Below are 144,179 nucleotides of genomic sequence, written 5' to 3' on the forward strand. Positions count from 1 at the left end.
CCCCAATTCAACAATTGCCTGATTCCTTTCTTTCAATTGACCACCTGATTCCGCTCCTCATCAGTCCGCGGCCATGATTGATAGCATGGCCTTTCACCAATCGAAAACAGTTGCTACCCCTTTATAACTAAAGCACTCAAATGTCTTCGTTAAGGACATTAAACAGCCATTAAGACAGGAAAAGAACATTTCAACAGTTAATTCTGCACAACCGTCCATCTTTGATTGGCATATTCCACTCACATGGGAGGTAAGATTTCCATTAGTTCTGGGACATGATGCATGTTCATTCCGCCCGGTCAGAGCTGAATTATTACTGGAAAGTCTTGTTGAGAGACAAAGAAGGAAGAACCAAAGCAATACAGGCCGAACGTGTTGACCTCTGTAGCACTTTATCATCAGTCCTAACCTCTAAATACATTGAAGGTTAAAATAATCCAATGGCTCCAGGTGTAAATTGAAATCTAACCCAGATGTTCTTTTCACATCGCTATGATCAAACACGGAAGCAGTTGCCAATAAAAGCTGCAAGGCATAGGCACAATTGTTTTTGTTATATTGCTGAATAAACTTTAATGAATAGAGAAAACCCACATCAGGAGGAGGGGAAGGAATAGTGTCCAACAATACTTGTTTATCCATCTAATTGTGGCAAGGTTCGGTGATGTCCCAGGTGTGTAGGCAAAATTTTGATGGATTGCCAAATCTGTCCACCCAACACCCTCAGTCATTAAGCTCCTCTGACTCATTTCTCTCCTGCTGATTTGCTCAGGTACAATTTTATGAGCACTGCCCACTCACCATTATAGAGCCCAGGTGGCCATTCTTCACATTTGAATTTGAAGAGTGTGACAAGCTAACTGGGTCGTCACAGCAAATCCCAAACCAGTCCTTATCGAACACCCACACCTGCGTATATCCAAATAGCCAATGCAAGCAGAACCTTTGGGTAGAATTCTCCCATCTGGGACTAAGTCCCATGGTGAGGACTGGACGTGTTTCCCGCTTTGGAGGCCGGCGGGAACCACAACAAATCCTCCGACCCTGAGCTCATTAGTTATGCATCCAAGAGTTTAGTGTTGTATTTGGTGGCAGCGTGAGCTTGATTGCACGTGTCCTACTGACATCTCTGTGGTGATATGCATCCCTGTAGACACACAAGGGGTTAATGTAAGTACATGTAGACTAGCTAGACACTAGAGGGAGCACCAGAGACATGACACACAGACACTCAACCAATAGGTCAGTAGGATAGCACATGACCAATGGGCATTCACGGTACACACAGAGGTGACACTACCACAGGGGGGCCATAACACCAACCCATATATAAAGGACACGCACACATGATCTTCCTCTTTCCAGTGGAGACACTCAGTGAGTACAGACACAGGGTTGATTCAATATCACACCCACCACATGGATTGTAGCAGACTGGTTTGTCAGTCTGAGTAGCTATAGAAGGATTAACAGTAGTGGCGAACCCGAGTATGATAATTGTAAATAGTTCAATGAACGTGTTGAAGTTATCTCCACATCTGAACCTTCCTTTGTCCGAGTGCACATCAAGGAAGCCACTTACGCTACGTCAAGAGCATAACAAGACAATCTCTAGGTACCATTTTACAGGATCGCCGAACTATAACGGCACAGAAAAAGGATATTTGGTCCATCGTGTCTGCACCGACTCTCCAAATGAGCATCGTGACTTAGTGCCATTCCCCGTCTTTTCCCCCACCCCTGAACATTGTTTCAGTTCAATTAATCATCTAATGCCCTCTTGAATGCTTTGATTGAACCTGCCTCCACAACACATCCAGGCAATGCACGCCATACCCAAACCACTTGTATGGAACAGTTTTTTCTCACATGACATTTATTTCTTTTGAAAATCACTTTAAATCTGTGCCCTCTCATTCTTGATCCTTTTCTGAGCGGGAATAATTTCTCCCTATCTCCTCTGTCCAGCCCCCTCGTGATTTTGAACATCTCCTCTTAGCCTTTTCTCTCCAAAGAAAACAGTTACAATTTCACCAATCTATCCTCATAACCAAAGTTTCTCATCCCCGGAACCATTTTCATAAACCTTTTCTGCACTCTCTCAAATGCATTCAAAATCCTTCCTATAGTCTGGTACCCAAAACTGTACACAGTATTCCAAATGAGTTCTGACTAGTATCCTTTATAAATTCAGCATAATCTCCTTGTTCTTGGACTCTATTACTGAAGCCCAGGACACTATAAGCTTTATTAACTGCTCTCTCAACCTGTCCTGCCACCTTCAATGACATATGCACATGTACACCCAAATCACTCTGATCCTGCACCTCTGTAAGAATTTGACCCCTTATTTTATATTGTCTCTCCAGGTTCTTCCTCGCAAAATTCGTCACCTCACACTTCTCTGCATTGAACTTAATCTGCCACCTATCAGCCCACTCCACCAACTTGTCTACGTCTTTTTGAAGTTCTACGCTGTCCTCACGGTTTTCAATACTTCTGTGTTGTGACATCCACAAACTTTGAAATTACCCCCTGCACACAAGATCGAGATTATTAATACACATTAGGAAAAGCATGGGTCTCAATACTGACCCCTGGGGAGCACCACTACAAACCTTCCTCCAGTCTGTAAAATATTAATTGTCCATTACTCACTGCTTTTATTTAACCAATTTTGTATCTATGTTGTTGTTGCCCCTTTTATTGCATGAGCTATAACTTCTCTCACACGTCTGTCTACATCCTTCTCATTAGTTGGCAGTCCATAGACCACACAATGTAATTGCACCCTTTTTGTTCCAACGTCGGTGACCCTCCAGTGAAGAAAGACAATAGATCTTTTGAAGAAGGAAGATGGATCTCCAGGAACACTCTGAGGCTGGAAGATGGACCTCCTTGATGACGCTGATCTGAAAGATCCACTTGATAAATGCTCCCCTCACCCGTTGCTGTAGTGTTCCAGGCTCCAGGATCACTGCCAGTTTCCATCCCAAACTCCAGATGTAATCTCAGGCATGCTTCTGGTAAGTCCTGACTTCTGCATGCCACATTGTTCCAGGTGTGTTCTGGACCGGCGTGTTTTCCTGCTGCCATTGGGGAGAACCGGGCATGGGGGCAAGATTATGGTTAACCTTCATCTGCATCCCACTATTATGGGCAGCACGGTAGCACAGTGATTCGCACTGTTGCTTCACAGCGCCAGAGTCCCAGGTTCGATTCCCAGATTGGGCCACTGTCTGTACAGAGTCTGCACGTTCTCCCTGTGTTTGCGTGGGTTTCTTCCGGGTGCTCCGGTTTCCTCCCACAAATCCAGAAAGATGTGGGGGGCGATTCTCCGATATTGAGGCCAAGTGTTCATGACGTTGTGAACACCGTCGCGTTTCACGACGGTGCGAACAGGGCCCGGGCACGACCTATACTGGCCCCCACAGGGGACCAGCAGGGCGCTGGAGCGGTTCATGCCGCTCCAGCCTCCTTACGTGGCGCCAAATGAATTGCGTGCGGGGATCGGGGCGGCGTGGCGTGATTCGCACGGCGCCCCGGCGATTCTCCCACCCGACATTTTGGGGGGGGGGGGGGATACCGCCCATGCTGTTAGGTGATTTGGACATTCTGAATTCTCCATCAGTGTACCCGAACAGGCGCCGGAATGTGGTGACTATGGGCTTTTCACAATAACTTCATTGCAGTGTTAATGTAAGCCTACTTGTGACAATAAAGACTATTATTATTATTATTATCACACCAGTCACCAGTGGGTTTCCTGATCCTATATGGTGGGCACCAGCAGATCACGTGGGAAATTCACACTGGCATAAAACCACATTCTGGGCCTCAGCTGTAATGAACCCACCCACTATTGAACGCACCGGCAGGCGCATGGAAGGACCCTGACCTACATCTCATTGCCTCAGGACTACATATAAGCATGCACCAGATAACAATTTGTATTTAATTAATATTTGTAAGCCAAGCTTCTTCACACAGAGAAATATATGTTGTTAAGCAGCAGTTGCAATGATCAATTGTTCAATTGTTTGGTTTGTGCTTATGTGTATTGGTTGACTCTTTGTTGTTTCTGTGTACTGTGCATCAAGCCTGGGTGCGGCTACAGAGAAATAGGGCTAAATTTCCAATCCCTTCTGCCACAGGAATTGTCGTAAATAGGGCGATCAATTTGATGGACCATTGAAAGGTTAACCTCATGCAGGAATTTCTGACCCCAGGGCAGGCAGATCTGGAAAACCCCGCCCATAGTAACTAAAGGGAAAGTAAAAAGACATTTTAGAAATCACTTGTAAATAAAGCCCCTGCTCAGACACAGAGAATGGTGTCATTTCTGCATAACTCCATGGAATAATTCGGAGCGGTGACCAAAGGCACCATTGTAAAAGATAGGTTTTGAAGCGGATTATAAAGGCTGGAAGAGAGAGTAAAAGAAAAAAAAAATGCAAAGAAAGACTTGAATTAATATAACATTATTCACTGCTTCAAACTAATGAAGCACTTTTGAAGTATAGTCCTTGGTGCACTGTAGGAGACATGTCAACAGATTTATACAGACCACGCTCCCACAATGATTATGTGCTAATGATCAGATGATCTGGTTTTAGTGGTATTGATTGAGGAATAAATATTGGACAGTAGCTAAGTCTGTTTGCAGAGGGAGTTCAGGAAGTGGGATCAAGGTAGTAGAAGGCTCTGCCATCAATCAGACGAGAGGTCAGATGCACAGGAGATCAGAGTCAGGGAGGACTGACATAAGGCTGGAGGAGGTTAGAAGGGGATTTGTAAGTGAGGGTGATGTTTGTGACTTGAATGTGATGAGGAACAGGGGAATGAGAGAAGATTGTTAAGGATGACAGGACGTGTGTAGGTTAGAGCTCAGAAAAATCTGGACTGTTTTAGCCAACAGAATACGACACAGCATTAAAATCAGCTGAGACTCCCGTTTTCTCTCCTACACCCCCCCCCCCCCCCCCCCCCCATCCTGCATCTACCCTCCCCATCCTCCCAACCATTTCAATCTCATTGCAAACACCTTTCTTTCTTCATTTATCACCTCTGATCCTGACCTGGTATTTAACTGTTTTTCTGTTAAAGCTATTTACAATCCAGTACTGGCTATTAGTGTAAATTCAAGATGTACCTGAGAATTTGCTTCTCATATTTGATGTGTTAGGCAGGCTGGGTCGACGTGGACTGCACTTGATGCAGTGTAGCGAGAGACAGACCTCTAACACTAGATAAGATGCAACACGGTTTTATTTAACGTCTTAACTAATATACATGTTCAACTGTGGGTTGACACTATACTGACTTGACTGGAGACCTAGTACTAGCCTGACCAGACTTGCATGGTGTTTGCACTGCTAGCTCACGAACTCTGACTGTCTCAGTGACTGGGTCCAGAGAGAGCGGGAAACCTAGTGCCCTCTGGCTTTATAGCGGTAGTGTCCTGTCTGGTGATTGGCTGCTCTGTTCTGTGTGCTTACTGGTTATCCTCTGTGTCAATCACTGCCTGTCTACACTCCATTATATACATAGATGTATATTATGGCAATATTAAAACATTGAACTTGGGTATTCAGCCTGTCAATGACCTTTGTTGGGAAATAATCAGGGTGATTTCTTCTTGTATAATTAAAATGTTATTGTACTTCCTTTTTAAAAGGTTCGCAATCCTGTTACCCGTAGCACGGAGGTAAAGTTTCTGTCTGGCTTTTTGTTATTTAGAAACCATTATGGATTGATAGCAACGCTGCTGCTTAATGAAGCCAGTACAGACAAAGAGGCTGGGACCTTTATTTCTGCTGCAGTTCTTCACCTGTCTTGACGTGTTATTGTCCAGTAGGCAGTGCTGTGAGGAAATTGCAGTGTCTGCAGTCAGGATATTTACATGACGTGGAGGCAGTTTACATAGGGTTACTGACGAATAGCCAATTTTCTAACATTGGATTTATTTGTTCCGCCCGGTGCTCAAAGAAGCCAGCAAAAATATGGCAGAACAAAGCAGCTGTTCAGCACTCTCCTGTTGCCGCAAAAATGTAGTGACAGGGACCCTTTAACTGGATTATGTAATTGAACAATCTCCATAAAATGGAAGGAGGAATCGGTCTCACATTTTAATTGCCCATTGACATTTCTGTATTTGGCCTGTTACCAAAACGTTGAAGTAATTATGCACTGGAAATTGATTTAAGTTTTTTCTTTACAAGGATTTAAACTACTTGATAAAATGCTTGACAATTTTTCTGCGGCCCTTGATTTTCTAGGTGGAGAAGGCAGCAAGTTTTGCAAGTGAGTTGTTGCAGTGCATCTTATACATTGGTGCACACTGCTACTACAGTGCATTGGTGGCAGAGGGAGTGAATATTTCAGATGGTGGATGGGATGCCAATCAAACTGGTTTACAGAAAAATTCAGCACAGAAAAGGCCCTTCGGCCCATCGAGTCTGCACCGCCATATGAAAGGCAACTGATCTGCCAATCCTAATCCCATTTGCCAGCACTTGGCCCGTAGCCTCGAATGTTAACTCGTCCAGTCCTCTGACACCTCACCCGTGGCCAGAGAGGAATTAAAAATCTGGATCAAGGCCCCTGCAACCGCCTCCCTGGCTTTCCACAGCAACCTGGGACACAATTCGTCTGTACCTGCAGATTTCTCCACTTTTAAGCCTGCCAACACTTCCAGTACCCTGTTCTTCCCTATGACAATTTGCTCAATAACCTCACAGTCTCTCTGTAAAGACAGATGTTAAATATTCATTGAACACCCCACTAATGTCCTTTGCTTCCACCCATAGATTCCCCCCTCGGTCCCTAATGGACCCTACTTTTTCCCTAGTTATTCTTTTCCCATTGATATTCCAAGATGGCGCCGGAGCGAGGCGACTCTCTGCGAGCTCTCCCCAACAGATCCACTTTTTACTTATACTCGTTCTAATCTTTTCCCTATTATGTATTTTCTTTTATTCCCTTTTTTTGCCATGTACTTAATGATCTGTTGAGCTGCTTGCAGAAAAATACTTTTCACTATACCTCGGTACACGTGACAATAAACAAATCCAATCCAATATATTTACAGAATATCTTTGGGATTTTTCCTACTTTTACCAGCTATGGACTTCTCATATCCCGTCTTTGAGAACAGCACGGTAGCATTGTAGCGCCAGGGTTCCAGGTTTGATTTCCTGCTTGGATCACTGTTTCTGCAAAGTCTACATGTTCTCCCTGTGTCTGCGTGGGTTTCCTCCAGGTGCTCCGACGTTTCCTCCCACAAGTCTCGAAAGATGTAGGGCGGGGTTCTCTGAAAATGAGGCTATGTCTCCACGCCGGCAGGAAAACCGGCGCCAACGACTCCAGCGTCAACTGCTCCCTAAGGTGAGGAAGGGCTAGGTTGCGCAGGAGTCATCCCTGCTGCTCCAGCCGGCGCCAAAGGGCCGGCGTGATCTCGCACATGTGTGGAACAACCACCGTAATTCCGCGCATGTGCAGACCGGCCGGTGTATTTCCGGGCATGCGAGGAGGTTCTTTTCTCCATGCTGGCGCCCAGTCAATATGGCGGAGCCCAACAAGGGCCCAGCGCGGAGGAAAGAAGGCCGCCACGGAAACAGCCTGCCCTCAGGATCTGTCGGCCCTGATCGCGGGCCAGGTCACTGTGGGGTCAGAGAATTGGATTGGATTGAATTGGATTTGGATTTGTTTATTGTCACATGTACCAAGGTACAGTGAAAAGTACTTTTCTGCAAGCAGCTCAACAATCATTAAGTACATGGAAAGAAAAGGAAATAAAAGAAAAGACATAATAGGGCAACACAAGGTATACAATGTAACTAGATAACACCGGCATCGGGTAAAGCATACAGGGGTGTAGTGTTAATGAGGTCAGTCCATAAGAGGGTGATTTAGGAGTCTGGTAACAGCGGGGAAGAAGCTGATTTTGAATCTGTTTGTGCGTGTTCTCAGACTTTTGTATCTCCTGCCTGATGGAAGAAGTTGGAAGAGTGAATAAGCCAGGTGGGAGTGGTCTTTGATTATGCTGCCCACTTTCCCCAGGCAGCGGGAGGTGTAGATGGAGTCAATGGATGGGAGGCGGGTTCGGGTGATGGATTGGGCTGTGTTCACAACTCTCTGAAGTTTCTTGCGGTCTTGGGCCGAGCAGTTGCCATACCAGGCTGTGATGGAGCCAGATAGGATGCTTTCTGTGGTGAATCTGTAAAAGTTGGTAAGAGTCAGTGTGGACATGCCGAATTTCCTTAGTTTCCTGAGGAAGAATAGGCACTGTTGTGGTTTCTTGGTGGTAGCGTCGACGTGGGTGACCAAGACAGATTTTTGGAAAGATATTAATGTCGGAAATGATGAACAGTCAGCAACAACCAGGGACAGCAAGTGCAAATGGTCGAACCACAGAATTGCTATGGCGCAGAAGGAAATAATTTGGTCCATAGTGTCTGCACCAGCTCTTCAAACAAGCATCATGACTTAATGTCATTACCCTGCCTTTTCCCGTAACCCTGCACATTGTTTCTATTCAAATAATCATCAAATGCCCACTCGGAAGCCTCGATTGAAATCTAAGAGTAATCAGCAGATAATGATAGACGTTGCAAATATAATAAAAGGCTTGTATCTAAATGCATGTAGCATTTGAAACAAAACAGATGAACAGATCGTGCTAATAGAAATGAATAAGTAAGATCTGATAGGCATTACAGAGACATGACTGCAGGATGACAGAGATTGGGACCTGAATATTGACGGGTACATAACATTTAGGAAAGACGGGAAGCTAAGAAAAGGTGGAAGGATGGCTCACTTAATTAAAGATGGTATTAGCACAATAAACTAATTTGGCAGGTGGATGGCAAACAGTGTGGAGGTACAATAAGGGGTCGTGGACAGCTAAATATAGAATAAAAATCAAGTTAGTCTGGAAGGCAAAGCAAAGGTAGACATGTTGAGGCACAAGAGAATATGGCAAGTCTGATGGCATTTATTTTAACGTAGGGCGGTTCAGTAACACAGTGGTTAGCACTGTTGCTTCACAGGCCCAGGGTCCCAGGTTCAATTCCCGCTTGGGTCACTGTCTGTGCAGAGTCTGCACATTCTCCTCGTGTCTGCGTGGTTTTCCTCCGAGTGCTCCGGTTTCCTCCCACAGTCCAAAGAATTGCAGGTTAGGTGGACTGGGCATGCTAAATTGCCCTTAGTGTCCAAAAAGGTTAGGTGAGGTTACTGGGTTACGGGGTTGGGGTGGAGGTGTGGGCTTAAGTAGGGTGCTCTTTCCAAGGGCCGGTGCAGACTTGATGGGCCAAATGGTCTTCTTCTGCACTGTAAATTCTATGATTCCATGAGTTGTACAGGCAAGGCACCTGAACTGAGGGCAGTGATTAACACATGGGAGTATGACATTAATGAAATCACAGAGACTTGGTTGAGGGAGGGGCAGGACCGGCAGCTCAATATTCCCGGGTATAAAATCTTCAGACGAGCTGGCAAGGTGGAGGGTGGCGGGGGGCGGTGTAAAAGAGGAGGTGGGGGTGTCGCAATATTGATCAAGGAGTCAATTACTGCAGTGAGTAGGGATGATATGTTAGCACGCTACTCAATGGAGGCCATATGGGTGGAAGGAAGTGATTGCTGGAGGTTGTGCAGAGGAGATTCACCAGGATGTTGCCTGAGCGTTTCAGCTAAGAAGAGAGGCTTGTTAGAGTTGTTGTCCTTAAAGTAGAGAAGGCTGCAGGGGAGCTGATAAAGGTGCACAAAATTGTGAGGGATATAGATAGAGTAGAAGAAAGAAAACTCCCCTTAGGTGAGTGGTCAATAACCAGGTGTTTGAATTTAAGGTAAGGGACAGGAGATTTTGTGGGGATTTGAGGAAAAAGGTTTTCACCCAGAGGGTGTTTGCAATCCGGAATTCACTGCCTGAAAGGTTGTAGAAATGGGAACGCACATGACATTTAAGAAGCATTTAGGTGAGCATTTGAAACACCATAGTATAAAAGGCTATGGACCAAGTGATGGAAAATGGGATTAGAATAGACATGTGCGTGAGGGCCAGCACAGACACGGTGGACCGGTGGTCCTCTTTCTGTGATCTATAACTCTATGACTTTATGAAAAATGAAAAAATGAAATGAAAATCGCTTATTGTCACAAGTAGGTTTCAAATGAAGTTACTGTGAAAAGCCCCTAGTCGCCACATTCCGGCGCCTGTTCGGGAAGGCTGGTACGGGAATTGAACCGTGCTACTGGCCTGCCTTGGACTGCTTTAAAAGCCAGCGATTTAGCCCTGTGTGAGAGAGGGATGACCTAAGTTCAGAAATCAGGAACGGTGGCACAGTGGTTAGCATTGCTGCCTCACGGCACTGAGTTCCCAGGTTCGATCCCGGCTCTAGGTCACTGTCCGTGTGGAGTTCGCACATTCTCCCTGTGTTTGCGTGGGTTTCGCCCCCACAACCCAAAGATGTGCGGGTAGGTGGATTGAACACACTAAATTGCCCCTTAATTGGAAAAAATGAATTGGGTACTCTAAATTTATATAAAAAAAGAAATCAGGAAATAGAAGCGGTTTGGTCAGAGGTGAAAAATGATAAAAGCAAGAAGTCGCTTGTGAGACTGATGTACAAGTCCTGTAACAGTAACCGTATGGTAGAACAGGACAGGACAAAGGAAGAAATAAAATGAGGTTTTACAGTGATACTCACGGGCATTTTAATCTACATATAGACTAAAATCAGCAGATGGGCAAAGGTAGCCTGGATGATAAATTAATAGCATGTTTTTGGGATACTTTCTTAGAGCAACACATTCAGGCACCACCCAGAGAGCAATTTCATTTTTCATTGCAGCTATACTAGACTTGGTATTGTGGAACAATACAGGTTTAATAAATGACCTTATAGTGACGGTGCCCTTGGGTAGCAGCGATCATAACATGATTGAATTTGAATTGGATTGGATTGGATTTGTTTATTGTCACGTGTACCGAGGTATATTGAAAAGTATTGTTCTGCGAACAATCCAGCCAGATCATTCCATACATGAAAAAAATATAGGGAATACATGAATACACAATGCAAATACATAGACACAGGCATCGGATGAAGCATACAGGAATGTAATACTACTCAGTCGAGAAGATGTGTGAAGAGATCAGATCAATTTGTAAGAGGGTCATTCAGGAGTCTTGTAACAGCGGAGACAAGCTGTTTTTCAATCTGTTAGTGCATGTTCTCAGACTTTTGTATCTCCTGCCCGATGGAAGAAGTTGGAAGAGTGAGTAAGCTGGGTGGGAGGGGTCTTTGATTATGCTGCCTGTTTTCCCCAGGCAGTGGGAGGGGTAGACAGAGTCAATGGATGGGAGGCAGGTTTGTGTGATGGACTGGGCTGTGTTCACGACTCTCTGAAGTTTCTTGCAGTCTTGGGCCAAGCAGTTGCCATACCAGGCTGTGATGCAGCCAGATTGATTGCTTTCTATGGTGCATCTGTAAACGTTGGTAAGAATCAATGTGGACATGCCAAATTTCATTAGTTTTCTGAGAAACTATAGACATTGTTGTGGTTTATTGGTTGTAGCGTTGAAATGAGTGGACCAGGACAGATTATTGGTGATGTGCACACTGGAATTTGAAGTTGTCAACCACCTCCACCTCAGCACCATTGATGCAGACAGGGGTGTGTACAGTATTTTGCTTTCTGAAGTCAATGACCAGCTCTTTAGTTTTGCTAACATTGAGGAAGAAATTGTTGTCATTACACCACGCCATTAGGAGATATTTTTTTCTTTCAGAGTGTTGTGGGTCTTTGGCACACTCTTCCTCAAAAGATGGTGGAGGCAAACGTTTGTCCTGGAAATTCCTGCCTGAGAGTCAATAGACATTTGGCTGGTCCATCAAGCAATTCCCATGGGTGGAACCAGAAAATCACAGGGCAAGATTTTTCCACCCCATCACGCCAGTGCCGATCCGGGCGTGTTGGGGGCATTGCGGGAAAGGCCCATGTCGGGCTGCGCGCCGGGCACAAAACCACGCACGCGTCACCCGACACGCAGTGCCCACCGCAATCTGGATCACACCCTCGCTGCGTGTGATCCAGATAATGAGCCATTAGGCTGATTTAAATATGCACGGCCTAGTTGAGGGCACAGTCTCTCGGCTCTGGGGAGTCGCTGGCTGCATCCGCAAGGCTGATTGGGCCACAAGCGGGGATCAGACATGATGGTCATTCCAGGGGTCTTGGAGACCATTAAAGGCCCTTGGTGGTCAGAGACAGGGAAGGGCAGTACCCTGACACACACTCTGGCATCCGGGCACCCTGGCAGTGCCAACTTGGCCCTTCCAGGCTGCCAGGCTGGAGGTACCAGGGTGACAAACTGCCAGGTTGGAACTGCCATGGGTCAGGGCATGAAATGTGGCTGAAGAGGAGGTATGTTTGGGGGGGGGGGGGGGGGGGGGGGGGGGGGGGGGTTAAGGTGGTATGAAGGGTTTTTTAAAGGTTGGGAGAGTGTTCCTTAAAGTGGGGGAGTTCTGTGAAGGGGAATTGGGGGGCCATGAGCAACCCCTTAGTGGGGTGTGCTCACTTGGGGCCGGGGAGGGAGTAACGTCCATGTCTGTGGGGAGTGGCACTGTCCATAGCCCGAGGGGCCAAGTGACCTCCTCCTACTCCTAATTTATTATCTGCATGTTCTCGCACATTATTGAAGCTGCACTCTTTCAGGCAAGTTGAGAGCACTCCATCACACTCCTGATTGTGCCTTGTAGATAATGGACATGGTTTCGGACATCAGGAGACTAGTTACTCACCTTAAAGTTACCAGACTCTGATCTGCTCTTGTAGCCACAGTATTTATATTGTTATGATCTCAGCTGATGTCACTACTTGGATAAGTTAGATCCTAGAGCAGAAACAGACTTAATAGGTCATTACTTTTATTTTTTGTTTAGATATGTGGAAGCAGTCTATTGAACAGAGCCAGCTAATAAACTGCTAACAAAAAACTAGAACATTTATTAAACAATAACAAATTACTCCAACTATATTTCACTCTAACTATATTTTACAAATATATACGGGTTTGTAAGGATAACACAAGTAACAAAATCTACTTACTACTCTAACGTTCTCAATAAATACAGTCCATGTAAACCAATAGTTGAACTGTGGTTAGACACACCATTGTCAAATGAAACCTGCTTCACAGGCCCATAGCAAGGAATCGCCAACCGTTAGTTGTCACCTTGGATATCTGTCATTTTATAAGCCCACATTATTCCAGGTCTGCTCTTTGCAGCCCTGTCTTTTAACATGAAGCCTCTGCTCCTCACTCTTTGCTTAACAGGACCCTTTCCAGATTGCCATTCCTTCACTTTGACTAGAAGGTCTTCTTGGAACTTCCCACTATCCTTCTCCCTGGTTTTGGGGCCTTTCTGTTCTTTAGTTTGTGACCTGCTCTCTGCAATCTCCCTTCTCCCTGGGGCTGGTTTAGCTCACTCGGCTAAATCGCTGGCTTTGAAAGCAGACCAAGCAGGCCAGCAGCACGGTTCGATTCCCGTACCAGCCTCCCCGGACAGGAGCCGGAATGTGGCGACTAGGGGCTTTTCACAGTAACTTCATTGAAGCCTACTCGTGACAATAAGCGATTTTCATTTCATTTTTCATTCATACCTATTCCAGCAGATTCTGTGAAAAGTTGGTTACATCTGAGTTACATTAATACTAAAACTGCTTTCTGTTCCCTTGTGGCCTCTCTGTTACTAGACAATAGCCCAATTTTTTAATACCCTATGTTTGCTTTAGAGTCATAAAACCACGTTCAGATCCAGACATCCTTTAAAGTGAAGCTAAAACTCAAGTTAGAACATAGAACAGTACAGCACAGAACAGGCCCTTCGGCCCTCGATGTTGTGCCGAGCAATGATCACCCTACTTAAACCCACATAACCCGTATACCCGTAACCCAACAATCCCCCCATTAACCTTACACTACGGGCAATTTAGCATGGCCAATCCACCTAACCCGCACATCTTTGGACTGTGGGAGGAAACCGGAGCACCCGGAGGAAACCCACGCACACACGGGGAGGACGTGCAGACTCCACACAGACAGTGACCCAGCCAGGAATCGAACCTGGGACCCTGGAGCTGTGAAGCATTGATGCTAACCACCATGCTACCGTGAGGAGTTCTTCTCCTTTTTTAATATTCAAGTACAGAAAAACAAATTAAACTTAAATTTAAAGCTAACCAAATTCCTAAAACCCAAAAGTACAAATATAACTCAGTTAAATCTATTTCTATTTCCTAACAATATCATTGCTCCAGTTTTGATTTTGGTCCATGGCTTGACCTGGAAGTTGATCATGGGTATTCAGTGATCACAATGCTGTTAAATATCAAAGGGAGATGGTTAGATTCTTTCTTATTGAGGAAGGCCATTGCCTGGAATTTGCATTGTGAAAATGTTATTTTCCACTGATCAGTCCAAATCAGAAAGTTATCCGGGTCTTGCTGCAAATGGACATGGACTGCTTCAATATCTGAGGCCCCTCATAGGATACTGAACATTGTGCAATCTTCAAACTTCCCCACTTCTAACCTTAAGAAGGAGGGAAGGTCACCGGGGCAGCACGGTAGCACACATGGCTAGCACTATGGTTTCACAGCGCCAGGATCCCAGGTTCGATTCCCTGCTGGGTCACTGTGTGCGGAGTCTGCACATTCTCCCCGTGTGTGCGTGGGTTTCCTCCGGTGCTCCGGTTTCCTCCCACAGTCCAAAGATGTGCAGGTTAGGTGGACTGGCCATGCTAAATTGCCCTTAGAGTCCAAAAAGGTTAGGAGGGGTTATTGGGTTATGGGGATAGGGTTGAAGTAAGGGCTTAAGTGGGTCAGTGCAGACTTGATGGGCTGAATGGCCTCCTTCTGCACTGTATGTTCTATGATAGAGCAGCTGAAGATGGTTGGGCCGAGGTCACTCCCCCAAGGAACACCTGCAGTAATGTTGTGGAACCATTTTCTAAAATAACGGTAGGTAAAAATAATAAAACCAATGCATATTAATGCCTATTTTAAAATAGTTATTTAATTTGAATTTTAATTAATGGCATGAGGGAAGGGGCACACAAAATTAACACAATTCCAGTGAGACGTGTGATATGCAGAACTATCGTCTGCTCATGATAGTGAAACTGGGGAAATCTCCAAGAGAAAGTAATTAATGCTAAGTTGATTAGTTCCTTTAATAATAGAGCTGTAAGAACATCATCTTAAAGACTATAAGAATAAAGATAGTTGTAGGTGACTAGTGGTTCCTGTGCTGCTGGATTCATGGATGAGTCATTTGTGCAATCCAATCTGACAAAGCAGAATAGTGTGGGTGTGAGGGATAAATTCATGTCTGGGGGTTTCTTTCCAAGTTTGCAGATGATAGCAAGGCAAAAGGCACAACAAGTTGTGTGGATGGAAGGATAAAGTTACAAAGGAGCCTGGACAAAATAAGCGAGTGGGCAAAGCATTCACAGATTGAATTCAATGTGGGGATATGTGAGGTCATCCACTTTGGAAAGACGAATCAGAATTTTTTAATGGTCAGAAACAAGGCACTGTGGGAAGTTGGGTTTCAAAAAGTGGATAAGTGGTTCTTCACTTATGTAGAGCCTTGGTCAGACTGATCTGAAACACTGCATTCAGCTTCAACCACCAAACTTGAGAAAAGATATGTTGACCTGAAAAGAGCCTGGATACACCGGAATGATACACTTAGGTAAAGTGTTAAATTGCGAGAGCAGGTTGCATAAACAAGTCTCCCATAAAACAATGAAGCAGAAGTAGACCATCTGGCCCATCGAGAGCTCTGCCATTCAATGAGATCCTGACTAATCTGATGTGATAATCCTCAACTCCATTTTCCCTCTTTATCCCCATAACCTTTGATTCCCTTATTTATTAAAAATCTGTCATCTCAGACTTGAACATACTTAATGACCCAACCTCTACAGCCCTCTGCGGTGAAGAATTGCACAGATTCACCAACGTCTGAGAGAAGAAATTCCTCCTCATCTCTGTCTTAAATGGGTGACCCCTTACACAGAGATGATGCCCACTGGTCCTACACTTTTCCATAAGGGGAAACAGTATCTTCACATCTACTCTGTCAAGCCCCTGAGAATCCTAAATGTCTCAATAAGGTTGCTTCTTTTAAACTCCAATGAACGCAGGTCCAATCCATTCAGCCTCTCCTCATAAGAAAATCCCTCTATACCCAGGATCAACCTCCTGAACCTTCTCTGAACTGCCTCCAATGCCAGTAGTTATTCCCTTAGATAAAGGGACCAAAACTGTCTACAGTATTCGAGGAGCTGTCTAAAAAGTGCCTTGAATAATTTTAGCAAAGCCTCCCTACTTTTATGCCCCATTCACTTTGAAATAAAGTTCACCACTCCATTAATCTTCCCTGTTACCTGCTGAACATGCATGCTAGCTTTTTGTGATCTTGGCACGAGGATACCCAATTCCCTGTGCTGCAACGTTCTGCAGTTATTCTCCATTTAAATCATATTCAGCTCCTTTATTCTTTTTACCAAAAGTGCATAACTTAACATTTACAGTATATTCCATCTGCCAAGTTTTTGCCCATTCACTTAATATGTCTGTATTCCTCTGTAGATACTATGTCATCCTAACCACTTGCCTTCCCACCTAGTTTTGTGTTATCTGCAAACATGGCAATAGTCCAAGTCATTAATATATATATTGTCAATAACTGTGGCTGCAGCACTGATCCATGTGGCATTCCACTAGTTACAGTCTGCCATCCTGAAAATGCCCTTTTATGCCAATCTCTGTTTTCTATTAGTTAATCAGTCCTCTACCATGCAAATAAACTATCCCCAACACCATGGGCTCTTATGTTATTAAGTAGCCTTTTGTGTGGTACTTTTCGAATGCTTTTTGGAAATACAAATATATTACATCTACAGCTTCCCCTTTATCTATCCTGCTTGTTACCACCTCAAAGAATTCTAATAAATTTGTCAGGCGTATTTCCCCTCCATGAGGCATGCTGATTCTGCTTGATTACATTATGCAATTCTGAATGCTCTGCTATTACATCCTTTATAATTGATTCTAATATTTTCCTAATGACAGATGTTAACCTAAAGTTACCTGTTTTGTCTCCCTCCCTTCCTGAATAAGGGTGTTACGTTGACAGTTTACCAATCCTCTGGGAAATTTCCAGAATATTTTTGGAAGATTACTGCCAGTGCATCCATTATCTCTGCAGCTACTTCCTTTAATACTTTAGGAATGCACCCATCAGGTCCAGGAGATTGCAAACCTTCAGCCCTTTTAGTTTCCCGAGTACTCTTTCTCTAGTGATAGTTATTTATTTCCCCTACCCCTTGCTGCCCAGCCCCGCAACCCCTTGATTTTTTTAGTATTTTCTGAATGCTATGAATGTCTTCTACTATGAAGTATTTATTTAACTCTTCTGCCATTTCCTTGTTCATAAGTTCATACGATGTAGGAGTGAATTAGGCCATTTGGCCCACCGGGTCTGCTCTGCCATTCTATCAAGACTGATATGTTCCTCATCACCAAGAGCTGGATTGCAAAATCAGCCAGAGCATCTCCTCCCTAGAACACATGACCTAGGAGCGCGAGTAGGCAAATTAGCCTTCCGAGCCTAACACCCTCAATGTGATCATGGCTGATTCCATCCTGGCCTCAACTCCTACGGCCTGCCAGTTCTCCATAACCCTTCAACCCATTACCAATTAAAAATCCGTCTAACTCCTCCTTAAATTTACTCACTGTTCCAGCATCCACCGCACTCTGGGGTAGCGAATTCCACAGATTCACAACACTTTTGGAAAAGTAGTTTTTCCTCATATCTGTTTTAAACCTGCTGCCTCTTATTCTAAGATTATGACCTCTCGGTTTAGAATGCCCCACAAGAGAAAGCATTAGCTCCATGTCTGCTTTATCCATACCTGAGGAAGGAGCAGTGCTCCAAAAGCTAGTGTTTGAAACAAACATGTTGGACCATACCTTTTAGCATCTTGTATACCTTAATTAGATCTCCCTAATTCTTCTAAACTCTAGAGAGTATAGGCCTAAACTGTTCAATCACTCTTCATACGACAAACCCCTCATCTCTGGAATCAATCTAGTGAACCTCCCTCTGAACTGCCTCCAATCCCACTACATCTTTCCTCAAATAAGGGGACCAAAACTGTGCACAATACTCCAGGTGCGGCCTTATCAATGTCTTGTATAGTTGCAACAACATTTTCTTACCTTTATACTCAATTCCTTTTGCTATAAATGCCAACATTCCATTTGCTTTCCTTATTACCTGCTGCACTCTTACCTCCTTCTTTAAATTGGGTTTTCTAGTTTTCCCTACAACTGAACCCACCCTCTGTCCCATTTAGTTTAAAGCTCCATCTACAGTCCTAGTTATACGACTCTGGGCCCATTGTTCCCCATCATTATTTCCCAGTCTGATTCTCTAAGGGGTCTATGTTCATTTTGGCCTCTCTATTCCTTTTTATATATCCCCCACTTTTATATTACTTGCTAGTTTACCTCACAATTTTACCCTCAAATTTTATCTTCTCCATCTTTGTAAACTTTTTGTCATCTTTTGTTGAATTTAAAACTTTTCCAATCTTCTGACTTATCACTAATCATTGTCATGTTTTCTGCCACTTTTCCAATCTTCTGACTTATCACTAATCATTGCCATATTATATGTTTTTTCTTTCAGTTTAATACTATCCATTACTTCCTTGGTTAACCATGTTTTTTTTTTATTTGTTCATGCGATGTAGGTGTCCCTGGCTGGGTCAGCATTTATTGCCCCCCCCCCCCCAATTGCTTTGAATTGAGTAGCTGGTTAGGCCATTTCAGAGGGCATTTCAGAGTCAAACACATTGCTGTGGATCTGGAGCCAAATGCCGGCTACAGCAGATAAGAATGTCAGATTTCCTTCCTTGAAGGACATGAATACATCAGAGGGGCTTTTACAATGGTTTCATGGTCATCATTAGACTTTTAATGGCAGATTTTTATAGAGTTTAAATTTCAACACTGCTGTGGTGGGATTCAAACCCGGGTCACCAGCACATTACCCTGGGTCTCTAGATGACCAGACCAGAACCACAATGCTATTACCTCCCCATGGTTCATTTATCCCTTACTAGAGTCTTCTTTTCTAATTCGGTTTCCATTCTCATGTTAAGTCGGTGGGGGAAGGGAAGGATTTATTGATTCAAGGTTCGAAAATTATTAAGTGGCTTTGATATGATGCACACAGAGATGCAATTCATCTGCTGGGGAAGTCCAGAATAAGGAGGCATTATCATGAAACTAGGGCAATCAGGTGTGAAATCCAGGGCGGGATTCTGCGGGCCTCCAGCCATACATTTCTCAGCAGTGTGCCATTCGGTGCCAGAGGGATTCTCTTCTCCCGCCGCTTGCCAATGGGATTTCCCGTTTAAACCACCCCATGGGAAACCCATGGGCGGGGGGTGTGCTGTCGGTAGGAAAAGAGAATTCAAATGGCTGGAGAATTCCAGTTCAGGGCATACCTTTTTCATTTGGAGGGTAGTAAATATGCGGAACACTCTCCAAAAGACTATGGATGCTGAGGGAATTGAAATTTGCAAGACCGAATTTTAGAATTTTGCCAGTTAAGGATGTCAAGGGATATTAAACGAAGGTGGGTAAACGGAGTTGAGATACAGAAGAGCCGTGATGGTGGAATGGGTTTCAGGGGTCCCTATACACACCATTCAAAAGTCAAGGAGAAAGATATTAGAATTCATTGCCTTTGAAAGTAACTATTGTTGGACCTTCCTTGAGTTTGAACAGATTGCATTATTTTTATTTTAAGAGTAAATTTTACATGATTGACAGAAAGTATGAATTTTGCCAAGTGCTTTTGCTCATTCCATTTGCTTTATGTTCTCACTACTGAACTAGACCTAAACAAGAGCGTCATCTGCACAACGTGGGGTTTCATAAAGCCATTCTTTTTATCTTTCTCCCTTAATAAATACAATCTAATAACAAATTATCGAGAAACAATAATAGAAGACGCTTGCTTCGTGGGATATACTTTTATTCCTTTCAATTTGTGACCAGGAGTAGCAAACTAGGTGGTATATTATTGGTTAGTGGGTGGCAATTAATCAGACACTAAGCTGAGCATCTGTTGCTTCAAAATATCCAATGCTAGCAGAAGGCGGATGAGTCAGAGTGGAATTTGAGGCCGTTTAGTGCAACAGTCACAGTTTGCTAAATCTGAAATCACCAGGGAGGTATAGGATCCCTCAGGGGAGAGGTGACATGATTCTGCAATGTGTTGACATTTCAAAGCACTGTGCTACAGCCTGGTTCAATGATTGCAAAATGCAGCAAGTTCTCAGTCTAGGGGCAGCACGGTGGCACAGTGGTTAGCATTGCTGCCTACGGCGCTGAGGACCTGGGTTCGAATCCCGGCCCTGGGTCATTGTCCGTGTGGAGTTTTCACATTCTCCCCGTGTCTGCGTGGGTTTCACCCCCACAACCCAAAGATGGGCAGGATAGGTAGATTGGCAACTCTAAATTGCCCCTTAAATGGAAAAAATAATTGGGTACTCTAAATTTTAAAAAAATAAGTTCTCAGTCTACATTAACATGCCGCAAGGAAGTGCTAAGCCAAAGCCAGGCACTTCTCCGTGGTGATCGGGAAAAACCTGGAGGGATAGTCATCCCTGGGATTGTCTAAAATGGCGTTGGCACAGGTCAGGAGGGGGTCTCAAACTTGGTTAACTTTCTTCGGCGAGAATCATGAGGTAGTGAAAGTGCAGGAGCTACAAAGAGAGTAATATTTTTTTTAAATTGTTCTTGGATACTCTGTTGGCCAACATAAAGGCATCTAAAATCTGTACCTGCATCTTGGTGGCCTGGTTCTCAAATCCCAGACTACTCAGTCTTATATATGTTTATATTTATTATTCACGGGCTTGTGGGGCTGAATGGCCTCCTTTTGCACTGTAAATTCTATTATTCTATGATTGTGAGGTTTTGACAATTTGCAACTTCAAAAAGGACCGTTTTTCAGTGTTGCTGCCTCTTTGGTGAATATATCCTCTCGTAGGGCTGCAGTAGGGGCTGGAATTGGTGAAATCAGAGGTAAAAAGCAATGTGAAACCAGGAAAATAGTCCAACAGACCAGAAAGCAGGCCCCAAGGCTCTTTAGTTCAGCACTGGAGGCCTTGCTGCAGAGGATGATTGGAAGAGCAGGTCACAAGTTGGAAATATTTCAGCAAGAAACTCATCTCTTGACTCCGTAAAGCCTGATCACCACCTACAAGGTAAAAGTTAGGAGTGTGGTGGAATACTGTCCATTTACCTGGATGAGTACGACTTCAATGACACTCAAGAAAATCAATACCATTAAGGACAAAGCAGCCCACTTGATCAAGACCCCATCCACCACCTTAAATGTTCATTCCCCCCACCACACACACAGTGGCAGCAGTGCATACTGTATAAAAGATACACTCTTCAACAGCACCTTCCAAAACGAAGAATTCGAGAAGAAAAAGACCAGCAGACCCATGAGGGCACAAACAATTGTGATTCCCCAAGTCACACACTACCCTGATCTGGAACTAGGGGTGGAATTCAATGAGCCACCACCCACCTGGTCGGTGGGATACGCTTCAGGACTGGGCAGGAAGGTGATAATTGGAGATTCTGACTCCTTGCTACAATTAAGGTGAGCACAATAAGAAGTCTTACAACACCAGGTTAAAGTCCAACAGGTTTGATTCAAACACGAGTTTTCGGAGCACTGCTCTTTCCTCAGGTGCGCTCCGAAAGCTCGTGTTTAAATCAAACCTGTTGGACTTTAACCTGGTGTTGTAAGACTTCTTATTGTGCTCACCCCAGTCCAACGCCGGCATCTCCACATCACAGTTAAGGTGAGGGAAGATGGTGGGATCTCAACCCTGAATATTTCTGTCTGGGGGCAAATTGAGGCTCTTAAGTGGCAACTTAATGGCTTCATCCCACCATCATTGATATTTATTTATCCAGTGGCAGGTGGGGCCACGCCACCCAGATCTACCACCACAAAACCTTGACAGGTAGTCCTGAGGCATGGTGGGGGATGGGGGTCCTTCTTGAGGTCTCAACACAAGCACCCACTATCAGGAGTTGAGGGATCTGGAGTAAGAACCCCGTCTGCCCTTCAAATCAACACTCCTAGTCGGATGCCTAACCCAACCAATCTGCCCCCCTTATCTTACTGATCCTCTGCCAAGGACACAGCAGTATAAACAGTGACAAACGATGGTGCTGCAGGTACCGGAGCTGTCAGCCTCTGATTGGCCGCTGGCTGAGGGAAGCCTAATGCAAGGATTTCTGTGGGGAAATTTCCCTCAAAATAACCAGGGAGCCCAAAGGAGAAAAGGTGAATTCCCAATTGGGACTAATCCCATTGGACCTCCAGATTTCCAGCTGGTGCACAGGAACCTCACCGCAACCATGAAATTCTGCCCAATATCGCCATAACTTCATTGGTGCTCAGGCGAAATCCTGGAACCCCCATCCTAACAGCACCATGGATAGACCTACAACATTTTGTTTGCAGTAGTTCATTAAGGTGTCTCACCAGCCGCTTTTCAAGGGCAATTATGGATGGGTAATAAATGCTGGCTTTGCCAGCCATTCTCACATCCCATGTGTGAATAAAAAAAGGTGCCCTGGAGAAGGGAAGTCCACTTCCCTCAAGAAGCCTGGGGGCCACTGGAGGGATACTAAGAAAGCAGGAGGAGCAGGTAACTGTCATGGTTAATGTAACAGTCTAGCGGCGAGGATCTTGATGCGGCGCCACAAGATGTTTGATGGCCTTGTGTGAGTGGTCAAGGTCACTGAATGTTTCTTCAAATGCTATACTATCAGGGGCTGGTTTAGCTCACTGGGCTAAATCGCTGGCTTTTAAAGCAGGCCAGCAGCACGGTTCGATTCCCGTACCAGCCTCCCCGGACAGGTGCCGGAATGTGGCGACTAGGGGCTTTTCACAGTAACTTCATTGAAGCCTACTCGTGACAGACAATAAGCGATTTTCATTTCATTTCATTTCATCATCATACACTGCTCAATGCACCATAACCACAATCACAATTCAAACCTTCATATTCAAAACCTCATATTACCCCCACACATTTAGCACAGTGCAAGCCTACATTTACATCGTATAGTGTGCGCACACTGCCAGCTATTCAGCTGTGGAAGGCACTTCGTACAAACATATTGTACAATACTTAGTGACAGTTTCCTCTTTCCACCAGACAAACATGCCTCTATAAATGGCTGGAGGCAGGCTGGAAATCATTGAAGAAACTGCCCGTGGCCATCAATGGGGCCGACACCGCAGATTATATTTGAATGTCTGTGCAAATTCACCCTCATCCTGCAATCTATTACAATTTATGATGCTGGAACAATGTGTCCCTGCTTTCCTCACCTTGTGCTTATATGCTTTCAAATATGAAAGAACTGTCACCTGTCCAGTCAGTAGTTTAGGAGGCAAAAGCCCTGGAGGACAAGTAGATTCAAGAAGAAGGAGAAACCTCTGCACCCCACTTTGCACTCACAATCACCAGCTCAGATACTTGCACTGCATGTACCTTGGACCGTAGCAGAATGACAGGAGGAAAGGAAAAGGAGGTGAGTAGGTCTGTTAATTAAGACGAGATCAGTACAATAGTGAGAAATTTTCTTGGTTTAGTAGGACAATGTATATATGTGAAGAAATAATGGGAGCTTGCAAGAAAGGTACTGGAATAATCAAGGGTGATTTTAATCACCACATATATTGTGCAAATCAAATTGGCAAAAGTAGACTAGAGGGTGTGATCAAAGAATGTATTCAGGAAAGTTTCTTCCAGCAATATGTTTTGGAATCTACAAGGAACCAGGTTATTTTGGACCTTGTAATGTCTAGTGGGACAGGTTTAATTTACAACTCATAATAAAGTATCATGCAGGCAAGAGTTACCAAAACAGGAGGATTTTTGCATTCAGTTTGAGATTGAGAAATATGGGTCCTAAACTAGTGTATAAGACTTAAATAAAGGCAATTACAAGATATTTCATAATTCTGAACAAAGGTAAATTTGATTGAGGAAGGAAGAGGGTGGAAACTAAAACAATTAATACAACTAGAGAAAATGGGAATTCTTAAGGGACTGAACGCTGAGAAGTGCTTTGGACCTGATAACCTGCATCCGATGTCTTAAAGGAAGTGGTTGCAGGGATAATAGATGCATTTTTTGCATTCTTCCCAAGTTCCCTAAATTCTGCATTTGACAATGGATTGGAAAAACACAAATTTCAAGAAAGGAAAGAGATAGGCAGCACGGTAGCACAGTGATTAGCACTGTGGCTTCACAGCACCAGGGTCCCAGGTTTGATTCCCGGCTTGGGCCCCTGTCTGCGCGGAGTCTGCACGTTCTCCTCATGTCTGCATGGGTTTTCTCTGGGTATTCCGGTTTCCTCCCATTAGACCCAAAAAATGTGCTGTTAGGTAATTTGGAAATTCTGAATTCTCCCTCTGTGCTCCCGGACAGGCGCTGGAATGTGGCGACGAGGGGCTTTTCACAGTACTTCATTGCAATGTAAGCCTACTTGTGACAATAAAAAATATTATTATTTTAGATAGCAAGCAGGAATATATCGCCCAGTTAGTTTCACATCTATCATTGGGAAACTGCTGGAATCCATTATTAAGGAGATAGTAGCAGGATATTTTTTCTTCTTCTTCTTCAGCTCTCTGCCTGAAGGCAGTTCCGATCCATATGGTCACAAACTCCACCACGGATAGGACAAGGAAGCATGTCCCAAATATATCCCATCTGGAACAATGTTTGAACCTTGTGCTATTGGCACCAATCTGACTCATATCTGAGCCAACTAAGCCAACCAACCTTCCAAAGAGCCCAAGCTGCTGTGGCAACATGTACTTCTACATGCATGTTGTAGTCTGGGAGCTATGAATGGCTCCAATTTACTTTCCACCATACAGCTGACCAGGAATCTCTGCTGCTCTTACTGCCTCCCATTGATAAATATTGGAAGGATTTGCAGGTTGATACCAACAGTTGAGCCACACTATGAACCCACCTTCCTTAGTCTTCAAATCCTGCAAGCCTTTTTGAAAATCATAATAATAACATAATTGCTTATTGTCACAAGTAGGCTTCAATTAAGTTACTGTGAAAAGCCCCTCGTCGCCCCATTCCGGCGCCTGCTCGGGAAGGCTGGTGCAGGAATAGACCCTGCGCTGCTGGCATTGTTCTGCATTACATGCCAGCTGTTTTGCCCACTGTGCTAAACCAGCCCCTTATGTAAATTCACTCAAGCAGAATCAACATGGTTTTGCGAAAGGAAAATCATGTTTTATTAGAGTTATTTGCAACAAACAGGGTGGATAGGAATTTCCAAAAGGCATTTGAAAGAATTTTAAAATTAATTTATGGGATGTGGACATCGGTGGCTGAGTCAGCGTTTATTGCCCATCCCCGAGGGCATTTTAAAGTTACATGTAGGCCAGACCAGGCAAGGATGACAGATTTCCTTCCCGAAAGGGAATGTGTGAACTAGATGGATATTACGAGTTGATAATGGTTTCATGGTCAGCATTAGACTTTTCATTCCAGATTTTATTGAATTCAAATTTCACCATCCACCACAGTGGGATTTGAAGCCAGGTCCCCGGAGCAACACCCTGGGTTTTTGGATTATTCGTCCAGCTAATATACCACAATGCCACTGCCTCCCCTGTAAAAGGTTAACACACAAGCTAGGAGCTCATGGTGTTGGGGATGATTTATTAGCGTAGATAGAGGTTTGGCTAACTATCAGGAAACAGCGAATTGGGATTAATGTGTCATTTTCAGGTTGGTAAACTGTAACAAGCGGAATGTCACAGGGATGAGTGATGGGGTCTCAACTATTTACAATCTATATCAATGACTTGGATGAAGAGATTGACCGTACTATATTCAAATTTATTGATGATGCAAAAATAGATGGGAAAGCAAATTGTGAGGACAAAGGGTCTGCAAAGGAATATAGAAAGGTTAAATGACTGGGACAAAAGTTGGCAGATAGATCACAGTGTGTGAAAATGTGATATTGTGTATTTTGATGAAAGAAATCGAAAAGCAGGAAGTGGGTAGTGGGAGAGGGGTCGGTCTGGGAGCGGATGGAGGCAGCATCCTGCAAAGGTACGAGTTTGGAGGCTTTACTGACGGCGCCCCTGCCGTTCTCGCTGGCTCGGTACTCCCAGACTACAACATGCATGTGGTGGTGGCAGCCCTGAGGGTGTGGGGGCAATGGGTGCGGTACGTTTCAGCGCCACCGTTTCAGCGCCAGGACTTTTCAGCGCCAGAAAAAAAAAATTCTCCAATGTTGTCATATAGTTATGACAGAATTTTTTTTGGCACTAAGCAATTTACAAATCTGTAAGTTCATAAAATGAAATAAAACTCAAGTGTTAACAAAATGTTTTTATTGTAAAAGATCCACTTATAAAGATCCAAAAACAGTACATTAAAACAATTTACAAATCTGTAAGTTCATAAAATCAATCATTAAAAAGAAAGTTCATTGGACATTCATTGGATATTCATTGGAAAAAACGCATTTAGTTTGTTAAATTGTGCCCTATTGAACGAAGGTAGTCAATTTCATTCCTGCTGCCATATTCGGGAACAATTTTCAATATCCTCTCATCAGCTTTTCTATATTTAAGTAATTTTAATTGAGGTTCACTGCCAGCTAAAAGTTTCTCGAACTTCAGTTCGTCTCTTCCCTTTTGAACATGCTTAAGGACATCAATGAACTTCCAGATAGTTGGGTGTGACATTAACAGTTCACTTTTCAATCTCCCGTTGGCCGCCTCAGCATAGTTATTTGTTCTGTCATCCCCATCTAATGTTCTTTGATACATATTCCACATCTCGGTAGGAAATAAAGGACTTCATCTGCCTGCTCCTCGGCGATTTGGACGGCCGATATAATTGTCTTCGAAATAGTTTAAAACCGGAATTAACTCCTCCGGTAAATTACCTGCTAAAGAATCCACGTGACTGTCAAGGTCGTCAACTGGCACAAAACATAGGGCAGTTATCATTTTCGAATGTAATGCAAAATCGGGATTGCTCTTATATAAACGCATGAGACCAAAACCACTTATCTGCCTAAGTATATTTTGAGACAGATGAAAAAGGCAGCCTCTTACTTCTATATTGGGGAAGGAGTCTTTCATGGCGGTAAAAGCAGCGCGTTCAAAATCACAATTGATAATGGCAGGTCCTGCGTTTGTAATCATCTCTTTTACCGTCGCAAACAACATCATATAGGTCGCATACTGTTTGTTTTGTAAAAGCGCGTACAATACAGGGTGAACTCCGTTATTTTTCCTAACCATGATGATATAAACTTGATAAAATAGGTATGGTGCTACCGCAAATGTTCCGTCAGCATACCAAGTCGTGGAAGTTGCCATGTGTTCTAACCAACTCTCTCTCCCAAATATAATAATCCGTTCATTGTTCGTACCACTATCCTTTAAACAGAAATTTTCCTCGGTTTCTGGGGTGGGTTCATACATGTATTCATGAGGTAACTGAAGCTCTTGAATCGATCTTGGATTATCGGGGACCTGATCAACTTCGTCTCGTTTTCTACGAATAATTTTTCACATTGCCTGCCTGTTTGGTAACTGTGCCATACCTGGCGCGGACATTTTTTCAATGCACTTGTTGATAATCGTACTTGGAGGCTCACAAGTCTTTTCAGCCCGGTCTCTCGCATCAGTTATGACCTTTTCCACTTCGATAGCAACTACAGATGGGGGATGAGTATGTTCGTTGATCTTTTCGACCACCTCTCTTTCTAACGTGTGAATGCGGGCCTTGCACCTACCATCCTCATGGCATCGCCAAAACTTAACTTGCTTTTGTTTCTTGCCTTCTTTGTCGAAACGATATACAAAACCTTCATGACAGAACTTCTCTCTGCCTCGCTTGCTTTTCACTGATTCAGCCATGGGTTTAAAGATATGGAACTTACCAAATTTACCAAAAGAAATTTACCAAATAACTAAGTAAGTATAAAAACTTGTTAACAAAACTCTAACATTATCTAAACAGTAATCATAATAAAACTCCAACAAAATCTAAAGACAGTTAGAACGATGAAATGACCAAATAACTAAGTGTAAAAGCTGGTATACCTGTGTCATACCTGTGACCATACTCAAGAATGATTTCTGAATGAATGCGTGCTGAAACGTCCTGGCGCTGAAATATTTGGCGCTGAAATATTTGGCGCTGAAACGTCCTGGCGCTGAACTGTCCCATTCCCGGGGCAATGGAGGCATATGAGACTGGAGGGGGCGTCAGTGTGGTCACCGATCTGTGACAATCACCAATTTGTCCCGGGGGTGCTGGATGGGGGCTTTAAGATATGGCAGCGGGCAGGGATTGAGAGGTTTGGGGATCTATTCATCCAACAGGGCTTCCCGACCTTGGAGACATTAGAGGAGGTGTTTGATTTGCCGGGTGGGAATGGGTTTCGGTATCTTCAAGTGCGGGATTTTGTACGGAGACAGGTCCCAAGCTTTCATCGCCAAGCTCTGAGGGGACTACAGGATAAAGTGCTGTCAAAAACAGGGGTTGGAGGTGGGAAGGTTTCGGACATATACAGGGAATTGTTAGAGTGGGAAGGGGCCCCTAGCAGAGAGGTGAAGAGGAAGTGGGAAGAGGAGTTGGGAGGGGAGCTGGAAACTGAACTGTGGGAAAAAGTCTTGAAAAGGGTAAATGCATCCTTGTCCAGTGCTAGACTCAGCTTGATTCAGTTCAAGGTAGTCCACGCGGCCCGCATGACGGTAGCTCGAATGAGTAGGTTCTTCGAGGAGGTGGGGGACAGATGTGGGCAGTATGGGGGTAGCCCGGCCAACCATGTTCATATGTTTTGGGCATGTCCGAAACTGAGGGAATTCTGGCAGGGATTTGCGGATGTTATGTCGGACGTCCTGGAAGGTAGGGTGACTCCGAGTCCAGAATTAGCAATATTTGGGGTGTCGGTGGCATTTTGTGCGTCGACCCGCGTGGTTGTTTGAGAAATGTCAATATGTTAAATTGTGAAAATTACAAATGCTTCAATAAAATATTTTTTTTTTAATTAGAAAAACAAAATATTATTTCAGCGGATAGGGATTGCAGAATGTTGCAGTACAGAGGGATCTGGGTATCCTTGTACTTGAATCACAGAAAGCCAGTATGAAGGTACAACAAGTAATTACGAAGGTGAACAGAATGTTGGCCTTCGTTGTAAGAGGAATGGAACAGAGCAGAGAAGTCTTGTTTCAACTGTACAGTTTATAGAATCCTACAGTGCAAAAGTGCAGACCTAGGTTCAACCCAACCCTATCCTGGTAACCCTACCTAATCTGCACGCCTTTGGACACTAAGAGGATGTTCAGCATGGTCAATCCATGTAACCTGCGCATCTTTGGCGACTAGGGGCTTTTCACAGTAACTTCATTGCAGTGTTAATGTAAGGCTACTTGTGACAATAAAAAGATTATTTATTTATTTGTCTTTGGACTGTGGGAGGAAATCGGTGGAGCTGGAAGAAACCCAAGCAGACACAGGGAGAACATGCAAACCCCACACAGTCACACAATGTCGGAACTGAATCCAGATCCTTGGCGTTGTGAGGGAACAATGCTAACCACTGTACCACGTGCCACCCTAACCACTGTGCCACAGAACATTGTACAATTCCACGCACAGTTTTGGTGACCTTACGTAAGGAGGGATATATTTGCAATGGAGGCAGTTTAGAGAAGGTACATTTAGCTGATGCCTCTGATGACGTTATTGTCTTATGAGTGGCTGGTTCAGCACAGGGCTAAATCACTGGCTTTGAAAGCAGACCAAGGCAGGCCAGCAGCACGGTTCAATTCCCGTACCAGGTGCCGGAATGTGGCGACTAGGGGCTTTTCACAGTAACTTCTTTTGAAGCCTACTTGTGACAATAAGCGATTTTCATTTCATTTCATTTTTTCATGAGGAAAGGTTGAGCCAATTGGGCCTATTCGCATTAGAGTTAGAAGAATGAGGGGCAGGATTCTGTGATCCTGAAGCTAAGAGTTGGTGTTTCTCGACAGCGTCAACATGGCCTCAGGATCAGCAATTCTGGCTCTGACAGGGGGCCAGCACGGCACTGGAGCAGTTCATGCCGCTCCAGCTGCTGATCCCGGCATGAACTGGATGCCGCGGGGTCCGCGCATGCGCAGTGGCACCAGCGCCAACATGCACATGGGCAGTGGCACCGGCACCAATGCGCGCATGTGCAATGGATTCCTTCAACGCGCCGGCCCCGACGCAACATGGCGCAGGACTACAGGGGCCGGCACGGAAGAAAGGAGGCTGCGAGCCAGAGAGGCCGGCCCGCCGATCGGTGAGCCCCGATCACGGGCCAGGCCACATCGGAGCCCCCCCCCGGGTTCCCCCCCCCCCCCTCCCACAGGCCACTCCCCGACCCTTCCATGCCGAGTTCCCGCTGGCTGAGTGCAGCTGTAGATGGTGCCAGTGGGACTCGTCATTTTTACGATGGCCGCTCGGCCCATCCCAGACCGAGCATCGGCGGGCCAGTCGGGTAGAGCAGCCCCCAACCGGTGCCGCACCAACCACGCCGGCGCCAATGGCGCCAATTCTCCGCTCTGCGGAGAATCGCATGCCGCCATCAGGGCGTAGTGGCACGATTCGCATCTGTCGCGGGGATTCTCCGGCTCGGCCCCGGACTGAGAGAATCGTGCCCAAAATCTCATCTTATTGAAACATATACGTTTCTAAGGGGGGTTGACAGGATAGATGCTAAAGGGTGCTTGCCGTTCTGGAGGAATCTAGAATTGGGGAAGCAGTTGAAAAATAAGGGATTTCCTATTGAAGATGCAGATGACGATGAATTTCTTCTCTCAGAGGGTTGGTCGTCCTTTGACAGAGAGCAGCGGAGGTTGAGTCCCTGAATATATTCAAGGGTGAACTAGACAGCTGTTTTATCTACAAGGGAGTGAAGGGGTATGGGCATCAGACAAGAAAGTGGAGTTAAGGACACAGGTTAGTTCAAACATCATCTTACTGAATGGTGGTGCAGGCTCAATGGGCTGAAATGCATACTTCTACTTCTATTTCTTTTGAACTTCTGATCTAAAGCACAAGAAACTGCACATACCTCTAGCCATTTAAAATTGGTAAATGGAGATTTGTCTTTAACCATACCCATTGCATCCAACACCCCGGGCGCGATTCTCCGATGCTGCGCGGCATCGGGAAGGCCGTCGTGAACTCGGCTGAGTTTTACGACGGCGCGAAAGGGCCCCGTTCCCGATCGATTCTGGGCCCGGAAATGGGCTAGGAGCGGGGCTGCGGGAAACACGTGGGGAATGACGACTAAAGCCTGCGACGCCCGAATGACGCCCGATTGACGTCGCTTTGCATCGCAAAAGTGCGCGAGCGACGACAACAAGTGAGGGGGTGAAAATGACGGAGCCACGGAGGGCCGCCCCGAGGTTCTGTGAGACTGACCTCGAGACCCTCCTCAATGAGGTGGAGCAATGGAGGGGCATCATCTGCCCTAGAAGAGGGCATCGCCACCCTGCCAGCGTTGTGCGACAGGCCTGGTGTGAGGTGGGCACGGCAGTGAGTGCTGTGGGGCAGACCCCTCGGTCTGGGAAGCAGTGCCGGAAGAAGCTCCACGACCTCACCAGGGCTGCCTGGGTAAGTGCCAAGAGGGTGCCCCTGGGTCACAGAAATCCCCCCCTCCATGTCCCTCATCACCCACCTCCCCCGGGCACGAGGGTGAGGGGGAGGGGGGTGCGAGAGTGAGTGGAGTGTGGTTAACAAAGTTGTCACAGACCCACATGAGCACTGCGACCCCCTGGAGAGATGCCATGGTGTAGCTGCAAATTTCCCCCCAATCTGTGCCAATATTTGAATGCCCTGATGTTCCCTGCTGAATTGTGATGATCTATCTATGCCCCCCCACAACAGGACAAGACTGCTCACAACAACCGGGAGCGGAACAGGACTGGAGGGGGTTCACCCATTCTGCACCCCCTGACAGTCTTTGAACAGAGGGCACTGGACGTTGCTGGGGGATCTGGCACCCGGGAGGTCACGCAATGCGAGGTTGGAGGTGCAGAACCAAGTGAGACAACCCTGCATGACAACCCCCACCTCCCCCCCAGCCCATCCTCGGTCCCCTCACACTCTACCCACTGGACCCCCCATCCTCTGTCCCCTCACACTCTACCCACTGGACCCCCCATCCTCTGTCCCCTCACACTCTACCCACTGGACCCCCCATCCACTGTCCCCTCACACTCTACCCACTGGACCATCCTACGCCCGGCCGAGTGTATCTAACTAACCCCGTATTATTCTGTTCCCTAGGGCGTGGTGACGAACGTCCAGGGCCGTCTGCTGCCACACACAGGTGTACATCTGCCATGACCACCGCACCCAGGCCGCATGCCAGAGGGTGGCAGGAGGTCAGCCAGGAGTGCCATCCTCCCAACCCGGGACCGTCGAGCAGGACGCACACAGGACGGCAACACAGTCAACAGACTCACCTGAGGAAAAACCAGACATGGGCCGTGTGCAGCCTGCGCTCGGATATGACTGGGACGAGGACACTCCTGAATTTCTGATGGACGAGGATCTAGAGCTTGCGGCACTGCTGTCTCCCACACCATCCACCATCCCAGAGACACTCACCTCGGTTGGGCAATTAAGTGATGAGGCTCCTGGGTCACGGTCTGGTGTACAGCTGAGCCGGTACAGCAGGTGGAGGTCGGAGCAGCCGAGGGGCTGGATGGTCAGAGGGCAGCCCAGGCCCAGCATTCAGCTGGCTCCCAGACGTTTCCCGGGTTCCTGGATTTACTCGACCCATGTGGACAGCCGATGCATTTTGAAACCCAGGGACACAATGACGGGGTGAGGGCCGTCTTCCAGCAGCTGCAGACGCAGTTAGAGGAGTCCAACCGCGTCCAGGAGCAGGGAGTGGTGCCGCTCATGGCAGCCACCCAGGCCGACACCGCACGGGTGGCGACCGCGGTCGAGGCAATGGGTGAAACGGTTTCGGCCATGGGTCAGGTTCTGCAAGGCGTTGGGCTTAATGTGCACATGTCATCCTCGGTCCTGGACAGGGTTGCCCTCTCACAGGCAGCAATGCGCCAGAGCCAACATGACATCGCCGCCGCGCTCCGGGCCCTGGCCGAGTCTCAGCAGGTCATGGCCCAGTCCCAGAACGCCATGGCACAGTCCCAGCAGTCAGTTGCGGAGAGCATCGACCGCCTGGTGCACGTGCTGGATGGCGTCGCACACTCACAGGTTGAGGTCGCACAGTCCCTGGCGGGAATGTCTCACTCCCTGGACTCCGTCTCAGCAAACCTTTGGATCCTGGTCGATACCGTTGCAGGCCTCCAGGACTGGCAGCACCAGGTGTCGGTGGGGCGACAGGGCACCTCCCCGCTCACACCTCCGTCCCACAGTGAGGCCCGGGGGCCACCGGGCTCCCCGAGGGAGGAGGAGGTTCTGGGGCCCGTCCCATTAACTCCATCACGGGATGTCCCTGAACGCTCGGCCTCCCCCCATCCCATCCCTGGTGCATCGGGTGGGCAGAGGGCAGAGCAGGGTGGCACCACGTCATCCGAAACGCCCGTGGAGCAGCCTGGCCCGTCAAGGCCGGGTCGCCCTAGGAAACAAGTGCCGACAGGGAGACATGTCGCGGGGCGTGATTCTCAGCAGTCCGCCTCCACTCCTGCTGTACCATCTGGGGATTCACTTAGACGTAGCGGTAGGGTCCGTAAGGCAATGAAGAGTGACACATAGTAAGTTGGCACGGGTGAAGGGCACAGTTTAGTTGTAGGGGCTAGGGCATCTGTACATAATATTCACCATTAAACTAACTGTTGCACCTAACTTGTAAGACTGTGTGATTTTTCCGTTGCCACGGGCATCGTGAAGGGACCGAGTGTCGCTGGGGTTGACGAGCGGTGAAACTTTGGTGCCGGGTGTGCAGTACTTTCCCCCCCACCCCCTCCCACAGCTACCCCACGCGGGCACGTGATGGAGTGTCCGTGACGAACTCAGTGACCACCGTGATGGATGGTTCAGCTATTGCCATGAGTCAGACTTTGTCTAATGATTCTGAGCTCACAGCTCATCGCAGAGCGGGCTGTCATCATTCAACATGGCACTGATCACACCCGCTGACACAGCCATCAATGTCATGCCATACCGTTGTGCCGCAGTGGTAAGGGTGATCTCAAAGTGGAGCAGTGTACGCAGAGGGGGTGCGGGAGGGGGGGGGGGGGGGGGGGTGCTGGGGGGGCTGGTGGTGGCAGTTGTGTGCTGACCGTCTGCACGACTGGCGATGCAGGTGGTAGTGGTAGTGTTCAGCGGTGCCGTCGCACGCGGTGCGTGAATCTTGCTGCCACCAAGGCGTCGCGTGCCCGCTGTCCTCGCCGGTGCCGTCATGCAGCCTCCTGGACATTACCAGCACCCGGGTTGTGTCTGCATGCTGCGCCCGACACACCACCCTCCTCCTCCTCCTCCTCCTCCTCCTCCTCCGTGTTGGCACCACAGCCAGTGGCTTCTGCCTCCGACTCCTCCACCAGGGCATCTCCCCTCTGCATCGCGATGTTGTGCAGCGCACAGCAGACCATGACAATGTGAGCGACCCTGTCGGCCTGGTACTGCAGGGACCCTCCGGAGCGGTCCAGGCACCTGAATCGCATTTTCAGCAGACCAAAGCAGCGCTCCACCACACCCCTGGTTGCTGCATGGGCCTCATTGCATCGGGTCTCCGTGTTGATCTGAGGCCTCCATATGGGCGTCATCAGCCAAGACCTCAGTTGATAACCCCTGTCGCCCAGCAACCAGCCCCTCAGCCAGGGGGGCTGTCCCTCAAACATAGCAGGGATGAATGACAAGAATGACAAGCAGGCAAGAATGTACGCATCATGCACACTTCCAGGGAACCTTGCGCACACGTGCATGATCTTCATGTGGGGGTCGCATACCACCTGGATGTTCATAGAGTATGTCCCCCTCCTGTTTGTGAACACTTCCCTGTTGCCTGCAGGCGGGCGCATGGGGACGTGAACACAATCAATGAGCCCCTGGACCATCGGTATCCCGGCCACGTTGGCAAATCCACGGGCTCGTGCTTCTTTATTTGCTCGGTCCTTGGGAAAGGTGATGTAGCGGTCGGCGATGGCAAACAGGGCGTCGGTCACATCCCGGACGCACCTGTGCACCGATGACTGTGAGATCCCGGATACGTCCCCTCTCAGAGACTGGAAGGAGCCGGTCGCATAAAGGTTAAGAGCGACCGTCACCTTGACGGCAACCGGTATCGCGTGTCCTCCTCCCGTTCCACGTGGGGTGAGGTGCAGATATGTGTGACCGTCTCGCTGCTGAACCGGAGACTCCTCCTGCAGGTGATGTCCGGCAGTGTCTCGAAAGAGATCCGGGCACGGTACACCCTAGGCCTCGATCGTCGCCTCTGGCGCCCTGGCTCCACCATCAATGTCTCCTCCTCCTCCTCCTCCTCCTCCCCCCCATGCTGCTCGACGACGGGCCACTCCGCGGCCATTCCCTCTGCTGCTGCAGCTGCCCCTGCATCCACTGTGGGATGTGGCTGTGGACGCTGCTGGATTTCCAACTGCAGTGCTGCGGCCCCAACCACTGCGCTGAACATCGCCGTTCGGTTAGAATACATTGAGCTAACCTACAGAAGGGTGGTGGGGAGCAGAGAAATGACATGTTAGACCGAGGTTATTCGACACCTCGGCAGCCGCCTGCCACGGGATACCTGTGTGTCCCGGTGGCCTGGTCGCGCTGCTGACACGTGGCCAGCCTAACCCCTGGTCACTTTCTGCATCCAACGGGCAATTAACTACGTCCTCCTCACCGGTGCGTCAGTGGCCTGTGGCCATCAGCCACAGGGCAACCAGCGGCAGTGTCCTCGCCACCGTCCTGCCATGGCAGGGCGGCTGACATGTTGCGTCCGGGGGTGGACGACCCACTCACTCCCTCCCCCCCCACTTCTCCCTCTCCCCCCCCACTTCTCCCTCTCCCCCCCCCACTTCTCCCTCTCCCCCTCCCACTTCTCCCTCCCTCTCCCCCTCTCTCCCCCCACTTCTCCCTCTCCCCCCCCCACTTCTCCCTCTCCCCCCCCCACTTCTCCCTCTCCCCCTCCCACTTCTCCCTCCCCCCCTCCCACTTCTCCCTCCCACTTCGCCCTCTCCCCCTCCCACTTCTCCCTCTCCCCCTCCCACTTCTCCCTCCCACTTCGCCCTCTCCCCCTCCCACTTCTCCCTCCCCCCCCACTTCTCCCTCTCCCCCTCCCACTTCTCTCCCTCTCCCCCTCCCACTTCTCCCTCTCCCCCTCCCACTTCTCCCTCCCCCCCACTTCTCCCTCCCCCCACTTCTCCCTCTCCCCCTCCCACTTCTCCCTCCCCCCACTTCTCCCTCTCCCCCTCCCACTTCTCCCTCTCCCCTCCCACTTCTCCCTCTCCCCCTCCCACTTCTCCCTCTCCCCCTCCCACTTCTCCCTCCCCCCCACTTCTCCCTCTCCCCCTCCCACTTCTCCCTCTCCCCTCCCACTTCTCCCTCTCCCCCTCCCACTTCTCCCTCTCCCCCTCCCACTTCTCCCTCTCCCCCTCCCACTTCTCCCTCTCCCCCTCCCACTTCCTCCCTCCCCCCCTCCCACTTCTCCCTCTCCCCCCTCCACTTTCTCCCTCCCCCCCCACTTCTCCCTCTCCCCCTCCCACTTCTCCCTTCCTCTCCCCCTCTCTCCCCCCACTTCTCCCTCTCTCTTCCCCCCCCCACTCTCCCTCTCCCTCTCCCCCCCACTTCTCCCTCTCCCCCCCACTTCTCCCTCTCTCCCCCCCACTTCTCCCTCTCTCCCCCCACTTCTCCCTCTCTCCCCCCACTTCTCCCTCTCTCCCCCCACTTTTCCCTCTCTCCCCCCCCCACTTTTCCCTCTCTCCCCCCCCCACTTTTCCCTCTCTCCCCCCCCACTTCTCCCTCTCCCCCTCCCACTTCTCCCTTCCTCTCCCCCCTCTCTCCCCCCACTTCTCCCTCTCCCCCCCACTTCTCCCTCTCTCTTCCCCCCCCACTTCTCCCTCTCCCCCCCACTTCTCCCTCTCTCCCCCAACTTCTCCCTCTCTCCCCCAACTTCTCCCTCTCTCCCCCAACTTCTCCCTCTCCTATTCAGCTATGGAAAGGAAAATTAATATGGAATTAATGAACAGATTTACCTCTGGAATTATGACAACTCCTTGGAACATAGGAACAAAAGCCATTCAGCCCCTCGAGCCTGCTCCAGATTCAATGAGTTCATGACTGATCTAACTCAGCAAACCTTTGTGATGGAGGGGCAGAGGGAGGGGGAGAGTGACAGACCATTTGAGGAGCTATTCCGCCAATCTCAAACTCTGGATTTCTTTTGTTTAACCTTTCTAACTCCCTTATTCCCCTTTAAAATCTTCCTTAAAACTCATGTCATTGACTAAGGTATTGGTCACGCTGTGCAATTTGTCCCTTGGCACTACATCTATTTGGTTCACATCTATGTGAAGGGCCATGGGATGTTTTTCTTCACTGAGTTGCTGTCATGGGTTAGTCATTCACATCCAACCCATAATAGCAAGCAAATACTTTCACCCAATTAGTCTGAATTTGAACCGAATATGTAAAATAGTTTTAAGTACCATGAGGAAAAGAGTCTTACAGACAATAAAATTATTTAGCAGAGAAAATGCAAAATGTCTTTGGCAAGCTATGTTTAATAGAACAGAACAGTTGAAACCAAAGTATTTGACTGATATTGGTTTATTAAACATCTCTTTCCTGAGTGTGCATAAAGGGCTCTAATTGAATGTCCATCAAGCATTTAATTAATGTGCAGCCTCTTAGCATATCCGAGCCCAAATCTGAAATGATTTGAGAAAAACACGAACAATGCCTTTATATTATCAATCTATTTCAGGCTTTAAAAGGTCAATTTGTGTTTATTACCATTTCTAAATTGCTAGGAAAAATGTCCTCCATATGCTAATGCTCATAATAGGCTGGCTTCTCTGATTCTGCGGCTAAGTGCCAACGCTGGTGTGGGAACTGTGGCATTTTACAACACCAAAATGGGTGCTGAACCCTCATTGATTCCAGGACCGATGAGGGGCTAGCAGCGGCACCGGGTAAAACTCGCAACTCTCACGCCAAAAACGGACAGATAATGCCGGTCCGTGGCCGCGCATGTGCACGGCGACAACCTGCAGCGGTCGCGCCATACAACATGGTGGCAGCCGTGCGGGGGACCCGTCCTGCCAAATACTGCCCCACAGGACAACCCCTGGCCAGCCCCTGGCCACCCCTCACCAGTACCCCAAGCCGTTATGGAAGCCCCCCCAGCCAGCAGCCCGATTCCCAGCCGACTGTGGCGGCGCTGGACACACCACACCGGGTTCCTGACCATTCAGACCACACGTCAACCGCGTGGCCGGGAACTCGGCCTTTTGGGGGCGGGCCCTCAGGTGACGCGTCAACGCCGTTCCAATGGCATGCGGCGCGCAAAGCCATTTCGGAGGGGGCGGAGTCTAGAAAACCGGCGTCAATCTGGTGCCGCTCCCGATTTGGCCGTCGGAAGGGATTCTCCACCCGATCGCCGATTACAATATCTGCGTCGAGCAATGGAGAATCCTGCCCAATGTCTCTTTATCCCATTGTTTTTTCCTCAGCAGGTTCTCCATCTTCCTTTCCTCCCTTGAATATTCGACTTGCTTAATGGCGTTTCATTCTCCATGTCATTCTCCACGCCTTGATAGATCCTGCCAGAGAGGGAGAGAACTAACATTGTTAAATAACAATAAGTAATAGTAATTTGGTCAACTGTCACATCCGTAACCAAGAGTGTTGATAAAGTCAGTTGTAGAACCTCTCTTGCCAGCCGAGATCAGCTAACTTATAACAGACTGGGAAATGGGCTAAGCTCTGACCAGAACCATCACTCAGTGTACCTTTACTGAAACAAAGCATTCTCTCACCAAGATTAGTGACTCTTATCCTTCTTTTTGTGTCTCGTGTGTCTGTGAAAATGACTAATTCAGCCTTGCTGAGCGGCGTAAAATATAAATTTAGTGATTTTTATGTAATGCCAAATTGTAGCAGCAGTGGTATCATTACTCATTTCAGATTTGTTGTCAGTAATCAGCAGAAAAAATTTGATGCCTTGTATTTTGCAACAGAAGTAACAGTAAGATTAACAGCACTCACTGTTCAAGGTGAAAATTGGACAGCACATTTGCATCTAAATTTGAAATCAGGAGGTTGATGTCCAATTTGCCCCGCCCTCCACAATTGCACGGCACCAGTTTAGAGTCCTGACTCAACTAACTTCCCCTGCTCATTTTCCTGACTCCCCCCATTTCCAACCCGTCTCCACAGGGGCTGGTAAATCCAGTCCCTTATGACTGTAGGTTGCCACACAAAATCCCCAAAATCTCTATGGCCAGCAGTAAGTGTCATGAACAGCAAGCAACGTGGGCCATTAAAAATAAATGGTTGCAGTGTTGCTAACAATCAGGTGCATTTAAATAGAAATCTAAAAAAGAGTTTGTAATTAATTCTTGATCACACTAAACCATTCAGAAGTCCCAAACTGTTGTTGTCACTATTTCTGAACATTTTATTCATAATAAAATGTCTGTTTCCCATAAAGACTACATAGGATTACGTGGGATAGACTGCAAAAAAATGAGCCAATTGGTCCAACTAGTCACTGTTTCTTTCCCACCAATCCTCCTCCCATCTTTTCTCACCTAAATTTACCATTGTAACCCTCTATTCACTTCTCCCTCACAAGCTTCACTAACTTCCCCTTAAATGCATCTCTACTATTTGCTTCAACCATACCCTGTTGGCAGCGAGTTCCTCATTCTCACCACCTTTTGGGCAAAGAAGCTTCTTTTGAATTCCCTATTAGATTTCTTGGTGACTACCTTATCGGGATGGACTCTAGCTATGCTTTTCTCTGCAAGAGGAAACATTCTCTTTTTGTCCCCCCTCTGTCGAAACCTTTCATAATTTTAAAGTCCTACATTAGCCGGGTCACCCGAGCCTTCTTTTTTCAAGGGACCCAGCCTGTCACCCTTTCACTTAATTTCCGGTATCATAGAATCATATAATTTACAGTGCAGAAGGAAGCCATTCGGCCCATCGAGTCAGCACCAGCCCTTGGAAAGAGCACCCTACTTAAGCCCACACCCCCATCCTATCCCCGTAACCCCACCTAACCTTTTGGACATGAAGGGGCAATTTATCATGACCAATCCACCTAACCCGCACATCTTTGGACTGTGGGAGAAAACCGGAGCACCCGGAAGAAACCCATGCAGGTCCGGGGAGAAAGTGCAAACTCCACACAGAAAGTCACCCGGGACCCTGAAGCTGTGAGGCAGCAGTGCTAACCACTGTGCCACCGTGCTGCCCCATCTTTATAAAACTCCTCTGCACCCTCTCCAGTGCCCCCACATCTTTGTAATAATATACCGACCAGAGCTACACACATGACTCAAGGTATAGTCTAACCACGGTTTGATACTTTTCAAATCTTTGCAGTTGTTTCATATTTCATAGGGAATACTGGAAGGCAGGGCATATGTTACTAATTCAAATGGTACTTCATCAAATATGAGAGTAAACATTGTGTACTTTTACAACATCATCCAAATTTAATCACTGATTCACAGCTTGAAACACACGACAGTGAGGAATGCAAATTACATTTACACATTGTAAAATATAAAAGTGACTCGGTCTTCACAACATCTACCATTGACCGTGGAATGCATTCCATGCGGAAATATTCCAGGCGTCATGCTTTTATCTTTAATTAACGCACTTAAATTTGTTCTGAGCATTATGAGTAGGCAGTTCTTCATGGCTCAGTGAATAGATTTGCTGCTCAGTAGAAAACTAAAGCAGCCACACTGGAAAAATCTCAACTTTGATTCCCGGGCTGTGTGCAATTGATGGTGAAGGTAGTGGCCCAAAGTCCTCCAAATAGGATACAGTTAATCCTCTGAGAATTGGGGAGCAAAGACTGTAGATTGGAGGATGACTTTTGAGAAAAATAATTTTGGCATGTAGAGGACTTTTCCACAAAGATTTAGGGAAGAAAGGGGTAGTGTCACAGAAGCCACGTAATACATAGCCCGGGAAGACTAAGGGCATGAGAATCTCAATAATCTGTTGCCGAACCCGTGCAGAGCCAACACACTGATCCTTCCATAAGGTAATATTTGGAATGAATGACGGGTTAGTGTCACAAATTGGAAACTGCATACAGTGCATTGAACCTTGTAGACATGGCCTGTGATTTTCCCTTTTTTGGGATTGGTGGATACCGGAATAATGTCATATTTGTCTTCAGTAATGTAGCAGGTGACCAGCAGAGGATGGCAAGAAATGTTAGGAACATAGGAAATAAGAGCAGGAGTAGGCCATTCAGCCCATTGAGCCTGTTCCGCCATTCAAACAAATCATGGCTGATCAATGGCCTCCACGCCATTTTTCTTCACTATCCCCATATCCCCCGATGTCATTAATATTCAGATGCTATCGATTTTTGTCTCGAACATGCTCAGTGATTGAGCTTCCACAGCCCTCTGCATAAAGTTCAAAGATTCACTATCTTCTGAGTGAAGAAATTCCTCCTCATCTCTGTAAAATTCTGTGATTTTGTTCCCGGAGGTAAGGAAAATGGGTAAGACTTGGTAGAATGCTCTTTCAGAGAACCAGTACAGACTCGACGGGCTGAATGACCTCCTTCTGCACTGTAAAAATGATATGATTCTGCAATCTCAGCCTTAAATGGCCTGACCCTTATTCTGAGACTGTGCTTGCTAGTTCCAGACTCACCACAGAAAAGTGTTGTGCCGACCATTTATCCTAATCTAAGATCAACCTAACCTACACCCCAACCAGGGTAAACATCTTTTCCACATCTACCCTGTCACGCCTGGAAAAGTTTTGTAACTTTCGATGAGATCACTTCTCATCCTTCAAAACGCTAAAGAACACAGGCAGAGTTTCCTCAATCTCTCCCCATAAGACAGTCCTGTCTTCCCAGGGATTATTTTGATAAACCTCTGCTTCATTCCCTCTATGGTAGGTACATCTTTCCTCAGAGAAGGAGACCAAAACTGGACACAATACTCCAGGTGCGATCTCACCAAGGATGTATACAAATGTGAGGTTATCCATTTTGGTAGGAATAACAGCAAACGGGATTATTATTTAAACGATAAAATATTAAAGCATGCCGCTGTTCAGAGAGACTTGGGTGTGCTAGTGCATGAGTCACAGAAGGTTGGTTTACAAGTGCAACAGGTGATTAAGAAGGCAAATGGAATTTTGTCCTTCATTACTAGAGGGATGGAGTTTAAGACTAGGGAGGTTATGTTGCAATTGTATAGGGTGTTAGTGCGGCCACACCTGGAGTATTGTGTTCAGTTTTGGTCTCCTTACTTGAGAAAGGACGTACTGGCGCTGGAGGGTGTGCAGAGGAGATTCACTAGGTTAATCCCAGAGCTGAAGGGGTTGGATTATGAGGAGAGGTTGAGTAGACTGGGACTGTACTCGTTGGAATTTAGAAGGATGAGGGGGGATCTTATAGAAACATTTAAAATTATGAAGGGAATAGATAGGATAGATGCGGGCAGGTTGTTTCCACTGGCGGGTGACAGCAGAACTAGGGGGCATAGCCTCAAAATAAGGGGAAGTAGATTTAGAACTGAGTTTAGGAGGAACTTCTTCACCCAAAGGGTTGTGAATCTATGGAATTCCTTGCCCAGTGAAGCAGTTGAGGCTCCTTCATTACATGTTTTTAAGGTAAAGATAGATAGTTTTTTGAAGAATAAAGGGATTAAGGGTTATGGTGTTCGGGCCGGAAAGTGGAGCTGAGTCCACAAAAGATCAGCCATGATCTAATTGAATGGCGGAGCAGGCTCGAGGAGCCAGATGACCTACTCCTGCTCCTAGTTCTTATGTTCTTATGTTTATGTTCTTAATTGCAAAAAGACATCTTTACTCCTGTACTAAATCCCCTTGAGGTAAAGGCCAACATACCATTTCACTTCCTAATTTCTTGCTGAACTTGCAAGCTTGGTTTTAGCACTTCATGAACAACGCCATCCAGATCGCTTTGGACATCAACACTTCCAAACCTCTCACCATTTAAGAAATACTCTGCTTTGCTGTTTTTTTCGACCAAAGTGGATAACTTAACATTTATTCATGTTATATTCCATCCACCATGATTTTGTACATTCACATTGTCTCTCTAAAACCACTTGAAGCCTCCTTGCATCCCCATAACTCACATTCCCACCTAGGTTTGTTTCATCAGCAAATATAGAAATATTAAATTTAGTCCTCACACCCAAACCATTTATATAGATTGTGAACAGCTGTGAACCAAGTACTGATCCTTGCAGCACCCCACTCATTACACCTTTTATAAAACTATATTGATTCTTCCCTATCATATTATTGTTTTCCGCAGCACGGTGGCACAAGTGGTTAGCACAGTTGCCTCACGGCGCCGAGGTCCCAGGTTTGATCCCGGCTCTGGGTCACTGTCCGTGTGGAGTTTGCACATTCTCCCTGTGTTTGCGTGGGTTTCGCCCCCACAACCCAAAGATGTGCAGGGTAGGTGGATTGGCCATGCTAAATTGCCCCTTAATTGGAAAAAATGTATTGGATACACTAAGTTAAAAAAAATGATTGTTTTCCAAGTGACCAATTCTCACATACTTTATCATCTGCAGTTCTCTGTTTTCTCTCTCTTGCCCTTTTCAAATGGTTGCATTTGCTACTTTCTGTCTGCCAATGCATCCATTATACCTGCAGCCACCTCTTTCAATACACTGGGATGTAGCTCACATGGTCAGGAGGGATTTATTCACCTTCAAGCTGATATTCTTTTGAGTATTACCTCTTGATTAATACAAATTTCTTTCAGTTCCTCATTTTCACAATTTCCTTAGTTTCCTAGCATTTCTGGGATATTTTCTGTTTCTGCCGCCCAAAGACAGACACAAAGTAATTCTTTAGTTTCCCCAGCATTTCTCTATTGTCTGTTATAAATTTTCCTGTCTCTGCCTGGAATGGACCCATATTTGTCCTTGATAATCTTTTCCTTTTGATATACCTAAAGTTTGTCTTGATGTTACTCGCTGGCCTGCATTCATTTTCTTTTTTTCCCTTACTTTATCAATTTCTTGGTCATCCTTTGTTGGATTTTAAATCATTCCCAAACCTCAGACTTACCACTATTTACTAGCAACCTTATATGCCACGTCCTTTGATCTAATGCAATCTTGAACTTATTTTGTTAGCTACTGTTGATTTATCTTTAAAGTTGTGTCTTAGGGATTATATATTTGTTGCAGATCATGTAATATTTATTTAAATACCTGTACTGCCTGTTCACCTTCAAAACCTTCATCCACCATCACCCGCATTCTCCTCATATCTTCATAATTTCCTTTGTTCAGATTTAGGGCCCTAGTTTTGGAATGAACTATATCACATTTAAACTTAATGTAAACTATACCATATAATGGTCACTATTTCCTCATATCTCGTGGTAACTCAAGAACATAGCAATAAAGTGTAGAGCAAGGCAGTTTTGCCATGGATATTTGTCAGATGTAATTTGCCCTTAAGAAATGAGCTGCCTGTGAAGCCATCTGGATCTAGTTCCTTGTGCTTATTTTTTGTTATTATGTTAATGGCATCAGTGTCCATTTTCATTTCCCATTGGCATTTTCATCTTATAGTTCTATGGTTTTGTCATCCTGGTCATCAGGTTTCTTGCATATATCAGGAGACACTAGGTCACAGGTTACATCAATTGAAGGATTTCCAGGCTGCCTGGATTTTCTGAGGCCTTGAGGTGTCTGTGTCTCAGGTTTACTTTGGTTGTACAAGGTTCAGCCCCTCTTTGATTATTTGAAGGGCTGGACCTCATCTTTTGGTTCACTTCAGCCCTATGCTCATCTTTGGCTTCCTGGTGTAGAGATAGGTGGGTAGATTGAAAAACCTCCTCTTTAGCCTGGTCCTGAGGCTGGCCAGGATGGCCATAAACAGATCCAAGCAGCGAGCAGTTGAGGTTAATTTTTCAGAATCTTTATTGTCGCAGGTAAGCTACATTAACACTGCAATGACGAAAAGTTACGGCGAAAAGTCCCTGGTCGCCACATTCCGGCGGCTGTTCAGGTACACAGAGGGAGAATTCAGAATGTCCAATTCGCCTAACAGCACGTCTTTCGGAACTTATGTGAGGAATCTGGAGCATCCGGAGGAAACCCACACAGACACGGGTAAAATGTGCAGACTCCGCACAGACAGCGACCCAAGCCGGGAATCAAACCTTGGACCCCTAGCGCTATTAAGCAGCAGTACTAACCACTGTGCTACCGTACTGTCCGGTAGATCCCATTACATCCAACAGCCTTCTATGGTTGCATCCATGCTTGGGTGTCTTGAGAGAGGGAGCCTGTGGTGTCCACCAGTGCGCTTAAGACCTTCCACAAACAGTGGGCGCCACAGGCTGGAGTGCATCATTTGCCCAGAAATTTTATTCTCATGCAATTTTGATAAGCTTCCATTAAAGCCTTTTTCTGAACAATATCCCTCTTTACTTAATTGGTTGACTATTGCTTTCAAAAAAGTAGAAAGGGACACTTATTGACACGAGTGTTGAGTTGTAGAGTTACAAGTTGTACATTTGAATGTCTCACTATGTGAATAGCTCTAAAAATGAGTAAAGATTAACTTCTAGCCTCTTTCTTCACTGGCTGGCTGTCAGATGTATCCATCCTTCGAATAATGGTAGCACGGATATTAGCCAAATATGAAGACATTGTGAGAGCTCTCAGAGAAGCAAATATTGCGCTACTCTATCATATTGCCATGCCTGGACTGAGATCAAAGCGTCCATTTCAGATCATCTATAGTGCAGCATTGTGCTCAGGGAACCCAACATCAAAGAGAAGATTTGGCGTTGGGCCAATGAGAAGCAGACCTGCGACTGGTGGGGCGTGGAATAAGGTCCAAATATATCAGGGCATCGGAGCCGATTTGGCAAAGCGTCAGGCAGGGTTGAACAAGGCCAAGGCGGTGCTGTACCGGCGGCAGATCAGGTTTGGGTGCTCTACCTGGCGAAATTATGGGTGACGTTTGGAGGCTGGGATTATTATTTTGAGATCTCAGAAACAGATGAAAACTTCATTAAGGAGCATAAACTGGGGGAGAACTGAGTGGACAATGCTTCGGAACCGGGGTGTTGGCACTTCGTAATGGTTGGGAATACGTTCAAAGTGGAGGAAGGAATTGGGGATTTTTGTCCCCTCCAATTTGGAGGGGTCCTTTTTTGGGTTTGCTGTTTACTGTTGGGATTGTAGGGGGTGGTAGAGGTGAAAAGCGTATGTGGACTGTTTGTGTTTAGCATTTGTTTGTTTGCTTTTGGGGCAGCGGCCTGGGATTCAGGAGAAGACTGTGTTTGAGTGAGGGAGGGGGCAGAGTATGCGGGGGTAGTTATCTCGGACTATGCACCCCACTGACTGGAGATTCAGTTTAGATCGGGACCTGGGGGAGAGAAGCGGGGACATTGGGCGGTTTCTGGATGAGCTGGAATGTCCCCAGGTGGAGGAAGCAAAGAGGCAGGCACTGGAGGAGCCCCTGGATCTGAGGGAGGTGCTGGATAGTATCAGGGGTATAAAGTCGGGGAGGGCCCCAGGGCCAGATGGGTACCCAGCGGAATGTTATAAGGAATTTGAGACGGACTTGGCACCACATCTGTTGGGGGCGTTTAATAAAGCACTGGAGAAGGGGGAGCTGCCGGAGACGATAACGCAGGCAGTAATCACGCTAGATACAGCGACCGCACGTACCAATCTCTCATGAGGGATTGGATAAACAGGTTGCAGGTTGATTTATTGAGACAAGGCACATAAGAATAGTTATACATGAGTATATATCTTGAAGACATCAGAGCTGGGTGGGAGTGCTCTGCTGAAAGCAAAAGTGAATCGAAAACTAGATGTCATGCTGACATCCCTTAAAGGCATATTACAACAGGTGAACCCCACTTTTGACAGTAGATGGGCTGGTACACCTGGTCCTAATTAAAATATTGACCAGCTGATGTCCAAGGGAATTCATGGTTTGGGAGTTCGACCTCTGGCCAGGCCCCTTCTGTTTCCATCGCCTTGCAAGGGACCGATGGAAACCCCAGACTTACCATGCTTCACAAGAATGTCTGGGTAAATTGATAACTAACAATCTGATTGTAACCATAAAGACTTGAGGGTCTTCAACTCTTTAGTGTATTTCAAAGGAATCAGAATTATATATACTTGTGACATATAAGGTAGTCATTTACATCTGTTTTTTTAAAGATCCTAGACTATTTTATCCGAACACTTTCTTGTGCTTTCTGGTTAGTAAGCAGTTCTTTTTGCTATTAACCTTGAAACTGCTGGCATATATCATACCTCTATGTCTTTGCTCATTCGGAGGCCTGTAAATCAATTTTGCAGCTTTCTGAATACAACCTTGGATTCAGAGATTGATTAAGTGAACTCAGCACATCATTACGTCCCTCATGCACAGGGCTTTGACGGCTTGATCTCCTTTGAAAGCCAATCTATTATAAGTTCATCTCTAATATTCAAATGATTCAGCAACCAGCATTAGAACTATGCTTCTTTCAAGCCAGTTTTGATTTTTGCAACTCTCAGCAGCTTTAGGCCTTCATTGATTCCAGTAGTTTGTAGCATCTTAGCTATTCAATTCTCATGTGCAGGTGTTACAAAATAATGATGCTTTCCAAAGTTAATATGAGATCCTCACAGTCAACTATGCTGACTGAGTGGAATTTCTACACTGTGCTCAGCAAATGAAGCAGAAATATGTTGCCTTTTGCATGCCCAAAAAGGTGAGGCGGCACGGTGACACAGCTGTTCGCACTGCTGCCTCATGGTGCTAGGGACACGGGTTCAATTCCAGCCTCGTGTGACTGTCTGTGTGGAGTTTGCACGTTCTCCCCATGTCTGCATGGTTTCCTCCGGGTGCTCCGCCTTCCTCCCACAGTCCAAAGATGTGCAGGTTAGGTGGATTGGCCACACAAAATTGCTCCTAAGTGTCCGAAGATAAGGTGGGAGTAAGGTGGGAGATTGAGCAGAGGTATAGTGCTCTTTTGGAGGATTGGTACAGACTCTGAATGACCTCCTTATGCACTGGAAGGATTCTATGATGCTATCCTCATGCTTCTTGGGAAACACCAGATAAGAGCAGAGATAAAAGCCAACTTCACTGGGGGTGCAAAACATGCGATAGTGGTTCAGCCATCCATGATCTGCTCAGTCCAATGATCCTTTTCACTGACTTCAGTGGAAAGAGAAACAGTGCAGGATATATAACAGCCAGATGATACACAAAGCTCTATTTTGCGCACCCACTGATGTTGAATTTTGCCACCTCGCATCTCAACTTCTCCCACACTGCAGGCTGAATTTGGTTGTTTTCCCTGGTCAGCAAAATCGAGAACCTGGGGGGCACGGTCCCAGGATAAGAGGTTGATCATTTAGGACTGAGACAAGGAGAAATGTCTTCACACTTTGGAATTGCCTAGCCCAGAAGGTTATGGATGCTCCTTCCTTGAATACAGTTCAGGATGGGATAGACAGGTTTTTGATCGCTCAGGGAATCGGGAAAGATGGGAGGAGGCAAGAAAATGGATTTGAGTTACAATCTTAGCCATGATTGCACTGGATGGCAGAGGAGGCTCATTGGGCCATATGGGCTATTCCTGTTCCTGTGTCTTAAGTTATTATGTAAGCTAAGTATATTTAACATTAATGTGTAACCGCCTGTAAGTGAAATAACATTTCACTTTCCACTTCCATCTTCACAAAATCTTTGGGATTTTGCTTTATATCTCATGGTCACGTTACCAACATCATATCAGGAAACAAAATTATGCTTCAATTGCTTAAGATTAAATTGAATAACCAGTAAAGACAAATAGCTGATGCTCAAGAAATGTTTCTAATCACTTTCCACAATCATTTTCCTTCCATAGTTGTTGCATTTGAAGAATGTGGTATATTAAGGGTTAACCTAAGACTGTACAGTACCATCAACCAATGATATAAGAAGGCATCTGAAGCTTAGGACAGCAGTGTAGAACTAGGTAGCAACACTTAAGGACAAGCCATGGACTCCTCTCCATGCCTGTACCCTGACTGCAAATATGTACATAGTAATATTAATAAAGATTTCTTGGTAACTTCTACAATGCTGCTGAATGGTGCCTAACCAGTACCACTGGTACACACCACTGTTAGAGAAACCCAATAAAACATTGTTGCAACTGAAGATTAAAATGGAACATAGAACAGTACAGCACAGTATAGGCCCTTTGGCCCACGATGTTGTACCGACCACTTATCCTAATCTAAGATCAACCTAACCTACACCCCTTCAATTTACTGCTCTCCATGTGCCTGTCCAAGAGTTGCTTAAATGTCCCTCATAACTCTGACTCCACCACCTCCGCTTGCAGTGCATTCCACACACCCACCACTCTCTGGGGAAAAGTCTCTGGCTATCCATTCTATTCAGGCCTCTCATCACCTTGTACACCTCTATCAAGTCACCTCTCTTCCTTCTTCTCTCCAGTGAGAAAAGCCCTAGCTCCCTCAACCTTTCTTCATAAGACATGCCCCCCCAATCCAGGCAGCATCCTGGTAAATCTCCTCTGCACTCTCTCCAAAGCATCCACATCCTTCCTATAATGAGGCAACCAGAACTGGACACAATATTCCAAGTGTTTCTAACCAAGGTTTTATAAAGCTGCAGCAAAACCTCATGGCTCTTAAACTCAATCCCCCTGTTAATGAAAGCCAACACACAGTACGCCTTCTTAACAACCCTATCAACCTGGGTGGCAACTTTGAGGGATCTATGTACGTGGACCCCAAGGTCCCTCTGTTCCTCCACACTTCCAAGAATCCTACCCCGTATTCAGCATTCAAATTCAACCTTCCAAAATGAATTACTTCACATTTATCTAGGTTGAACTTCATCTGCCACTTCTCAGCCCAGCTCTGCATCCTGTCAATATCCTGTTGTAATCTGCAACAGCCCTCAACACTATCTACAACTCCACCAACCTTCGTGTCATAGGCAAACTTACTAACTCACCCTTCCACTTCCTCACACAAGTCATTTATAAAAACCACAAAGAACAGACATCCCAGAACAGATCCCTGCAGGACACCACTGGTCACCGACCTCCACGCAGAATACTTTCCATCCACTACCACTCATTGTCTAAAAAGACTAACAAAATTAAGAAAAGGACACTACAGGAACGATCCCCCTCAATCCCATAAGGCTTCCAGATGTCAAAAATGGCAGAAGTAAAAGAAGAAGGAACACAACCGACAGCCAAATGGATACCACTCGTGTCCACCGAGAAAGCCACAACCAGCACTCTCAGTACCAAACCGCCACCTCGGCAACCTGACCAAGCAGACCTGGAGCAACACTCGCCATTGGAAAAAGCACATGAAGCCATACGGCACCTGGCTTCAACCAGCAATCCACCACCAAGATCAACAGGCCTTAGATCCTCCTGCTCTCCCAACCAGACAATACATGAGAAGTGACAAGCTACAAGACCTCCTGACTGCCTCAAAACCTAATTTCAATGACTTGAATGGAGTAAATGGGGTAGTATGAACTCTGGGAACGTATGCTGTCAATGGCCGGAATTCTCCGATTCGACCGATTGGCCAAGAGGCTGAGTTAACCACGCCTCTATTAACGAGGTATAAATGGTCAGACGCCTGACGATCGTCCTTTCCATTGTAGACGATCGCAGAGCTGTGTTCTAGTCAATTAAAGCCAGACTTTGGTAAATCACTCGCCTCGCGTACAATTGATGGTACATCACAGTACTGCTCACCTGTGGTGTAAGAAGGCACCTGATCTAGGGCTTAGATCAGCAGTATGAAACTAGATAGCAACATGTAAGGACAAGCCGAGGAATCCTCCCCATACCTCTACCGTGAACAAGACGATAAGATAATAAGACGCAGGAGCAGAAGGCGGCCATTCGGCCCAACAATCAATGAGACCATTGCTGATCTGTTATAATATGTACATAGTTCAATAATGTAAATGAAAACCTCTGGTTAACTTCTACAAGTCTGCTTAATGGTGTCCACACAGAACACACAGGTAGTGACAAGCCAACAGAACAATTGGAGCCTTCGAGTTTTCCCAACCAATAACCATAGCTGTGTTCTTTTGCAATTTGAACAGTTTACCACCATTTCAGTTAGAGATCTTGAAGCATGGGCTGAGGTTAACCTTGCATGGGGCATACTTCCAGTCCTGCTTCAAAAACATTGCCCTGTAGAATTACATTCTCATTGATGTCAGGGTATTTTTGCTCTGTATTGTCAGTGTGTATCCGTGTGTGTCAGCTCGCCTGTTTGATGTGTCATAATTCTCAGTCTTTTGGGAAGATCAAGTTTAGTATCTGACATGCCCCTATTTTGGGGTCATTTTAAGAATATCATCCTTATCTTTGAGTCAGTTAATTGGGTGTCTCGCCCCTCTCCTACATGTTCGCATGTAATCCAGGGGGATGGTTCATTGCAATACCAAGGGAGTGCTGCTGCTTTTTCAATGAAATGTTAAAGCATTAGTTTGGTCAGATGTAAGAAATCTCATGCCATTATATTAAGAAGGACATTTTATCCAACTCTCTGCTGAGATGTTGTTGTATGTACCCTATTATTGTCTGTTTAATATAATGGTGTTAACATCAAAAATAGGACTGGCTCAGCCTGAGCTCCTTCAGGTTAATTCCTTCATTGTAAAGGAGTGTTGTTCCTTAAATAAAAAAAAACACATTGCCAAATCTTTCATCATTTCAAACACACAGCACAATGGTATAAATTACAGTGGCATATATTATTATATCATTGGAACATGGTCTTGTTATGTTGAAAATGATGCATGGCTCTTCTAGTTCTTCTCTCCAAACAAAGGAAAGGTCAACAATGTTGTTTGCGTACAGACAATACCAGAAAAAAATTCAGATCCGTGGAATGGCTTCACCAGCAGAAGTGGGGTCCAGAGTTTGGGGCATAAAGTGTCCAGGCACCCATTTCAGTAATGCACCACCCCACATTGTGGACCTGGTCATCCACTAATGATACTGGCTCTCACTCAGAATGTGCAAGGGACTCACTTTATTTTAGAAAGCCACGCACACAAACGCCAAACTGGCCAATGTGCAAAATCCCAAGTTTACATTACGCACAGTCTATCCAGACACCCATTAAAAATTAGGATAATAAAAAATATTTACATTCTCTTTGGATTCAAGGCATTTCTTAAGGCTGGACTGCTCCAGTTCAACAGAGTGTCAGTTTCAGAGCTATGCCATCAATAGCAAACAGACCTGTGTTGAAACTTTATCATTGTCATTCTAACATATCATGAAACAGGAGCAGGAGTAGGACATTCGGTCTGCCCCACCATTCAATAAGATTATAGCTGATATATTTGTGTTTCGAATTCAACATTCCCATCTACCCTCTATAATCTTTGATTCTCCTGCCTAACAAAAATCTATCTAACTCTGCCTTAAAAATATTCAATGCTCCCGCCTTCTGATGCAGAGAGAGCCAAAGTCGCACAGCCCTCTGAGAGAAAAAAATTCTCCTCAACCCTGTCCTAAATGGGCAACTCGTGATTATAAAACAGTGCCGCTAGTTCTGGACTGAGCCACAAGAGAAAACATCCTTCCCACGTCCACCTTATCAAGACCATTCAGGATCTTATATACTTCAATCAAGTCACCCCTCACTCTTTAAAACTCCACTGGAAACAAGCCCAGCCTGTCCAAAATGTCCTCATTTGTTCATTCCAGGTATCAATCTAGTAAAGCTGCTCAAAACCATCTACAAATGTATTCACACCCTTCCTTAAATAAGGAAACCAAACTGCACTCAGTGTTCAAGACGTGGTCTCACAAATGCCCAGTACAACTGAAACATAGCATCCTCACTTTTATGTTCAATTCCTCTCATAACGAAGGATAACATCCCATTAGACTTTTTAATTCCTTACTGTGCCTGCATACTAACATTTTGTGACCCATGCACTAGAACATCTAGATCCCTCTGCAGCTTGGAAATCTGCAGCCATTCTCAGTTTGAGTAATACTCTGCTTTTTTATTCTTCCTGCCAAAGTGAACAACTTCACTCTTTCCCACATTACACTCCAACTGCCAGATTTTTGCCTTCTGACTTAACCTACCTATATCCATCTGCAATCTCCTTCAGTCCACTGCACAACATACTTTCCTACCTAGCCATGTGTCATCTACAAATTTCGTTACCGTGCCTTCTCTCCTCATCTAAGTAAAATGAAAATGAAATGAAAATCGCTTATTGTCCCAAGTAGGCTTCAAATGAAGTTACTGTGAAAAATCCCTAGTCGCCTTCTGGCGCCTGTTCGGGGAGGCTGGTACGGGAATTGAACTGTGCTGCTGGTCTGCTTTAAAAGCCAGCTATTTATTTAAGTGGTTGAATTATTTAAACAAGTAATTAAAAAGCCAGCTATTTAGCCCTGTGCTAAACCAAGTCATTGATAGATCGACAACATGCATTTATATAGCACCTTTAGCATAGAAAGAAAAGTTCCATTGTGCTTCACAAAACCATAGATATCAATAGATACCAAGATGTTGAATGAGACATTAGGTGGGGTGACCAACTACTTTGTCAGGTTTTATGGAGGATCGTAAAAGAGGGTGAAGAGGCACAGAGGTTTGAGGAGGGAATCCCAAGGCATGGCGCCACAAAAAATATAGCTATTAGTGTTGGGGCCAATGTCATAATGAGATGAACAAAGAGTTCAGATGTGGCGATTATGGGGCTGGATGAGGTTACAGCAATAGAGAGAGGCTGGACAATGACCATGAAGGGTGAGAATTTAAAATTTGAAGTGTTTGAAACCAATGTAAGTTAGCAAGCCTCAATCATGGGTGAGTAACATAATTGCCATGATGCAGCATATGATAAGGGCCAGGCTGCCCAAATCGCAAAGGGAAACTTGAATAAGCTACCACAACCATTTACAATTTGTATATTATGAGGAGCTATCTCAAATCAGGAAAAGTTCCTTTCAGACTATGGGCGAAGATTTTAAATATTAAATTTAAACATTTATTAAAATAATGAAAAAAGAAAATAATGCTGAAAGATACAAGAACATATTTACACAGTTACCTGTGCATCTATAAAACATTTCCTAAAAGGTTTCGGCTAAAATAAACACAGAACTAAAAACCCCTTTGATAGCAACAGTCCTCATAGATTTTCAATTCATAACAAATTCCAGTAATATTGCCACAAAACGTGTTGTTACTAAAGGAGAAATCTTACACAAACTTTTCCTCTCTCTCATTTGATACTGAGAAGACACAACTTGACACAGAAGCCTTGCAGGCAAAGAACGGCAGCTAGTTTTCACAAGTCTGTCTCCAACACACTGTGTTGTCAAGATCTCACAGCCACACACAATAACAGTCTTAAATTTCTCTTTAAACATGCTTTTTCAATTTGACCTTAAACTCCATTGTTTCCACAGTTCTTTTCCCAGCCTTTGCCAATCTTTCATGCTACTTTATCACTACTTTCAAAAATATATTACTTTACCTCACCCATTTACAATTGTTCCCAATTGTATATGTTCAATTTGAAATACAGCAAATAACTTCAAACCTTTTCCCTTAGCTGCCTAATGTAAATTATTATTTGTGCTGTCCCCAACACTCCATCTTAGCTCTGTTCATTTCCACTTCAGCCACTTGCTTTTACACTTACCTCTTCTTGATTTTTTGACTCTTGCACTCTAACTGCCTTCAGCTTAATTAGACCAGTCATACCCGTACTCACACACACACACACACATAAACATAAGCCTGATTCACAGTATGACAGTGATATTGGAAAAATATTGATCAATCTCATTTTCCTCATGTGATGCAGGATAGTAAATGTATACTGACAGCAAAGTTGAACTGAAGATTACAGAAGATGACGAATAGGAGGCTAATCAAGAGATTACATGATTCATCAAGGTTGGAGGTGTCACATGGATGCCTAATTATTTTAGCACTTTATGCATTGATGAAGGGTCAGAGCAAAGCAACATTGTGAGTTGGTAATAGAGATGGAGATGGAGTCAGAAACACAACTCAAACTGGAATGGGATGCAAACGTTGTGAACAGTCCATTCAGCCAGAGGCAGGAATAGCAATGTCAGGGACAGTCAAAGCGATCAGTGTCTCATGTCTATGTTTTTGGGTGCTTCTACAAAACAACATGTACAATATAAGCCAATGTGTGAGCCACAAAAGTAGCAGATATGTTGATCAAAGGGCGAATGGAGGTGACGTTATTGAGGTGGAAGTAAGTGACTTCTGTGATGGGTAGGATATGGAGTCAGAAACCCAACTCAGGCAAGGATTGGACATTGAGATGGTGATCAATACCGTTTCACTGGCCAGGGTTTTATCATGGGGTGATATAAGTCCATGTACAGAGTTGAGGGAGGACGTGTTGGGGTGTTGGCTACATCTCAATAGGTTTTTGTAATCTGAAGTAGGTTAACTTTGCCCACAAGAATGTTAAAGGAAACATTAAAACTTACTTTGCGAGGCCTCTTCTGACCCTCAATCCAGCTCTCACAGGTTTGGCCAGTTGGGGATGACATCACTGTTCCCCAATTTAGGCATCAGATTCGAAGATTCCAAAACATTATTTGAAGTTGAAGCATAAGGGAGTTCCCCCAGTTCCCTGGTTAATATTGATCCCTCATTCCATTTCATATAACTGCATATCTGATTACTTATCTCATTGCTGTGCACTAATTGGAGCTGGATTGTGATATATCACAATAATGACTGCATTCTAAAGTACTTTGTAGGCTTCAGGTGTTCAGGAATATCCTGTTATGAAAGATAATACTGAATTGAAAGTCTTTTATTTCTTTCTGTCAGCACAATCCCACCAGGTATTTGTCATTTCCTGCACACCGCAAAGCTTTGTACTATTACAAACAAAGCCAGAGCAGGGTAGTCTGAGGGAATATCTGGTAACAAAAAGGGAAAATGTGATCTGTGCTGGTTTTCAAATCGACTAATGGCAAAGATAATGCCACAGGAAACTGAGGAGATTGGGCTCACATAGATGGAGAAATGGTTGAAAAGCGTATAACAAAAGCTAAGATTACTGAGCTGCAACTGATGTTTCATTTTGAGATTGCTGTTATTTAGGGAATAATGCTGAAAATTGTTGATAACATCAGATTCGGCTGTATGGCAAATTGTGGTGATGATTGTGAAATAATGCATCGTAGGTTAGCAGGATGGGAAGATTGGTGGCCCATACAGTTCGCTGGCGATGCATTGGAGACAGAATGGTCACAGCCAGGAGGAAGAGTGGGCTCTTCCTGAGCATTATCAATAATGAGATAAAAGGCCAACGATGTTTCTGTTTTGGTTGTGTCGGCAACAAAGACTAGCGTATTCTGCCAACATTTGTATGGGTGTCAAGCAATCGATGAAGGAACAGAGAAAAGATGTGTAGTTATTAAACTGATGGAACAGGAATGGAAGCAATGTTTGGTTTGACTGTGAAGTGGGTGAATGGTCAGGGAGAAAGGGAGGTATCCTACACTTTAGGAGTGCATAGTTGTCAGTCGTTCAGAAGAGGGTAAGGCAAATGGCTGTTTCTCTTTGCCGTCTTCAAAATAAACCACATCATAAAACAAGATTGACAGAGGGAAGATGAACATGGAAGCCATATTGTGAACTGTGCCATTGCAAAATGGTAAAAGACAACAGCATGTTATGGACAGGGGAGATGGGGAAACAGTACTTATTTCCTCTCACCGCCTATTAACAGAGGTGTATTGAATTATTTTTAAAGTATATGGTGCCGTGTTTTCCCAAACCCTTGCTTTGTGTGATCCCATTTGCTAATAACCCACAGCAAACCCACAGTTATTATTAACTAAGAAGGTTTGTTTATTTCACATTCAAAACCCAGAGGATGAGTGTCCACAACTTCACACACACACACACACACACACACAGTTACAAAACCCTGTTGATGTTGTGTGCGAGGGGTGTTCCAGTCTGAAACAGTGGTTTTGTGTGGAGTATTTATTTTGGATATCAGCAAGAAACATGTGCGGAAACAGTGAGTACTAGAACTTCTCTTTCATCAAACAACAATAGAAGTATCTATTAAAGTAGAGAAAGATAATGATACACTACAAATAACAATCTAATACTTTGTCACAGTAGCAGTGAGCGCTTCGTCCCTCAAAAACTGGAAACCCAGTTTCTCTAATCTCTGCTGAGACCCCTCCATTTCCTAAACAACAACCACAAATCTATTGGTCAAGTCGAGCTATGACTACCACATCGTACGGCCAGGACTAAGGAATGGTCTTCAGTTCAGCGAAGAAAACAATCTTTTGCACAAACTGGCTTTTTGCTTTGAGTATTCCATCTGTAGCTGAGCTGTTTCCTGAGGTTGTTACCCTTCTCTCTGTCATGCTGTTACTTATTCAAGATCTCATCTGTGACTAGCTTGCTTCCTGACTTTACAGTGTTCTGACTACCAAATGTATCAATTGCAAAGAACACCTTATTCCCTATTCCTTCCTTTTTCTTAATTGCTGCCCAGACATGGTTTACAAAATATATGACAGTTTGATTTTACTTATGCAAAAAACAACACATTCATTTTAATAGCATCCTACTGTTTTGTGACAACACACACACACACACACATACACATGGGCGCACACACACACACACTAACACATATGGTATGGAGGGGCATAGAAAAAGGAGTTTTAGTAACAGTACAAGAATGACAGAATGGGCAGCACGGTAGCATGGTGGTTAGCATAAATGCTTCACAGCTCCAGGGTCCCAGGTTCGATTCCCGGCTGGGTCACTGTCTGTGCGGAGTCTGCACGTCCTCCCCGTGTGTGCGTGGGTTTCCTCCGGGTGCTCCGGTTTCCTCCCACAGTCCAAAGATGTGCGGGTTAGGTGGATTGGCCATGCTAAATTGCCCATAGTGTCCTAAAAAGTAAGGTTAAGGGGGGGGTTGTTGGGTTACGGGTATGGGGTGGATACGTGGGTTTGAGTAGGGTGATCATTGTTCGGCACAACATCGAGGGCCGAAGGGCCTGTTCTGTGCTGTACTGTTCTATGTTCTATGTTCTATGTAAGTTAATATTAGTTCACATGTTTTCCAGAAACTAATTATTTTAGGTAGGATTTTGAGTTTAGCTGGATGAAGACACGGAATTGAAGACTTGGCTTTACAGTTGGCGATGATACTGCAAGGGAAGTAGGTACACAGAGACATGGTTAGTTCTGTAGGCAATGGTAGAAAATCTTCCAGCAGAGACAGGCTCGAGGAACAGGCTGTTGTTCTGCCTGAAGGGCGGTTTCTTGGTCATTCACTAGTTGGATGTTAAACAGCAGACTGCATGAGAGACTAAAGCTGTGATGTTGTAACTGTTCAAAAAGGCCAGAGACTTTGGTCATGTGAATCCAACAAGCATCAACTTCTCAACCAACAAAACATTATTCTAAATCTTTCTTAACAATGTTTGTCCTTAAGATATCTGAAATGGAAATAGTTGCTGTGGGATTTGTCGCTGCAATTTGCCTCTGAACAACACCCATTAACAGAGTAGCAAATCTCAGTGCAGAAGTCATGGATGCTTATTTGTGTTTAAATTCCATTGCTGAACCATCTTCAGATACAGTCAGGTGTTAACATCAGAAAGGCCACACAGGGAGTTGGTGAATGAGTACTATTCGAGAGCAGAATGAGTGTTTTTCTGTTGCTGTTTTCCAATATCTTTTGAGCTGTACTGTCAAACTCTTCAGTGACTTCAGCTCACAAGTTGCAACTCCTGTCTCTTTCTATTTCCACAGAGCACCAAAATTCTAGCCGTGCATGAGCTCCCAGATCAAATCTACTGTTACAGGTGGTAACTCACCAGCAATATTTAAACTGGTGCCAACTTGCAAGATCAGATACAATTGAACTTGCCTTAATAATCAGACAGAAGTTCTGCTGTGTTCCATTTCCATCCCATTAATGCCACCATTTGACATTTTACCCTCAGTTTTCATATGAATTAAATTAGAACATAAAGAGGAAGAAATTGCTTCATAAAGTACGCACCACATAGATATACACTAATTTTCTAGCAGATAGCTAGGGCAGCTCCCTATGCCGCAATCTGCATTGGACAAGTGGTGTTCATCGATGATGAACATTGGCAAACTATCCATGCGGGATTAATTAAGATAATTTATTTTATGCATAAAGTTGTTATGATGGGTATGTATTGCCTTAAAGGATGGGGGAAGCAGATTCAACTGTAACTTTCAGAATTTAATGAATCACGCCACAATGGATAAAGTTTTTAGCAGGTAACTTTAGCCCTCAAGAGACTGTTCTATAAATATTACAGACCATTATGCCAAATAATGAGTAAAAACTATTTGGATTACAAACTTGTGGTATTGTCACTGGTCTAGTAATCCAGACACTCAGGGTAATGCACTGGGGACCTGTCTTCGAATCTCACCAGATGGTGAAATTTGAACTCAATAAAAAGAGGGAATTAAAAGTCTAATGGCGACCATTATTGAATGTTGTAAAAACCCATCTGATTCACTCATGTTTTTTAGTGAAGGAAATCTGGTGTCCTTACCTGATCTGGCTTACATGTGACTCCAGATCCACAAGGTTGTTGACTCTTAAATGTCCAAGCAAGCCACTCAGTTCAAGGGCAATTAGGGATGGGCAATTAAACGATGGCCCAGCTAGGGACGGCCACATCCCATGAATTAATTTTTTTTTAAATTTTGCAGATCTTTGAAGCAAATAAATCAATCTTTGTTTATTTTCATACTTTAAATCAACCAACAGTAAGTGTAACAAGGTGATTCACCACAATCTTCATGAAAAAAGCACCAGACAAACAAGTAGTTTTTTATACTACATAAATACATTGCATATATATTTGTAGTAATGTAAATATCCCAACAGTCACAGAGGATAATAGGCTGCTCTCCCCTTGAGGGAGAATTGACTGGTGACTTAATCTGAGGGCCACCACATCTCAGGGCAGGGGCAAGATTGAGAAGACAGGTAATAACCAGCATAGGAATTGAACCCATGCTGTTGGCGTCTCTCCACATCGTAAACCAGCTGTCCAGCTGTCTAACCTGTATTCTGTAAGTGTGTGTTTGAATATTATTGGTTTCACTGGGCAGATTAGGAACTTCCAAGTGAATATTTTTGAGATCTGATTTACAGCCTAGTACTTAATGCATCTCACAGAGCTCTTGATAAAGAAAGTGTCTCTTCAAACCATTCTAAACATGAAGATTAATGTTGAATAGTGAATGTCAAGCTTACTTTCAAACCATCAAATTCCTTCATCTTCATTTAAAATTCTTACATTTCAAAATGCTCAGTTGAACTTCATGAGGAAATAAGGACAATATTATGATGAGAAATATCATAACCCAAGAGCTATTTTGGGCACACTATTGTGTCAACCTTGCGCAACCAACTTCCATCAATGTACTCTCTCCACTACTTTAACAAGGGTATTATCCCATCTAAAATAAAATCAATGACGTAGCTATTTCCATTAAAGAAATGTGAGACAAGCATGTTAAACGTTCACACAATAACATGGCTGACAGTAATTCCTGGCCAATCATGGTTTATTAATGCCTGTATCATCAGAGGAGGGGAAATTAGGGGTGGGAAGAAAAGACTCACGATCTGACAGTGCAATAGCTGCCATTTAACAAATGGCAGCAAGCCACACATTTTCAAAGACAATGGATCTTTAAAGAACAATCCAATTAATTTACTATTGTCCATAACTCTTTGATGCATGTACCAGAGCCAAGGTTTCCTCACTATACAGCTAAAAATATCAAAATGATATGCTTATAATAGAATCCTAAGACAGCACAGAAAGCACAATTTTTCAGAAAGGTAGTTAATATATTCATAGCTAATTATTTCAAATTCTCACACTGTACAATGTTAATAGGAAATATCAAATGTTAGGTGAAATGAATCTTTTGTCTCCCCTCACATTTACCACTTCTGATAGCTCTTTATACAGAGTATTATTAATGTTGAGATACAATGTGTCTGATATGTATGAGTGTAGTGGAAAGCATACTAGAGTTCACTGGGGATGAAGAATTCCACTGGCCATCTGCCTTCACTTCATTGGAAGGGCAGTGTAAACCTAGAGAAATCGCCTAAGGTCTATCTACATATTTTTTCCAGTGTTTCTGAGGCTCCTCTGCCAAATAGACAGTGACTGGACATGAGAGGCTCCACAGAGATTGAATTCACTGGGAAGGCCTACTTCTGTTTTTGGAAGCCAAAGTATAAATTAAAATTAGTGCGGAGAATAGGGCAGATAATATAGTCTCTGGTTAGTTCTACTGCAATCACTGGGCATCATGCAGTTTAATCGCGTGGTGTTAAACATTGACTATGCCATAGTCCAGTTCATTCATCTACTTACATAATGCTCCCAGTGAGGTTGCAAGGGTTTGTAATCAGCTGTGAAAGGGTTGCAACTTCACCAGATGTGGGGCACAAACCCTTTTTATGCACCTAAAAGGAGTTTCCACTACTCCTTGTGGAGGTATGGAGGTTAAAAGGGGGTGCAACTCCAAGGAAACACCAGTATATGATTTTTCTACTTTCCAGAACACTACTTTTAATCTATGTTATTTGGATAATGGGAAGAAGAATAAGGTGCAGCAGCATAGAGATCCCGGACTGGTGAAACAACACACGAGTCAAATGGAACTAAATGGAATTCACTGGAATCATCCCAGGATACAGGTGTTCGTACTTCTCCCTGATTAATAGGCTGCACAAGCCTTGTCATCCATGAGTTGTGTAATGTTCCTGAACATGCCCTATAGATTATGTCCAGCGTCAGCATTACAATGCTAGCAGGCTGCAAAAGTACTATCACCCTTATTTCCTTATGCTACATGATCACTGCCATAGGCTGCATGGTTTGTGATTGCATCATGAGTGTGCAGGAACATGTGGGGTCACGTAGGTAAGCAATAATCCCCTAGATTTTGGGGAATTCTGTCATTTCCATGGGAAAAGAGATAGAGCTACATGTCATCGGCCTGAATTTTTAGGATGGCGGGACCTTGTCTGCCACTTCACACTCTAACAAACATTGGTTAGCAAAAGGCAGGATTTCCGTTCTCACCTGGGCACAAGTCCCGCCTTGGAGAATTATTGGCCAGCGACCCTCTAGCTCCTCCAGACGCAGCGCTGCAGTGACCGGAAGAAGCACTGCAGCAACATGCCATGAACTAAGTGCAGGGAGCTGGAGTGAAGATAAGTGGCGGGGGTCCAGGGGAGTGGAAGGTCGGGGATGCCTGGGGGAATCGCCATGGGGGCGTTTAGGGTCCTGGGGGATAGAGGTCTGGAGGACCCTGGCCTTGATAAGAGGAGTCCCCGAGTTAGAAAGGAGTTTCTGTTTGTGGTGCCTTCCCCGTTCATTGCCCCTTCCCGCCCTAGATATAGGTTTAGTCAATTTTCTGTTTCACCCCTTGATCTGTCATTCGCCCACTAGATTAAAAATTGAAGCTGGATGGGAAAAGGCTTTAAGTGGTAACTTAAGGGTCTTAAATGGGAGTAAGGACAGGCTCCCCCACTTCCCCTCAAGGCCCTTCTCACACGACCATAAAAATGCTTGCAGTTCAGGGTGGGCGAGATCCTGCAGGGAATCTAGTCCATGCAGTTTCACGCTACCCCACTTTAAAACCCACTGGGAATGTGGGGAGGGAGCGTAAAATTCTGGCCAAGAAACATAGAAAATTAACGGCAGAGAAAGAAGCCACTCATGTCTGCACAGTTGAAAAATGAGCCTCATCGGCCTAATCCCACTTTCCAGCATTTGCTCCATAGCCCTGTAGGTTACGGCACTTGACGTGAATTTCCAGACACTTTGAAATGAGTTGAGGGTTTCTGCCTCGACTAGCCTTTCAGGCAGGGTGTTCCAGACTCTGACTGAAAAGAGTTTCCAAACATCCCCTCTATTCCTTCTGTCAATCACTTCAAATCTGTGCCCCCTAGTCACCGACTTTCTGCTAAGGTAAATAGGCCCTTCCAATCCACTCCAACCAGGCCCCTCACAATTTTGTGCATCTCAATCAAATCTCCCCTCAACCTCCTCTGTTCCAAGGCGAACAACCCCAACCTATCCAATCTATCCTCGTAGCTGCAATTTTCCATGCATCATCCTTGTAAATCTCCTCTGTACCCTCTTGGGTGCAATTACATCCTTTCTGTAATGCGATGACCAGAACTGCACACAGTGCTCAAGTTGTGGCCTAACTAATGATTTACATTGTTCCAGCATAACCTCCCTGCTCTTATATTCTATATCTCGGCTAATAAAGGAAAGGATTCCATATGCCTTCTTAACCACCTTATCAAGCTGTCCTGTTACATTCATGGATCTGTGGACATTCACCACAATGTCCCTCACTTCCTCCACCTCTCAGTATTCTCCCATTAATTGCGTAATCCCTTGCCTTGTTTGACCTTCCCAAATACATCACCTCACACTTCTTTGGGATGAATTCCATTTGCCACTTTTCTGTCCACCTGATCATACCATTGATACCCTCCTGCAGTCTATCCTCATGAGCTATCCTCATTGCTATCTACCACATGGCCAAGTTTTGTGTTGTCTGCAAACCTCTTGATCATTCTTGCTGAAATCCATGTAGACCCCATAAATGACACTACTCTCATCAATCCTCTTTGTTACTTCCTCGAAAAATTCAATCAAACGACCTTCCCTTAGCAAATCCATGCTGACTGTCCTTGATTAAGCCTTGTTTTTCTGAGTGACAGTTTATCCTGGGTCTCTCAGAATTGATTCCAATAGTTTGCCCACCACCGAGGTCAGACCTGACTGGTCTGTAATTACTCGGTCCATCCCTCGCTCCTATTTTAAACAAAACAAAACATAACTATGTTAGCAGTCCTGCTATCGCCTGGCACCGCGGCTGTATCCAGTGAGAATTGGAAAATAGTGGAGTCAGGGGAGGAGGAAAATCAAACCAGAAATGCATGGCAGGTACACCAGAAATGTAGTCATGATCAGGAGTCAGCAAGGGCTGCAAGATACTATGATTCTTTGACAATGACAAACTGTATGAAGATGCAGCGAAACTGCTTCTGCCTATTTTTACACAGTGCGCATCTTTTTTATGAGTATAACAAAGAGCAAGATTGGTCCCATGATATTTGACAGGTTCTAACATAATTACTGTAAATCCCAAACATATTATCAGAAGCAAATCACGATAATATGCCAAATACCGGTACGTCTTATCACTGCAAACAAACAGGGCTCCCTACAAAGGAAATCTCTTCCCAGCAATCAGCTTTCCACTTATGTACAACTGAATTGAACATCAGATAAGAAAGGTCTCTGAAACCAAATACAAATATATTTGTGTGAAAAGCCGTGTTGTATCAAAACATTCATGCGTTGTGCTATTTTAAATAAGATGACTCTTCAATGGTGGTTATATAAACCAGGGGCTGGTTTAGCACAGTGCGCTAAACAGCTTGCTTGTAATGCAGAACAAGGCCAACAGCACAGGTTCAATTCCTGTACCAGGCACCAGAATGTGGCGACTAGGGGCTTTTCACAGTAACTTCAATGAAGCCTACTTGTGACAATAAGCTATTATTATTGTATTTAAAGAGGTTGCTCTTTGAATCTTCAGTATGCACAGAGATGTAGCTCTGTATTCCTTCCTCACAGTGTAATGTTTCAAGATCAAACACTGGGGGCGCAATTCTCCGCTTCCACGGCGGGTGGGAGAATCGCGGGAGGGCTGCTCTGGCACACCCCGCGATTCTCCCACCCCCCCCCCCCCCAAAATGGCATGTCGCGTTTTGCGACACGCCACTCGGAGAATCGCGGGCCGCCGTTTTTCACGGCGACCAGCGATTCTCCGACCCGGATGGGCCGAACGGCCTGCCGTTCCTGACCGGTTCACGCCGGCGGCAACCACACCTGGTCGCCGCCGGCGTGAACATGGCACCAAAAGCTGTTTTGTGGCTTGTGGGGAGCGGAGAGCGGAGTGAGCATCACGACCGTGCTCGGGAGGGGTAGCCCGCGATCGGTGCCCACCGATCGTCGGGCTGGCGTCTCAAAGGGACGCACTTTTCCCTCTCCGCCGCCCCGCAAGATCAAGACGCCACATCTTGCGGGGCAGCGGAGGGGAAGACGCCAACCGCGCATGCGCGGGTTTGAGCCGTCAGCCGTTGTGACGTCACCCGCACATGTGCGGGTTGGAGCCGGCCAACCTGCGCATGAGCAGCTGACGTCATTAGGCGTGCCAGCCGCGTCATTCTCGGCACGCCAGGCCTTGACGCCAGCGACAAGGCCCCACGGCCGAGATTTATGGCACTGCCCTCCTAGCCCCCCCGGGGGGGGGGGGAGAATAGGGGGCAAGGAGCGGCCTCCGCGCCGTCGTGAACCTCTCCGGGTTTCACAATGGCGTCGGGCCTTGCGGAGAATTCCGCCCTGGATTTGGGCATGGCGGTTTGCTACAAATAGATTACTGACTGGATAAATATTCAGTGCAGAACATGACAATACCTCTTGAATAGTCATGGCAATGAAGAAACAGGAGGCCCCGATTTTGTAATGCCTCTGCCAGTGTGATGAGGGCTGTTTGCCCTCGCCAAGTTTAACAAGTTGATGCAGCAGTTCTTAAAGTGTTGTCATTCCTCATTAAAGGAGAGGTCAATTTTTGTTGTGGCATCTTTTTTTTTCCCTGGCTTACTCCTCGTTGCTGGCCTCGAACAGGTTTTGGAACAGGCCGACAAACTGCCCCCTAGTATCCAGGAAGCTTTCCTGTGACCCTCGGATGGCATACTTAATCTCCAGGTGGAGAAATTCTGAGAGGTCAGCGAGACAGTCTGCAGCTTTGGGTGGTGCTGCCGATCGCCAGCCGAGCAGAATTCTCCGGCGTGTGATTAGGGAAGCAAAAGCAAGGGCGTTGGCCCCCTTCCCCATGCGTAGCTCTGGCTGCTCCGATACCCCGAAGATTGCCACTATTGGGCATGGCTTCACCCTCACTCCCACAGCCTTGGACATTGCCTCGGGGAAGGCTGTCCAGAACCCAGCAAGCTTGGGGCAAGCCCACAGCATGTGGGTGTGGTTAGCTGGGCTCCTCTGGCACCGTTCACATTTGTCCTCCACCTCCAGGAAGAACCTGCTCATTCGGGTTCTGGTCAGGTACGCTCTGTGCACCACTTTGAGCTGCATTAGGCTTAGCCTCGTGCAGGAGGAGGTGGAGCTCACCCTGCTCATTGCTTCGCTCCAGAGTCCCCATCCCACCTCTGTCCCCAGTTCGTCCTCCCATTTTTGTCTGGTCCTGTCCAGTGGTGTCCAGTAGCTATACGTATATTTTCCCACATAGCCACCCCCCTTCTCGCTGCTTGTGCCGATCAGGTCCTCCTGTAGTGTTCTTTCTGGGGTCCCGGGGTACCCTATTGTCACTTTGCAGAGGAAGTGCTTTATTTGGAAGTGTCTCAATTCCTGTCCTCTTGCTAGTTTCCACTTCCTCATCAGTTTGCCCAGTGTCGCCAGTCTGTGCCCTACGTAGAAGTCCCCGACGTTCAGTGTGCCCTCGTCCGCCTCCATCTTTTGAAGGTGATATCTAGCATAGCTGGGGGGAATCTGTGATTGCCGCATTTGGGGGCCATAAGGGACATTTTGGTTATCCCGAAGTGCTGTCTCAACTGGGGTCCACGTTCTCAGCGTGGCCGCTACCACTGGGCTCGTTGTGTACCTTGTTGAGGAGGATGGGAGTGCTGCTGTGGCCAGGGCCCGGAGGATTGTTCCTTTACAGGATGCTTCCTCCATTTGTACCCAATCTGTGTCGGGTTCTTGCACCCATCCCCTCACTTTTTCTGCCGTTGCTGCCCAGTGGTAGTATTGTAGGTTCGGTAGAGCCAGGCCCCCTCTGACTTTCCCTCTTTGCAGTGTCGATTTGAGAATTGTGAGCGCGGATTGCAAATCCGTATGAGCCGGGAACAAATGAGGAAGAGGTGTAGTGACTTCAGGAAAAGTGCCAAAGAAAGTGTTGCCACCTTTGCATTCACTGTATCATTACTGGCCGTAGTTCAAATGGAGCAAATCCATTTGGGGTTGTCATGTCCGCATGGGATAGCATGCAAAACATGAATATAACCTTTTTCCCTGAATTGAAATGAAGTGTCGGGCACTCTTTGGGTGGAATTCTCCAGCCCTTCCTGCCAGCAGTAGTTTCTGGTAACACTGAAGACAACCCCTGCCGTGGGTTTCCTGATGGCAGCATGGGCAAGGAATATAAACCGCTGTCGACTTCAGCGCGACCGGAAGATCCCGCCGGCAAACAATGGTGAACTGCCTCTGACACGGGATATGTCAGGCACACAAGTATTTTACATGATGACACATAAACCGTGGAAATTATTCTGCAAACCAACGTCAACGGCTGTTCCTCAATTTGAAGGTGACAGCTATTAAGGGTCGTGGGTTTCTGCCACGGGCCTTCATGTGACTGAACAGGCTAATTCGCAAGCCACAGATATTTGGGCACGAGGCAGTATAATATTCAGTTGTTCAATATTTGATTATTTTTGCCGAGTATCTGTGTGTGGTTAGTTAAGCCTGGGCATGGTTACGAAGAAAAACAAAACTAAACTATAGCCAAGCAGCTAAAAGTATGGGAGCAAACATTTTAAAGCATGGAATAAAACTCCTGTTGTATGCATATAACCCGAAGTGTAACATCTCTGCATATCTCTGAGGCATAAGAAGCAACAAATGGAAATGAGGATGATGGAGGATAGTTTAAATTTTTGGCCCCCTCAACTTTCATTTCTTCACCTGTAGATCCACCCATGCCATGGGATCATTGGATTTTGGCATTTTAGACCTACCTGGTCGCAACAGGTATGGACAGTCTGCAGGTAGCAGTGATCTGCTAGAAGGCAATGCTCTTTAATTGCTTTGGGGTAGAAGGCCAATGAATATTTCAGCAGTTCACAGAAGGCATGCCCGATATTTGATATGGCGGTAAGTGCTCTCGAAAAATACTTTGTGCCAATGAAAATTTTTATGATAAAACATTATGCATTCTGTCATAGATGCCAGGGGAATGATGATACCACTAAACAATACAAGGCAGTGTTGTGGAGTTGGCTTCTACATATAAATTTGCCGCCTAACTAACTAATTTGTGATCAATTAATTGAAAACATTTCCATTCCAGAAATTAGTGAACACCCCCTCTAAGACAATGCTAATTTAACCATGGAACAAATCACATCCATGGCATTTCAAATCAAATCGGCCATGTTAGAATTGAAGAGGTTGCACAGAAATGCACCCTCAGGATTACAAACACAGCTTGATCAACCAGCTGAAATGCAAGGTTACCCTTAAAATTGTGCCCCTGGGGTGGAAGTGTTCTTCGACTCACAACACCATGTTCAGCTCAAGGGGAAAAAGTGTAACTCATGCTTATAACCACTGGCAATATGGGCAGGCCTGCTCCACTGAGAAGGAGATCTTGTTCCAAGAGGTAGCAGATGTCAGCAGAGATCTAGGCTGGAATTCTCCGGCCATTGGGATTCTCTTTCCTCACGGACAGAGCACCAGCGCTGGTCTCTCAGTGGTGTGGGGCGGCTTCAGGGGGAATTTCCATTGACAAGCAGCAGGAAGAGAGAATCCCAGCATCAGTGAACCGCACGCCGCCAAGAAACACGCAGCAGAGGGACTGGTGAATCCTACCCCTGGTGTCAGCCTTTGAACATACTGCAACTCTGTGTTCAGACATGTTGATAGAGTTGATCCTCTGCCTCTGTTGAGGGCCTTGCCTCCTTCCAACTGGATCTTAGCATCCATCCCATCAGTCCTGTATAGGGGTAACAAGTGAGGGGACGGAAGCTGCAGCTGCTGCTGGTGAAGCTGTTGACAATGATGTGGCCTATGTCCTTGTCCTGAGCAGAGTCGGGAGGTGAAGCTACATAAGTTGTCCCACGCCACAGCAAATGATGGCAGCAGGGATGTGCAGCCGATGGTGAGTGGAGTAACTTCCAAGAAGCTGACAATCACCTATCAATCAGTGAAAGCACTCTGAGAAAAGACATGCTTTGAACAGCAATGGCCATGGCTCCTCAGTGTAACTGATTAAACACTTCCCAGTTTATCAGTTTCATTAAGGAAGATCTTCCTGTTGTGCATTTGTTTCGGTAACCCTGACACGTTGCTGACAGATCAGGAAACGTCTTCCCCAGCTATGAAATCTAGGATTCAGGGTGAAAGCAGTTCATAATTAGTTTCAGAACAACCTCAACAACTTCTAATTACTTGCCCTAGAGATCCAAAGGGTTTCCATGCTCTCCATCAATCCCAACCTGGGGAAAGCTGGCTGAGGAAGGGATCACATCGGGATCCTGACCCAGCATCGATTCCTGGGATTTTACCACTCCGCTCATCCCCATCGAACCCGCCTTCAATGCATTAGGAAAGTTCTGTCCCAATGATTTTGACGGTTGGGTAGTGTAACCAAGCAGATGATGTGGAAACTGCATTGCAGGCCTGTACAGACTGATTGAGAGCTCAGCCCATTAGCTGCAGTGGCCTTTTCTGTTTCCTGTTGGTTCCCACACTAAGGAATCAGACTTTAATTTGATTGTCTTTAATCATATTAGGAATTTTCAAATCAGAGCTGTGTTTCTGCTGGAAAGCGATGACATCCCAGCATTAAATAGAGACAGCACATTTTCCTGCACTTTTGGTACCTCAACAACAAATTTAATTAGAATTGTAGTGCATCTCTGTTTATGCATGCACATAAATAATAGAGACAGCTGGCCCCTTTACAGTTTGCACATAACAGCCTTTTAATTCTCCTGGGGTTAGAATAAGACAGCTAAAAAGCAAACATGGACAATCATGCCGTTTCTTCAGCAAACTCATTCACTGGAGTTGTGCTGGTGAGGTCAAGCATTTGACATTATCAATTGCATTATTTCCAACATTTGATTCCAACTGCCGCTAAATGGATTAGAAATTATCTTTGCTGCTTCTTTGGTCACAGGCAGGTCACACATTTTATGCCAGTGGAAATAAGTAACATGCACATTTGGTGCTGCACCCTCATTTACCTAAGCAGCATGTTCGATAAGCATGGGGTTGCGCAAACCTGCACATCGTAAAGACCGTCTATCCCTCTTGAAGGGAAGTTGCACTCAGTAGAACATAGACATAGAACATACAGTGCAGAAGGGGGCCATTCGACCCATTGAGTCTGCACCAACCCACTTAAGCCCTCACTTCCACCCTATCCCCATAAGCCAATAATCTCTTCTAACCTTTTTTGGACACTAAGGGCAATTTAGCATGGCCAATCCACCTAACCTGCACATCTTTGGACGTCAAAGGGCAGAAAGAGTGTTCTTGGGTTCATTGATGTGGTGCTGGAGCCCCTCACTCATGGAGGTAGACAGAGGAGAGAAACGATGATTCTGCAAGGGTGATGGGGAGAGCTGTGGAAGCGGGTCACAAAGATCACCTTTAGAGGGGATTGTGAACAGGTGATGAGAGAGACTAATTCCCAAGTCCTATCCCAAGGGACTGGCAACAGTGCCACAAAAGGTCTAATGGCTTCACCTGGATGCTCTTAGCCATTAACCATTGCCCCACCGCCCTCTAACACTGCTTTTCCCAAAATGTTCTGTTTGACTTTAGCCATATTAGATCCAGATTCCAAGAAGCATTCATTTGCTTTCCTTGAACGCAAAATGTGTCACCAGTTGAGATGACACTGAAATCAATGGCAAACATACTGAAATCAGGTGTTGGGCAAATCAGATTATCAACTCACAACTGCAGTTTGCAATTTCACCCCCATCAGTCTTACCCCTGCTTTTGTTACCATGTGAAATTATGGAAACTCTTCATGTCATCTTCCCAGTGAAGAAGGGGTCTTTCCAGGACTGAGTTCTTCTTATTAGCCAATTAACCAATTTATATTGCATTTAATTTACATTGGGCTCCAATTCAACCAACAGTAGTTACACATGACAAATAGTAACTAACTTAGGGAGAAAACAAACGGTAATTTTCTAAAATGTCGAATACAATTTCTTACTCATTAATTTTCCTGGTTGGAATGATTTGATTAGATTTGGCATGTTTTTACTTTCTTTGTTCCTCATAGTATATATAATGGGTTGGATCTTCAAAATAGAGGCAGGTAGATGGGGGTCATGAAATGTCCAGGATCAGTGCAGCCACCTCGAGGAGCAATCAATCAGGCTGCTTTTTCCTGGATGATGTTGAGCATCTTGAGTGTTGTTGGAGCTCCACTCATCCAGGCAAGTGGAGAGTATTGCATTACACTCCTGACTTGAACCTTGTAGATGGTGGACAGGCTTTGGGGATCAGGAGGTAAGTTACTTGTCGTAGGATTCTTAGTATTAATGTGGCTTGTCCAGTTCTGTTTCTGATCAATGGTAACCCCTAGGATTGTGGGGGATTCAGTGATGGCAATGTCATTGAATGCCAATGGGCGAAAGTAAGATCCTCTTTTGTAGGAGATGGTCATTGCCTGGCACTTGTGTGGCGCGAATGTAACTTGCCACTTGTCAGCCCAAGCCTGCATATTGGTCTTGCTGCATTTGGACATGGACTGCTTCATTATCTGAGGAGTTGCGAATGGTGCTGAATATTGTGCAGTCATCTACAAACATCCCCACTTCTGACCTTACGCTGGAAGGGAGTTAATTGATAAAGCAGCTGAAGATGACTTTATGCCCTGTAGCCCTGACCTCTGACACCCACTCCTATCCCCCCCCCCATCCATGCAAACTCATGCCAACCATGCCTCTACCCTCCTCAAATGCTCATACTCTCTGTGCCAACCTATGCCCTTCTGTCCTCTCCATGGCTCTTTACAGCCTTCATGCCAATTCATGCCAATCCATACTCACTCACCCTTTGCCCTTACACCCACCATACCTACCTACCCAGTTTCCATCATGGGCAGGCCGCAAGGGCCATGCTCAGGTGAAATAGAATAAAGCTCCGCATATCTATCACAGAGTTGACTATAAAAAAACTCTCATTGATGAAAGATTAAAAACAGATAATTAAATAATAATTTAACCAATTAAAATAAGGGATCCCCTATTTAAGATGAAAATTAGGAAATTTATTTTTCTCTCAGAGGATCGCTAATCTGTGGAATTCTTTTCCCAGAGAGTATTGGAGGCAGTCGCATTGACGAGAGTCATTGAATATTAAGGCTGTGTTTTATAAATTCTTGACTGACAAGGCAGTCAACGGGTTTATAGGGTTGACAGGAAAGTGGCAGGTGAAATCAGATCAGCTGTGATCTAATCTAATGGAGATATGGGCTCATGGGGCTGAATGACCTCTGCTCCAAATTCTTACACTTGGGAGCACATTCAATATACTTAAATCCTCTCAAGTACTTAATCCTCACATAAACAACAGACATTTGTATTCATAACCCCGCACCAAAGACACTGATCTTTTAATAATCCCTTGGAGCTCTCAATAAAACTATGAATTTATAGTCTCGTCCCTTGATAATGACAGATTGTGGAAGCCATCAAGCGGTAATAAAGCTAAAATTGCATAATAATCTTTTAGGGCTGTGTCAACAAACATCTATTGAAGCTGCTTGAGCAGATTTATTTTACTCTCAGAGAAACAGGCAGTCACTTATTTATCAAATTTTAGGGAGGGGGTTTAAATAACTTGAAAGCTTGACAGTTCCAAATATTTTGGCCGGGATTGTCCAAAATCCTGGCCAAGTGTTGACGCCGGCGTAAACACCGTAGTGGTGTACGCCGGCGTCAATGGGCCTCCTGGCCCAGTAATTCCCATTTTTTAAGGGGCTAGAATGGCGCCAGAGTGCTGCGCATCGCTCCGGCGCCGAAAGGCAGCCCTGCACGGTCTGCACGGGTCCGCGCATGCGCGCCACGGCTGGCACGGGTCCGTGCATGCGTGCGAAGGCCGTCTCCGCGTCGGTGCATGGGCGTGGTTGCTGTCTCCGCGCCGGTGCAGAGCAACATGTCGGGAAACGAACAGCGTGCCCAGGCGGAAGGAGGTAGGCCCCCTCCAGATCGTGGCCGCCCACCAATCGGAAGCCCCAGATCGCAGGCCTCGACCCCGTGCAGGCCCCCCCAGAGTCAGATCCCCGCCCCACCACCAGGATGTCCACAGCGGCTGTGGGTCCGAGCTCTCTCCGGGTGGTACCAGGTTTGAACCACGCTGGCGGGACTTGGTGGAACTCGGCGGGAGTTCGACCAGTCACCCGCGGAGAATCGGCACGGGGGCCTATTTCAGCGGCCCCCGACTGGCGCCGTGGCGACCGCGCGATTGGCGCCGATTCTCCAGTCGCCAGAGAATCAGTGACCCGGCGTCAGAGCGGTGTGGCGGGAATCTCACAGCCCCCGCCGATTCTCCGCCCCGGCGCGGGCTTGTAGAATCCCGGCCTTTATCTCTCCTTCACAAGTATTTATGTATCTACCATAAAGTCGTGGCACACACACTGTGGGTTTAGGCTGTTCCTAGTGTGAAAAACAGATCTGCTTGTCCTGTTCAGAGTTTAAATGGCCCAGTCAATTCGTAGTCCATGCAGGTACACTTCATGCCCCATTCCTCTGACCACGAAAATAGAAGCTGGACTTCCTAATATGGGCATTTCAGCCATTTTCTAGTTTCCCCAGAGTCTCCGTGCCTTTGTATAATCCGGCCCATGACTTCACTGAGATGACAGGTGGACATTGACCACTTTGGACGGAAAATGTCACTGCTGCTGCTATTCAATTATGAGACATAAAGTTTTGCCTACTATTGAACTTTCTCAATTTCAAGGAATATAGGGCTGGATTCTCAGTTTCTGCAGCTAAGTGCCGAAGTCGGCTTGGGAACTGTGGCATTTCACAACGCCAAAATCAGCGTTGGACGCTCTCCGATTCAGCAATAGGTGAGGGGCTAACAGTGGCGCCGGGTAATACTCCCGGCTCCTGCGCCAATAACGTCTGGAGAATGGCCGGGTCCGTGGCCATGCATGTGCACGGCGTCGACCTGCAGCGGTCATGCTGTACAACATGTCGGCAGCCTTGCGCGGAGCCGACCTGCCAAATACTGCCCCACAGGACAAACCCTGGACAGCCCCTGGCTACCTCCCCCTCCCGCACCAGTCCCCCCAGCCATCGCGGAAGCAACCCCCCCCCCCGGGCAAATGTGGTGATGCTGGACACAGTCTACGGCCAGATTCCCGATTGTTCAGACCGCAAGTCAACCGCGCGGTCGGAAACTTGGCCCATTGGCAGTGGAGCATTGAGGGAGGGCCTTCCGATTACGTGCCAATGTCGTTCCAGAGGCGTGCAGTGCGCGACACAATGATGCCATTTCGGAGGGGGGGGCGGAGACTCGACAACCGGTGTCAAACTGCCGCCGCCGCCCAATTTGGGCGTCAGAAGGGATCCTCCGCCCAACCGCCGATTACGATATCAGCGTTGGGCAACGGAGAATCCCGCCCATAGACTTTTGAAGCTCATCCTGCACAGTCCTGGACTCCCAAAGAAATCTATCCTGATTGTGGCTGAATTGGCCCCTTTTCAGAGGGATCGATGAATCAAGGAAAGGATTTCTTCATATTTGTGGAACTGGCACAGAAATAAATTATGTTCTGGTTTGGATTTTCAAGCACCCTCTCGCTGGCGGGTGCCCGAGTGATAAGAGTCTGACCCTCATAATTTGGCGGGGGCATCTGCAGAGTTCCGACTGAGTTCACTCCAGAATTTATGCCAGAGAGAAGAATTTCAATCCCTGATACTCATCCCACCAGCCCATTATGAAGCCGCAGAATAGGTTTATAATCAGTATTCTGAGCCTCCAGTATTCTGTTGTTATTTCATTTTTGGAAATGCCTCAACATTAAGAATGATGATAAATCTATTGTTTCACAGATTCCATTCTAATGTTTGTTAATTCTGTTGTTCATCAAATATTAAGATCACGTATTTGTCCTGAGCTGCAATCCTTTTATATTTGCTAAATTTAATTTGCTGTTGGTCCGTCCAGTTGCTAAATCGATCTAAATCCTTTGGAAAATCATTATTGCATCTTCTGACATTATTGCTTTCCCTGGTTTAGCATTTCTTTTGCAAATTTAAAAAGTTCAGAGAGAATACAAATATTTTTTTTAAATCAAGTTCAGAGAGGTGCAGGTTACAAGACCAAGGAAGCCTAAGTGGCCACAGAATCCCCTCAGATTATTAGCAATTGAAGTCTCCTAGCTGTTGTCACCACTGCTGCAAGGCACTCAGCGCACCATAGCAGCAGGCTTTGTGCCTTTGATTTTGGGCACAGGCTCTGTTGAGGACCAAGGTGGCAGGGTCTGGGAGAGGGGGGATGCCTTTGATTCCAAACACTGTGGCCAGGGAGCTGATGCCCCAGCTTGGTGTTATAAACAGTGTCCAGACTAAACAGCAGTCCTGATCGACCGGCTTTTTAAAAATTGGAACCATCAGCCTAACCGTTCCGATTTTTTTAACTGAACGGAGCTGCGAGGAGGAACTTCTGCTGGTTGCAACCTTCGGACAAGCTTTGTGGATCCAAAGTGTCTCCCTTGGGTAGGTACCAAAGAGCCAGCCAATGTCCTTCAGTATACAGGGGCAGATAAAGATCGATGCAGAGAAATGTGAGGTAATCCATTTCGGTAAGAATATGGAGAGACAAGATAAAATAAAGGGTGCAATTCTAAAAGGAATGCAGGAGCAGAGGAACCTGGATGTATATGTGCTTGGATTATTAAAGGTGACACGAAATGTTCAGAGAGCAATTAACACAGCATAAAATATCCTGGGCTGTATTAATAGGGGCCATTTAATAAGTCACTACTTCGGCCGCAGCTAGAGTACTGTGTCCAGTTCTGGCTGCTGTACTTTAGGAAGGATATGAAGGCATTGGAGAGGGTCCAGAAAAGACTCACAAGAATGGTTCCAGGGATGAGAAACTTCAGTTTTGAAGATTGGAGAAGTTAGGGCGTGTGAGCATACCAATTAGGAGCAGGAGTAGGCTACTCAGCCCCTTGAGCCTGCAGTGTCATTCATAATATCATAGCTGATCTGCTTCTAACCTAACTCCCATTCCTGCCTACCCCCGACAACCTTTTAGCCCAATGTTAATCAGGTTCTATCTAGCTCCGTCTTTAAAAATACTCAAAGACAATGCTTGCACTGCCTTTTGACGAAGATAGTTTTAAGGACTCACGGCCCTCTGAGAGAAAAGAATTCTCCTCATCTCTATCAACCCATCATGTGGGTTGATAAAGAGCACTCCAACTAGGCCCACTCACCCGCCCTATCCCTGCAACCCCATAACCCCACCCAACCTGCAAATAAATGTGAATGGGTCTTCAGCGGGCCCAGGGCTCTATGCTCCAGCTTCCAGTGATTCTCCGGTCCCCATTGCTAGGAATACGTGGGCGCGGATCACTTGTGTTTTTTACCAGCATGGTCCTGACATGGTGGACCTCACGGTGAGCTAGGGAGGGCCCCTTTGGCTCAACACGAGGCTCACCATGCCATGGCAACTCTGGTAGAGACCATCCAAACCCACCCGAGCACCAGCACCCCCAACAATGCACTGCCTGCCCACGCCTCCTTTAGCAACCCCTCCCCCCCCACATCTCCCCCACAAGGACCATTCTAATAAGAGGACCCCTCCCACAGGGACTCCTATAATAGGGGGAACCACCCTGCGTCTCCTGTAATAGGGGTACCCCCCAGAGACCCCTGTCTATTCCTTTAAATATTTTGTAGGTTTCAATGAGATCACCTCTCATTCTTCAAAACTCTAGAGAATACAGGCCCAGTTTGCTCAATCTCTCTTCATAGAAAGAAGTCTTACAACACCAGGTTAAAGTCCAACAGGTTTGTTTCAAACACGAGCTTTCGGAGCACGGCTCCTTCTTCAGGTGAATGTCTCTTCATAGAACCATAGAATTCCTACAGTACAGAAAGAGGCCATTCGGCCCATTGTGTCTGCACCGACCCTCTGAAAGAGCACTCCAACTAGGCCCACTCACCCGCCCTATCCCTGCAACCCCATAACCCCACCCAACCTGCACATATTAGACATGAAGGGCAATGTAGCGTGGCTGTTGTGGAAAGACGAATTATTAGGATCTATTAATAATAATCTATTATGACAGTTAGCACTTATTCTAAAGGATTTTTAATCTATATTGTGTAGTGCAGTACACTAAAGCAATTTTCATGAAGGTATCAGCTAAAAGCTGATCAAGCACTATCAATAACAGTTGGTCTAAGGGTCAAGCATGTTCCGGTTCCAGTGACATTAACAGCTTGTTCTAAGACACTATCTATAGCAATCAGCATACAAAGTTAACAAACATGTTGGGCGAAATTCTCCGACCCTCACGACGGGTCGGAGAATAGCGGGAGGGCCTTCCCGACATTTTTCCCGCCCTCCCGCTATTCTCCCCCACCCCCCGCCCAACTCCCGACCCGAATCGCTGCTGCCGTTTTTTTACGGCCGGCAGCGATTCACAGCTGTTCGATGGGCCGAAGTCCCAGCCCTTTACGCCGTTTTTACGAACGGCAAACACACCTGGTCTGGCCGTTCGTAAAAACAGCGTCACAAACTCGCTTTTCATAACCATGGCACCGATTGGCACGGCCGTGCCAAGGGTGCCATGGGCCCGCGATCGGTGGGCACCGATCGCGGGCAGCGGGCCCGATGCCCGCGCACTCTTTCTCCTTCCGCCGCCGCGCAGTATCCATTCGCGGGGCGGCTGAGGGGCAACCTGGCCCGCGCATGCGCGGGTTTCGCGCAAATACGCGATGACGTCATCCGCGCATGCGCGGGTTGGAGTCTTCCAATCCGCGCATGCGCGGCTGACGTCATATGACGCGTCAGCCGCCGCTAACTCCGGCAAGCGGGCTTAACAATATTCGTTAAGCTCGTGATGCCGGAGCCTACGGCGTCGGGCTGTTAGCCCCGACCGGGGACCACAATCGGTTCCCGGTCGGGAAGGGGCGCGCTGGCGTCAAACCCGGGCGGGTTTGACGCCAGCTTTACGATTTCTCCCGTTTTGGGAGAATCGCGCCCGTTTTTTCTGACTCGACCTAAGAGGCAGACACATCAATTGGGTCTGGCACAAGTAGGGAGGTTAGGGAGGGATCCATAGAAAACTGAAGGGTGCCCTGCACCTGAGGGAATCCAGCGATGGAAGCGAAATGCACTGCCCTCTATGCTGGTGATGCCCCATCTGTCTGGGATTGAATGCACTGTCTAGTTCTCCCAAATAGGACATCAGTGACATGCAAGATCCATTTATAAGACACCACCAAGATCTGCAATGGGTCCTTAGAATGAGTCAGAGGCAAAGTTCAAGGCAACGGTGACTCTGACAGCTACTTGCAAGACAGGTGACGTATGAGGTCTTTCTCAATGAGGGAAAAAAACCTCAGACTGGAGAGTCACAGCCTCCGATGGCACTGGGTCTCAACCATCTTGAGGTAGCTTCATTTTCAATGGTACATCCAATGCTGAGGGTGCGGCCTCCATGCCCACCCCACCCCTCCCCCCCCCCCCATCCCCACACATGTCTCTCACCTCTGTCCTCCTCCGGTTCTGCCCTTCCTGTGGAGGATGTAACATAGAAACATGAGAACATATATATGCAATAGGAGGTGCAGTAGGCCATTTGGCCCCTCAAACCTGCTCCACCATTCAATCAGATTTGATTGTGGCCTTAACTCCACTTTCCCGCCTGATTGATGATGCTCCTCATTGTCACTGGACTTGGAATCAGAGAGTCTTGTTCTCATTGCCATCTGCTTGCCTTCCTTGTGCTCAGCTGACCCAGCAATTATGTCTGAAAGCTTTGCCCCTTCCTCTTGCCCCTGCAATGCCATTAGAGTGACAACCCCCTGCACTGCCGGAATACTTAGTGAGCATTCTACATATAAATGAGTCTTACTCAGGCGCAATACCAGAGGTTAAGCGGCATCCATAGAAATATACATCAGAATGAATTAACACCATCAAGAAAGGACAAGAGAAAATTGAAAAAAAATTACAGAGCTTTATCAAACAGGTCCACAAAAAAGAGTTTCTAATTGAAAATTCAGTGTTATAATAGCAATGGTCAGTCATATTTTATAAACCAGTATTTATTCTCGAAGAACTGCAATTACCTTTCATGGTAATCCCAATCAATCACTTCCTATTTTGTCAAGAACAAATTTATATGGCCAAGCAATGTAATTTCCAAAGGAACAAAGCAACTGGCCAGAATCAAACCATTATTTCTATAATATTATTCTTCCTCACTGAAATGTAATCAGGATTTTTCCACATGGTTCTTTTGAATGCGAGCTTAAATAATTGGGAGGAATGATAAATCTAAAATCAATGTACCATTTTTGTGTTCTGACCAATATTACTGTAACACAATTTGTCACTTGACTTTAAGATTTGCCTCCTGATTAATTAGCAATTCCAGCCATGATGATCGCTAGCAATTTAATAATACTCACCATTGGGTGTTCTGCTGTCCAAGCACATTGACCTCTCAATGCGCGGCTCCATGCTCTCCTGTGCTCCTGCCGGGGAATTCGGCGGGAATTCGGTGGTGCCCACCATGGCAGATTGGGGGCTGGATTCTCCCCTGCCCGGCGTGACGGAGGGTCCCGGCGTAGGGGAGTGGCGCCAACCACTCAGGGGTCGGGCCTCCCAAAGGATTCTCCCCACCTTTGGGGGCTAGCCCCGCGCCGGAACGGTTGGCACCAGAAGACTGGCGCAAAAAACCAGCGCCCCCGGCAGCAGGGCTGGCTGAAAGGCTTTCGCCGGTCGGCACATGCGCCGGCGGTGACGTCAGCGGCCAGCTGCCGCTGACATCACCGCCCGGCGTATGCGCGATGTGGGTTTCCCTTCCGCTTCCGCCATGGCGGAGGCCGTGGTGCCCGCGGAAGGAGAAAGAGTGCACCCAGGGCACAGGCCCAGAGTCTGAGTGGGGGGCCCCGATCGCGGGCCTGGCCACCGTGGGGGCACCCCCCGGGGTCCGATCGCGCCCCGCCCCCCCCCCCCCCCCCAGGACCCCGGGGGCCCGCTCGCGCCGCTGATCCCGCCGTTACAGAGGTGGTTCAAACCTCGGCGGTGGGAGAGGCCTCCCAGCGGCAGGACTTCGGCCCATTCGGGCCGGAGAATCACCGCAGGGGCCTCGCCGGTCAGAGTGGCGAGATTCCCGCCACTGCCACTTCCCGGGTGGCGGAGAATTTCTGCCACGGCGGGGGCCGGATTTTCGGCGGCCCCAGGCGATTCTCCGACCCTGCTGGGGTCGGAGAATTTCGCCCCCGGGAAAGCTGCTGGAGGCTGGCATGAACCTCATTCTGCATCCCTCTAATGGGATTCAGAGCGGCCCTGGATATCCATCATCATTTTCTGGCGGCCCACCTTCTTTCTTCAACAATAGGTCAGTGATGTTGGTGCCTTTTCAATATAGCATTCGGATATGACAGTGGACTACCCACCATCAGCCTTCCCTGCCATGGAATATAGATAATTAGTGAGGTCGGAGCAGGAGGATTTGATGTATTTTGCTGTTGGCCTTCACAGAGGGAAACACTCCACGTTCCATTCCGCCACAAGACTAGTCCCAGGAGGGAGAATTCTGGCCATTGTTTTGTGTCCTCTGAGGTGAATTTCCAATCAGACTCTGGACTACCTGGGTCAGTGACTAACACAGAGCAAGATAGCTCTTCACAGAGAGGAATAAGTCAAGAAAAAAGTATTGGTTGAGTGCTCAGTGCTGGGATTCTCACCTCAGAGTCAGGATGTTGCGTTCAAACCAGGTTCAAGGATTTGAAAGTGAATCTGGGCCGACACTTCAGTGTTGTATTGTGGAGATGTGCTGTGGGATTCACCGTTAGCTTCACTGGCTACACACCCATGTCGGATTTCCCGAAGGGTGTGGCCAGAATGGGAAAGCCCATTGGCCGGCTGCGGGAACGGAGAATCCCACTGGCAATGGGGGCGTGCCAGAAAACGGGGCTAGCGAGACGGAGAATCCCGTCTGTGGTTTTTCAGATGAGCCATTAAATCAATGTCTTTTAGGTGGATGTAAGGATTCCACAACAGTATTTGAAGAAGAGCAGGGAGTTCCTTGATTTATTCCTCTGATTTAATATGTTGAGCCTTGCATCAAAGTTCCTATACCTTTCCTATCTCTCTGTAAGCTCCTCAACCTCTGACAACTCTTTATTTCTTCAACTGGCCTCTTCTGCAACCCTCACTCTCTGTTCATCAACAGGTGGCCATGATTTTAGCCCCCGAGACCGCATGCTTCAGAATTCCCACCCTAATTCCATTCGCCGACACACTTCATCTCCTTCTTTACGACCTTCCTTAAAAGTCAGCTCTTTGGACCAGCTTATGTTCAACTATCCTAATATAAACTCCAGCTTGGCCTCTATTTCTGTCTGATCACAGCTCAGTGAAGTGCCAAGGGAAGATTTTCTATATTAAAAGATTGCCTGACATCATTTCACTCGAGCAAGAGCATGATGAGACGGGTGATTAGCGGGCGAGGCTAAAAACGAGAACCGCACCGGGCGTCAAACAGTTTGCGATGTAACTGGCCATAGCGTGGCACGAAGCCCTATTTCGTACAATTAATGGGGGCCACCACATATCCAACAGCCTCTCATAATTCAGTTGCCTCTCCAGCAAGTGGTCACACTGGTGCCGATTAGTACTCCTTAGTACTCCTTTTCAAAACGACGAGGTGAGTAGCTATCTTCGCTCACTGGGCTTGCCGCCCCAGTGCTCGGCAATGGGGACGCTCGGCTGGGGTGGGCTGCCATTGGGTGGTGGGGGCAGGGATGCGGCATTATGGGGGTGGTCTACTGGGGGGGGATACCACGTGTGGCTCTGCCATGCAAGCCCCTGTATCGGGTGAACCCGATCCAGGCAGCCCTTGTCTTTGTCCATGTGCCTCACCGACCGCCCATAACCTCCACCGGCTACATGTCCATGGTCGGAGGGTGGGTGAGTGCAATGGAGAGGGGACCAGCGCCCGGTTCAGGTAATGTTATGTGCAGGTGTCAGGGGTACAGGGTGTAGGGCCTGTTGAGGGGGGCCCGCTGCAACCAGGTTTGCGTGGGCAGGGCGTGCTGGGGGGGGGGGGGGGGGGGGGGGGGGGTGGGGAGGGGCGGGGGGCATAAATAGGGGAATGGAGGGTCCCTGGGAAGGAGCCACCACTGTTTGTCAGTCTAACACCTTCTCCCAATTCCTCATAGATACTGAAAGGTATGGATGGTATTCTGGACCTTGCAGAACAGGTGCTAATGGTGCTGCTTGTAGGTCGGGCGGCCAAACACCGGAGACGGCAGCAGCAGCATCTGCAGAGGCTTGAGGCCACGGCATATCTGCTGAAACCCGCCCCACACCCTGAGAAACCGGTCGCCATCAGCCCAGGGTGAGACCCAGAGGTGGAGGCCTGCGACGGCCCAGGGTGTAGAAGCATTGCTGGTTGTTCAAACAAATGATGGACAGCGCATGCCGCAGGAGGCTTTAAGTAGCCAACAAAATCAAAATCAAATAAACCGATATAAATGCCTCAGTAATAATATCTCCAGGCCCATAAATAGTATGCACAATACATTTGATGAAATCTCAATGTTATGCACAATGAATTGGAGATGAGAATAAAAGACACAAAAATTCAGTGATGCTGCCCTCCGAGTTCTCATATATGCAATGAACGAGTGGTGAGATATTTCCACAGGGCAAAGGACAGCTGAACAACGGACTGAAATGGAAGAAAATTGCAGGGAGGGTCAACAGAGTGTCGTAAACCGGTTGCTTAGTATTGACGGTGTCTGAACTTAGGAGAAATGCAGAGGTAAGCAAAGTAGTATTTTCATTACGTTGTGCATGGATAGGATTAGATGGAGCACCTGACCATGATCTCTTCCTCAGTTCTGCTGTTTCAACAATATTTCCTGTTAAATTAGCGGCTGAACTATTCCATTGAAAGGAAACAATGAAGATTAATGAAAAATTTAAATGGAGTCTCCCTAGAGACAGGCTTAAAATCCTCATGTGCTGCAGAAATATATTTAAAGAGCAGTGCACTGTGACAGTAATTAACATGTCTTAATGTCTGCATGCTACCATGGGGGCAAAAGACAAGCAACAAAGATAAATGTGAATTTGCAAGATTGGGCAGAGACTTGCGTTTTCCTGTCATGGATTCCAAGCATTTGTCCCATTTTATATCAAAATTTATTTTTAAATGCATAGGAAGTGCTAGAAAAATAGGCTTGTGTAGTATAAAAGAAAATGGAAGAAGGATTTGATAATAACCAGGACCAGGATAAGAACCAGGAGCAGGAGTAGGCAATTCAGCCCTTCGAGCCTGCTCCACCATTCAATCAAATCATTACTGATCTCATCTTCATTTCCACTTTCCTGCCCACTCCACATAAACCTTCATCCCGCTGCTAATTAAAAACCTATCTTATCTTTTCCTTAAATTTGTTTAGTGTTCCGGCATCCACTGCACTCTGGGATAGAGAATTCCTCACATTCAAGACCCTTTGAGTGAAGTAGTTCCTTTGCATTAAATCTGCCACCCTTATGGCCTCTTGTTCTAGAATGTCCAACAAGGGGAAACATCCGCTCTACAACTACCCTGTCAACTCCCCTTATCGTCTTATATATCTCAATTAGATCTCCTCTAACTTTTCTAAACTCCAGCGAATGTAGGACTAAACTTCTCAATGTCTCTTCATAAGACAAGTCCTCCATCCCTGCAATCAATCAAATTAAGCTTCTCTGAACTGCCTCTCATGCATTCACAGCCTCCTTCAAGTCAGGAGGTCATTTATGGAAATCATGGGGTTGAAAATCGGGTGGGTTTTACAGCAGTTGCAATTCACTTTGCTAAATTATCACCCAGGTGATGAAGACAACCATTTTACACCATTTCTGGAATAATCTAGAGGTTATCATCTCAGTTTGTTGTGTTTCTGGCAGAGATTTTGGCACTCCGTCAGCATTATCGAATAAACAAACAGCCTAGTGACAAAATGCTATCTTACCTGTTATGTGAAGGTGAGAACCCATGGAATAGTAAACTAGCCAATCACACAGGGAATCAAGGTTACTGCGCTAAGAATTCTCTCCCCTATGCTTAGGCATGGTATTCAGAATTCTCTAAAATAATGACTACGTTTAAGGCACACAAAAACCTGGAACTGCATGCCTTTAGAAGGTAGTACTGCGTTTGAGGAGGGTTCAGAAAGTAAAGCATGAAGCATAGATAAGCAAGGACATTGGCGGTGATTATAGAAGGTTGCGCTTTATAGGCACTGGAGGGTGTGCAGAGGAGATTCACTAGGTTAATCCCAAAGCTGAAGGGGTTGGATTACGAGGAGAGGTTGAGTAGACTGGGACTGTACTCTTTGGAATTTAGAAGGATGAGGGGGGATTTTATAGAAACATATACAATTATGAAGGGGATAGATGCGGGCAGGTTGTTTCCACTGGTGGGTGAAAGCAGAACTAGGGGGCATAGCCTCAAAATAAGGGGAAGTAGATTTAGGCCTGAGTTTAGGAGGAACTTCTTCACCCAAAGGGTTGTGGATCTATGGAATTCCTTGCCCAGTGAAGCAGTTGAGGCTCCTTCATTAAATAGTTTTAAGGTAAAGATAGATAGTTTTTTGAAGAATAAAGGGATTAAGGGTTATGGTGTTCGGGCCGGAAAGTGGAGCTGAGTCCACAAAAGATCAGCCATGATCTCATTGAATGGCAGAGCAGGCCCGAGGGGCCAGATGGCCTACTCCTGCTCCTAGTTCTTCTGTTCTTATAGCAGGCAGATATCCTACACATCGCTGATGAATTGCCTCAGGATTATGTAATTGATGCAGTCATGATAGCATTACTTAATGGTTTAAACTGTAGTGGAGGCCTCAGTGATTCAGAGAGAAGACATGGGCTGAATTCTACGCTCCCCCAGGAGCAAGTTAGCTGGCTGGTGGGGGCATGAATTGGGAGTAGTGGCATGGGCACCTACTTGCCCACCCTGTTGGAATTTTGCACCCTGAGAAGTGAACTTGAATGAGGTGTATACAATTATGAGGGGCATAGATAGGATGGATGGGAAGGAACTTTTGCCCTCAGCAGAGGGGTCAATAAACAGATTTAAGGCATGGATTTAAGGAAATGGGCAGGAAGTATAGAGGAGATGTGAGGAAAAACATTTTCACCCAGAGGGTGGTTGAAATTTGTAACTCACTGCCTGAAAGTGAAAGGGTCACAACATTTAAGAAGAATTTAGATAAGCACATGAAATGCCATAGCGTACAAGGCTACGGACAAAGTGCAGGAAAATGGGATTATAGTAGATTGGTGCTTGATTGTCGGCGCAGACACGATGGGCCGACGAGCCTCTTTCCGTGCTGCAAAAATAAACTGTGCGTGAGTTTCCTCCGGGTGCTCCAGTTTCCTCTCATAGTCGAAAAATGTGAAGGATAGGTGGATTGGCCATGCAATTTGCGCCTTAGTGTCCAAAGTGTGTCGGCTAGGTGGGGTTACGGGGAGAGGTGGGGGTGTGGGCCTAGGCAGGGTACTCATTCATGCGTTTGGTGTAGACTTGTTGGGCCAAATAGCCTCCTTCTGCACTGTAGGGATTCTATATTCTATGTGTGTGTTACATATAAACATACATAGAAAATAGAAGCAGGAGGAGGCCATTCAGCCCTTCGAACCTGTTCCGCCATGATTATGATAATGGCTGATCATTAAGTTCAATATCGTGATCCCACCATCCTCACATATCCCTTTATCCCCAAGAGCTGTATCTAATTCCTTCTTGAAATTATACATCGTTTTGTTTCAATTACTTTCTGTTGTAGAGTAGTTCACAGATTCACCACTCTCTGGGTGAAGAAATTTCCACCCCCACCTCAGTCCTCAAAGGTTTGCCCTTTATCATCAAACTCTGACCCCGAGTTCTGGGCTCCCCCATCAGGAACATTCTTTCTGAATCCACGCTGTCTAATCCTGTTAGAATTTTATTAGTTTCTATGAGATCCCCGCTCACTCTTCTAAGTTCCAGTGAATATAATCCAAACCAATTTAGTTTCTCCTCATGTGACACTCCCGCCGTCCCAGGAATCAGCCTGGTAAACCTTTGCTGCACTCTCTCCATAGCAAGAACATCCTTTCTCAGATAGGCACACCAAAACTGCACACAATACTCCAGGTGTGGCCTCATCAGTGCCCTATACAATTGCAGTAAAGCATCCCTATTCCAATACTCAAATCCTCTTGGTATGAACACCAACATAAAATTTGCCTTCTTTACCGCCTGCTGTACCTGAGCACTTACTTTCTGCAACTGATGCACGAGGACACCAAGGTCTCGCTGAGTATCTACATCTCCCAATTTACACCCATTCAAATAATAATCTACCTGCCTATTTTTGCTACCAAAGCAGGTAACCTCACATTTATCAGATAATGTTGATATTTATTTTGGGCAAAGGGGGATCAGGCTAACCTGTGAATTCCTTACTGATCAAGCACAGTACTGACACTATGGGCGCGATTTAATGGAAAAGTTTCTAAGTGCGGTAACAAGCGGAAACTGCGCCGAACGTCCCAACGCTTGATCCGGCAAGGCCGTCACCAGTATCAAACATTAATTGGTCCACTTAACGAGGTCCCACGGGCTTCACGCTGCAAATGATGGTCCCGCTGGCTGATTCGCTGATCTGCACCCTTCCAACTCCTCACCAACAAGGGGAGGCAGCACTTAAACCGATCCTGCAGAGCAGACACCACACAGCTCGCAGCTAAGCCACCAAAGAGACCAGACCCAGGATTTGGGGATGCCGACTTGGACAGATTGTTGGATGTGGTCGCCACTCATGCCCCCCACAACTCATTACCCCATCCCCCATACCGCCTGTCCCGCTCATATCCCTATCATCCCCCTCGACCCCCTACCTCCCCTCCCCTCCGCGATGAACGAGGTGTGCAGCTCACAATGTCTCCCCCCCAGCGAAGTTGGCCCACAACAGATGGGAGAGGGCCCAGCAGGCGGGAAACAGCGTGCTGGACATCAGAGTCCTCACCCCCTATAAGGAACGGGGGTTGCCGAAAGCAGATCAATCACCACCATAGAGAGGTTGGGGCATACGGCGCAGAAATGATGATCCACCAGCTGCCACCCAAATGACCTTTCACACGTGAGTTGTTAATGCCATACAGAATGACGCATCCCTCCCACTGACCGCATGTCCATTTTCCCGCAGGATCTCTATCCGACAGTGCCGGTCTATCCTGGGGGGTCTCCCCCCCCCGCCTCCCATCAAAACACCTCGGAGGGGAGCTCCAAGAAGACCACTGTATTCGCGGCACAGCTGTCATCCCCACCCTCCAGCAGCAGAGAGACACACGCCTCGGTGGTCAGGCTTCTGGGGCACCACACGATTGCCGATGGTGGAGGCAGGAATACCCAGGTAAGACAGCAGTCGGAGGGCTACTGGATCCAAGGACCTAGCCGGGCCTCTGGAACAGATTTACCCGGAGCTGTGGGGAGGCCGTGGAGTAGTGGTACTGCCACTGGACTCGTAATCCACTGACCCAGAGTAATGCTCTGGGGGGGGGGGGGGGGGGGGGGGGGTTCAAATCCCACCAGGCAGATGGAATTAATTAAAAATTTGGAATGAAACAGCTAACGATGGCGATGAAACCATTGTCGGTTGTTGTAAAAATTCCATCTGGTTCACTAATGTCCTTCAGGGAAGGAAATCTTGGTCCTTACCTGGCCTGGCCTGCATGTGACTCCAGACCCACAGCAATGTTGATTCTTAAATACCCTCAGGGATGGGCAACAAATTCAGGCCCAGCCAGCGACACTCACATCCCATGAACGAATATAATAAAATGATGCTGTCGATAGGGGGACATCAGCGACAGTCCAGCAGGTCCATAGACGATTGGAGGAGTCCTAGAGGCTACAGATGCAGGAGATAGTGCTGGCAATGCGTGGCACCGAGGCCAACACTGCTCGGGTGGCAACCGCAGTAGAGAGCCTGGTGCACGACACCGGCAGCATGAGTGGTGGTGTCCAACGTGTGGCTCAGTCCTCCGGCCTCAGGGCCCCCCAAAGGATGCCTTCCAGGGACAATGAATGCCACGAGACACGGTAGGCAGCAGGCTGCCTTCATCTCTAATGTGCATCCTGGGGACACACCTAGATGCAGCGGTCGAGCACAGAAGGCCAAGCAGGTCGAGGATCACTGCGAGGGTACTAGGGGGGAATGGGGAGTAGAGCGGGTGATGGGGTGAAGGGTGTAGGGTTGGGCGGGGGGGGGGGGGGGGAGAAGGCGTGGGGGGAGGGGTCAGGTTGCATGTAGAAGTGGGGCAGCACCGTCAGGGGCAAGGGACAGTTGGGGACACATATCTCCAGCATTAAAAAAGGTTATAGATTAGATACATGACGCCTTTGGCACTTTCTTCCACAACATGGACCAACCAACAATTCCTCGGGCAAGGTGGTCCTGGATCTCCACACCCCCCCCCCCCCCCCCCCCCCCCCACCCCGGTCACCCCATCACGTGCAGGTGCTAGGCATCAGCGAGCACTCAGCAGACAGACAGGAGTCAGACTACGGCATAGCATCAGCGCTTAGCTCACAGCGCGATATCATCACCAACCTGACATCGACGGTGACCCGTTGACACAGCCTCATTACGCTGGAGTGATGTGAGACAGACCCTGGGAGGGTGGAACAAAATGGTGAGGGGTTTGGGGGGAAATAGTTGGGGGAAGGGTGGAGGGAGTGAGGTGACAAGACAAAACCACTTCCTATGTTTGGGCTTGCCGGACCCTTGTCGCTGTCACCTGTCCTCCATCCTCCGGCAGGTCCTGTTGGTCCTCCCCAGTCTCGGATTTTAGGTGGGGAGGTATTCGCCAAGGGAAAGGCCAGTCTTAAACCCACTGACTCAGAAGACAGCTGCATGCCCCGAAGTGATAACACACTTGGAGTAGCTTTTCAGGGTGAGGTCTCGGAGGAGGTATGGCCATTGGCCAGCAGCTCTCTCGTCCTGGAAGTGCCAGAACTGAGCAGCGGCCACTGCTGGAACGACAGGCAGTCTCGGAGGATGAAACGTCATGGGCCTGAATTTAACATGCGATGTGCGTTCGCCCATCATGCTTAAGATCAATTACTGCAACATCCCGGGATAGGGTCAGCTGGGCTAGCCGGGCAGGCATGTGGCGCAGGCAGGCGTGCAGGGTGGGCATGGCAGGGGCTGAGTTTGATGGCGGCCCAGCTCAAAGGTTAATGGCTGCTGCCTGTAGCCATTGAAGACAACAAAGGAGGCAGATGGAGGTCTGCCTGATGGCAGCGCAAGAAGGCACAGCAGGCGGAAGGGAACCTCAGGTGGGCAGCAAGCCGCCCCCCCCCCCCCCACATTTTTCAGACGAGTGTCTACACGCCCTTGTGTAGGTGGTGACAACCAGGAGAGACATCCGCATACTGAGGGATGGAGACCACCCCAACTCACTAAGAAGGCCTGGACTGAGGTAGCTACTCAGGTACTTGGATCCAGTGCCAGGAAAGGTTCAATAGTCTTCTGCGCTTGGCAAGGGTAAGTTCTGAATGGGCATTGCCCAGTGTGGGGGACTGAGAAATGTGCCCGTCCATAGTTGCCATCAAGCATGTGGGAATCACGGAGTTACATAACATGCCTCTGCCCATGTGTGTTAAGGCTGGAAAGAAGGTCCAAGGGCTGGGTCAATCAAAGAGTTGGTTGTGCAAAGGTGTTTGGAACATTCACAAGCCTCACGTGGGTGAAGCGGGTGGGGAACAGCGTGCTGGAGCTGGAGGGCCCAATGGAGCTCTGCACTCACTTTCAGGAGAAATATAGCCACAACAACAGAGATCTGCCACTGGTGGTGGAGTGCTGAACCTGGCCGTCTTCACCAGCCATGAGCTGGGAGCCCTGGAGGTTGAGTGTGACCAGGGAGGGAGGTGATCAGGTCACGGAGAGGCTGGAGTCTCTGGAGGTAGCTAAGAGCCCAGTGAGCTGAAATGAGGCAGGCTGAGAGTGAAAAGAATGTACGGGTGTCTCATCTCTCAGCAGGAGTTCACTGACGCTCCAGTCATTGAGGCACTGTGGTGTTATTCATACCAACCACACTGGGCCGCATATGAGCGTTGACTCTGTGTGATATGACTAATAATTCTGATCAAATGTTTTCATCCCTCAGGTAGGCCACCCTCCAGAGCAAGCCAAGAGGCAGGTGACCATCCATTGTCACTGGAACAGGTGACTATGGAGAATGCAGCCACATCACACCCTTTCTCAGCACCAAGCACCAATGCCGATACTGGCACAGCAGTAGACCATCAACTCAGTGATACTATTGCACAATGTTGAGGGCACATCACATTCAGTTCAGCAGATAGTGAAGTCAGGGAGTGCCCAGAGCGCTGGCAGTTGAAGGACTGCTGGAGGCCAGGACCATGCTGAGTCCGAGGCGGATGATGAAATCTGGAGTTGTCACCAGGTTACAAATGCTGTATGCCCAGGATGAACAGGGAGATCCAGTGGAGATCCCCGAGGGCCTGCGTGTCTTGGTTGCTGTCATGGAGGAGTCTTTGCAGGGCATGAGCAATGCAGTGACCTGAGCTCCGAGCGCACTACCTCATCCATTGATAATGGTGACTCCCGTGGGAAGGCACATCAGGAACTGAATGCTAGATTGCTGGGGTTGTGGTCGGACCGGAAAGCCCTCACACAATGACCTCAGGGCATCACTGTCAGTGTGGGAGAGGGATCTGGCACCCAGTCTCTCAGATGGGTGCCCATCCTAAAGTAGTGAGCAGGGAGGTCCAGATACAGCTCACAATCATGGACAAAGTGGCTGTCATCACTGGGGCCTCCTCTCTTGGTACCCTGGATAGGGCAGCAGCTCATCCAGCTCTCTGTCAGTCATCACGTCATCCTCCGAGCCCACATCAACTGAGGAGAGTCAGCCATGTTGCTGAGCACTTAGCTGAAGGAACGCTGAATCAGGAGGTTCCTCATTTAAGGCTTTTCGTCCTCACCATGTGCCTCCACAGGCTCTTTATCCGAGCCTTTCTTTGGATTTCTCCTATGAGGCTGGTGTATCTGCCTCATCATTCTCCTGGTCCAGTGGTTCCCCTCAGAGAGAGCAAAATTGTAAATAATAATAATCTTTATTATTCACGCAAGTAGGCTTACATTAAAACTGCAATGAACTTACTATGAAAAGCCCCTAGTCGCCACACTCTGGCGCCTGTTCGGGTACACGGAGAGAGATTTCAGAATGTCCAATTCAGCTAACAGCACATCTTTCAGGGCTTATGGTAAAAAAAACGGAGCACCCGGAGGAAACCCACACAGACACAAGGAGAACATGCAGACTCCGCACAGACAGTGACCCAAGCTGGAAATCAAACCTGGATCCCTGGCGCTGTAAAGCAACAGTGCTAACCACTGTGCCGCCCGAAGAGCACAGCAGACAATGACGATGAGCGACACTCGCTCTGCAGATATTGCAGGGCATCCCAGAGTAGTCCAGGCATCGAGACCTAACTTCCAGCAGGCCGCTTGACCTCTCCATCACTTGTGCAGTCTTGGCAGCGAATGTGTCTTTCCTCTGCCTCTACCCTCAGGTGCCTGACAGGCATCATGAGCCACCTTTTCAAGTAATACCCCTTGTCACCTCGCAAAAATCCCTCGAGGAGAGCTGGTACCGCAAACAGTCTTGGCATTTGTGAGTGTGTCATGGGAACTGCCAGGGTACCTCACACAAACCTGTAGAATCCATGTCCTATGGTCACACATGATTTGAACATTGATGGAGGGATACCCTTTCTTATTTACAAAGGCGCCCGGCTGGCACCGTGATGGCCACATGGTGCAATTAACCCTGGATGTGGGAGAGTCCTGCAATCGCCACAAAGCCTCTGGCCTGCTCAGCCTGGCTGCCTTGGTCCATCCTGAAATGGGTGAATGTGCTCACCCGTCTGAACAGAGCGTCAGTCACCAGCTTGACACAGCTGTGTGCAGCTGACTGTTAGACTTCGCAAAGATTACCCACTTCGCCCTGGAAATATCCTTAAATGTTTCAGTGCGACAGTGGCCTTGAGAGCCATGGAGAGTGGGTGTCCACCCATATCGTTGGAGGCAGACTAATCATCTGGCAAATGATTGTCATGATTTCCCGGAAAGGCAGAGCCCCCTGCGACACTGGACCTCTGTTAGGTTGAGGTAGTTGGTTCGCTGCCTGTTCACCCTGGCAGCTGGGTCGTGGCGTCTTCTGTTGGGCCATCCTCCTTGCTCTGCCTGCTGGCCCTGAACACCCTGTGCCCACGCCTCTCCTCTGAGATGATGCCTGCGACCACCTGGCCTCCTCCCTCTTTGCCCCCTGTCTTCCTCCTCAGAGGAGGTGCTTCCTGCTGAATACACGATGCTCATCTGGATAGATGCAAATTGGGCAGAGCCATGCACGGAGGGTGAAAAGGGACGTTTGTGTGTTCTTTAAAGTTTTGGATGGTGGGTTTTCTGGAGGGCAGGTTTTTCATTGGGGAACATTAAGGGTGAGTGCACCTTTTGTTATTCTTTAGGGGTGTATGGTTCGGGGGGGGGGGGGGATGACCTGGGGGAGGTTGATGGCCTTGGGTGGGGGTCACCATGCTAGCTGGGTGGGCTATGTAACAGGAGTGAAGTGGGGGATTGTCAACATTTGAGGGGCTGTTATGAGTTAACCACATGCTGTGGATCTGGAGTTACATGTAGGCCAGACCGGGTAAGGACAGCAGGTTTCCCTCCCTAAAGGACATTAGTGACAATGGTTCCATGGTCATCCTTCAACTTTTATTTGCAGATTTTTATTAAATTCAAATTTCGCCATTTGCGGTGGCGGGATTTGAACCTGGGTCCCCAGAGCATTACTCTGGGTCTTTAGTTTTTAGCCTAGTGACAATACCACTATGCCACTGCCTTCCAATCAGAGGTGTTCTTCATTCACTGAGAATAGTTGCCCATTATGCGCATGGTAAATTGCATTCTCTTTGTTTACCGTCTCCCATTATGTCTGCTGCATAAGACGAAGATTTCCATGAACCTCGAAAATGGTAACTTTCATCAGTACCACATCCTCTAGCTGGACTCCAGAGGATGGTTCTTGGGCGCTCCTCCAGCCATCCTTATAAACAGCCATAGAGCTTCACCCCCCGCCCCCCCCCCCCCCCCCCCCCCCCCACATGACTCGCCTGTCCGGCCTGTCCGAAAATCCCACCAGAAGATCATGTTGGTGGGAAGGGCCGGAAAATCCCTTCCAGAGTCATTAAGAGCAGCGGCCCTTTAAGAGCTGTTGGACTCGGGATTCCTATCCCCAGAGGTTAGAGTTGTCTCTGTGCAAATGCTGCAGGGAATATATTCTAGTTAAATAAATAAGATGAGACGCCTCGAAGAATACTGATTGTTTCTGCACCGATCAGGGAATTAGCTGTATTGAATAAAGGATTGAAAACATTATACAGCAACCAAGATTTATTCAGTCAGGATATCAGAATCCATAATTTCTTCAACCAATGTCAATGCATTTTCCATTAGAGGTGATGGAATGGGAACTCTGGCTTATTTTAATCCTCTCTTACTCAGTGGTACAAAGGCCATATGCCAAAAAAAAGTTCTGTGTTGAGATAGGCCAAGGATTGAAGACAAAAGAGCCTAACACCAAACTGTCCAGCTCCTCACTGAGGAGTCATGAGAGCTTATTTTAATTAGGACATTGTTCTTTTTGAGATGCCTAAACTTAGATATATATATAGAATTTTTAAAAATCTATAACTTGCTTGATTCATCTGCTGTCCTCTTTGGTTTTCAGGGCAGTATTTCAAATGTGTAAACAGGGATTTATGTATGGAATCATTTTAAAATCAAATTCAGCTAAAACATATATTCTCTTCTTTGGCAGATTAGAATTAATCATGGGTATACTGCCTGTAATTGCCCCACATCTTACCCCTGTGTGGAAGTGATTTGGATGTCTTGCTCATTCAAGAGGTTTGTATCAACACTTTTACCATCTGGCTGTTTTTGATCCCAGAATTTTGTATAAACATTTGCTAATAAAGTTCTCATCAACATAATAATATTTGCTCCGACAAAGCACTTGTACTTCGGCATTATTTTTGTTTTGGAATATTTGGCTTTTCAGTTTTTTTCTCTCCAATCCTGAAGTTTTTTAAAAAAATATTTTATTCAAGGCATTTTCATATAAACAAACAAAAGCAGACAGCATTGTAAACAACCAACACCCACTTCCCCTAAAATCGGCCCTTCTATCATCCCGCTTCTCCATTTTAACGCCCTTAGCCCCCCCCCCCCCCCCCCCCCCCACCCCCCATCCCACTGACCCCTCAAACCTGCTTAAAGAAATCAATAAACGGCTTCCACCTCTTGCTTCCTCAACTGCTGGGCCAATATCCTACTCACCTTCTCCCCGTATTCATTTACTGCTCCTCTCGCCCTCTGTAACAACCCCACTACCTTCCCCGTAGACACTAGTCCAAACTCCATTTAGAGCCTCTGCCTCTTCTTCAATAGCCCTGCCCCCTCGGCCTCCAAATACCTCCTGTCTACCCTTAAAATCTCGTCCACCAGTCTTGCCCTTTCCGTACGCTCTACCTTTTCCCTGTGCACCCGAATTGAGATCAACTCCCCTTGACCACCAGCTTGAGTGCCTCCCACAGCGTGGTGGCTGTGACCTCTCCCGTATCGTTTAGCTCCATGTTTGCCTCGAATGGCAGCCCTCACCCACTTGCTCACCTCCTCACCCATTTATTCACCAACACCGCCACCCCCTTTGTCTTCACATCCATCCCCAAATGAAACACCTGCCCCACTCACCCTTTTGCAACCTCGTCTGGTCCCCTATCTTCAGGTGCGACTCCTGCAAAAAAGCATGTCTGCCTTCAGACTCCCCAAATGCGCGAACACACATGACCTTTCGATAGGCTCATTCAGCCCTCTGATGTTCCACGTGACAAGCGTGGTTGGGGGCAGAGGAACGAGGGGCCTCCCCACCCCCCTCCCCTGCAGATCAGCCATACCCTTTCTTGGCCAGCGTCACGTGACCCTCCAGGCCCACCCTCAGATGTCCACCGTCATTGATCCTTCCCCAACTGCGCCACACCAACCAACCTTCCCCCCTCACCCCCATCCTCGTACAAAACACCAACCCCAAGAAAAAGATGACACATCCTCCTCACAGTCGCCAGTGGGAAGTGTCAAGGAGATAACCGTCCGCACAGGAACACACATGGGTTGGGCCAGTATGCTGGTTGCACCTTCTTTGAAATGCTTCATTCAGATTTTGTTTGTCAGAAGCACCACATGACCAGGCTGAGTGAGCAAGAATTGACATGGAGACAGGGAAGAGGCAGCCCAGAATGTTGAAATGCGGCCAATGGAACACTGAGAGGACTTTGTAGGACGGTTCCTGCAAAGGGTTAAATGCTGCTGTTCACAAAGAGCCCATCGATCGCAGTTTGATTCACTTGTCTGCCTGGTTGCACACCAGCTCTGCAAATTCTCCAAACTTCTCTTCTTTCTTTCACTTCTGCTGCCAAAGCTCCTGGCCCACTTTCCTGTTCTTCCAACGGAACAGGTTCCCCTCTCCGACAGAGTTAATCAGAGAACCTTCCTGGGGGATTTAGTAGAGCAAGGAGAGCAGAGCTGTACTATTCAAACAGTCAACGTGCCACATCAAGATGACAACTAGACATTCCACATGAATTCAGGTGATGGTGTGAATCACACTCTACTTCCCCTATCTGCTTTACTGTGACGTTTCTTCACTAGTGGCAGTAATCAGGGCAGTAAGCAGTCATTTCAGTGACCAAGCAGCTCTCCTTTCAGTCTGCTTACATGCTCAAGAAGTGCTGGCCCAATGGAGAAGGGACTGTGCCTGCCCATCAAGAATCTTGTAGTCAACTATTATTGCTGTGAACACAAATCACCGGGATACCGGTGCAGTGGTGTTCTGTGTGATTTATATACCTCACAGCTATCTATCAAGTTGTCCAATGGATCAAATGAAGCTTGTGTACAAAAGCACAGCCTCGGGGCTAAGAAACTCTTCCTTTCCCACAAAATCATGTATTGAATGTTAAACTCACCCCAGATTACCAAACCCATCCCATCAACCTTGCACTGTCAAAGAAAAGAAATCCCAGGGCACAATATTTAGAAATTGGCCCTTGTACATGGTAGTACCATTAATGACAACTCTGACTTTCAGTAAAATAAGCATTGTTGCTTTGTCATTTTGGGTGTTTTGAACTTGTACCCTTGAACACAGTCGAATGCATATCTCTGATTAAAAATGTGTTTGTTGACATTTGAAAAAGTCAGCCATGTCGCTGGTGGACACTGCAGCCTTTAGGGAAGGTCGAATGGCAGGAAATTAGACCGCAAGTCAAACTTTTCACTCAACTGCACATCTGCAAAGTAGTCAGACATTACCTCCAATGGAGTCACCCATTCCCACATCACCTGGGACTCGGTATTCCAGAATGCGCCAGTGGAATTGCTTTTGCTGCAACTAATCTGCAGGTTCATCCCAGCTACTCACAACTCCAAAGGCTGGGTGGATCTTCATCGCCTGCCTAAAACAAATGCAAAGTAGATGGGGCAGCTGCACCATTGTTCAGAAACCAGTATTCAGGCTTTATTCAAATACCATTGGGGAACCTCTTACCACAGCTGACCTGTTATGGGAACTGCAGAACATAGATCACTGAACTGGATGTAGTATGCCAGGCAAAGTCTGACCAGAAAGCTGTTCACTTTGACAATATTTTCCTCTGGATTATATTCCACTCTATACATTAGGGTTTACCAATTGATTGGTCCCCAGGTGAGATAAAAATAAAGTACAAGAGGTCCAGCACAAACATACGCTATAGTTACAATATGTAGTGAAAATAGTTCTTCACTAGGAATATAGGAACAAATGAAAAAGGAGCAGGAATAGGCCATATGAGCATTGATTGGCTGCAGACTGGACTTTCGCCCCTCACTCAGAAGGAAGTCTCACCCCAAAGAGTTGCCGACCAATCTGATTGGCCAGCGCTGCACTGGACAGAAGAGGAAGTTCAAGAAGTCGTCGGAGACTATGTCCGGGAACTGGGGACCCAGGCAAGTTCAAGGGGCCCAGGCCTGCAAGACTAGGGAAGGTCAAGGGGGGAGGCGCTGGCAAGGGGGGCAATCGGGGTCTCATGTGAGACATTGGGAGGGGAAGAGGTCTGGAGGCCACTGGACTTTAATGAGACTCGGAATTACAGAATTTTGAATCTTAAGTGATCCCTGCCTGAGATGTAACTTTGTTGTAGTTTGGGCTTGTCCCATAAGTTTCAATCACCCTGCCAGCATACACATTGCGGCTGATTGGGTAATTAGCCACTAGCATTAATTAAGTCCCTCAATTGAAGAAAGGGCGCGCTACCTGTTCGGTTCCTTGCACCCCAGCGTAAAATCGCTGTGTGGTCAGGGAAAGTGGGAACCCAGAGGGAATCCCATCTCTTCCATTTCGCACTCCCCAACCCACTTAAAAACCTACTGATGGGTGAGCATAAAAGTCTGGCCTATGAGATCAACCGTGAGAAAAAGAGTTTTCAAGATGCCAAGCTTCAGAGGTTACAATTTAGTGCCAGAAGGGAGAAACCCGACAAGAGTAACTGAATTAGACAATAAAACACTTGCAGAGAATGACTCGTGCCAAGAGAAGATTAAATTGAGTTACTCATCACCAAGATTAAGAAGTTTCATAGAGAACAACAGCACGGGCAGAAAGTATTGGAAATAAAAACAGTAGATGATGGAAATACTTTGCAGGGCAGCATCTGCAACAGCAAAAAACAATTTATGATGTTTTGTTTTTGTACCTTCATCTGCTGGCTTAATGATAAACTTGCATTTTAATAAAGTTGGAAAATCAAGAAGAGAGAATCACGAATCACAGACAGTGAATGAATGGGTTCAATGAACTGCACACTGCTCAATTGAAAAGATCAGCATTGAAAGAACGTGGGTATAACCTAATGTAATCCCCATAAATACAACTTTGCCTTAGAAAATGCTCCTCTGTCTCTTATTCAATGAGGTTTTTCGGCTTTTCCCACATGGATTTCAGGAATAGCATTCTAGGAATACCCATGCCAGGTTTTTAAAAATCTAGTGCGCGATCTAACCAAATTGCAACACAGTCATGTGTCGAGCGCGTTTTTTTGGGTGTGCCTGATGCTTGCAGTGCGGAGAAAGACCACGCTAGCGAAAGGGACTATTGCAATCCAGGGCCTCAGCAGGAAACACCCTGCCGAGGCTGCACTTAGTCCCATTTCCTGTACTGAGGAGCTCTGCTAGAGCCAGAACTCCTCAGTGAAGGAGAAGATTGGGAGGCCATATTTAAATGGCGTCCCGATCTCTCGAGACTCTGGTGCGACCTCCAGACACCCCAAAGCTCCAACTCATCTATAAGTGGGTCATCGTGGCCCCCATGCATCCCACCTCACATGGGCAGGGCACCGCCTGGCCCGATTCCCAACACAGCGTCAGCCTAGCACATTGGCAACCTGGGCAACTTGGCAGTGCACTCGAGTGTGTGCATGGACACAGGGAGTGAAGTTGGTGAAGCTTTGCCTCATGTTACTCAACAGCGGTCAAAAGGAGACCTTTCCGATGTCTTTGTTACCCTTTGCTCAGAAGTGCTCTGAACTGAGTTTGGAGGATGGCGTATTATTGTGGGTGCTCCAGTAGTCATTCCAGGGCCATCCAGTGGTTTCACAAATGGAAATGTTGGCCCAGAGCAATGTTTGGTAGCCAGGTATTGATGGGGACATCGAGATAATTGTAAAAGATTGCCTGATGTGCCAGGAATTTCAGAATCTTCCATCATCAGCTCTTCGCCACCCAGATTGAGTCATCGATGGATTTACCTCCATGCGGACTTTGCTGAACCGTTCATGGGCTCCATGTTCCTAATAATTGTGGACGTCCACTCCAAGTAGTTGGAAGTTTGCAGGATGTCTTCCATGAGGTCCAGGCTACAATCACGAAGCCCCAGGGATATTTTTGCACCCATGGAATCCCAAAAGTGTTGTTGGCGGACAATGGCGCTCCTTTCACCAGCGAGGAGTTTGATGATTTTATGCGCGTAATGGTATTCGGCACATCCGCACCGTGCCATATCATCCTTCATCTAATGGACTGGCAGAGCGGGTGGTCAAATGCTTAAACGGGGATTGAAAAAGCAGCCGATTGGCTCTATGGACACGCGGCTCACGCACTTCTTATTGAATTATCATATGACACCGCATGTGACCATCGCAATTGCTCCAGCAGAACTTTTAATGGGACGACATCTCAGGACTCGGTTGAGACATACCCTTCCGTACCTTGGGGCCAAGGTCGAGTGATAACAGGAGTCACAGAAGAGTCACCGTGGTTCAAGGACGCTGGGGCCAACGTTCCACTCCGGGGCACCATTTAGGGGGCTGGTTTAGCTCACTGGGCTAAATCGCTGGCTTTTGAAGCAGACCAAGCAGGCCAGCAGCACGGTTCGATTCCCGTACCAGCCTCCCCGGACAGGCGCCGGAATGTGGCGACTAGGGGCTTTTCACAGTAACTTCATTGAAGCCTACTCGTGACAATAAGCGATTTTCATTTTCATTATGCACGGAAGTTTGGTGATGGCACATTCTGGCTCCTGGGAGTGGTACTGGACCTGACTGGACCAGTCTTGTATAGGGGTCAAGTCCAGGGAAAGACCCTTAAGAAACATGTTACCAGGGGTGAGGTGGCCTGTCAGGATGTTCCACCAGCGACAGTACACTGTCGCCGCAGCATGTGCCACCCTTGGGCTGAGCGTCCAACCGTTGGGATTGTCATCTCCAGCCCAGAGTGCTATGACTCAGGTTCCGATATGGACGCTGAGGTATCCGCACCGGCAGTCGACAGTGTGTCCGGCACTAAGGTCCCTATGGTTCCCCTTCGGCAGTCTGCCAGGAAGCGGCGTTCAGCCACCTGTTCCACTCCTCCCGGCCCAGAACCACTGCAAGTGGATGAACAGCAACAGGCTAAGCGGCGAAGAAGGCCTACGCCAACGGAGCTGATGTGGGACTTTCGGACTCTGGGGGGAGAGGTGTCATAGCCCCATCGAGGATATTGGGGAACAATCATTGATTTCCCTGTGGGACTCATGGAGTATAACTCACCAAGTAGGGGGTGGAAGCCAACCACCTGGGGCTCATTATCAGCAAGGTATAAAAGCAACTCAAGGCCTGGTGTAACAAATCCTCCCAGCTAGGATTGCACTGGGAGTAAAATGCTGCATTACACAGGCTATTGTAAATATATAAATAAATCCATCTTCGTTGATGACAGCTTCCTTCTGAGTTATTATACAACTGTTTTGCTATGGTTCTACTTGCTTAAGAACCTGCCTTGCAACATACACAGAGACCCAAGCACTGACAGAGATCAATCTTTTTTTTCAGAAAACTGCTCAAAATACTTTCAATTAATTTAAAATAGATTCAGTTGAGCAATGCACATCACACTATGATGGTGGACCAGATGCTTTAAGAATGCCTCAGGTTGGATCATGGGTCCATGCTGTAGTGGATGATTCTTTTTCTTTCCACAAGAGACAGTTTCCATTAGTTTGCGATTATTGCTCATTTCTAGCTGAAAAGGTGGTGGCTTGTCCACTTCAGAGGACGTTAAGGGTCAAACATGCAGGTCAGACCAATGAGGGGTGGCTTTCCTTTCCTGCCAGACAATCCAGCAGATATCAGGATAATTTTTCCTGTACACCCCAAAACGACTAGCCCTATTGAAGTCAATCTCATAATGTACCATGATGCATTGAGGGTCTTTATGTTGAGTTGTGTTGGCCCTTTAAGGGCATGGTTGAGGAGAGTGAATATTTGATTGTCTGCTTTACATGCTTCACATTTCATTTTGCATAAAGCTCATAATAAAAAAAACATTTATACCGTAGTAGATCTATCAACATTGGGGCAAACACTTGGCAGACAAGCAACTATTGGAAGTATGAACACTCTTTGCTGAGATATTGTGAAAGAAAAAACAGCCAATTTATACACAAAACGACTTCCCACAAGCAGCAGAGTGGTAAGAAGCACTGTCTGTTTTCTAGTGAGGTTAAGAGACAAATGGTGGCGAGGAGACCAGGAGAACTCTCCTACCCTTCATTGAATAATCCCGTAGGACCTTTTACATGCACCCCACAAAGTAGACAAGACTTCTCGTCCCAAAGATAACACATTTGACACTCCAGCACTCCCTTGTTACTGCACTGAAATATCATCCAGAGTTGGTTTGAGCCCATCAGCTTCTGACTCATAGCTGATAGTATTTACACTGGGCCAAGACTGACATCTAATGAACAGTGAAATGAACTCCTGCAATGGAACATCTATCCCAGCTGGAACAAAAATGAGAAAGTGTTCACTAACCAAGTAGTTTGGCAGTGAACAGATAACATGCAAAGCCACAAAGATAAATCACACAGTTTGCAATAAACACAAGTTATTAACAGCCAGATAACACCATCTGTGTTTTCTATGTTTATTTTATAGTTTTACATTTTAAATTTTCATTTAAGACATTGGTGGCTTATCTATTCTAGAGAATGAGACAGCATCAAGAACTCTCACATCTGCTGTGCCATAGGCTGCATTCCATTAATGTAGAATAATTGCTTCCAATAAAAGATGGATAATACATTCACAAGCAGGAGAGTCCTGGTGTGCAGAGGTTACACCATGGTACTATAGGACACACTCAATGAACCAGCTGCTTTGTTCCTGCTGTACGTTGTTGCTATATATTCACAGGGGTAAATTTTACAATTCAGCTCTCCCAGTACAGAGCTTGGAGGCAACAGGAGTGCATATTGCGATGAGGTCCATGGTTTGCAAGTTGCTGTCTACACCGACTGCGGTTTCAAAACTTACGTTTTGTTTTTGAGACAGCCTCTAACTAGAACTAAAAATGAAAACTTCAGCTCACTCAAAGGCAAACTGCAACTTCAGGTTTCTAGGTAAATGTAAATACTGTATAACAGAAACGGTAATGGAAGCTTCAGGTTACCGGGAAAATCAAGCTGGTGGGAACATTTTCACAGTAACTTAATTGCAGCGTTTTTTTTATTTGTTTTTTTTAAAATAAATTTAGAGTACCCAATTCAATTTTTCCAATTAAGGAGCAATTTAGCATTGCCAATCCACCTCACGTGGCGTGGGAGAATCATGGAAGGGCCTCCCGACATTTTTTACGCCCCCCTGGCGCCCCAGCGATTCTCCCCCCCGCCCCGGCTCGGATAAATCGGCGCACGCCGTTTTTCACGGCGAATGGCGATTCTCCGAGCCCGATGGGCCGAGCGGCTGGCCCTTCACGCCCGTTTCACCACGGCAGCAACCACACCTGGTCGCTGCTGTCGTGAAATGGGCGACAGATGCCCGTTTTGGGCATCTCGGGGCCCGATTTGGACGGGAGCACCGCGACTGTGCTCGGGAGGGGACAGGCCCCCGATCGGTGCCCACCGATCGTCGGGCCAGCGTCCAAAATGGACGCACTCTTCTCCTCCGCCGCCCGGCAAGATCAAGCCGCCACGTCTTGCCGAGCGGCGGAGGAGAAAGACGGCACCGCGCATGCGCAGTGTGCGTGCCGTCTGCACGCTGATGTCATCCGCGCATGCGTGGGTTGGAAACCGGCAACCCGCGCATGCGCGGATGACATCAGAAAAGCGCCATTTCCGCGTTATTTCCGGCGCGACAAGGTCGCTGGCCGGGAACGACGGGGGCCCGCTCCTAGCTCCCCGGGTTGGGGGAGCGGGCCTCGAGGCCGTCGTGAATACCGTCCCACATCTTTGGATTGCGGGGACGATACCCACGCAAACACGGGGAGAATGTGCATTCATTGCAGTGTTAATGCAAGCCTACTTGTGACACTAACAAAGATTATCATTATACTTATTATTATTATGGGGCTGATTTAGCTCAATGGGCTAGACAGCTAGTTTGTGATGCAAGGCCAGCAGCGTGGCTTCAATTCCCGTACCAGCTGAGAATTCTGAATTCTCTCTCTGTGTGCTCGAACAGGTGCCAGAATGTGGCGACTAGGGGCTTTTCACAGTAACTTCATTGCAGGTTAATGTAAGCCTACTTGTGACAATAAAGATTATTTATTTGGGCAGCATGGTAGCACAAGTGGATAGCACTGTGGCTTCACAGCGCCAGGGTCCCAGGTTCGATTCCCTGCTGGGTCACTGTATGTGCGGAGTCTGCACGTTCTCCCCGTGTCTGTGTGGGTTCCTCCGAGTGCTCCGTTCTCCACCTACAGTCCAAAGACATGCAGGTTAGGTGGATTGGCCATGATAAATTGCCCTTAGTGGCCAAAAAAGGTTCAGAGGGGTTATTGGGTTACAGGGATAGGGTGGAAAGTGAGAGCTTAAGTGGGTCAGTGCAGACATGATGGGCCAAATGGCCTACTTCTGTACTGCTTGTTCTATGTGCTATGTACTGGATAAAAAGCCATTGACCTCAGAGATCACAGTGGTGCCAGTTGAAGGAAATGTCTGGATCCAGATGCTGGCTATCGGCAAATACATAGCTGTCGTGATTCTTGAAGACAATATTGGTGCATCAAGGCCGTCCTGAGTAGAGTTGAGGAAGTTCCGCAGATGAAGACCATGCCCATGGAACTCAGGTTGGGTGCTGCCATCAGCTGGGAATCAAACTAACCTCTCAAAGAAAAGTTTGGAAGCTGAAATTCTCCTTGAAGAACTTTGTGGCTGAAATTAGTTCTATATCATAGAGTCGTAGAGGTGTGCAGCATTGAAATGGGACCTTTGGCCCAACTTGTCCATGCTGCCCGGATTTTACCACTAAGCAAATCCCAATTGCCCATATCTCTCTATAACCATCTTTCCCATATAACTGTCTAAATGTTTTTTAAAAGACAAAATTGTACCCGCCTCTACTACCGGCAGCTCGTCCCAGACACTCACCGCCCTTTAAGGGCCAAAAGGCCTCCTCCTGCTCCTATCTTCTATATATCTATGTACCCTGTGTGTGAAGAAAATTGCCCGCCTAGACCCTTTTGTATCTCTCCCCTCTTACTTTAAACCTATGCCCTCTAGTTTTAGACTCCCCTACCTTTGGGGAAAGATGTTGACATCTTTGCCGCTTATATGGATTTCAGTAAGGCATTTGATAAGGTACGCCATGGTACGCTCATTCAGAAAGTTAGGGGGCATGAGATACAGGGAAATCTGGCTGTCTGTTTACAGAATTGGCTGGCCGTAAGAAGACGGCAAGTGGTAGTGGATGGAAAGTATTCCGCCTGGAGGTTGGTGACCAGTGGTGTCCAGCAGGGATTTGTTCTGGGACCTCTTCTCTTTGTGGTTTTTATAAATGACTTGGATGAGGAAGTGCAAGATGGGTTAGTAAGTTTGCCGATGACACAAAGGTTGGTGGAGTGTCGAAGGCTGTTGCAGGTTTCAACAGGGCATTGGCAGGATGCAGAGCTGGGCTGACAAGTGGCAGATGGAGTTCAACCTAAATAAATGTGAAGTGATTCATTTTGAAAGGTCGAATTTGAATACTGAATACAGGATTAAAGACAGGATTCTTGGAAGTGTGGAGGAACAGAGGGATCTTGGGGTCCACGTACATAGATCCCTCAAAGTTGCCACTCAGGTTGATAGGGTTGTCAAGAAGGCGTATGGTGTGTTGGCTTTCATTAACAGGGGGATTGAGTTTAAGAGCAGCAAGGTTTTGCTGCAACTTTATAAAACCCTGGTTCAACCTTGTGTCCAGTTCTGTTCGCCTCATTATAGGAAGGATATGGATGCTTTGGAGAGGGTACAGAGGAGATTTACCAGGATGCTGCCTGGACTGGAGGCCATGTCTTATGAAGAAAGGTTGAGGGAGCTCGGGCTTTTCTCACTGAAGCGAAGAAGGAAGAGAGGTGACTTGATAGAGGTGTACAAGGTGATGAGAGGTATGGATAGAGTGGATAGCCAGAGACTTTTCCCCAGGGTGGAAATGGCTGTCATGAGGGGACATAATTTTAAGTTGATTGGAGGAAGGTATAGGGGAGATGTCAGAGGTTGGTTCTTTACACAGAGAGTGGTGGGTGCGTGGAATGCACTGCCAGCGGAGCTGGTGGAGTCAGAGTCATTAGGGACATTTAAGTGACTCATGGACAGGCACATGGACGGCAGTAAATTGAAGGGGTGTAGGTTAGGTGATCTGCGATTAGGATAAATGGTCGGCACAACCTTGTGGGCCGAAGGGCCTGTACTGTGCAGTACTGTTCTATGTTCTATTATTTTATAGACCTCTATAAGATCACCCCTCAGCCTCCTACACTCCAGGGAAAAAAGTCCCAGTCTATCCAGCCTCTCCTTAAAAATCAAAACATCAAATCCCGTAACATCCTAGTAAATCAATTCTGCACTCTTTCCCATTTAATAATATCCTTTCTATAATAAGGTGACCAGAACTGTACACAGTATTCCAAGTGTGGCCGTACTAATGTCTTGTACAACTTCAACAAGACATCCCAACTTCTGTGTTCAATGTTCTAACCAATGGAACCAAGCAAGCCAGATGCTGCCTTCAGCACCCTGTCCACCTGTGACTCCACTTTCAAGGACCTATGAACCTGTACTCCTAGATCTTTGTTCAATAACTCTCCCCAACACCATTAACTAAGCAGGTCATGCCCCAATTCGAGCTACCAAAATGCATCACCTCATATTTATCTAAATTAGACTCCATGTGCCATTCATCGGCCACTGGCCCAATTGATCAAGATCCCATTGCAATCCTAGATAACTATCCACTCCGCCCCTAATCTTGGTGTCATCTGCAAACTTACTAGCCAAGCCTCCTAAATTCTCATCCAAATCATTATTATAAACAACAAATAACAGTAGACCCAGCGCTAATCCCTGAGGCACACCACTGGTCAGAGGCCTCCAGTTTGTAAAACAACCCTCAAAAACACCCTTTGTCTTCTGTTGTCAAGCCAATTTTGTATACAATTGGCTACCTCACCCTGGATCCCATTTAAGCTTGTGCAACAACCTACCATGCGGTACCTTGCCAAAGTCCATGTAGACAACGTCAACTGCACTGCCGTCATCTACCTTCTTGGTTACCCCTTCAAAAAACTCAATCAAATTCATGACACATGATTTTCCATTCATTGACTGTCCCTAATCAGTCCTTGCCTCTCTAAATGCCTGTAGATCCTGACTCTCAAAATACCTGTAGATCCTGACTCTTAGAATACCTTCTAACAACTAACCCACCACAGACATTAGGCTCACCGGTTTGTCGAACCCAGGCTTTTTCCTGTGGCCCTTCTTAAACAAAGACACAACATTTGCTACCCTCCAATCTTCAGGCACCAATTTCCTCCATAGCCACCCACAACATCCTGGGATACATTTCATCAGGTCCCAGGGATTTATCTACCTTGATGCACTTTAAGACTTCCAGCTCCTCCTTCTCTGTAATATGTATACTCCTCAAGACATCACTATTTATTCCAAGTTTCCTAACATCCATCCATGCCTTTCTCAAAAGTAAATACCGATGAGAAATATTCATTTAGAATTGACCCATCCCTGGAGGATCTGCACATAGATGACCTTGTAGATCCTTAATAGGCCCTACTCTCTTCCTAGTTACTCTCTCCCTCGTTACTCTTTTGCCCTTTATGTATTTGTCGAAGCTTTTTAGATTCTCCTTTGCCTTAACTGCTAAAGTAATCTCATGTCCCCTTTTTTGCCCTCCTGATTTCTCTCAACTCTACTCTGACAACCTCTATACTCTTCAAGAGATCCACTTGGGCTTTTCACAGTAACTTCATTTGAAGCCTACTTGTAACAATAAGCGATTGTCATTTCATTTTGATGCCAGCTGCCTATGCATGCCATATGCCTCCTTCTTATTTTTGACTAGGGCCTCAATATCCCGAGTCATCGAGGGTTCCCTACATCTACAAGCCTTACCCTTCACTCTAAAAGGAATGTGCTTACCCTGAACCCTGAGTGATCTGCTGATCTGTGAGATCTATCTTAGTGCCTTCCATTCAATGTATAGTTTATATTGACTACAGTTTGCCTGTTAATTCATGTTTAATTTATGTTGCTTTTGATTTGATTGTTACAGTAAAAGTTTTAAAAGGTGAAATCTTGTCCATTGGACTTACTATTGGGGGCCATTTGGGAAGTTCAGTTCATTCACGTTATTGCGCTCCACAGAGATTGTAACAAGGGGCGGAATTCTCCGACCCCCCGCAGGGTCAGGGAATCGCCCGGGGCCGGCGTAAATCCTGCCCCCCGCCGTGGCCGGAATTCTCTGCCACCCGGGAATCGGCGGGAGCGGGAATCGCGCCCCGCCAATCGGCGTTCCCCCGGCGGCGATTCTCCGGCCTGCAATGGGCCGAAGTCCCGCCGCTGACAGGCCAATCCCGCCGACGTGGTTTAAACCACCTCTGGTGCCAGCGGGATTGGCAGCGCGAGCGGGCGCCCGGGGTCCTGGGAGGGGCGTGGGGCGATCGGACCCCGGGGGGTGCCCCCACGGTGGCCTGGCCCGCGATCAGGGCCCACCGATCGGCGGGCGGGCCGGTGCCGTGGGGGCACTCTTTTTCTTCTGTCGCCACCACGGCCTACACCATGGCGGAGGCAAAAGACACCCCCCCTACCGCTCATGCACCGGTGGTGACATCAGCGGCCGCTGACGCACCGACGCATGCGCGCCCGGCGAAGGCCTTTCGGCCAGCCCCAACACCGGGCAGCGTAGCGCCAAAGGCCGTTGGCGCCAGTTTTGGCACCATCGGCGGAGCGGAAACCACTCCGGCGCAGGCCTCACCCCTAAGGTGCAGAGAATTCCGCACCTTTGGGGAGGCCCGACGCCTGAGTGGTTGGCGCCACTCCACTACGCCGGGACCCCCCGCCCCGCCGGGTAGGGGAGAATCCCGGCTCAGAAATGTGTCTAAATTCCCCAAATACAATCTCATCACACTCTGCACTAGGATAAATCATTTTGTAAAGTCAGCCACAGGGGGGAGTCGGATCATCAATCTGACTCCAGTTATACTTCCAAATCTGCATTGATATTTAAAATAATTATATATTTTAGCATCAGAGAAAATCCTTTGGATATGAGATGGATGGCTGTTTCTTTCAAACTTAAGCAATTTGTCAGAACCATAATAGAAATGTTGCTTTAAAAGTGTTGAGGTATTCCCGGCCCTGGGTCACTGTCTGTGTGGAGTTTGCACATTCTCCCCGTGTCTGCGTGGGTTTCACCCCCACAACCCAAAGATGTGCAGGATAGGTAGATTGAAAACTCTAAATTGCCCCTTAATTGGAAAAAATAATTGGGTACTCTAAATTTATTAAAAAAAAAACAAAAAAAAAACAAAAAAAAAAAAAAAAAAGTGTTGAGGTACTGCTCGGGATTGATTAACTTTTTTTTATAAATGTTTTTATTGGGTTTTTTTGAACAAGGTATAATTACCATTATGTACACAGAATAAGAAACACATATATATATATATATATATATATATACACACACACATTTAGAGGAGAAGGGCACACCCCAACATTAAAAAAAATACAATAACATATGAAATGGAATAACTGGTGGGGTATTGGACACCAGTTCGACAGCGGCATCTCTGTACATCTGGCAAAATTACCCACCCCACATAAGTAGGCGACTACCTGCGGGGGGGGGGGGGGGGGGACAAGCACACCTTTGGGTGCCGGGGAGAAAATCACAGTGTGCGATATTTGGCTGCTGTGTGTTGCTGTCGCCCATCCTTCCCGAACGGGTCTCGCTGCCGTCCCACGCTCGCCCCCGCTTCTGCCGCTCCTCCATCTCCAGTTTCCTCATTCCCCGCTCCTGGAGATGTCATGCACGTTTTGGCATCCCGTGTCCTCCCTCCGGCTCCCGCTTCCCTGCCCCCCCCCCCCCCCCCTCCACGGTCCGCCTCCCTCTCCCCAGGTTTAGCTGTCTTCCCCCCTCCCCTCCCTGTGGTTCGCCCCTCCCTCCTCAGGTTTAGCCGTTGCCCCCCACTCCATCCCAGTCCATCTCTCCACTCCATCCCAGTCCATCTCTCCCGTCCATGCCCCGGCTACCTTCCCCCGACTCCCGACCATTTTCCCCTGATTCTTGGCCACCCGGCTATTCTTCCTCTTGTTCGTTGGCTACAAACAGGTCCCGGAACAGTTGCATGAATGGCTCCCACGTTCTGTGGAAGCCGTCGTCTGACCCTCGGATGGCGAATTTGATTTTCTCCATTTGGAGAGATTCCAAGAGGTCGGACAGCCAGTCTGCAGATTTGGGTGGTGCTGCAGGTTTGATTAATTAATGTCACATTATGAAATGGAGGATCTCAAGAGGATATGCTCGGCTGAATTTCCACCTGCATTTTTCACACACTACTCAATTCTTTCTTGACAGTGTCACAGGGCAAATGATAAACTGCATCAATACTGTTTCAAAGTTGGTAACCTAGCAGACAAATTTCACAAACAAATGGTCTACCTGCCAGGCGAGGATTATCAATAGCCCTCATTATTAAAGCTAACCACAAAGTCCTAAAAATGACTATTTCAGGCAGTCGAGGAAACAGCTGAGGTATTCCATACACAGAGTGGGGTGAATACTCTGGTCCAGTGGCTGGTCTTTTTTGGCAGAGTTGGGGTATATTTAAGACAGATAGAAAAAAAAGCCCTTCTGCTGTGCTCCAGCACACTCAGGATGAAAAGGAATAGAGAACTGCAATTAGTGTCCGTTGTGACACTAAATGATTGTACATCACTTCCAATGATAAGTCCATTATTCCTGCCAGCATCATTCACTTGCAGAGACAATTTGCTGGTAGCACACTGTAGATGAAGCTGCAGAGTAGACAGGTTGGAAGAACGGCTGTCTGGTAAACTTTTGCCGACTTCCATTATCCTTTGGAAAAATTTATGATCGAATGACTTTGACAGAAGTCTTGATCATTTACCACCGCTATTCTTCTAAAATTGCATCACAAACTAAAAATAGCCAAACTTTAGAATGATAAATGTGAACACCAGGTGTTGCAATTTAAACATGCTCCAAGTTCCAAAAATGGATCCTGAGTGAAATGCCAACTTTGATGACATTCGTGACTTGCTGACATCGCAATACTGTCCCTCACGCTTTGACGAGTTCCGTTTTTGTCAAAATGAAATATTTTCCTGTAATCACCACCACCTGCCGCCTGGTTCAAACTACAACCAGTTTGATGCTAACTATTTGGTACCATTATTGCTGCCAATTACAGTAGTGTAGCAGTTATGTCACTGTACTAGTAATCAAGGCGGGTTAATGAGCCACACAGTAATTTGCATTCAGCCACTGTCCGTGTGGTGTTTGCACCTTTTCCCCCTGTCTGCGTGGGGTCTCATCACCACAACAAAAGGTGTATCAGGCAGGTGGATTGGCCACACAAAATTCTACCTTAATTGGAAAAAAGAATTGGGCACTTCAAATATTTTTTTTAAATCTCAGGCAAAGGCTGCAAAACCTGGTTTCAGATTTCTTTGGCATTACAAGTATTACCTGAACCAGAGGGGCACCAATATCCTGGGAGGGAAATTTGCTACAGCTCCTCGGGAGGGTTTCAACTAATTTGGCAGGGGGATGGGAAACTGATTTGTAGTCCAGGAGATAGCGTTGCTGGAGTTCAGGAAGTTGAGGGTAGTGCAGTACTGAGGAAGGTACCAAGGTCACAAGAGTGGACCTGCAGGCATGAAGGAGGTTTGAAGTATGTCTACTTCAAAGCAAGGAGCATCAGGATTAAGGTTGGTGAGCTTGAAGCATGGATTGGTACCAGGGTCTACGATGTTGTGGCCATTACGGAGACGTGGATAGAACAGGAGCAGGAATGGTTGTTGGAGGTTCCGGGGTTTAGGTGTTTCAGTAAGATTAGGAAAGGTGGTAATAGAGGAGTAGTACTGTTAATCAAGGATAGTATAATGACTGCAGAGAGGCAGTTTGAGGAGGATCTGTCTCCTGAGGTAGTGTGGGCTGAAGTTAGAAATAGGAAAGGAGCAGTCACTTTGTGAGGAGTTTTCTGTACGCACCCAAACAGTAACAGGGATGTGGAGGAAAAGATTGCAATGCAGATTTTGGATAGGTGCGGTAGTCACAGCGTAGTTGTCATGGGTGACTTTAACTTTCCAATATTGATTGGAACCACTATAATTTGAATAGTTTGGATGGGGCTGTTTTTATTCAGTGTGCGTAGGAGGGTTTCCTCACACAATATGTGGCTAGACCAACAAGAGGCGGGGCCACATTAGATTTGGTACTGGGTAATGAACTGGGCCAAGTGTTAGATTTGGTTGTGGGAGAGCACTTTGTAGATAGCGACCATAATTCGGTGACTTTCACTATAGCAATGGAGAGGGATAGGAACATACGGCAGGGCAAGGTTTATAACTGGGGGAATGGTAATTACGTTACGATTAGGCAAGAATTGGGGGGCATAAGATGGAAACAGGAACTGTCAGGGATAGGCACAATTGATATGTGGAGCTTGTTCGAGGAGCAAATACTGAGTGTCCTTGGTATGATGTTTGAAGACTACTTGTGACAATAAGCAATTTTCATTTTCATTTTCCGATGTATGTCCCTGTCAGGCAGGAAGGAAATGGTCGAGTGAGGGAACCATGGTTTACAAAAGAGTTGAATGTCTTGTCAAGAGGAAGAAGGGGGCTTATGTAAGGAGGAGAAAACAAGGTTCAGTTGGGGCACTAGAGGGATACAAGATAGCTAGGAAGGAGCTCAAGAAAGGGCTTAGGAGAGGTATGGAGGGGCATGAGAAGTCCTTGGCGGGTAGGATCAAGGAAAACCCCAAGGCTTTTTACACTTATGTGAGGAATAAAAGAATGACCAAGGTGAAGTTAGGGCCGGTCAAGGGCAGTGGTGGGAACATGTGCATGGAGTCTGAAGATATAGGAGAGGCCCTAAATGATAACTTTTCTGCAGTGTTCACAAAGGAGAGGGGCCATGTTGTTGAGGAGGATAGTGCGATACAGGCTGGTCGGCTGGAGGATGTAGATATTCGGAAGGAAGATGTGTTAAAAATTTTGAGAAGGCTGAGAATAGATAAATCCTCTGGGCCTGATGGGATATATCCTAGGATTCTTTGGGAGACAAGGGATGAGATTGCAGAGCCTTTGGCTTTGACCTTTATGTCCTCACTGTCGACAGGGATAGTGCCAGAAGACTGGAGAGCGGTGAATGTTGTCCCCTTGTTCAAGAAAGGGAATAGGTATAACCCTGGGAATTATAGGCCGGTTGGTCTCACTTCGGTCATCGGTAAATTATTGGAAAGGGTCCTGAGGGATAGGATTTATGATCATTTGGAAAAAGACAGCTCAATCCAGGGTAGTCAGCACGGATTTGTGAGGGGTAAGTCTTGCCTCACAAGTTTGATTGTATTGTTTGAGGAGAAGACAGAGGGTGGTGGTAGATGGTAAATTTTCATCCTGGAGCCCAGTCACCAGTGGTATACCACAGGGATCAGTGCTGGGCCCTCTGCTATTTGTGATTTTCATCAATGACTTGGGTGATGGAGTTGAAGGTTGGGTTAGTAAATTTGTGGATGACACCAAGATTGGTGGAGTAGTGGATAATGTGGAGGGCTGTTGTAGGCTGCAAAGAGACATTGATGGGATGCAGAGCTGGGCTGAAAAGGGGCAGATGGTGTTTAACCCTGATTAGTGTGAGGTGATTCAGTTTGGTAGAAAAAATTTGAATGTGGATTACAGGGTTCTGAAGAATGTGGAGGAGCAGAGAGATCTCGGAGTTCATGTCCATAGATCTCTGAAAGTTGCCACCCAAGTGGATAGAGCCATGAAGAAAGCCTATAGTGTATTCGCAATTATTAACAGGGGGATTGAGTTTAAGAGCCTTGAGGTTATACTGCAAGTGTAAAAGACCTTGGTTAGACCACATTTGGAATATTGTGTGCAGTTCTGGTCACCTCACTATAGGAAGGATGTGGAAGCATTGGAAAGGGTGCAAAGGATATTTACCAGGATGCTGTCTGGATTGGAGGATAGGTCTTATGAGGAAAGGTTGAGGGAGCTAGTGCTTTTTTCATTGGAGCGAAGGAGGATGAGAGGTGACTTAATTGAGGTGTATAAGTTGATGAGAGGAATAGATAGAGTGGACGTTCAGTGATTTTTTTTGCTCGGGTGGATGTAACTGTTACAAGGGGGCATAACTATAAGGTTCATGGTGGAAGATATAGGAGGGATGTCAGAGGTAGGTTCTTTACTCAGAGAGTGGTTAGGGTGTGGAGCGCACTCCCAGCTATGGTACTGGAGTGGGACACTTTAGGAACTTTCAAGCGGTTTTTGGATAGGCATATGAAGTGCACTAGAATGATTGGGAGTAGGTTGATTTGATCTTAGTTTCAGACTGGTTCAGCACAACATCGTGGGCCAAAGGGCCTGTACTGTGTTGTACTGTTCTATGTATGTTCTATTGTTCTGATGCAGATCACAGCATGTGCCATCTTGGGTAGGGTGTTAACGCAGGTAGAGGACTTGCGCGCTGGAAGTACGTAGAGTAGGCAGACTGTGAAGTCAATCAACCACATTGACATTTTGGTGGTCAACGTTCCTCCTAACAACCTCTCCGACCTGTGCACAGATAAAATGCTGTTCAGCAACAGGGCGGACCCCACAAGCACTATTTCCACATTTCTAGGTTAGTTGCCATTGGCTGTTGATGAATTTATAGAAGTGCTTGGCACTGTTATGGGCCAGGGTTTAGAGAACCCTAAAGTGTATCATGGAGTTCACCTGAGCCACAACTTTGAATAGATTGTGGTTATAGGGAGCGCAAGGGCCTACTTTACAGGTGTGATGCAACAGAGATCTAAAGTACTTTTAAAACAAAACCATGTTCATTTATGAATCCAGTTAACACTTTATAAACCCACAGTAAACATCTTAACAACTATCAACACCAATAATCCCCATGGATACAATATTCTATAAGTAATCCTTCAGAACTTTCCTAACAACATACATGTATTAAATCTTTTCAAGAAACACAGCAGGTTTAAATTTGCTACAGAAACAGGTGTTACTTTGAAATCCTCAATGAGCTGAAGACAGTCTGTAGTTTGTAGAGAGAGATCATTATACAGCTGCTTGGTTTGCCTGCAGTAATACAGCTCTGAAAATGAAACTAAAAAACACTGTAGCTGCCTGCTCAAAAACAAAAGTGAAAGACATCCAGCCCAGCTCCACCCACACTATGACATCACTGCAGCTATTTGATATACACCCATTTCTTAAAGGTACATCTACTAAGGTTATTTGATGAACGTCCATTTCTTAAAGGTACTCTCACATGACAGGCACTTTGTACTGTTTTTTAAAGATGCTGAAGTTTACAGCCAGAGCATTGGCAGATGCTGATCCTGATTTCAAGGATTCCACAAAGGCCACTTGCTCCCACACAGGTGTGCAGTAATTTGCATCCTGATTAGCCAATTGACAAGGAAAATGAGCAGAGGCATCTCAGAGCAGGACAAGCTGCTAGAAGGAGGACTGGCGGGTAGCAGGAGGTGGAGGAGCTCTCCGCAGGGACCATAAGTGCTCAGGTTGTTCAGGGGCAATTTCTCTTCAGTGATGAGCAGAATGTCCCTGCTTCACGAAGGAGGTTCTCACTGAAATCTGCCAAAGGCTTTAGGGCCAACTGCAGTCTGCGAGCAAGACAAAGATGGCTTTGCCAGTTGTGTGAAGGTGACTGTGACCATGAACCTTTATGTGTTTGTCTCCTTCCACATGGAGCAGGAGAATTTGCAACATCTCCCAGTTCGCCATCCACTGTTCTATAAGGGAGGTCCCTGGATCCCTGAATGCAAAGAGAGACAGTACAGTACATTCTCTCTTGCCAGAGAGAAGCAGCTGGAGTGAGCACAGACTTCCCAATGGTACAGGTGTCATTGACTGCAAGTACATCAATTTGAAGATGCCACAAGCCAATTCAAAGATGTATCACAAACAGAAGGGATTCTACTTTCTCAATGTTCAGTGCGACCATACACAACATATCACATAGCTTCATGCTCAATATCCTGGCATCTTGCTGCTTTCATTCTGTGGCAATCCACCTTGCCACTTTTTCTCACAATCAACAAGTTCTCTTATAAGTTCCATCACTTCCTCTAAATGAGTGGCGTTGCAATGGGAAGCTGCCTGCATCCTATTTATGACCACCTTTTGTGGGATATTTCTGAAGCGCAATCGTTGCTTCATGGAAGAAAATGCAGCTATCAATTTGCTCTCCCATGTAACAATAAATAGATCATCTGAATAAACATCAACAATTTCCACTCCCAATCGAGGCAGTTATCATGGAAGACACGTTTGAAAAATCTCACACGAAAGCTCGGGAAGCAGAATCCGACGATATAAAAGCAGGAAGCGATTTTGCAAACCCCTCATCAGTGGTAGGCCGCATTTCTCACTGCCAAACGTCACAAACGTATTATCATATATTTACATCTCATGATGACATCCACTCACCAGAATGATCCTCCCCACGTTGAATTAAAATCCCTTGTCGGTGTGAAATCAGAACAATGGGCGGGACTTTATGTCCTGCCCCACCCATTTTCTGGTGCACAGTGGGATTCTCCGTCCCAGCAGCCGTCCAATGGGGTTTCCCATTGTGTGCACCCCCAAGCCATCGGGAAATTCGTGGGTGTGAGTGCATTGCCGGTGAAACAAAGGATCCTGCCGGCAGAGAATCCAGCTGAATGTCTTTTACAACAGCATTAAACAATGTGCAGCTGGTGACCTGCACTTCAGTGGGAACTCCAAGGTTAGTTTGCATGGGGATCAGAGCATGGCTTCAGTAAGCAGCACACAGATTCATGGGTGACTCTCAGGCCAGTCTGCACAGCCACCAAAAGGGTTAAGGGGTGGCTGCCTTTACTGTGCTGCAGAGCAAGGGCTCCATTACATAGAACGTAGAACAGTACAGCACAGAACAGGCCCTTCGGCCCTCAATGTTGTGCCGAGCCATGATCACCCTACTCAAACCCACGTATCCACCCTATACCCGTAACCCAACAACCTTAACCTTACTTTTATTAGGACACTACGGGCAATTTAGCATGGCCAATCCACCTAACCCGCACATCTTTGGACTGTGGGAGGAAACCGGAGCACCCGGAGGAAACCCACGCACACAGGGGGAGGACGTGCAGACTCCACTCAGACAGTGACCCAGCCGGGAATCGAACCTGGGACCCTGGAGCTGTGAAGCATTGTGGAAGCAGCAGGGCAGCACCGAGTAAAGGGAAAGACATCTTGGGACAAGGACTCCATTCTGGAAGGGGTAAGGCAGCACTGATTAAAGGGGAAAGGGACTCGAGACAAAGGCTCCATTGTGGAAGGGACAAGGTAGCACTGAGTATAGGAAAAGGGGTTCGTGGGACAATGGCTCCATTCTGGAAGGGGCAAGGAAGCACTGAGTAAAGAGAAGGGGCTGCGGGACAAGGGCTTCAGTGGGTGTGAAGAGCAGGGAAGGTTGTGCATACTACTGGGGGGCGGGAAGTAGTGGGGTGGAGTAAACGGTCACCGAACTGAAAAATAAACTCATAAGTAAGGGCACTGCTAAACTGAGACGGTTTAGCACCAGCTCAATTGATATGCATGGCATCAGGCAAGTGAAGTAATTATGCCCATTTAAGCAACACTGACTCCTCCTACTCTGTACATCTTTGGGTTGTGGGGGTGAAGCGCTAACAAACAAGGGGAGAATGTGCAAACTCCACACGGACAGTGACCCGAGGACCTTATAATGTAATTAATGGGTGGAGCCAAGTCTGTAGTTTGCAGTTTGCTGTAGCATTTTAGTCTGACTAGGCAGGTTTTCAGATGACTCTTGGAAAGTTCTCTCCAAGATCTTTGCACGGAGAAAAGCAAGTAAATCTGCTTGTTAACTTTCTTTCGAAGAACAAAGAAAAAAGAACAAAGAAAAGTACAGCACAGGATCAGGCCCTTCGGCCCTCCAAGCCTGCGCTGACCATGCTGCCCGTCTAACCTAAAATCTTCTACACTTCCGGGGTCCATATCCCTCTATTACCATTCCACTCATGTATTTGTCAAGACGCCCCTTAAACGTCACTATCGTCCCTGCGTTCACCACCGCTTCCGGCAGCGAGTTCCAGGCACCCATTACCCTCTGTGTAAAACACCTGCCTCGTACATCTCCTCTAAACCTTGCCCCTCGCATGTTAAACCTATGCCCCCTAATAATTGACCCTCTACCCTGGGGAAAAGCCTCTGACTATCCACTCTGTCTGTGCCCCTCACAACTTGTAGACCTCTAACAGGTCGCCCCTCAACCTCTGTCGTTCCAGTGAGAACAAACCGAGTTCATTCAACCTCTCCTCATAGCTAATGCCCTCCATATCAGGCACCATCCTGGTAAATCTCTTCTGCACCCTCTCCAAAGCCTCCACAACCTTCTGGCAGTGTGGCAACCAGAATTGAACACTATACTCCAAGTGTGGCCTAACTAAGGTTCTATACAGCTGCAACATGACTTGCCAATTTTTATACTCAATGCCTCAGCCAATGAAGGAAAGCATGCCATATGCCTTCTTTACTACCTTCTCCACCTGTGTGGCCCCTTTCAGTGGCCTGTGGACCTGTACACCAAAATCTCTCTGACTGTCAATACTCTTGAGGGTTCTACCATTCACTGTATATTCCCTACCTGTATTAGACCTTCCAAAATGCATTACCTCACATTTGTCCGGATTAAACTCCATCTGTCATCTCTCTGCCCAAGTCTCCAAATGATCTAAGTCCTGCTGTATCCTCTGACAGTCCTCTTTGCTATCCGTAATTCCACCAATCTTGTGTTGTCCGCAAACTTACTAATCAGGCCAGTTACATTTTCATCCAAATCATTTATATATACTACGAACAGCAAAGGTCCCAGCACTGATCCCTGCGGAACACCACTAGTCACAGCCCTCCAATCAGAAAAGCACCCTTCCATTGCTACTCTCTGCCTTCTATGACCTAACCAGTTCTGTATCCACCTTGCCAGCTCTCTCCTGATCCCGTGCGACTTCACCTTTTGTACCAGTCTGCCATGAGGGACCTTGTCAAAGGCCTTACTGAAGAAGTTGTTGAAATATTTTGGTTTGCATTTTTGTAATATATATATAGTGACAGGTGTAGGGAGAAATTAAGGTTTTTTCCTTTCTTTGGATGAAGTTAAATTTTTCTTTCTTTATTCATGGGAGTGAGCGTCACAGGCTTGTCCAACATTTATTGCACATCCCTAATTGCAGTTAAGAGTCAACCACATTAATTGTAAAGCTATTACTTTGTTGCTAATGTGGTTGATTTTGTATTTCAAGTTTGTTTTAACATAAAAGATATCTATTGTCATTGTTATCACTCCTGTGGCAAAGCATCCTTTCCTCACAGATTTACAAAATGCAACTTGTTGGATTCTCGCCTGGGATCCTAGCAGTGGCATTATCACCTCAGACTGAATATGATGGACTCTTTGCAATCTGAGTAATGCGGCTGATGTCCCTTCCTGATGTTCCCGTGATTGTCGCTGCAGTTACAGCAACTGATTCAACTCTGGGTCCGGAGGCAGTCATCTGACCCTCAACTCAGCAGATTCTGGACTCCTGCAGTCCTCGGTGCCAGTAACCTGGGGTGTCCCAGACTCTGACTGCTGTGCGCTATATTCACCAGATTGTGACCATGAGGCTGTTCCAGAACTAGGTCCCACCGAGGTGTGTGTCTCTGCACTGGCAGAGGATGTGGATGAGCGCTGTGACAAATCTTCAATTGGGATCCCCTCAAATTTCTCAGGCAAGGTCTCCTCGGGGCTGGCGATGATGGCCTGGATCCTCCGTGACCTCAGCAGCTTTCCATTGGGGCTAGCAAAAGAAAGGAGAGATCATTAGTGCATCGCCAACATCACCGTCAGCACAGGCATAGGTCATGTCCTCACTGACAAGTTGGATTGCTTTATTCTCAAAGTCAGACAGACCTTGATCTTGGTTACTCCTCTGTCGGTATGGGACCTCATCATTTGCACTGGTATGGGACTCTCCACTCCTCTGCCAAAATGGGATCCCTCCACGCCAGACGTTCCATTTGGGTTTTAATTTCATGAGGTGGGGGATTGCGACCCTGTTCAATAAAAAGGTGGCATTTGGGGTGGCTAGGGAGATGTGGGACACTGGGGAAGGGTCGAGGGGGGAAGGGGTGGGGGAATGCGGTTGGTGACAGTGTGTGAGGTCTTGGCGGGGCCGTCGGTGGTGTTAGTTAATGTATATACATCCAATTGGGAGAAGCAGACTTTTTTAAAAAGCCACGATGTGGAGATGCCGGCGTTGGACTGGGGTGAGCACAGTAAGAAGTCTTACAACACCAGGTTAAACCAGGTTTCGAACCATTAGCTTTTGGAGCAATGCCCTTCCTCCACCAGAGGAAGGAGCAGTGCTCCGAAAGCTAGTGATTCAAAACAAACCCGTTGGACTTTAACCTAGTGTTGTAAGACTTCTTACTTTGTTAGGAAGCTGTTAGCATCCATCCCGGACTTAGATTCCCATCAGTTTATAGTGGGGGGCGATTTTAACTGTGCGTTTGACTGTAGGGTGGACAGGTCTAGACCCAAGCTGATGGTTAGGTCAGGAATGGCAAAGGAACTGGGGGTGTTTATGGACCAGGTGGGAGATGGATCCGTGGAGGTTCAGGCATCTGGAAGAGAGGGAATACTCTTTCTTCTCCCGTGTACATCGGGTATACTCCTGTGTTGACTTCTTTGTGATGCGGAAGGCTGTGCTATCAGAGGTCAAAATGCGCAGGGATAGTAATTTCGGACCATGCACCACTTTATATGGATGTGAGGTTCAAAACAGGATGTGCGCAGAGGCCAGGGCGAAGGTTGGTTTCAACACTCATGGCAGATAAAAAGTTCTGAGAGAAGGTGGCGGTGGCGATAATTGATGATGTGGAGCTGAATCAGCGGAGAGGTTCCCGCCTTAACGTTCTGGGAGGCATTGAAGGCGGTGGTCCAGGGGGAGGTCATTTCATGTAAGGCCCGCAGGAATAAAGTCGAGAGAGAGGTAGAATTTTTTAGAGGTTATCGTAGAAGTTGTTCGGACGTACTCCGGCGGGGGGCCTAACTAGGGAGCTGTTGACGGAAAAGAAGAAACTGTAGGGACAGTTTGACCAATCAGGGAAAGCACCAGGGTCGGATGGCTTCCTGGTCGAATTTTACAAACCGTTTTTGGCAGAGTTGGCACCCCCATCTTCTAGATATTGCAGGGGCTGGTTTAGCACAGGGTTAAATCGCTGGCTTTTAAAGCAGACCAAGGTGGGCCAGCAGCACGGTTCAATTCCTGTACCAGCCTCCCCGAACAGGTGCCGGAATGTGGCGACTAGGGGCTTTTCACAGTAACTTCATTGAAGCCTACTCGAGACAATAAGCAATTTTCATTTTCATTTCAGATATGGATGAGTCATTGGCGTGGTGGTTGTTTCTGGCCTCGCTTACGCAAGTTTTTATTTCATTGATCCCAAAAAAGGGATCAATTGTCAAGTAAGATCAGCAGGTTGTTGAATGTAGCAATGACCTCATCACGGGGTAGGCTATCGCAGGTTATCAGAGCAATGGATGTGGGGAAGGCCTTTGGAGAAGATGGAATGGCGGTACCTTTCGAGGTGCAGAGGAGGTTTAGATTTGGACTGATGTTTGTTTCATGGGTGCGATTGTTGTATGCATATCCCACGGCGAGTGTGAGGACGAACATGATGAATTCCGGATGTTATAGATTATACAGAGGAACGAGGCAGGGATGCCCGCTGTCACTGTTGTTGTTCGCGTTGGCTGTTGAGCACTTGTGATTGCACTGCGGGCTTCCAGAGAGTGGAAGGTTATTGTGAGGGGAGATAGGGAGCTGTAGGATCTCTTATTTTCTAATAAGGGTCGAAGTCCGGTGGTATGTTTATATTGAGTTTATTACAAAATGTAGTTGGTACAAATTCAGATGTGAAAAGGAAACAAAAGGAACGTAGAGTTTGTGGGGCAGATAATGGGCCTGCTGGGGAAATTCGGTGCATTTCCTGGATCCAAACTGAATGTGGCGAAAACTGAGGTTTTTCCAGGGAATGGCCCGGGGAGGAGTGCGGATTTAGGAATCAAGGCCGGGATTCTCCCCTACCTGGCGGGGCGGGGGTCCCGGCGTGTCGGACTGGCGTGAACCACTCCGGCGTCGGGCCACCCCAAAGGTGCGGAATTCTCCGCACCTTTAGGGGCCAAGCCCTCACATTGAGGGGCTAGGCCCGCGTCGGAGTGGTTCCCGCTCAGCCGGCTGGCGTGAACGGCCTTTGGCGCCACGCCAGCCGGGACCAAAAGGTCTTCGCCAGCCGGCGTAGGCACCAGAGCGTCAGCGGCTGCTGATGTCATACCGGCGCATGCGCAGGGGAGGGGGTCTCTTCCGCCTCTGCCATGGCGAAGGCTATGGCGGAGGCGGAAGAAAAAGAGTACCCCCACAGCACAGGCCCGCCTGCCGATCGGTGGGCCCCGATCGCGGGCCAGGCCACTGTGGGGGCACTCCCCGGGGTCAGATCGCCCCGCGCCTGCCACCCCCCCCCAGGACCCCGGAGTCCGAACGCGCCGCCAATCCCGCCGGTCAGGTAGGTGGCGGGCCAGAGAATCGCCGCGGGGTCCCGCCGACTGGCGCGCTGTGATTCACGCCCCCGTCTTATCTCGGGGGGGCATGGCGGGGTCGGGATTGACGTCGGCCCCGGGCGATTCTCCGACCCCCCAGGAGGTGGAGAATCCCGCCCCTTGTCATTTGAAAATAAATAAATTTAGAGTACCCAATTCATTTTTTCCAATTAAGGGGCAACTTAGTGTGTTCAATCCACCTACCCTGCACATCTTTGGATTGTGGGGGTGAAACCCACGTAAACACGGCGAGAATGTGCAAACTCCACACGGACAGTGACCCAGGGCCGGGATCGAACCTGGGACCTCAGCGGCGTGAGACTGCAGTGCTAACCACTGCGCCACCCTGCTGCCCCTTCCACTTGTCATTTAATATGGCCAGGACACGGTTTCAGTATATGGACATTCAGGTCGCCCATGATTGGGCGGCTATGCATAAATGGAACCTGGCCAGTCCCACTCGGCTGCATTACAGATTGTTATTGCATCCTATTCGGCTGCATTACAGCTTGTTATTGCATCCTATCTGGCTGCATTACAGCTTGGTATGGCATCCTATTCGGCTGCATTACAGCTTGGTATGGCATCCTATCTGGCTGCATTACAGCTTGGTATGGCATCCTATCTGGCTGCATTACAGCTTGGTATGGCATCCTATTTGGCTGCATTACAGCTTGGTATGGCATCCTATCCGGCTGCATTACAGCTTGGTATGGCATCCTATCTGGCTGCATAACAGCTTGGTATGGCATCCTATCCGGCTGCATTACAGCTTGGTATGGCATCCTATCCGGCTGCAATACAGCTTGGTATGGCATCCTATCTGGCTGCATTACAGCTTGGTATGGCATCCTATCTGGCTGCATTACAGCTTGGTATGGCATCCTATCCAGCTGCATTACAGCTTGGTATGGCATCCTATCCGGCTGCATTACAGCTTGGTATGGCATCCTATTCGGCTGCATTACAGCTTGGTATGGCATCCTATCCAGCTGCATTACAGCTTGGTATGTCATCCTATGCGGCTGCATTACAGCTTGGTATGGCATCCTATCTGGCTGCATTACAGCTTGGTATGGCATCCTATCCGGCTGCATTACAGCTTGGTATGGCATCCTATCCGGCTGCATTACAGCTTGGTATGGCATCCTATCTGGCTGCATTACAGCTTGGTATGGCATCCTATCTGGCTGCATTACAGCTTGGTATGGCATCCTATTTGGCTGCATTACAGCTTGGTATGGCATCCTATCCGGCTGCATTACAGCTTGGTATGGCATCCTATCCGGCTGCATTACAGCTTGGTATGGCATCCTATCCGGCTGCATTACAACTTGGTATGGCATCCTATCTGGCTGCATTACATCTTGGTATGGCATCCTATCCGGCTGCATTACAGCTTGGTATGGCATCCTATCCGGCTGCATTACAGCTTAGTATGGCATCCTATCCGGCTGCATTACAGCTTGGTATGGCATCCTATCCTGCTGCATTACAGCTTGGTATGGCATCCTATCTGGCTGCATTACAGCTTGGTATGGCATCCTATCCGGCTGCATTACAGCTTGGTATGGCATACTATCCTGCTGCATTACAGCTTGGTATGGCATCCTATCCGGCTGCATTACAGCTTGGTATGGCATCCTATTCGGCTGCATTACAGCTTGGTATGGCATCCTATCCGGCTCCATTACAGCTTGGTATGGCATCCTATCCTGCTGCATTACAGCTTGGTATGGCATCCTATCCGGCTCCATTACAGCTTGGTATGGCATCCTGTTCGGCTGCATTATAGCTTGGTATGGCATCTTATCCCACCTGAGTAACAAAGGGTAGATTTGAATCGCCAAATAAAAACAAGGTTTGCAAGGAGTTAGAACAGTTATACGACATCCAAGCTAATGTGCTGCTTGCCATTTTAGCTAGTGTTTTTCGGGCATCAAGTCAGGCAGGTAATGATCTAATTAAAATACAACAGTCAGGGTATGGTAATTGTATTCCAACCTCCAATGCCATTTTAACAGGCTCTCGGGGAGATTGGCATCTGGTGCGGAATTCTCCGCGAACCGATGGAGCGGGCAACTCTGCTGTGAAGGAATGGCTTGAAACCTCTGCACCTTCAGGGGCTAGGGGAATGTTCATATCCGCGCCGGCCATCGTGGACTGTTACACTGGCCAGCGCGGAGGAATAGAGTGCCCCTATCCCCCCCGCCCCCGCGGATCGGTGAGCTCCGATCGCGGGCCAGGCCACCATGGGGGCACCCCCCGGAGCCAGATCTCCCCCCCCCCTGAGGACCCTGGAGGCCGCCTGCGAAGCCAGGCGGAGCCAGGTCCCACCGGTAAATACCTGTCATAACATATGCCAGCGGGACCGGCCAAAAACAGGCAGCCACTCCGCCCATCGCAGGCTGGACAATCGGCAGGGGGGGGGCGGCGCTGGAGAATTCGGCAGCCGGCGGGGCTGGATTCATGCCGTCCCCGCCGGTTCTCCGACCTGGCGGAGGGACGGTTAATCCCGCCCCTGGTGTCAGTCTCACCTACAACGAGCAAGACTGAGAAGGCCTCCTGGTGTCCATGAGATGTCTGCCACTTCAATCAAGAATGGAAGTATAATTTTCAAAGGAATCCTTGAACCATTTCATGACCCTGTTTATATTCAGGCAAGCGAACAAGGCCATCATATAGGCAATATCATAGCAACCTCACACCTGACCCCACACCCTAAGTTAACATCAGGGCTTGAGTATTAGTTCAAAGGGTCCAACTTTCACCTTAACTAAGAAAATGTCCAACAAACCTAACAATGCATTCAACGTCTCAGGTGCCATGCAGAGTTTTAACTCTTTTACTTCAAATGGCCTAGATGCTGAAGTTTCTTTATGAATTAATACAGTGGGAAATTCTGCATTAAAATGCTATCATTTGTGCAAGAGATGAAAGGAGAATGTACATTCTGAATTTACCCAAAATTATTCGAACCTTTACCTGGCACTCGACCATACAGAGAATATTGCTGGCAGTGCTACTAGAAATTTCAAAATTGCATTCACCAGTAATTCTTCCGAACTCCACATCTTCCCAGCTTCTTGTTAATGACGACTGCTTTTCTGAGGCATAATCTTCATTCACTATGATTGGTTCCCATCCAGTTATATTTCACATCCCAGACATGTCAAACAACCCACATCCACTTTTGCTTAATTGGAGTCCTATTGAGCCTGTACCCTCCGTTCAATCTACAACTATGCAGCACGGTAGCACAAGTGGATAGCACTGTGGCTTCACAGCGCCAGGGTGCCAGGTTCGATTCCCCGCTGGGTCACTGTCTGTGCGGAGTCTGCACGTTCTGCCCGTGTCTGCGTGGGTTTCCTCCGGGTGCTCCGGCTTCCTCCCACATTCTAAAGACGTGCAGGTAAGATGGATTGGCCATGACAAATTGCCCTTAGTGAACAAAAAAGGTTAGTTGGAGTTATTGGGTTATGGGTATAGGGTGGGAGTGAGGGCTTAAGTGGGTCGGTGCAGACTCGATGGGCCAAATGGCCTCCTTCTGCACTGTATGTTCTTTGTTCGATGTTCTAAATCACTAGAAATCATCGCAGTCATAATCTTGTAGAGCCTGACAAGCCAAATACATCTATCTGTTGTTGCAAGGTGTGAATTCCAGCATAGAGCAGGCATCCCTTGCAAAATTACTGGCCTACATGGCTTTGGACTACATCCAGTACAAGATTAAGAGTTACATCTTCCTAACAGTTAGAAAATTTGGCCGCAATATCCAGTTACTCGGGAGGAAGGTGAAGGAATGCCAATGTTTTAGATCACTGACATTGTTTATGGTGACAGAAATGCCAAACTTTCCTGAGAATTTCCCATTTTCACCAACATTGGACCACTTTTACTACTTGTTTGCTGTGTTCCAGATCAAATTTTATGGCCAGGTGAAGCAATTGAATGAGAAGATGGTCTTGAATTCTAGGCAGCAATCCGGCCTTAGGCGTTCAGTCAATAAACAATTTGTTGGAACTTATTTCCCCACAGTCCTTGGGAGCATCTACACTTACATATTGAATTTCACTCCTACATTGAGTTTTTCTGGTATCCTCAATAGCTTTTCCTTGCCTGGAGTGAACTCTTTCAGTCATACTATTACACTTCACTCTTCATTGTGTTGTCTTCAATAGTCTCTCTCTTTCACTCGCGCAGCACTTCAATAATATGTCCAACAATAATATTTCCACTGACAAGTCAATTACCCAAGATATCAATTATTCCTGGATTCCTGTCAAAATAGTTATTTTTAATATAGTAGTTCAACAACAAATATCAGCATACTCTAGCGTATTGAACAAGAAATCTGTGGCCTTGACACTTAATCAGTGTGATGCAGGCCTCCAATACTTACTGTTTATATAAACAACCCTCATATCAACAGGATTACCTGACCCGCATGCCTGACCTCTCCTTCAAAATCATTCAGTGAAGGCAATTGTCTTTCTTCAATCTTTGCTTTCTCAATATGCCCCATTGTCCAATTTTCATCAACTTGCTGCCTGAAATCAGTCAGCATCGTGGAGGAAAGTTTAGACCAAGGAGCCTGGATTTTTACGCAATGGGAATGAGGGTGGCATGGTAGCACAGTGGTTAGCACTGTTGCTTCACAGCGCCAGGATCTCAGGTTCAATTCCTGCCTTGGGTCACTGTCTGTGTGGGGTCTGCACGTTCGCCCCGTGTCTGGCTGGGTTTCTTCCCAATGCTCCGGTTCCCTTCCACGAGTCCCGAAAGACGTGCTGTTAGGAGAATTGGATATTCTAAATTCTCCCTCACCGTACCCGAACAGGCGCCAAATTGAACCCAGGACCCTGAAGCTGTGAAGCAGCAGTGCTCACCACTGTGCCACCATGATGCAAGTGAGTGATGATAACACGCTGTGAGCTGAGCGCTGGTGCTGCTCAATCTATGCCATACTCACACTCCTACCTCTCAATGATCCTCGACCTGCTAATCCTTCCATGCTCTACCATAGCCACTCGGTGTGTTCCCAACGTGCATAGCAGTGGTGCAGGCAGCCTGCTGCCCACCGCATCCTGTGGCCTTCAATGCCCCTGGTGAGTGTCCTCTGGGACCCTGTGGCCGGAGGGCCCCGGCCCACTTGCCAGCGGCACATGCCTCACTGTGCTAACATGTTGCGGGTGCTGACTCTAAGATGTGTCATTGTCTGGGGGGGATGGACTTGAGGGTGCTGGTGGCTGCTGTCATCACTCTGTAGGGTGGCTCTGGGTTGGCACAAAGTCCCCTCCTCCCGGTTGGTGCCCATGGGGCTCTGGCGGTCACCTTGGGACAGCTGGATTGAGCCCCTGGAGTGCCTCCGCTATGCCCCCTGAGGCTGGGACATGCTCCGCTGCACCTCAGAAATGTCCAGCTGGGACTGGAACAGCAATTCGGGCGTGCTGTCGAGACCCTCAGCCATGGCCGTCACTGACTGAGCCACCGCTTGGACACCTCCTTGAACATCATGCTGCTGGTGTCGTGCACCAGGCTCTTTATCGAAGTCGCCACTCTAGCAATGTTGGCCTCGGTGCCATGCATTGCCGGCGCTATCTCCTGCGGCCGTAGCCTCTGTAACTCCGCGAATCAGCTATGGACCTGCTGGAGAGTCGCTGACATCCCCCACTGAAAATCACTGCCACACACTGTCAAGTGCATCAGCTCTGGCTCAACCTGGTCCAGCCCAGTATCTGATTGGGACTCAGCTGGGTCCTGGAATCCAGCAGACCTCTGACTGCTGTCTCGCCTGGGGGTTCCTGCCTTCACCTGATGTGCATCAGCAACAGTGTGGTGCTCACCAGAATGTGCCCAGAAGCCTGACCACTACTTTCGCCCACTCCTGCTGTATCATGCATTGTGCATCAGGAATTCTGTAAATGAGCAATGAGCTGGCCTTCCTCTCACCTTTTGCAGTTCCCGGTGGTGAGGCTTGACGGTAGAGATCCCTAATGCACAGCTTTTACAGGGTTTAGAGATGTGGCTCCAAAGCAATTCTATGTTGGCCTCTCACATACAGCCTTACTCCAGCTCACTTTTACAGTTTGTAACGATAACCTATGGAAGAAAATTAGAATATTTCCTGAAAAGATCGAGTAAACAGGTTAGTCCGAAACTTTCAACTGTATTTATCATGGTGAAGTTGTCCTCTCTTTAAAGCATTAGTGCGAACTTTTTAATCATGCATAAACAGAGGACAACTCAATCACTTGTGTATTCAGCTGAAGCACTCAAACAATGATTTGTGTCAACACAATCTGTCAATATACAATCACATTCACTTGTTTATACTAAGAGGGCCATTTTGTTAAGAACGCTCGGACACACTGGCGTCAATATGTTATGGAACTTGATGAATTTGCTGATTAACTTCAGATCCGACTATGAACTCTGTGTTTGATTTTTTTTCTTTTGTTTCGGTAATAAATGAGAGGCCTACCTTCCTGCTTCAGTACTTCCGCCATATTGTAAAACCGCGGCAGGTGGAAGAGTTGGGCCTGATCCAACACCTGCAGCCGAGCCCAACATGCGAAGCTGCAGTTGGACTGAACATTTTACAACATTGCAAAATGTAAGTTAACTGCTCGACAAGTGGATAATTTAATTTTCTTTTCCAGGTATGTTGTTCGCCATACAGCATTTTATTATAACAGCTACTTTATTTTGACTCCCAGCTGCCTGGCATGGCATTGAATATTGGTGGTCCAGGTATGGGAAAAGGGAGTTCTGTTCCACCCTAACTGCTTCTGCTTTTCTTCTCATCTCTTTTTCTGATGTAATTTCTACTGGCCAAGGGAAGTGTCCATATGTGGGCTGCAAAATTCAAATAAGGCACTAATTGCTTGACGATTCCATCATTTCCACCTCAGTAAAATGGGCATATCTGTTAAGAGGCAACTGATAAATAAATAAATATGACTTTAAAAAGTCTAACAGCTGGATTGGAAGAATTTCCAACAAACAGTTGGGGTAATAACCATTACCAACTATTCTCTTAGCTGTCTTTGTGTCATTTGAAGAAAAGGTACATCAATTCAGGATGTCAGGCTGCTGAGGGAGTGCCCACCCATTGATGACCCACCAGGCTCGAGAAACCCAATGTGAGACTGAAGTTATAATCAGAGCAGACATGGACAGGATTCTCCGACCCCCCCACCGGGTCAGAGAATCCCCGGGGGGCAGTGTGAATCACGCCCCGCCGCTCCGACGCCGGCTGTCGTACTCTTCCGTGCCGGTTTTCAGCCGGGGGCGGGGATCACACCACGCCGGTCGGGGGCCGTTGGTAGCGCCCCCCCCCCCCCCCCCAGCAATTCTCCGGGCCCAATTTCTGGCCAGTCCCACCGGCATGAAATGGACATGGTCCCACATGGCAGGACCTGGCTGGTGGGCCGGCCGGTGCGGTCCTCAGGGGGGCACGGGGGATCCAGCCCCGGAGTGGGGTGGTGCACGGTGGCCAGGCCCGCGATCGGGGCCGACCGATCTGCGAGCGGGCCTGTGCTGTGGCGGCACTCCTTCCTTCTGTGCTTGCCTCTGTAGGGCTCCGCCATGGCCGGTGCGTAGAAGACACCCCCCTGCTTCTAATTTGTGTGTTAGTATATATGTTTGTGTGTAGACCAGGAAGAGCAGGAATGTTTACCTCCACCCCAATGACCACCCCACCCCCACCCCAGCTGCTGCCATGCTACCATCTGGTTTCCACACCATCCCAATTCCCAACTAACTACCCCTCCGTCACCCCTGACCTTTGCCAATGCTCAGTGAACAACCCCGCTGCTATCCAAATATTTGCAGGTAAGGTGGATTGGCCATGCTAAAATTGCCCTTTAGTGTCCAAAGGTGTGCAGGCTAGGTGGGGTTACAGAGATAGGGCAGGGGATTGAGCCTAGCTCGCGTGCTCTTTCTATTAGTTGGTACAGATTCGATGGGCCAAATGGCCTCCTTCTGCACTGTAGGGATTCTATGGATTCTATCACAGCTGGCTTTCCCAGTCAACAGCCAGCAGCCTATCAATCTGGTCATCTGTCAGTCAGGAGGCGAAGCGTGTGTCGTGACAGGATGTGCTGAGGCAGAGACTATTTGGAAATTACAGTTGGAAATTGCTGATGTTATTACTCTTCTGAGATTCTTTAAAGGTTGTAATATGATGGAAAAAAGAACAGAGAAACAGAAATGCACTGATATCCTGCTTCCTGTGCAGAACGGCACTCTGAGGGATACGGTTGATGATATGGTTACAACATATTATGTGTCAATTATCTGACCCCCTCACCTGGTAATTCAGGATGAACAAATTTAACCAAAGAAAATATGAAACAATAAGTTCACTTGGGTCAACAGCTCACTCATTTCCACAGTTTATATCCAATCAACTTCATTACATTTTATCAACGATCAGAAAACGGATGGTTTTCAACAAGGGTAAAGCAGCACTCTATAAGAAGGGGATACAATTCGGAATGGTCTCTCCGGTGAGGTTACGAGAGACATTCAACTCCAGGGACCATTTTTGTTGATTCTGCAGAGATTACAGAGGCGTTCATCAGGGCCGAAAGCCTAGGTCTGGATTAAGTCTGACATTGACGCGTTAATATTAATGTTAGGTTGGATTGGTTTGATGTGGTGTTCAGTAATAGTTACCTCCATCTTATACGGTTTTGATGTTTATTGTTAATATATTTGGCTGTTCGTATTGAATTAGAATTGTACATAAATGTTTAGGAAAGAACTGGAGGTAAAGAATTTGTCTGTTTAAGAGGGGGGAGAAAAGAAAAAGAGAAAGCACAGAGAATATTTGGGGGGGAAAAAGATCGAAATAAAGAAAAAAATATTTTGAAAAAGAAGCACTTGGGGAGAAGGGCAATGTGCAGTTCCTTATATTAGTGTAGAGGGCTTTAGCGGGAGCCACTTTGCTAGTAAGCTGGGGCTGGCTAGTGAATGGAAGTGTGGCGGGGGAGTGGCTGCGTCAGGTCAGCCCAGGAGTTGTGTGTGAATCGGGAATAAGGGTAACGTTATAGGGCCAGTATGGCCCTGAGGAAGAGCAGACAGGGGGATGTTGCTGAAAACAGCGGGACTGGTGGCCTGAAGTGCATATGTTTTAATGCAAAAAGTATAACAGGTAAGGCAGATAAACTTAGAGATTGGATTAGTACTTGGAACTATGATGTTATTGCCATCACAGAGACCTGTTTGAGGGAAGGACAGGATTGGCAGCTAAACGTTCCAGGATTTAGATGTTTCAGGCGGGATAGAGGGGGATGTAAAAGCGGTGGAGGAGTTGCGCTACTGGTTAGGGAAAATATCACAGCTGTACTGCGGGAGGACACCTCAGAAGGCAGCGAGGCTATATGGGTAGAGATCAGGAATAAGAAGAGTGCAGTCACAATGTTGGGTGACTTACTACAGGCCTCCCAACAGTCAGCAGTAGATAGAGGAACAGATAGGTAGACAGATTTTGGCAAGGAGTAAAAGCAACAGGGTTGTTGTGATGGGAGTCTTCCAACTTCCCCAATATTGACTGGGACTCACTTAGTGCAAGGGGCTTGGACGGGGCAGAGTTTGTAAGGAGCATCCAGGAGGGTTTCTTAAAACATTATGTAGATAGTCCAACTAAGGAAGGGGTTGTACTGGACCTGGTATTGGGGAATGAGCCCGGCCAGGTGGTTGAGGTTAGGGGAGCATTTCGCGAACAGTGACCACAATTCAGTAAGTTTTGAAGTGCTGGTGGACAAGGATAAGAGTGGTCCCAGGGTGAATGTGCTAAATTGGTGGAAGGTTAATTATAACAATATTAGGCGGGAACTGAAGAACCTAGATTGTGGGCGAATGTTTGAGGGTAAATCAACATCTGACATGTGGGAGGCTTTCAAATGTCAGTTGAAAGGAATTCAGGACCGGCATGTTCCTGTGAGGAAGAAGGATTAAATATGGCAAATTTCAGGAACCTTGGATAACAAGAGATATTAAAGGCCTCATCAAAAAGAAAAAGGAGGCATTTGTCAGGGCTAGGAGGCTGGGAACAGACGAAGCCTGTGTGGAATATAAGGAAAGTCGGAAGGAACTTAAGCAAGGAGTCAGGAGGGCTAAAAAGGGTCACGAAAAGTCACAAAAATGATCCTTGCTACCCTTCTTAGACAAAGGAACAACATTAGGGGCAGCACGGTAGCATTGTGATTAGCACAATTGTTTCACAGCTCCAGGGTCCCAGGTTCAATTCCGGCTTGGGTCACTGTCTGTGTGGAGACTGCACATCCTCCCCGTGTGCGTGGGTTTCCTCCGGGTGCTCCGGTTTCCACGCACAGTCCAAAGATGTGCAGGTTAGGTGGATTGGCCATGATAAATTGCCCTTAGTGTCCAAAATTGCCCTTAGTGTTGGGTGGGGTTACTGGGTTATGGGGATGGGGTGGAGGTGTTGACCTTGGGTAGGGTGCTCTTTCCAAGAGCTGGTGCAGACTCGATGGGCCGAATGGCCTCCTTCTGCACTGTAAAATCTTTGAAACAATTAGCTATTCTCCAGTCCCCCTTCACCTTATTGGCAAATAGGGTTAAGGAAAATGCCAAGGCTTATTACACGTACATAAAAGGCAAGAGGGTAGACAGGAAAAGGGTTGGCCCACTGAAGGACAGGCGAGGGAATCTATGTGTGGAGCCTGAGTAAATGGGCGAGGTACTAAATGAATACTTTGCATTAGTATTCACCAAAGAGAAGGAATTTGTGGATGTTGAGTCTGGAGAAGGGTGTGTAGATAGCCTGGGTCACATTGAGATCCATAAAGACGAGGTGTTGGGCGTCTTGAAAAATATTAAGATGGATAAGTCCCCAGGGCCTAATGGGAACTATCCCATAATACTGAAGGAGGCAAGACAGGAAATTGCTGAGGCCTTGACAGAAATCTTTGGATCCTCACTATCGTCAGATGAATGAAATGAAAATCGCTTATTGTCACGAGTAGGCTTCAATGAAGTTACTGTGAAAAGCCCCTAGTCACCACATTCCGGCGCCTGTTCGGGGAGGCTGTTACGGGAATTGAACTGTGCTGCTGGCCTGCTTTGGTCTGCTTTAAAAGCCAGCAATGTAGCCCAGTGTGCTAAACCAGCCCCTTGCTACCCTTCTTAGACAAAGGAACAACTTTGGCTATTCTCCAGTCCCCCTTAACCTTATTGGCAAATAGTGTTAAGGAAAATCCCAAAGCTTTTTACATGTACATAAAAGGCAAGAGGGTCAGGTGAAATGAAAAAAAAAATGAAAATCGCTTATTGTCACGAGTAGGCTTCAATGAAGTTACTGTGTAAAGCCCCTAGTCGCCACATTCCGGCGCCTGTCCGGGGAGGCTGTTACGGGAATCGAACCGTGCTGCTGGCCTGCTTGGTCTGCTGTCAATGCCAGTGATTTAGCCCAGTGAAAAGTATTTTCCAGTCCCGGAGGACTGGAAAATAGCCAATGTTGTTCCTTTGTCTAAGAAGGGTAGCAAGGATAATCCAGGGAACTACAGCCTTACGTCAGTGGTCGGGAAATTACTGGAGAGAATTCTTCGAGACAGGATCTACTCCCATTTGGAAGCAAGTGGTTGTATTAGTGGGAGGCAGCATGGTTTTGTGAAGGGGAGGTCGTGTCTCACTAACTTGATAGAGTTTCTCGAAGAGGTCACAAAGATGATTGTGCAGATAGGGCAGTGGATGTTGTCTATATGGACTTCAGTAAGGCCTTTGACAAGGTCCCTCATGGTAGACTGGTACAAAAGGTGAAGTCACACAGGATCAGGGGTGAGCTGGCAAGGTGGATACAGAACTGGCTAGGTCATAGAAGGCAGAGAGTAGCAATGGAAGGGTGCTTTTCTGATTGGAGGGTTGTGACTAGTGGTGTTCCGCAGGGATCAGTGCTGGGACCTTGGCTGTTCGTTATATATATATAAATGATTTGGAGGAAAATGTTACTGGTCTGATTAGTAAGTTTGCAGACGACACAAGGATTGGTGGAATTGCGGAGAGCGATGACGACTGTCAGAAGATACAGCAAGATTTAGATCATTTGGAGACTTGGGCGGAGAGATGACAGATGGAGTTTAATCCGGACAAATGTGAGGTAATGCATTTTGGAAGGTCTAATGCAGGTAGGGAATATACAGTGAATGGTAGAACCCTCAAGACTATTGACAGTCAGAGAGATCTAGGTGTACAGGTCCACATGTCACTGAAAGGGGCAACACAGGTGGAGAAGATAGTCAAGAAGGCGTACAGCATGTTTTCCTTCATTTTCCGGGACATTGATTGTAAAACTTGGCAAGTCATGTTGCAGCTGCATAGAACCTTAGTTAGGCCACACTTGGAGTATAGTGTTCAATTCTGGTCGCCACACTACTAGAAGGATGTGGAGGCTTTGGACAGGGTGCAGAAGAGATTTACCAGGACGTTGCCTGGTATGAAAGGCATTAGCTATGAGGAGAGGGTGAATAAACTTGGTTTGTTCTCACTGGAACAAAGGAGGTTGAGGGGTGACCTGATAGAGGGCTACAAAATTATGAGGGGCATAGACAGAGTGGATAGTCAGAGGCTTTTCCCCAGGGTAGAGGGGTCAATTACTGGGGGATATAGGTTTAAGATGCGAGGGGCAAGGTTTAGAGGAGATGTATGAGGCAAGTTTTTTTACACAGAGGGTAGTGGGTGCCTGGAACTCACTGCCGGAGAAGGTGGTGGAAGCAGGGACGATAGTGACATTTAAGGGGCATCTTGACAAATACATGAATAGGATGGGAATAGAGGGATACGGACCAAGGAAGTGTAGAAGATTTTAGTTCCGACGGGCAGCATGATCGGCGCAATCCTGGAGGGCCGAAGGGCCTGTTCCTGTGCTGTACCTTTCTTTGTTCTTTGTTAAGGAAAATAGTTTCAAGAGAGAATATCTGGGAGATTTATGGGATTGTGGGGGTAGGGAAAGCTGGCTGATAGAGTCATGGAATAAGGGTTGGTTGGGCCCACCTGGTGGGTGAGATCAAAGGCTATAAAAATGAGGTGAAGAATTGGAAATACTGGCGAGGGGACAGGCATACCCCTCGGATGGCGATGTTTGAACGGGTAGATAGGAGAGGTGAGAAAACCCTCAGTTCAGTTTGTGACTTGGAACGTAAAGGGTCTGGGAGGTCTGGTGAAGAGGACAAGTGTCCTCTCACATCTGAAGCATTTGAAAGCCAACGTGGTGCTGCTGCAGGAGACTCATTTGAGGATAAAAGATCAGTGACGGCTCTAAAAGGGGTGGGTGAGTCAGATGTTCCACTCTGGTTTTAATAGCAGGGTCTGAGGGGTGGCAATATTGGTGAGCAAAAGGGTTAAATTTCAGATGAGGCATGTAATAATTGATCAAGGGGGCAGGTACGTCATCATTGAAGGTATATTGGAGGAAAGATCTGTGGTATATGCCCTGAACTGGGGCGATGTAGGATTTATGGTAAGGATGGTTGTAACCATTCCAAGTCTCGATACACATCAGTTGGTTTTAGATGGAGATTTAAACACTATATTGAACCCAAAGGTAGATCATTCAAATCCATGCCCAGGGCCTCTCAACCTCCGTCGTTCCAGTGAGAACAAACCAAGTTTATTCAACCTCTCCTCATAGCTAATGCCCTCCATACCAGGCAACAGGAAGTACTTGTTTGTGACGTTGGAACAGTTTGGAATTGGGCCTAAGTTCATTGCTTGGGTCAATTATTGTATTCAGATCCGAGGGCACATGTACGGATGAATGACATCAGCTCAGAGTACTTTTAGCTACAGAGGGGAATGGGACGGTGCCCCATGTCCCCTCTACTATTTACTTTAGCGATAAAAACCTTTGCCATTGCACTGAGGAGCTCAAATAAATGGAAGGGGATAATGAGGGGTGAGGGAGGAACACAAGATATCATTATATGCCAACAAATTACTGTTATATATATATATTATATATATATATGACCAGGTACCTACGATTGGAAGCATTTTGGAGCTTCTAGAAAGGGTCAGAACCTTCTCAGGCTGTAAGTTAAATTTGGGAAAAAGTGAGTGCTTTTTAATCTCAATACTGAGGGAAGAACAAAGCATAGAAGATTTGCTATTTCAATCAGTAAGTAACCACTTTAGATATTTGGGGGTACAGGTGGCTCGAGACAGTGCTCAGACCCGTAAATTAAATTTTACAAGCCTATCAGCATTGGGTAACAAGATTTACAAAGGTGGGATAGTCTGCCCCTATCGCTTGCGGGCCGAGTACAAGTGGTAAAAATGAATGTTGTACCACAATTTTTGTTTTAATTTCAGTGCCTTCTGGTCTTTTTATCTAAAGCTTTTTTTAATGAGGGTGGAAAGATTGATCCCTTTGTTAATATGGGCTGGTAAGGTCTCTAGCATTTACAAATGGTTGCTTCAGAGGGAGCGGCAATTGGGCGACCTAGCCCTGCAGAATATTAGGCACTATTATTGGGCGGTGAATGCTGAGAAGGTCCAATGTTGGGGTAGGGAACTGGATGTGGTGTAGGTGCGGATGGAGGAAGGGGCAAGTAAAGAGTCAGGCCTGTGGGAGCTGGCTCCAGCGCCACTCATTGACGCAGCGGAAATACTCAAAGAGACCGGATGTAGTGTCACCATTGAAGATATGGAAGCAGTTTCGCAAACATTTTAAAATAGGGGTGTGGTCAAAACATAATGCCAATCCGAGAAAATCATCTGTTTAAACTTGCAAGAATAGGCGCTGGGTTTTAAGACTGGGAGGAAAAAGGTGTGACCACGTTGAAAGACTTGCTTCTTGAAGGTCGTTTTGCAACATTTGAAGAATTGAAGGAGAAATATGAGCTCACAAGGAGGGAGGGTTTTAGATATATGCAGATACGGGATTTCGTAAAGAAGATCTTCTCTACGTTCCCAATGTTACCCCCTTCTTCTTTGAAGTGTTGATGGTGTTGGGAATAGAAGGAGGGACTTACTTCTGTTATTTATAGAAAAATTATGGAAGCAAGATCAGAATCTCTGGATAGGATTAAGGTCAAATGGGAGGACGAATTGGGGGAGACGTTGGAAAAAGAGCTTTGATGTGGAATCTTACAGAAGATAAATGTATCGACTTGATGCGTGAGATTGGCACTAATACAATTGAAGTTAGTTCACTGAACATATTTGGCGAGGTTGAGAATGAGTTGCATGTTTGAAGGGGTTGAGGACATTTGTGATAGATGGCATGCATATCTATCTATACAAAAGTTGCTGCTCTTCAGAATAATTCATGGAAACACACTGGGTTGCAGCTTAGACAGTAATCAAACATTTCATTCAAATTCTAAACGGCATTGATAAGAATTCATCATAAATGTCACACCAAAGTGAAGGTTGCAGTGCAACTTCAGTTTGAGCAATGAATGTTGTCGCTAGGTTCATAGGTCACGAAAACTTATGGAAAGGTGGAATGTGTGCGAAAGACTTCATGCTATTTGTTTCTTCACAATAAATGATAAACATGCCGGTTATCTCTTCATTGCAACCTCTCCGAATAAACAAAGCAGAAGCCCAGAATCAAGCAAACGCCTCTGCATGTCCGACTCAGCCTTCAGTATAAAGCAGTTCAGTCATTACAAACCATTTCATTTCAGTCCCTGTTTCCTTTGACTAAATGTTTACATCCACTATGCACAGCTGACATCTATTCTTTTATTCTCTCCAGCATAAAGCATGGCCTGTAAATCACCTTCATTGCTGCTTTCTTTAAAGATCCCTCACAAAAGCCCTTGCTTGCTCTGCTCCTATTATTAAGATCCTGTCCTATGCAAATCAGAGCAGAGCAAAAGAGCAGAACTGCTAATCGTACAGAGCAGCTTTCACCAGGCTCACAATAAAAGAACGTTTTATTACTTGCATTGCTACGTGATAAACAATGATAAACTACGGCCTGTCACCACCTCCAGTGCTGTCTAAGCAACTGGGAAAGCTGAGGTAAAACCTTTCTAATTCTGTCATTTAAGGGGCTCTCGTCCATTGCACATTTTTTCCCCGGGGGAATGGAGAAAAGTTGAATATTCTCGCACTTTCTGTGATGTTGAACTCAACATGTTTTGTGATGCACGTTTACAAATTTCATGAATAAAGCACATTTTTGGAGAATTGTTTTAAATGCACGTTCTGCTCAAATGAATGTCTAAACAGGAACTCCCTCCGCCTGGAGATAAATCATACTTTCGCCCTTCATTTTCACTATGTAACATCAGAAAATACATTCAATGCACACAAAGGTTCAAAATAATTAAAAAGGAACCTTCTGAGGCTCATGGGTGCCTTGCATCACCAGGGATGAGTGTGTCATGGTTTTGAAGAGACATTTGAGAAGTTACGCTTTTTCATTAGATCTAAACAGATTAGAATGATCACCTGCAAGAGGCTATGAAGATTATGAAGGATTAAGCCTCTCAAGGATCTTGGTAGACTCCTCGTTAGTTGAATATGTCCAAGCTGTAAGTTATATTATCACTTTATGCAAGTCCTCTCATGACTGAAGAGTTTGTTGTAGGATCGGCATGGATATCCATAGATCCGGCAGTTAATATTGTCATTGTTGGTGCTTGGGGGAACGTCTACAGCTGTGTCGCCTCTGGCTTTCCTCTGGGCACATTGGCTGTTGTGAGCTTGGAACAGATGGTCCTCGAAACATGTTGACCCAAATTTCAGCGCTTGTCTCCATGTAGGCTTGTCAACTCCAGTGTTTTCTCAAGGGTGAATGTCTGCAATGCAGAACTTTGTAAGGCTCGTTTTTAGGGTGTTCCTAAAAGTGACCGCCTTGATGTTGTTTCCCTGAGACACTTCTCCATAGAAGGAGTACTGCCTGGGGATTCGGCAGTCATCTTTGAGTGAGACATGGCCTTCTCCTTCAGTTGAATTTTATGGAGGATGGTCTCCATGCTATTGGGCCCTGCACAATGAAAGGCCTCATTGTTTTAATTTTGTCCTCCCATCTAATTCTCATCATGGACATCAGGCCCGAGATCCTCCCTTCTGGGGACAAAGCCCCCACGCCGGCGGGAAAAACGGTGTCAACAACTCCGGCGTCAACGGCCCCCAAAGGTGAGGAATTCTCACCTTTCTGGGGGCTAGGTTGACGCCGGAGGGGCTGGCGCCGCTCCAGCCGGCGCCGAAGGGAAGGCACGAGTTCGGGCATGCGCGGAACGGCTGGCGTGATTATGCACATGCACGGATCGGCCGGCGTATTATCGCGCATGCGCACCGGCCCCCGGGCAACATGGTGGAGCCCTACAGGGGCCCAGCACGGAAGGAAGAATTTCCCCACGGAATAAGCCCGCCCACAGATCGGTGGGCCCCGATCGCAGGCCAGGCCACCATGGGGGCCTCCCCTGGGGTCGGATCCCCCCCCGAGGATTGCCCACGCATACTCACGTGCAAGGTCCCGCCGGTGCGTGAGGTCTGTGATTCACGCTGGCGGGACTGGCCAAAACTGGGCGGCCTCTCTGCCCATCGGGGAGCGGAGAATCGCCGGGGGTGCCCCCAGCCGGCGATCCCACCCCTACCCGAAGAACGGCGCCGGAGAATACGGCAGCCGGCGTGGGGGTGACGGGGCGGAATTCGCGCCTACCACCGGGAATGAATCCGCCCCGGATGTCTTTGGTGGAAGCATTCCAAAGCTTTGACAGGATGCCTGTCTGTGCGGAGTCTGCATGTTCTCCCTGTGGGATTCCTCCATGGGTTTTCTCCGGGTGCTCAGGTTTCCTCCACAAGTCCCGAAAGACGTGATGCTGAGAGGGTAGCCCGCATTGTGGCGGCCTGCTGCATCTTCCACAACATCGCGCAGCAGAGGGGTGAAGGGCTGGAGGAGGAGGAACGCCAGGCCTCGTCTGACAAGGAGGAGGATGCGAGGGAGGGGGAAGATGGGCAGGACATGATGGCCCAGGCAGGCATGGAGGCCGCACGATGTGTGCGCCTGGGCCAACACGCACAGGACGTACTGATCGCCTCCAGGTTCACCAACGGGGGATGGCGGGGGACTGGCTCCAACACCGCATCCCCCTCCCACACCCCCTCACATCACCCCCGGATACCCCCTCTGTGCTATAAACCTTCCGCACCACAGGGTGTGGGCCCTGGATTGGCAGTAACTGGTACATGGGATGGAGGATGATGGCAACCCGCTCTGCGATGAGCTCTGGTACTCCGCATCGTATGACAATGTCTGACTCCTACCCACAGTAGCATTTCCCACTGTTCACCTGGGGGATCACTGTATGCGAGCTGACCATTCCATCACATGGTCCCATCGAATCCCTGGGGTGACGGTGGTGGGGACAGTTGTGGGGGGTGAGGGGGTGGAGCCTGGGCCATCCACAACATCCATCCATTCCTCTCCCCTTTCCTCTGGCCAGCGCAGACGAGCCCACCCGTCACACTCATCTGTCAGAGCAGGGGAGAATCCGAGGTGCTGTAGTGTTCTGGCACCTCCCCCGCAGGAGTCACCGGCAGGGACTCCATCACCTCCTCCTCTATCTGGTGGCCCCGGGCTACTCCATGGAACTGGGGTGTGAGCGGAGATATCCTCTGAGGCTCTCCCACCACCTGGCGCTGCCAGTCCTGGAGAACCCGCTCTGGTCTTTAACAGGATCTGCATGCTCACGGCCATGGAGCACAGGGAGTGGACCACCTCCACCTGGGATGACCCACCGTCACGCTGCAACTGTGCAATCACCTTCTGGGTTTGTGTCACATCAGCCAGTGACAGCCATCTCCCTCTGGGACTCTGTGTCTGCACCATGTCGACCAGTGGCTGGGCAATGCCGCTGACATTCCCAGGCATGGCGTGCTGGGACAAGGCCACGCTCAGGAGCGCCAATGCAATGTCCAGGTGGCTGTGGTACATAGAACATAGAACTGTGCAGCACAGTACAGGCCCTTCGGCCCACGATGTTGGTTGCTTGTGATAGGGCAGTGCTGTCCTGGGCCTCAGCCACCGGCTGCACAGAGTGCCCCAGCATTGGACATGCTGACCCATAGCCAAAACCGTTGCCCCCAATGCCTCCACCGCGGATGCCACCTGCACGGTACCCATACCAGCCACCATGGTCAGGTACTCTGGCCACTGAGCAACCAGCTACCCGTCCCCTGGCCTGCATGCGTCGGACTTTCCAACTGTCGTGTTCTTTTTCCCCTCCCCAGCTGAAGGCCGCACACAAGCGCCAGGAGTGGTTGGATTCCTCCAGCTGCAGGTACTGGTTGAATGCTGACAACAGCTCATGTAATCCCTGGCTCTGCGACTGCATTCCCACGATTGATGGGACTGTCGAAACCCGCCTGAGCATCAGCTAGTCCCTGGGGCTCTCTGAACGTCCCTGCCCTCGGGTGTTCCTATCTCCACCTGCTGTACTGGAGCAGCCGTGCGGTGAGCACCAGATAGTGTCCCAGGAGCCTCTTCACTAAAGACGGCGGAGGGTATCAGGGACAGCTGTGACGGGAAGTCGGTGTCATCTTCCGACTCGAGCTCCGAGTCTCAGGCGGAAGGCTTGTGTTGGAGCAGCTCTCATCACTGCTCGGCTCGGGGGGGGGGGGGGGGGGGGGGGTTGTAGGTGAGCGCGTGGGTGAGGGGAGGTGAGGGTGCAGGTGGGGGGTGGTGAGGGTGGGGGGGGTGCAGTGTGAGGGTGGGGTTAGGATGGTGTGGGGGTGAGGGTGGGGATTAGGGTGGTGTGGGGGTGAGGTGGTGTGGGGTGAAGGTGGGGGTGAGGGTGGGGTGGGGGTGAGCGTGGTGTGTGGGTGAGGGTGGGAGTCAGGGTGGTGTGTGGGTGCAGATGGTGTGGGGTGAAGGTGGGACTGTGGGTGTTGGGGGGGTGAAGGTGGGGGTAAGGGTGGTGTGGGGGCGAGGGTGGTGTTTGGGTGAGGGTGGGGGTAAAGGTGGTGTGGCCGTGCGGGTGGGGTTCAGTGTGGTGTGGGGGTGGGGCTGGTGGGGGTTGACAAACATATCATGGGGAACCGCAACTCAGCGGGGTCTACACTTCCTCTCCCACGGGCAAACTCCACCCCGACAACCTTCCTTTCCTCTGAGCCACTGACCGTGATCAGGGCCCTCTGCTCAGTCACAGTGAGGGGCTGCAGGTCCCGCAGTCCCCTTCCTGTCCTCTCCGCTCCTGGCGCTTGTGTGCGGGCTTCAGCTGGGGAGGGGAAAAAGAACACGACAGTGTTGGAAAGTACGACGCATGCAGGCCAGGGGATGGGTAGCTGGTTGCTCAGTGGCCAGAGTACCTGACCATGGTGGCTGGTATGGGTACCGACATGTGGTACAGGGTGGGGGGGATGTGGGGTGGAGGGGTCGGGTTACGGGTGCGTGGGCGGGGGGGGGGCGTTGATGCCAGGGACACAGTACTGTCTACTGACCCTGGCTGCCCTGAGGAAGTCGGGCAGTGTTTTACGGCACTGCTGGCCGGTCCGGACGATATTGCCCACGGCGCTGACCGTTTCTGCCATCTGCCCCAGGCACAGCGAACAGCGGCGGCTGGCAGCCGCCTTCCCAGAATGGGGTACAGGGTCATCCATCTCTCCTCCATGGCGTCTAGCAAAGTCTCCAGCTCTGTGTCCGTGAACACGTGGCAGGGGGATTCCCGTCAGTGGGACCGGACCATCACGGCGCCAGCAACAGCTGGAAAATCCTGCCCAATGTCTCTCACACCAGAGTTAGATTGCTTTGAAGTCAGATGATTTGCACATTCTGAGCTATCAATCAGCAGGAGATGGGATTTGGATGTCCATTGAGATACAAAATGTCTCTCTTTACACTCCCTTTTCGGCCATTCATGTTTGCCTTTCTCACCTTCTCCTGGAAAGGTGGCCGTGCATTTTAAAACAGTTGGTTCTGAATTTCAGTTAAAGATTTTGCAAAAGGGACGGCATGGTGGCGCAGTGCTCCCTCACGGCACCGAGGACCCGGGTACGATCACTGTTCATGTGGAGTTTGCACATTCTCCCTGGGTCTGCGTGGGTCTCACCCCCACCACCCAAAGATGTGAAGAATAGCTGGATTGGCCACGCTAAATTGCCCCTTAAATTGGAAAAAAAATTTAAAAAAATTAAAACAAAACTTTGAAAAAATGTAAAGGGCTGTAACTTCATGACACTTCCACCTTTCACAGAATTTAATAACATTTGTTCTCATTTTATTACATAAGGAAAGAAGGACAGATATAAAACAGCAAACACACACTTTCACTTTCATTCTCTTCACCTTGGTCAATATTATCTCTTCAGTCTAGACTGGGTGTCTGCAATGACATTTGATTTCCTGGCAGTGTGGGTGAATTTTAGGTAATTCAGTTGGAGAAACAAACTCCAATGGAATTACCTGGAATTCTGTGTGTTGTACTTTGCCGCAAAGGTGAAAGGGCTGTGGCTAGTATAGGTTGTCGTTCCCTCTGTATCCATTTTTGACATAAATCTCAAAGTGTTTTGGAGCCAGTAATAACCAGAGGGTTTCATTTTACGTTGTGGATGACCGTTTCTGATGCTTGTTTAGATTATTAGGGAAGTACCCATTTGGTCTCTCAGTCCCTGCAGGAGGGCAGCTCCTACCCCGATGTCACTAACATCAATGGCTACTTTAAATGCTTGGTTAGAGTCCAGATCTGCAAGCTCAGGTTCGCCTATTAGACTGGCTTTCAGCTTT

This window comes from Scyliorhinus canicula, chromosome 6, assembly GCF_902713615.1.
Source record: "Scyliorhinus canicula chromosome 6, sScyCan1.1, whole genome shotgun sequence".
NCBI lineage: Eukaryota > Metazoa > Chordata > Chondrichthyes > Carcharhiniformes > Scyliorhinidae > Scyliorhinus > Scyliorhinus canicula.